General features: G+C 63.0%; 9 protein-coding genes across 18 annotated transcripts in view; 1 reads left to right on the top strand and 8 right to left on the bottom strand.

Annotated features, from left to right (window-relative positions):
- The window catches only part of SPEN (spen family transcriptional repressor), a 49,591-nt gene extending 4,550 nt beyond the window's left edge, over nt 1-45,041 (bottom strand). The window contains exons 1-11 of one of the 2 annotated variants that reach the window (XM_053281424.1): nt 44,306-45,041; nt 31,889-32,209; nt 28,263-28,742; nt 13,679-13,839; nt 12,884-13,084; nt 12,103-12,254; nt 10,934-11,059; nt 10,447-10,560; nt 9,317-9,430; nt 7,815-7,915; nt 1-5,785 (exon numbers count right to left, since the gene is read on the bottom strand). The exon at nt 1-5,785 is cut by the window's left edge and continues 2,034 nt beyond it. In XM_053281424.1, the coding sequence (XP_053137399.1) occupies nt 1-5,785; nt 7,815-7,915; nt 9,317-9,430; nt 10,447-10,560; nt 10,934-11,059; nt 12,103-12,254; nt 12,884-13,084; nt 13,679-13,839; nt 28,263-28,742; nt 31,889-32,209; nt 44,306-44,388 (7,638 nt within the window). In that variant the 5' untranslated portion in view covers nt 44,389-45,041. Of the gene's footprint in view, nt 5,786-7,814; nt 7,916-9,316; nt 9,431-10,446; nt 10,561-10,933; nt 11,060-12,102; nt 12,255-12,883; nt 13,085-13,678; nt 13,840-28,262; nt 28,743-30,624; nt 30,914-31,888; nt 32,210-44,305 lie in introns of those variants that run through there. The other variant, XM_053281425.1, reaches the window with a different exon arrangement.
- An 11,187-nt stretch (nt 45,042-56,228) lies between these two features.
- Nucleotides 56,229-65,876, bottom strand: FBLIM1 (filamin binding LIM protein 1). Of its 3 annotated transcripts, none has more exons than XM_053281446.1 (9): nt 65,487-65,876; nt 62,700-62,946; nt 62,095-62,213; nt 61,166-61,280; nt 60,837-61,006; nt 60,378-60,556; nt 59,688-59,805; nt 58,729-58,892; nt 56,229-58,171 (listed from the first exon to the last, which is right to left on the bottom strand). In XM_053281446.1, exons 2-9 carry the CDS (start codon nt 62,938-62,940, stop codon nt 57,781-57,783), a joined length of 1,497 nt encoding a protein of 498 aa, XP_053137421.1. In that variant the 5' UTR covers nt 62,941-62,946; nt 65,487-65,876; the 3' UTR covers nt 56,229-57,780. The 3 variants fall into 3 exon arrangements, with proteins under 3 accessions (XP_053137421.1, XP_053137420.1, XP_053137422.1); XM_053281445.1 differs by lacking the exon at nt 65,487-65,876 and adding an exon at nt 65,015-65,395; XM_053281447.1 differs by lacking the exons at nt 58,729-58,892; nt 65,487-65,876 and adding an exon at nt 65,015-65,387 and having other exon boundaries at nt 57,927-58,171.
- Nucleotides 65,877-67,955: 2,079 nt separating this feature from the next.
- Nucleotides 67,956-72,549, bottom strand: TMEM82 (transmembrane protein 82). Its single transcript, XM_053281448.1, has 6 exons — nt 72,095-72,549; nt 71,938-72,010; nt 71,274-71,448; nt 70,236-70,644; nt 69,315-69,502; nt 67,956-68,897 (listed from the first exon to the last, which is right to left on the bottom strand). The coding sequence occupies exons 1-6, from the start codon at nt 72,186-72,188 to the stop codon at nt 68,742-68,744; spliced, it is 1,095 nt and encodes a 364-aa protein (XP_053137423.1). The 5' UTR covers nt 72,189-72,549; the 3' UTR covers nt 67,956-68,741.
- Nucleotides 72,550-74,920: 2,371 nt separating this feature from the next.
- SLC25A34 (solute carrier family 25 member 34) lies at nt 74,921-80,900 on the bottom strand. The gene is made up of 5 exons (XM_053281449.1): nt 80,176-80,900; nt 78,382-78,447; nt 77,562-77,714; nt 76,858-76,992; nt 74,921-76,081 (listed from the first exon to the last, which is right to left on the bottom strand). The coding sequence occupies exons 1-5, from the start codon at nt 80,584-80,586 to the stop codon at nt 75,902-75,904; spliced, it is 945 nt and encodes a 314-aa protein (XP_053137424.1). The 5' UTR covers nt 80,587-80,900; the 3' UTR covers nt 74,921-75,901.
- Nucleotides 80,901-82,648: 1,748 nt separating this feature from the next.
- PLEKHM2 (pleckstrin homology and RUN domain containing M2) lies at nt 82,649-97,024 on the bottom strand. Of its 2 annotated transcripts, XM_053281426.1 has the most exons (20): nt 96,765-97,024; nt 92,538-92,644; nt 92,120-92,229; nt 91,593-91,692; nt 91,362-91,449; nt 90,376-90,562; nt 89,041-89,100; nt 88,017-88,266; nt 86,667-87,407; nt 86,078-86,147; nt 85,734-85,824; nt 85,355-85,419; nt 85,013-85,101; nt 84,636-84,768; nt 84,126-84,316; nt 83,899-83,964; nt 83,602-83,761; nt 83,236-83,415; nt 83,031-83,147; nt 82,649-82,933 (listed from the first exon to the last, which is right to left on the bottom strand). In XM_053281426.1, the coding sequence occupies exons 1-20, from the start codon at nt 96,825-96,827 to the stop codon at nt 82,793-82,795; spliced, it is 3,009 nt and encodes a 1,002-aa protein (XP_053137401.1). In that variant the 5' UTR covers nt 96,828-97,024; the 3' UTR covers nt 82,649-82,792. The 2 variants fall into 2 exon arrangements, with proteins under 2 accessions (XP_053137401.1, XP_053137402.1); XM_053281427.1 differs by lacking the exon at nt 89,041-89,100.
- Nucleotides 96,826-99,369, top strand: LOC128338653 (translation initiation factor IF-2-like). Its single transcript, XM_053281377.1, has 3 exons — nt 96,826-96,905; nt 97,001-97,563; nt 99,039-99,369. The coding sequence occupies exons 1-3, from the start codon at nt 96,826-96,828 to the stop codon at nt 99,224-99,226; spliced, it is 831 nt and encodes a 276-aa protein (XP_053137352.1). The 3' UTR covers nt 99,227-99,369.
- A 3,530-nt stretch (nt 99,370-102,899) lies between these two features.
- On the bottom strand, nt 102,900-117,404 carry LOC128338680 (protein DDI1 homolog 2). Of its 3 annotated transcripts, XM_053281430.1 has the most exons (10): nt 117,079-117,402; nt 112,164-112,293; nt 111,485-111,751; nt 111,116-111,242; nt 110,462-110,589; nt 109,881-110,009; nt 109,679-109,782; nt 108,595-108,784; nt 106,267-106,328; nt 104,702-104,842 (listed from the first exon to the last, which is right to left on the bottom strand). In XM_053281430.1, the coding sequence occupies exons 1-9, from the start codon at nt 117,214-117,216 to the stop codon at nt 106,312-106,314; spliced, it is 1,230 nt and encodes a 409-aa protein (XP_053137405.1). In that variant the 5' UTR covers nt 117,217-117,402; the 3' UTR covers nt 104,702-104,842; nt 106,267-106,311. The 3 variants fall into 3 exon arrangements, with proteins under 3 accessions (XP_053137403.1, XP_053137405.1, XP_053137404.1); XM_053281428.1 differs by lacking the exon at nt 106,267-106,328 and having other exon boundaries at nt 102,900-104,842; nt 117,079-117,397; XM_053281429.1 differs by lacking the exons at nt 104,702-104,842; nt 106,267-106,328 and adding an exon at nt 107,506-107,711 and having other exon boundaries at nt 117,079-117,404.
- A 721-nt stretch (nt 117,405-118,125) lies between these two features.
- On the bottom strand, nt 118,126-123,769 carry DDOST (dolichyl-diphosphooligosaccharide--protein glycosyltransferase non-catalytic subunit). Its single transcript, XM_053281571.1, has 11 exons — nt 123,522-123,769; nt 122,686-122,792; nt 122,142-122,228; nt 121,610-121,713; nt 121,130-121,224; nt 120,789-120,882; nt 120,382-120,530; nt 119,708-119,855; nt 119,499-119,619; nt 118,747-118,853; nt 118,126-118,596 (listed from the first exon to the last, which is right to left on the bottom strand). Exons 1-11 carry the CDS (start codon nt 123,752-123,754, stop codon nt 118,447-118,449), a joined length of 1,395 nt encoding a protein of 464 aa, XP_053137546.1. The 5' UTR covers nt 123,755-123,769; the 3' UTR covers nt 118,126-118,446.
- A 414-nt stretch (nt 123,770-124,183) lies between these two features.
- Nucleotides 124,184-131,258, bottom strand: SH2D5 (SH2 domain containing 5). 4 transcript variants are annotated; one of them, XR_008312650.1, is made up of 11 exons: nt 130,507-131,243; nt 129,744-129,874; nt 129,016-129,096; nt 128,579-128,653; nt 128,232-128,378; nt 127,712-127,960; nt 126,881-127,055; nt 126,058-126,163; nt 125,469-125,628; nt 124,588-125,177; nt 124,288-124,425 (listed from the first exon to the last, which is right to left on the bottom strand). XR_008312650.1 is itself a non-coding variant. In XM_053281178.1 (10 exons), the coding sequence occupies exons 2-10, from the start codon at nt 129,831-129,833 to the stop codon at nt 124,282-124,284; spliced, it is 1,227 nt and encodes a 408-aa protein (XP_053137153.1). In that variant the 5' UTR covers nt 129,834-129,874; nt 130,507-131,258; the 3' UTR covers nt 124,184-124,281. The 4 variants fall into 4 exon arrangements, 3 of the variants coding, with proteins under 3 accessions (XP_053137153.1, XP_053137154.1, XP_053137152.1); XM_053281178.1 differs by lacking the exon at nt 124,588-125,177 and having other exon boundaries at nt 124,184-124,425; nt 130,507-131,258; XM_053281179.1 differs by having other exon boundaries at nt 124,184-124,866; nt 130,507-131,250.
- Between the last annotated feature and the right edge of the window lie 663 nt (nt 131,259-131,921).

Below are 131,921 nucleotides of genomic sequence, written 5' to 3'. Positions count from 1 at the left end.
CTTGGGCTCCATCAGTATCTTCCGCAAAGTGCTGGAGCTGATGTCCACATCGGATGCTTTCGTGTCCGGGGGCAGAGCCGGAGGCGGGGTGGAGCGGGCCCGGGCCTCCTCGTGCTTCACCATCCACTCGGTCACCTTGGCTGCGCTGGAGTGGAGAGGCACGAGGCCGGCAGCGACGGGCACGGGCAGCTGGGCTGCAGGAGCCGGCGGAGTGGCCGGCGCGTTGTCGCTTGAGGGCCGCCGCTTGCAGCCGGCTTGGCTCACCTCGTCGACAGGAACCAAGGGAGACGGCAGGTCCCGGGGGCCAAGAGCTTTGGGCAGGGGGCTGCTCTCTGCAACAGGCTCATGGGAGGTGGCCTCCAGGGCTGGAGTCCGGCTTGTGTCAGCAGCTCCCGGCTGGGCAGAGGCTGGGGGCGAGTCCTTGCCCAGGCTGCTGGCGTCGCTGGTGGCTTCCCCGGGCTTCCCTTTCACTTCGCTGGCACCGGGAGCCTTGCTCGGGACTCTTTCGGGCTCAACGGCGTCCCCCTTCTTGCTCGTGCTGCGCTTCCGCCTCGGCCGTGCCGTCTTCTGGCGGCCTCGCTCCTTCCGAGACGCGTCTGCTTCCTGCGGGGTTTCTGCTTCCTGTGCCGAGTTGGAGGACTCGCTCAAGCTCACTTCGGCCTCCTTGCCCTCTGCAGACCCGGGAACTGGCGGCACGGGTGCCTCGGCAGCAGCCGATTCCGATTCCAGGATATTGCTGACCGCCTGGTCTGTTTCGGGTTCCATCTCCTCCCGCACAGGTGGGGGCGGCGGGGGCGGTGGGGCCAGCGGTTCTGTGGGCATTTCGGACTCCGAATCCGCCGGGTATGTCGGGGCAGCGGGAAAGCTTTCTGCCTCTCCAGAAATATCGTTCATGATGGATCCAATGGCTGCGGCCAGCTCCGTTTCATTGGCCTGATGGGCAGGCTTGTCCCCCTCTTCCTCCGGGCGAACCTCTGCCACGTCTGCCGCTTGCTCCTTGTAGGCCGCAATGGTTGGGCTCTCCGTGAGCTTGGCGATGTTCTCCACAGCCTGCTCCAGTTCAATCTGCTTGGCCAACTGATCCGCTCCCGGAGACTGCGTTGCCTCGGCCTTCTCCGCTTCCTGAAAGGGGTCTCCTGCCTCTTGCTTTGCAAAATGGGGTGACACCTGGTCTTCCTTCTGGGGGCTCTTGTTTTTGGGAGGCGAGGCTGGCAGGGGCTCCATGTCCTCTTCACTAGGCCGGAGAGCACCTTTGACTTCATCCACATTGAGCCGGATCTCAACGTTTTTCAGGCTCTTGATCAAGGAGACCTTATCCACAGCCTTGATACTTCTGGATCTTCCCCTTTTGGACTTGGTAACTTTCTCCAGGACCGGCTTCCTTTCCGCCGTCTCAACCGGGCAGGCTTCAGGTGCATTCCGGTCCACGTCGGACTCTTTCTGATCTCGTTTCTGTTCGCTCCCGAGGGTTTCCTTGTCTGCCTTTGGCTTGTTTTCGAGGGCGTTTGGTCCTCGGCCAGGCAGGTCGGGGGGCTCTTCCGTTTCTGCCGAGCTCTCGGCCTTGGGCTCGTTCTTCCCTTTCTTGCTCTGGGGAGCACTAGCAGCTGGAGAATGGCTGTGTGAGAGCTTCTGGGATCGGGGCGACCGCCACCCCTCCACAGGTTTAGGGGTTTCCACCGTTTCCTTGGCTTCTGCTTCTTCTGCCTCCTGTAGCATGGGTTCTGTCTTGGTAGGAGAGATTTCCTCCTCAGGCTTGCGGCGTGATTTTGGAGGCCTGCCCCTTCTGGGAGGCGTGGGAGCAGTGGGGGGAGCGTCTGATGGCTCCCTTTCGGCTCTCTTCCGCGTGGCCCTGGTGACCTCTACGGAATCTTTAACAGGAGAGGGCCCTTCGTGGTCTCCAGTGGTCGCATAAACGGAGCGCACGTTTCTGCGCCTCGTTCGGCCTACGGGCAAGCTCGGCTCTGGAATTTCAGGCTCTGCTGCAGCACTGGGAGACTTGGCGGCATTTCTCGAAACTTTCTCCGCCTCCACTTTCAATTCCAGAAGCTTCAGCACCTCCCCGCGGGGAGAGCCTGACCTCTTCAGTTTTTCACGATCAATCCTTTCGCTCTTCCTCGTGACAGGCTTCTCAGCCACACTGGCCACAGCAGGCTGGACAGGGGCTGGTTTGGCCCGTTTGCTCTTGTATGACTTTTTGTCTTTGATTACCACGGGGGGCTCGGCTTCCATCTCCGTATCAGAAACTAGAGGCAGAGCTTCGGCGGCAGCTTCCGCTTTCTGACTTGCCGCGGGTTCTGGGCCAGTGGCCGGTGGCACACTCTCTTCTTGGGGCTCAGGCATTTCCTCGGACTTGGCTGCCAGTTTGAGAGGAGGCGAGGCTACTTCAGGTTCCGGATCTGTGCCAATATCTGCCTGGGAAAAAGAAGAGCCAGGGGTGGGTGGCTTGGTGTCCAGGTATGAAGGGTGCTCCCCAGGCACAGTGTCCTCCGCGGGAGTTGCAGTGGGAAGAGCACCGTCTTTGTTCCCTTCCGTCACTGGTGGTGCTTCAGGATGCTCTGGTGGCTCCGTTTTAACCAGAGCAAGCTCTGGAAGCGGCTTCGGCTCTTCAGCTCCATGGCCAGGTTCCGGCAGCTTCTCTTCTCTCCCAGTGGGCATCTCGGCTGGCAACTTCTCATCGGCCACTTTCTCCGGCGTGGCAAGCACTGGCTCTTGTGCTGCGGGACCAACTGATGGCAAAGGTTTCTGCTCCAGCTCTCTGTTCTCGGGGGCCGTTTCTGGCGTCTTGGGCCGACTGGCCTTGTCCTCCTGGGGCTTTTCTGCCTCTTTGGGTTTCTGGTCTTTCTCCTTCTCCTTCTGCTGCATTCGCGTGAGCTCAACGAACCGGCTATGGAAGAGCACCACCGGCTCGGGCAGGAAGTCAGGCAGGCTGCTGGCGCCTTCCAGAGAGGCCTGCCGCCCATACAGCCTGCCAGGGAGGAAGTCGAGGTCCTCGTCTCTCCTTTCTAAATGCTGCAGGCGCTTCGAGTCTTGTTCGAAGATGGAGCTGTGCAAGAAGCGGGAGGCGAAGAGCTCCTGCCTCTCCTGCTCCTCCTCTTTGTGGTCTTCCTTCTTATCATCCAGCTTCCCCTCGGAGTCCGTCCGGATCTTCTTCTTCTTCATGTACCAGGAGGGGATGGGCCTTGGCGCAGAGTCCACTTTCTCTTTGTCCTTGTTGTTCCTGAAACTCGCAAACCTGGAGTCCCAGTCGAGGAAAGACCAGTTCTCCTCTCTGGACGATGAGAGCGACTTGGCTCTTTCAAGCAGGGCTTTGGTGTCGGGCGTGATGGTCTTGTCCAGCGCAAAGGAGTAGAACTTGTTCCTTTCCAAGGAGCTCGGCAGCCTCTCCTCCCGCTCCCGGAGCTTCTCCTCCCTGTCTCTTAATAAAAAAGACAGCCTCGAGCTCTCCAGCAAGGAGGCGGCTTTAGGAGAGTGGGGCTTATGGTCGCCATCGTCGTCTGAGTCGGAAGGCACCTCTCCTGGTTCCAGGTCCCGGGTCGACCGCTTCCGTAAACTATCTCTCTTGACGATGCTGCTGGGGAAGCTGATCTCCACTCGGCCCGGCTCTGCCTTCACTTGCGAGTCCCACCGGCTCGACTCCTCCTCGGCACTCAGTGAGGACAGTTTCATTTTGGCCATTTCTGCCATCTGCTCTCTTCGGCTGGAATCGTAGGGATTGAACTTCAGAGAATCCTCCCTTATGGCGGCCATGTTCGAATAGGCAGGCCCCTTGTCCTCTGTTTGAGGCGATTCTTTGGCTTCTTTCAAAGGCATCAGCCTTGGGGACTCCAGCAGTTCTTCCTCCTCATGGAACGGGAAGGGTCTGAGGCTGGGGGAGCTGACGGTTCGCTCAGAATCTTCACTCACCTGGCGAGAGCTTCTGTAGTTTCTCTCCCGCTTGGTGCTAATCTCAAAATCAAAAGTGTCGGACTTCTTCCGTTTACTTGGAGGAGAGTCATCTGTCACGTCTTGTGGGGGCTTCCCGACTTCGTGCACAAGGCTGCGCCTTTCGTACTCGTCCAGGTCTTTCTTTGGACTGCCAAACTTCTCCGACTTGGCGATTTCCATCTCCATTTGCTGCTGCTTTAGCCGGCGGCTTTGCTCCATTTGTTTCCGGTAACTCTGCGTGTGATCGATGTCAATGGGAATTTTCTCCTCCATATCCGATGACTGGGACTTCTCTTGCCCGGGCTTGTGGTCCGGCATCTCTTCAGGAAGACTGCTATAGTTCTTGCGTGGGTCCTCTCTCTCTGCACTGTGATCATCTAGCGGCTGTGTGTGTTTGTGTTGCAGTTTTAAGCTGACCTTCCTCGAGGGGATCTCGGGGGTTTCACCCCCTGGCTCATCAGCTGGCTCCCCCAGCCGCGCCTGCAGCTCCAAACTGGGCCGTAAGACTAGCCCCCCAGACACACTGGCAGGCTCCTGAGCATCTTTGGGACTTGTAACAGTAGGAAATCTTTCTGGCTTGATTTTCTTGGATTCCCTTTTAAGCATCTCCTTTCTCATAGGCTTCCTTTCAGGTTCGGCTGTCCCATCAAGCTGCTTTTTCAAGACGACCCGTGAGTCTTCATCCTCCTGGCTACTCCTTTTGGTGTCCATTTTCTGCTTGTCAGGCTTCAGGTTGGCATCGGCAAAGCGCCTCTTGCGAGCCTCCAGCTTTTCGAGATCGACTGGGTTCGCCACTTCACTGGACGGGTCCACCTTCAGGTGTTTCTTGGGCTTCAGCTTCCCCTCTTTATCGACCACTTCCACGTGGCTGGCGAGGACCTTCTCCTTGGGCACCTTCGTCCGGACAGGCTCCAGTTTCAAGGGTTCCAACTTGGCTTGCTCCACCTGGGACACCTGGATCTTCTGCTCCAGCAAGGGAGACTTGATGGCCTCGTTCTCCTGTTTCAGCCGCAGCTTCTCCAGAACAGGCTGCTCGATCACTTTCCCTTCCTTCTCCTTCACCCGCGTCAACACCACACAGGGCATCAGGTCGAGGCGGTTCTTAGCAGTCCCTTCTTTGTCGGCTCTCTCCCGGCTGGGCTTGCTGCCGCTGCCGCCTTTCAGCTTCTCTGGACTGGGCTCCCTCTCGTTCTCTTGATCCGTCTCAGAAGACTGTGAGCTGGGGGAGTGGATCTTTGCTTTCCGTTTTTGCTTCTCCATTTTATCTTTCTCAAGTTTGTCTGATTTCTCTTTCCTCACCAGGCGCTTGTCTTTGTCAAGTCTCTCTTGCTCGAAAGCACGCTCTTTTTCTGGTTTGTCGTTTTTCGTGTAGCGTTCCAGGCGGGCTTTGTCCAGCTTATCGTAGCGTGGTGGAGAAAGTGAACTGCAGCTCCCACTTCGCTCGGACGACCGACTGTAGATCCTCCTCTCGGAGTCGCTCTGCAGCCGCTCTGACTGTGATGGAGACACTCCCGGGCTCTGTGGTCGCCGAGAATGAGTGGGGCTTTGGCTCCGTTCAATGGGCCTCCTTTCGTGGTCGCGGTCACGATCCGACTCAAAGCGCTCCCGCTCCCGCTGTCTGTAGCTATACTCCCTTATGTCTTGCTCATAAGGGTCTCCTCGGTAGTCTCTGTATTCCCGTGGGTCGTCATAGTATCGTGGGTCATAATAGTCTCCTTGATAAGGGTCCCAGTCTGCATAAAACTCCCTGCCACGGGCTGGATATTCTCTTCGAGGGTCTTCAGGATACGTCCCGGGTGTTCTGACAGCTTCATAGTAAGTCCGGTCAGCAGCGTAGTCATAAGAGCCTCTTCTTTCATCTCTGCCAAAGCCAAGGACATCAAAAAGGTCAGTTTCTCCCCAGTTCAAGGGCAGCTTTCCAGAGAGAGAACCATTGGGGATGCAGCCCCAGGGTCCCCCTTTGGCCCTCTTAGGGCCCCACGCCTCCACTCACCACCCTTGCCACGGGGAGGGTTCCTCCGGCAACGGGCCGAGCTCCAGCCTCAGCCTCCCACGTGGAGCCGAGGAGGGGGCAGAGTGTGCCCCCGCCACTGGGCTGAGCTCGGAGGAGCACCATGCAAGGAGAGGGCAGATCTCCGCACCCCTCGCCAGCTCCAAGCATCGACGGGCCTTTTCCAGGAACAAGAGTGCAGCCAGCCAGAGGCCACTGCCCTGGGGCCGCCGTCCTTGTTACACCCTTCACAGCTCTAGGCAAATACAGAGCAAGGGGCAACGCGATCTGAAGCCCTCCCCCCACCACTTCAGGGTTCTGGGTGGTGGTTTGGGGTTTTTGGTGGGGGGTTTTGGTTGTTGATTCAGTTTCAGCTGAAACTGTCCCTGCCTGCCAAAATCCAATTCCTGGCAATGGAGGAGCATTATGCAAATGCCTACTTTAAAAAATGATAAACAAATTGGCAACAACAGAGTCACAATCTATTTCCATCCGGAAATAAGTTGAGGAGAAATGAGTGGTTCCTCAAGGCAAAAGTCCAAACTGGCACCTTTCACTGGCAACTCCAGTTCCAAACACTCACATTCGACTTGAATGTAAACATTTAAGCTGCCTAGGGAAGGGAGCGAGGCTTAATATAGCCTCTGATTTTCCTTACGCAGGTTTTGAAAAACCAAGTTTATGGAAGTTATTGGAAATTCAATTAGCTGCCAGTGTCAGCTGCCCAACAGGAACCCGCCTGAAGTAGGACCCCATCCGGAGAGTGCGGTGTGGCCGGAGGCTCCCTCTCAGCCCCTGCTGGATCAGGCCCAAGAGGGCCCATCGAGTCCAGCAGCCTGGTTCCCGCAGTGGCCCGCCAGAGGCCTTGGGCAGTCCACAATGCTAGCAGGAGATCTTCCCCGGCCCCCCTACAAATGGGATGTGGGGCATCCTGCCCCCAGACAGGGAGACAGCCCATAGTCATCAGGACTAGGAACATGGGACGCTGCCATAGACGGAGTCAGACCCTTGGTCCATCTAGCACAGGATTGTCTACCCAGACTGGCAGCGGCTTCTCCCAGGTTGCAGGCAGGAGTCTCTCTCAGCCCTATCTGGAGATGCTGCCGCCAGGGAGGGAACTGGGGACCTCAGATGCTCTCCCCAGAGTGGCTCCATCATCCCCTGAAGGGAGTGTCTGACAGTGCTGCTCCCACTTCCAGTCTCCCCTTCATCTGCAGCCAGGGTGGACCCTGCTGAGCTAAGGGGACCAGTCATGCCTGCTGCCACCAGACCCGCTCCCCCGCCATAGTGACTAGCAGCCACTACTAGACTGATTCCCCACGAGTCTGTCTGAAGCCCACACACTCCGCTTACGAGAAGCGCCCCTGGCCATCAGACCACCGCCTGCCACAAGAGGACCCAGGCCAGTCTGAAAGCTCCCTGCAAGCCCCGATCCAGCCGCAGCACTTTGCACTCCTGGCCTGAAGGGGGTGCTCAAGCCACAGCTCCCAGTTCCGACCTCCCAGCCAAGGCAGCCAGATGGGGCGGGACGCAGCTCCTTCCCCATCTCACGGGCCAGGGCTGCTGGGTGGGGAACCTGGCGCCCAACCTGGGACATGCACTCAGCCCCCGTCCAGGCCCTGCAGGGCTGGCGGGGAGAGACAGGACAGGGGCGAGCATTCCCTGCCGGCATTCAGAGTGCTCCCTATTCCGTTGCATTGCCTCCTTCAAAGGGCAACCCCAGGGCTCTAGGCAAGGTGCCTCAAGAAGAGCCTTGCACCCTCATTCAGAGGGAGCCCTGCCCCCAAGAGCCGAGAAGCGGGCGAGCAGAGGCGCCCTCCTGGAACAAGGACTCTGGGCCTGTCTGGATGCTGCCGCCGCCGCCGCCGCCTCCCCCAATCCTGCCCCTGGAGTGACTTGCCTCCTCTCAGCAAGCATCTCATAGAAGTCTCGGATATCCTGGCCAGTCTTCTCCATGGAATGATAGAACGCCAGCTGGCTCTCACGGTTTGCAAAATCCACCTGGAACAGAAGGAGGGAGCCCCATCACTCCCAGGCGCGAGGCCGAGCCAGTTTTCCTCCCGGCATTCAAACCGGGAGGGCACAAGGGATGCTTCCCTCACCCAGCCAGGGCACGGTTCTCTGGTGGGGGGCTCACTGGGACAGGCCAGGCCTGAGAAACCCAGAAAGACCCCCCCCCACTCACTTGCCTCCCCCTTTTAAATACAAGGGGCTGGGGGCAGTGGCCATCGAGCCCAGGATTTCTGGACCCACAGCCCCAGCCAGCGCATGAAGGCCGACGACTTCTGAACACGAAGGCTCCCTGGAGGCACCCTGGCCCGGAGACACGGATAACCACTGGACTCCTGAAGTGACAGGGGCCTGATGCCGAGCCAACACGTTTTTAGACCATCCGCTTCTTCCTCCAGGACCCTTTCCAGAGAACGTGGTGACCCCCCCCCCCGCCCAGACACCCAGGATGCCCAACCCATTCCGCAGGACAGGGGCCACTTGCTTTTCCAAACGCCTGCTGTGGTGCGTGAATTCAGGGCCAAGAAGGAAAGGGCTGAAGAGCAATGCCCCAGAAGCCAAAGCTCGGATCCTCCCACAGCTCTGTGAGCATCAACTCTGTTTCCAGATTCAGCACACAAGGAAGCCAGGATGACCGCCGCGGTGGGGCGAGAGGCTTCAGAGCGGAGATGGGCCTCCAAGGAGGGGAGGGGGCAGTCGGGGGCCTCGGTGCTCAGGAGCGGCTGCCGCGGAAGGAGCCCCCCCATGAGGAGGGCATTGCCAGGCTGGGGGAGGCCTGGAGAGCACCCAGCACCGACGCGGCCCCAGAAGCACCGGGGGAGAGGCCAGCAGGCGCGCGGCCTGCCCAGGGAGCCCAGGCAAGGGGTGGCCTGCCTGCAAAGCAGCCCCTTGGCGGCTGTACCGCGCCAGCGATGTCAGCAGCAGCACAGAAGGCCAGAAAGCAGAGAACTTGGAAAGGAAGGGCAGTGCCAAGCCAGTGGCAGAGAGCAAGGAGGAGCCGGCAAGCAAGAGAGGAAGAGGCCCCCTCCTCCTCCTCCTCCTCCTCCTCCGGGTCACCCCTCCACAGCAAGGGCCAGCCACATCCAGGCCACCAGAGGCCAGTTGCTGGAGGGACCCAGCTGGGCCTCTGTTGGGGGACCCACAAGCAGCTGCCAGCCAAAAGAGGCCGCAGGAACTCCCCGCCCAGAGGCCTGGCTGCCAGCTGCTGGGGGACACCACGGCGGGAAAGAGGCTGCTTGCTGCCTCCCGCAGCCCTCGGGCCTGATCCAGCCACCCTCTCCTGCTGGGTCACTTGGAAGGGTGGGACAGGACACACCAAGCACTGGCTCGGGGCGGGGGGGGCTATTCCTCCCTCTATGGTTGTCCTTTGAGGAGGAGGTTCCTTTTGCAGACCTTAATCTTATTCCCACCGATTTTCCTCCCCTTGGTCTCTTTTACAGCTGCTTGCGCATATTCAATCTCATTGTAGAGAAGGAGGGCCATGCCTTTTAAGCGGTCAAACACCACCTGCAAACACACAAAAACACAACACACAAAACCCACATCAGAGAGAGCCTCGTTCACAGGACGGCAACTTCAGCAGTGCCAACCACCAAGTGATGGGGGGAGAACTCCTCCCTGTGGTTTCCCGTAAGGGGGCAAATCGCCTTCACATTTTCAGCCAATCACAACGGAGGACAAAAGGAGGACCATAAAAAGGGGGCTGCTCTCAGGGGCTTCCAGCCCGGGCTCCTCGAGGAGCTCCACGGTGCTGGCCAGGGGAGACCCTCGTGCCCCTCCCTCAGCAGCCCGGCTGCAGGGCGCAGAAGGCGGCCTTCTCTGCCGTGGCCTCCTCCAGGCCGCCCTCTTCCACCAGGCCTGAGGCACTGGCTGCCCCTGCCTCTCCTGGGCTTCGCTTCGCTGCCACTGAACTAGCCGCCACCGCCTCCCTTCGGACTGGTGTTCCCACTGCTTCATGTTGTGGCTCTCTGCCAGGGCTGCGTGTGCCTGCTAGGAGCAAACCCTTCTGACGAGAAGGAGCAGCAGGGCTTGGGCCTCAGGATCCGCTCCCTCAGAGGTGACGGGGGAGCCTGCGCTTCCAAACATGCGCGTGGAGAAGCAGCTTGGGGAGGGGAAAGGAGCTGGGGAAAGAGCCGGCCAAGGTGTGGGGCCCTCCGCTTGGCATCGATACGGAGAGTCGGCCTCGTGCCTCTCCTAGCGGAAGGGAGGTGACTGCACAGAACCCGCCACTGGAGCAGGCGCTCTTCCTACCAGTTCAGTGAGGGATTTCCGAACTGGTGGGGGATGCCAGAGGGGGCCGGGGGAGGCCATCTGTTCCACCAACGCGGCTGGGCTCATTTGGGGCATTCATTTCCCAAACTGAAAAGGTGGCAGAAGAGGCGTCAAAGCTCCCCAAAGGACAGATTCAACAGGGAGAGGGAGAGCGAGAGAGAGGCAGGCAGGCAGGCAGGCAGGCAGGCAGGCAGGCAGCAGTGTGTTTTCGCCACTGAGCTTGAGTCGGGGAGAGCACGTGGCCCACCTACCTTCACCACGGGCCCATAGCGGCAGAAATGTCGCGTCAGATACTGGTCAGTGACATTGGTGGAGAGGCCGTCCAGCCACACGCAGTTGGTCGGCATGCTCTTCCCAAAGCCCAGCTGGACACAAGGAGGCAAGACGGCCCGTCAGCCACAGACCCGGCCCTTCCGCCCCGAGGTGCTGGGCAGGGGAGACCCACCCTGCAAGCTTCAGTGGACCCACGTGCCCCATCCCCGCTGTGGGGCGAGGGTGCGCGGCATGGGCAGGAAGCGGCTTCTGCCACTTGGCCAATCAGTGCTGTCGGGAGGGAGGGGGAGCAGACAGGGACCATCTAGCTGGAGCCGTCAGTCCACAGAGAGAACTGGAGGGGGAGCCCGAGTCTCTATCCACGCTCCCACAGTCCAAACTGGGGGGGGGGGACAATTTGGCCCCCTCGGGAGCAGAAACGAACCACCAGAGGGTCAGAGCCGCTCTTGGGGAGCGCAGGCTTACCTTGAGCCGGTTGTTCCCGAGATATTCCCCGTCCATCTTCTTGATTGCTTTACACACACTGGCAATATCACAGTACTGGAGGAAGGCATACTGGGGGACCCCGTTCACTTTCTTGATGTCAATGTCCTGCCGAGGAAGAAAAGCAGCCCCCGGTGAGCGCCCCGACACGCGGCAGAGGCGGTTGGGCCACGGCCCGTCTCCACCGGCCAGCAGAGGCTCGCCCGAGCAGGGGAACTGGCCCAGAGAGAGGGAGGCCCCAGGAGCCACGGCCCGTCCCAGCAGAAGGCAGCTCCCCACACACAACCTCCAGAGGGCCTTTGCTCTGGTGCCCAGTGCCGACAGCAGAGAGCCAGCCCTGCTGCCGCTGCCGGACGCCCCGCCTCTCTCTCCGGGGTTTGGGGTGCGGAAGCAGAACCCTAACCGCGCAGACAAGCCGGGGCGCTGGGAAGGCGTCCTCCCCCCACCCCCCCGCCATCGTGCTGCACGGCCTGGGCATGAAAGCCGTGTTCCCTCCAACGGGAATTCCCAGACACTGACTAAAACTCCCAGAATCCCCAGCCAAAGGCCAGGGCAGTCAAGGATGCTGGGAGCTGTAGTCAACACCTTCATCTGGGAAGGGGCCTGACTGAGCACACGTGGACATGAGCAAGGCACACATCCCCCAGCGCCATGACCTCCTTCTGTCTAGGGCATGCCTTCTGTGGGAGGCGAGGAGGCCAGGCAGTTCTTATTTGTCTATGGAAACTGCTTTGGACACTGCTGTTGATAAGTGGCATGTCAGTATTTGTTGTTGGGGGGGGGGGGGCTGCCCCAACCTGATTCCTCCTGGCAGCATGGCGGAGGGGCAGGTTGGCCAGCCCGCCTTCCCCGCCACACACGCTTCCCTGAGGAGGCCGCTCTGCCCTTGCGGAAAGGCCTTCACCATCCTAGCGGGTGATCTGCAGCAGCAGGAGCAGCGGGCGATGCCCCGCCACCCAGGGGCACCCACACGGCCTCCTCGCCTCTGGGATGCAGCCTTTCCATTTCCAGGACCAAAGAGATCAGGTGTGGGCTGCGGTCGCGTAAGCAGCCACGGGGCACTCTGCCCCAACAAGCTGGACCCGGCTGCCGTGCCAAGAGGCAGCTTCGGACGAGATCACAAACGCATCTCTCTCTCTCTCTGCACGTACCACGATCCCTCCAAAGCGCTGGAAAATGTTGCGAAGGTCATGATACGTGGTGGTTTTCTCCAGATTGCCAATGAAGAGAGTCCTGGTGGCTTTGGGGTGGAATTCATCTATCCGCTCGTCCAAAGGGCGGAACTCATTCTCGCTCTCCGTTTCTGGAAGCAGAAGAGAACCGGAGCTCCAACAGGCTGCCGCCTCTCGCTCCCCTAGGAGGGGGCCCTCCCCCCGCCCCATCTGGCTCGGCAGCGAAAGGTGAAGACGGCTGACTACAGTGCAGTGAGCGAGGCCCCAAACCCAGAGAAAGTCCTGGAGGGATTCTCCTGGTGCCACGGATGACACTCCAACAGTGCAAAGCGAGCATCTATGCTAGACGGAGCAGATGTGGGGCACACTGTGTGAGCTAAACCAAGAATGGGAGTCGAGGAGGAGGGTGCTCCCACGGGCTTGTGCACACACAGCTCCTGATGGGCAGCCACTACGGATCCAGGGCTAGACAGGAGAAGTGCTCTTGTGGGAGCGAGCAGGAGTTGCCCCCCTTGCTGGGCAGGGCGGTTTGCATCGGGACGGGCCGTCACTCCGCGGCAGAGCCTCTGCTTGCACGCAGAAGGTGCCCGGTCCCATCCCTGGCGGGGGGTCTGGCTCAGCCAGAGGCAGCATCCTGAGCTCCTGGAGGAGGAGGCCCCCCGAGCGCCTTCCCCCCGGCCGAGTCAGCTGCTTGCGGCTGGGGTTTCTGGCCGGGCTCCCGGAGGCGCCCACTGGGCCCCCGAGGCCTCCCTGGGCTCACCTGGCCCGATCCAAGCGGTCACTTCGATCTGCATGCCAAAGAAGAGCTTCCCTTTGGAGGCGTTCAGGGCCTTCTCCTGATCCTCCTGCTGCCGGAAGAAGACCAGCCCATAGCGCTCTTCCGAGGCCCCGTGGATCTGCACCGACGTCACCTTCCCGTACTTCTTGAACTCGTGGAACAAGCCGTCCTTCAGGCTGGTGTCTGCCAGGAGCAAGCCAAGGCAGGCACGGTTACAGGAGGCGGCGCCAGCTGAAGAGGGACCCCCCCTCCCCGTGCTGCTTCCGCCGGGCATGGCAGACGGGCCCGTAAGGCCGTCTGCTGGCTCGGCGGCAGGACAAGCAGCCCTCCCCTGCCCAAACCCACCCCGCCCCCAGCCGCCTCTGGCCACAGCACGGAGGGCCGCTCGGAAAGCATGCCGGCGAGGGCCGAGAGGCCTCCCAAGCCAGGAGGGAGGAGCAGGGGCAGGAGCAGCCCCGTCCCCACCCAGCACCTGCAGCAGGGGCTGGGCCTCTGCTGGCGGGGAGGGCCCTGGAAGCAGCCCCAGGGTGCTCCCTGGCCCTTCCTCGGCAGCCCAGGCCGCCTTGCTTGGGCTTGGTGCAAGACCTCTTCCAAGCCCACCCCACGAGGAGGGAAGCCTGCGCCGGGAGGCCCACGGGCCAGAGACCTCCCTCTCGGAGGACTCGGGACTCCCGCCTGCCACGTGGCCGCCGCCACGGCCGCTCGTCCAACAGAGTGGGGACTCCCCTTCCCCAGGAGACTGGGGGGCGCGGGGGGCTTCCTCCCAGGCCGGATTACCTGTGGAGCGCACTGGAAGATTCTGGACCTTGATGCCAAAGCTTTTGCGGGGCTCCTCTTTCTCGAGAGATGGAAGCAGCTGAGAAGTGGGCGCTGGGACCGCCGTGGACTGAACCGAGCGGGCTGGGGACTCGTCACTGGAACTGCTGCTGGAGTCGCTGCTGGAGTGGGAGCAGAAGGGAGACCGTTGCCCGGGCAGCGGCCTCCTGCACCCCATCACTGGGCCCGACTCCCCCCAGCCCACCCACAGCGAGAGGGAAAGGCTCCACGAGGCAACACGGAGGCGGTGTGCCGCTTGCAAAGGCGCTTCGGCAAGGCTTGCTGCTGGGAGAGCCCCCCTGGGCTGGGGGAAGCCCCAGGCGCCTGCTCACCAGGACACCAGGAAGGACGGTGTGCCAAAGCGACGTCGGAGGAGACAGAGCCACCAGCGCCCTCCTCCTCTCCGGGCCTCCACACACACGTCCAAGCCCGGCACGGAATCCACAAGCACCTTCTGAGGCGATGCCGCGATGCCCCAAGGCCAAAGGCTCCAGCAAGTGGGGCGCAGAGTGCCAGCCGCTCAGCAGCCAGGCAGGGAGGCCCAGAGGACACGGGCAGGTGGGCAGCTCCTCTCTGTGCCTTGCTGCCCCGCCAAGCGCCCCAGAAGCCAAGTGCATCTGCAACAGGCCGCACTCCCGCCTGAGCCCAGGGACGCCACCGATTGAGAGCACCGCCCCCCTGCTCCTGCCCCAGGTTGGGAACTGGGGACAGCAGGTTGCCACGGATGCGAGTGCGAGGCCCTGAGAAAGCTCTGGCTCACGTCAGCCCTGGACGAGTCGGGGGCACGACAAATGGGGTTGGCCAGGCTGGGAAGGGCCCTCTCGATCGTCCCGCTGAGCTCAGCCTTCGTCCAGGACGGTCCGGGCTCAGAATGTGTCTCCCGGGTTTGGGGCGCAAGAGGAGTGGCAGCCTTTGTGTGTGGTGTGCCCAAGGTTTGTGTTCTTGCACTCAGAGGAGAGAGGCAGGGAAGCCAGTCTAGCTTTTCAAGGCATTTCCCCACCGCTGCCCAGAGGGCACGAGGAGCCGGCGTCCTCCCGGAGAAGGCGGAGGTACTTTCTGCCAACCCACTGAGAACGAAAGCCAGGGACCCGACTCGCCAGCCACCGCCACACCCAGGGAGGGGGCGCCAGACACCCCCGCCCAAGAAGACCCCTCGGAGGCCCTGCTCCCCCCAGGCGTGCACACGCTCACACACCGCGGGACGCCTGCTCAGGTCAGGTCAGGTCAGGTCAGGCCCCCCTCTGCATGCTCCCGGGGGGCGCACACTGCCTCGATCCTGCCGCCCAGAACAAAACTCATTCCGCACACAGACGGGAGGAAAATGAGGAGGCCCTCCAAGCCCTGCCCTGGGGCTGGAACGGCAGCATCGGGGCGGCCGGCCACTCTCAGGAGCCAGCAAGACACAACCGGCACCCGCAAAGTAGCTTCCACACGGTACCGTCCCGGGCAGGCATCCGGCTCCTCGGCCAGCCTTTAGCACAAGGACGCTGCTGCTCCCCTGCCCATGCGGGGAAACGGGGCCCTCGGCAAGAGGAGTGTCTGGCGCACCCCTCGCCCCCGGCAAGCTCCTCTGGTGGGGCGCCTTCTCGGACCTCACCTCCCCCCAGCACTCGGCTGCCCACGGCAGTCCGGCTGCTCTGCCCCTTCCATCCCAAGCTCCACCTCCGGGGCCTCAAGGGGCTCCTGCTCTCGGGGCCTTCCCACCCGGGCTGCCCCTTCGGCCCAGAACCCCTCGGCAGCAGCGCCCACCTTTCCCCAGGTAACTCTGAAGCTGCCCGAAGCTCGCCCGGAACCGCGCTCCCCTCCACCCAAGCCTAGGAACACGGAGACGGAGGGGGGAAGGCGGCCGCTGGGCAGCGGAGCAGAAGGGCCCAGGCAGGGCTGGGAAAGGAGAGCGGCTGCCGGTCAGAGCAGCCCATTACCCGAGCTAGGCGGAGCAAGGCTCTGGCTTGGCAGTGCGCTAGAAGGCAGCTTCCTACAGGCTGCTCTAGACAGGAGTGGAGAGACCGCCACCAGCCCTCACCAATACGGGTCCGTCTAAAGGCCAAACGGGGAAACGGGGGCGGGGGCGCCCAGGGGCGGCCCATCCCTCAGCCAAACAAAGCAGTCCAGACCCCCGGCACAGGAGTGAGCCCACCACTCGTTAAGCCTCCTGCCCTGGAACTGGCTCCTTAGGGCTTCGGGAGAGTCCTGGCCGGGGGGGGGGGGGGGTCACCACCACCAACTTGAAGCTAGGCTGGGAAGAGGCCTGCTGGCCGCGGGGGGGGCACAGCACTGGGGGAGCTGCTCCAGCATCCAACCCTCACCCTTCCCAAAGGGCAGCCTGAGCCAGCCGTGACACGGCCACTCTCCAGGGCAGGCCTGGGCTCCCCACTCCCGACCATGAGGAGGGGCCACGCCTCGTGCCCTTTCAGGGCCATGCTGGGACTGAGCCCCCCCCCGGGCCCCCACTGCTGCCGGGCCCAGCTGGCGAGGCTCCCTTGCGGCCCACGGCCTGGGCTCGGCTTCTCCAGCACTCCGGGTTCTCCACAGAGCCCTCCAGAGGCACAAGGAGCCCAGCCGGGCACCATCCTGGCCACAACTGTGACCAAGCACCAGGCTCTCTGGCAGGCTCCTCTCCAACAGCGGGCAAGTTCTCACATCTTCATTTCCCTAAATATTTCACAGAGCATCTTGTCTAGCAGCAAATGCGCCACCTGCACTTGGATCTGTCCAAGGGAAGCCAAGGATGTGCACCAGCTCCCTCCTCCTGCCCCATAGCAAGGCAGGGGGAGAGGGCAGGAGATCCCCACCAGCTGGCTCCCAGAGGCTGCTCACTGGCCTCTGGCCACCTCCACGCCAGCCAGCCCTCCTGTCTCCAAAAGGACCTGGAGCCTGCTCCGCAGAGCCAGAAGCGAGAAGGCAGCAGTACCACTGGGAACAAGAGGCGAGCTGGTCTGGTGGTAGCAGGCACGACTGGTCCCCAAGCTAAGCAGGGTCCACCCGGGTTGCATATGGATGGGAAACTTTATGTGTGAGCACGGTAAGATATTCCCCTTAAGGGATGGAGCCGCTCTGGGGAGAGCATCTACAGGTCCCAAGTTCCCTCCCTGGCAGCAGCGTCTCCAAGACAGGGCTGAGAGAGACTCCTTCTGCCTGCAGCCTTGGAGAAGCCGCTGCCCGTCTGTGAAGACAATACTGAGCTAGATGGACCTATGGTCGGACTCAGTATATGGCAGCTTCCGATGTTCCTATGAGGCTTGAGGGCATCCCAGCCAGAGCCAGGAGGAGGAGGCACCTTTCCCACTGACACACACCAGGAAACTAGTTAAGCATTTTACATGCAGTTGAATTTCTTTGTTAAGTGGGGAAGTTCCTGCTTGGCTTGCAGATCTCTGGAATACAGCACAGAAGGGTGATCCAAGGCTGAGGACTCTGCCTAGACCAACTCTAGATGCCCCACAGAGGGGTATACATATATAAAGGTAAAGTGTGCCCAGAGAGCCCTGTGGTTGGCTTGGGTAGAATCCAGGAGGGGTTGACCATGGCCATCTCCCGCGCAGTCTGAGATGATGCCTTTCAACACCTTCCTATACCCCATAGTCTGGGAAACACACCAGCAGGAGTTCCAACCGGCAACCTCTGGCTTGCTAGTCCAGTCATTTCCCTGCTGCACCATCATATATATATATATATAGAGAGAGAGAGAGAGAGAGAGAGAGAGAGAGAGAGAGAGAGAGAGAGAGAGAGAGAGAGAGAGAGAGAGAGCTGCTTGGGCCTCACTGACACGGAACTCCCAGATGACACCACCAAAGGGCAGAAGCATGCTGTCTGGCAGGCGGGTTCCAGATCCTGCCCCCACCACCAGAAAGGTGTGGTGGTGTTTTTAAAATACCCTCCAAAAAAGCATGGGAAATTATGCTTCCTGACCTACTTTGCGAGTTTTTTCAGGGACTTTTACAGACAGAAAGTCCAGACTTCCACAGAGTGATGAAGAAACCAGCAGGCTACATTATTTCAGTTCGCTGGATTTCCATGAAACCCGCTTAAGAAAGCTTTTGCACAAGACGCTGCCTTTGTCCACCTGTCTCATCCAGTCTCCCGGAATGGGCCATTTCAAGGGTTCTGGGCAGCCACACTGCTACCTGTTCAAGAGGAGGCAGCTCTTCTGGCCATCAAGACGCTTGTGGTGAAGGAGGCAGGCTTGCCAAAGGCAAGCCTGCGTGTGTGCGCGCACAGAGCGATGAGGGCCCAAGACCATCTTTTCTTTTTCTGGAGAAGGGAGGCCAAGGGGAGGCCGAGCACACCACAAGGATGGGGTCCATGCCCGGTGAGCTCCATGGCCACAGCTCAGGGGCGAAGCCTCTGCGTGGCTTGAAGAAGGTCCCAGGTTCTCTCCCTGGCGGCGGCAGCAGCATCTCCAGCGATGGGCCTCTGGAACCTTGGAAAGCTACTACCAGTCCAGGGAGACCAGGGATGCACAGCTTTGGCCCTCTTGCAGGTGCCTGACTACAACTCCCATCATCCCAGGCTACTGGCCACTGTGGCTGGGGATGGCGGGAGCTGTAGTCCAAAATCAGCTGGGGCAGGCAATGCCGCGCTAGATGGTCCAAGGGTCTGGCTCCGCAGGAGGCTGCTTCCTATGGCCCCAAGATAGTGGGGGACTGGCCGAGACGGTATTAGGGCATTTGCGTCCCGGTCAGTTGTGTCCCTGGACGTTTGTGTCCCGGACAATTGCGTCCCTAACCCAAGTGTTATTAATTTAAAAAGATATTGTTGATTAAAAATTAATTTTTAGCCCTTCTTAAGAAACTTATTTTGTAACATGCAAACAGGGAAGAGAGCTGGTCTTGTGGTAGCAAGCATGACTTGTCCCCTTAAGCTAAGCAGGATCCACCCTGGTTACATACGAAAGGGAGACTAGAAGCGTGAGCACTGCAAGATATTCCCCTCAGGGGATGGAGCTGCTCTGGGAAGAGCATCTAGGCGCCAAGTTCCTTCCCCGGCATCTCCAAAATAAGGCTCAGAGAGATTCCCGCCTGCAACTTTGGAGAAGCCGCTGCCAGTCTGTGTAGTCAATACTGAGCGAGATGGACCTATGGTCTGACTCAGTATATGGCAGCTTCCGATGTTCCTATGAACCCCGTAGTCAATAAGTCCTTTAAAAGTATGCATGTTGTGGGCAACCCTTTGTAAGAAACTTTTGTCCTCAGGATTGTAACATGCAAGTAGTGACTGAAGGCGCTTATTGATATTCTTACATCTTGGTTGGACAATAATCACTCTTTGGTAGTCAATTTTCTTCTTTGTGGCCATAGCTTCCTCTTTCTTCAACGCATCAATTAATTTCCAAACAGAGGGGTGTTGACAAGTAATTGAATTTTGGATTATGCCACCCCTCTAAACTATTGTTAGATCTAGGTAAGTCGTTCACTGTTCAATCATCAACATTCCAAGATTCAATGGAAAAGGTCACTGCAATCCTGCGCCCACATCTACCTCTGGCTTGGCCAATGTCTGTAACTTCAAAGTATGTGATGAATTTGGGAGGTAAGTCGTGCTCCTCACTCAGATCCAAAAAGCCTGCTACCACATCATTTACCGGAAGGAAAGCTAACGCAGAGAAACGTCTAAGTTTCATATTGAATTCTTGATCTTTGTTATACCGCCGCCTTAAACCGAGGTCGCATATTTTCTTAAAGATGGATTTTGACAAAGGGAAAATACACAAGCTTATTGTTGCATTAGGAAAAGTTTCTGCAATACTCTTTCTTGCTCCTAGCTCCAAGTCCGTCAGCACGGATTTGGGATTCAGTTGTTGGCAAGACTGCAACAAAAGAGTGAATAGGCGGTCATATGTTTCCTTAGTCTTATTGGGGAGAGGCACAAATACACGGGGCATACTGAATGCACCATCTTGGACGTGGATGCAATACAGTTGAGAAGAGATATGTGGGCAAATTTTGAAAGTGCCATCTGCTGCCCAGTTTTGAAATCGTGACAAGTCATCCAAACCCTCTTTGGAAGCAAAGATGGGCTTTCTATTTTCATCATTCATGCCAGTAGCAATTGCAAGAAACCTTTGCCCATTTGGGAGAACACAAAATCCTTCAGGTATTTTGTAATTACATCTTTGGTTTGGTATAGGCGGAGCATTTGGTCTTTTCTGTCTCCAACGACAAACATTTCTCCCCATTGCTGAGACAGAGGGCATTTCTGCCATTGAAAATTCATCATTTTTTGACAAAGTTAGGGTTAGGGTGAGACAATGAGATGTCTGGTTGGTTCTTGTGAGGACATCGCAGTTTCTTTCAACTCTGCAATCGATTCTTTTGCTCAAATTGTAGCAGCAGAAGAACCGTGGTGATGCTCATTAATTCGTTTTGTTACTTCATCGCTCTCGGCATGAACTCTTGCTTTGCAGGATCGCACCACACCTCTCCAGGAAGTTTTCGTGCCCACAGCATTTTTCTTATGATAGTGAAAGCTATAATTTCTGTCATCAACAAGCATGTTTCCCCCTATGCTTGATTTCAAGAGCTGCGACATAGCCTAGTTTCTTTTTAAAAGTGATACAATAGGGAATATTCAACATATATAAATCTTGACCAATCAGTAAGGTGCCGGACTCACAAGGAGAACGAAGTTGGTCGAATTAACACATGTGGCAAATTATTTAGAAGTAGCTCAGTCACAAAGGAGGGGCCCCTCATGCGCTAATTGATCAATTATGCTAATTAGCCCCTGTGGGGCGGCTGCCTCTAGGCGATGGGGACCAGCTCCTGGGCGACTCTGCAGTTCCTCGGCTCAGCGGCTCAGCTTTGGGCTTGATAGGAACGCTGCCTAGAAGCCGAGGAGAGGGAGAGTCCATCCACTTCCCAGCCAGCGCCAGCTCTCTCTCAAGCCACGGAGAGAGGCAGGCAGCCTTGCAGAGCCCACTTCTGGCCATTTCCCAGGGGACACTGGCGGCCCAGCCCCAGAGAGAGGGCGTGTGATGGCACGTCCTTGCCGAGAGAGCCAGCCTCCGCCGCCATATCTACGCCAACCCTTCGGGCACACTGACCGCCAGGACAAGAGCGGGGGGGGGGAGGAAACCCCCAGCAATATCCAGCCTTGAGCAATGGCAGACAAGGGCACCTTGCTTAGCGGTGGGCCCCCTTGTTTTGCTTGGACATTTCTAGCCCGCTCCTCCTCCTCCTCCTCCTCGGAGCCCGGAGTGGGGCGCATGGTGACAGGTTAGGCTGAGAGAGAGAGAAGGGACTGGCCCCGAGTCCCGCCGTCATGGGGGTTTGAGCGCCGGTCTCGCCGCTCGTAGCTGGCTCTTGGGGGGGGGGGGCGCGTGGGCTTCTCTCCAGACCCTCTGCCAGTCACGGCCTTGGAGCCGGGACCGGGCTGCCTGGGACCAGCGGCCCCATCTCTGGGCGGGATGAGTTTGGTTCGTTCTGGGCGGCAGCATCCAGGCCCTGTGCGTGCACACCATGTGCATCCAGAGGGGGGGATCCACAATGAAGGGACGCGCGCGCACGCCTGAGAGGGAACAGTGCCTGGGAGAAGCCCAGAAGGGGTGCAGCCCCACCTGGGAATCTCCCGGTCCGGGCGCCACAGTTGCATTTCTAGGTGCCACCTGGGTGCCTGGCGCCCAGGATTCGTGCCGCTCCCCGAGGAGCGACTGGCCGCAGGTGGCCAGACAAGAGGCCGGTTCCAAGCCCGGGGTCAGGTGTCCCAGCGGCTGCTCGAGAGAGGGAAGGGGTGGCCACATCGCCCCTTGGCGGCGGCGGCGGTGGCAGCACTCCCCTGGCCTGCATGGGGCCCGTTGCCATCCCCCCCCAGTCAGCAGGGTGTCCTTCCCCCCCCGCCCGCGGCACAAGTGGTCTCTTCCAAGCACAGCCCGTAGGCAGCCTTGCCCCCACCAGCCGTTCTCGGGACAGACTTCCCCACCACTCTCTTGTTCTCTCTGTGCAGGCGGCACGGCCCCTTTGGCCACGGAGTTGTCCTTGGACAAGGTGCGGCTGCCCCCTCAGGGCAGGCAGAGTCACGTCCCGCGCAACCCCGCTCCTGGGACCCGGGTCCGGCTTGGTTGCTTGCCCAGAACCCCGGGGGGGGGGAGCGCAGTCCACGCCAGCTGCCACGAGCCAGCCTGCCTGTTTGACGAAGCAGCTCCCTGCAGGCCAGGAGCCACGGCTTGCTCGCTGCCCCCCACAGTGCCAACGGTGTGCTGCGCCCTGGACAGACCACCACACTGCCCGATACCAAGGCAGACCATCGGTCCTTCGAGACCAGTCTGGCAGCGGCTCTCCACGGCTTCAGCAGGCCGGGGCCTCAACCACGCCAGCACTCACGTGTGGCCACCCAGCCAAATGCAAAGCAAGGCAGGCCCTGCTTAGCAAAGGGGCCCGGCCCTGCTTGCTGCTACCACCACAAGACCAGCTCTCCTTCCTGAAGACCCCAAGGACCTCGGACTGCACCAGTGGCTTTGCTGGGCACAGTGAGCTGGCCACATACCTGGCGATGTTCCCCCTAAAACGGTTAGTGAACTGAAATGAAGAAACGGAGGCGGGGAGAAAGAGAATCCGAACTGCCCATGCTGCTCCCCTCTCAAAGTGACTAATCCTCCACTCACGGAGGAGGGACTGTGTTACTAATCAGGTTTTGTTGGGGGGGGGGGGTTAATGCCTTGGCTTGTGGCCAGCACAAAAGATTAGTAACTAAAATAAGAATTTAATTGGGACCAGGTGTCTCTATCCACTCTGCCCACTGGGCGACAGAGAAGAGTTTCCACACAGGCCCCGCTCTGGGTAACTTCCTCGAGTGCAGCTGGCCATTTCCACCCGGCGCCGTTCTGAGACGCATCCTGGATTCTGAGCAGGAGCCGAGCGGCACGGCGGAGGAAGCGCATCTCTTCTCTGAGCTGGAAGCAGACGGGGTAGGGCGTTGTTCTTCGCCAGGGACACCGGCAGCCTTGTGCCGCCCCCCCCCCCCCGGGAGAACTTCTCTCCTTCCTGCGCTACTCACCCGGGACATCTCCCTCGGCCAGACATGCCAAGCAGGCCGGGCCAGCCAGCCAGCCTTCCTCAGAGCCCCAGGGCACCATGGAGGGTCCTCTTGGGCAAGGAGACCACAGCAGCAGCAGCCGCTGCCTCCTGGCCCGACAGGGGACCTCCTAAGGAAGCGCTGCCTCCGCCCGCCTCTACGGGCTGACTGAATTTCATGCCTTTCGACAGAAGCGAGATGAGTCATCGTGCACAGAAGAGACGCATGCAAGAGGCAAGGGATCAAGCCCGCACCTGACTTTCCAGCCATTCTAGTCCAAGACCTCCAAGCCCGGCCGAGCTGGCCTAAGGGACGTGGTCCGTCAGGGTGTCCGGGCTTATTCACGGCCCAAAGAGCTCCTGGCTCATCCAGGTGGGGCTCCGCCCGGGCATGCAGGAGCCTCCATTTTGAATTTCCACTCCCAAGATCTCAAGGAGTGGCCCAAAGGAGAGCAGGTCACCCTGCAAACAGAGGAAGCGGCCACAACGGCATCCCTGCCTCCCAATCCGGGGTGCCTCCCAGGGCCTCCCACCAGCTCTGCTCCCCCCCCACGCCTGCAGCCCAAGCCCCACAGCCACCATGTTCTCGCATGTCTTCAGTGTCAAGACATGGTTTAATAATCATGACGATGACTTGGTAATTGTTGCATACCACTTTGCAACAAGAAAGAGAACTGATGCACCCAGCACTGTACAAACAACAACGGTGAGAACTTCTGGGGCAGTTTTCAGTTCCTTGTTTGAAATCTGGGTGGATCCCTGCCTCGTCTCCCTTGGAAGATTGCCTTCCCAGGAGAAAAACATACCCAGTTTTCTCCCCGCTCCAACTGGATTTGGATTTTGTCCTTTTTTGGAGAGTGCACTAAATGAAGTAGTTACATTTCCCCCAGAACTTATTCTCCGGTGATGTGAGACACAGCAGAAGTCTGAACAAACCACACTGCATATTTGAAAGTTTGTCTATAGGAGGGGTCTCCCCCCCCCGCCCCCGGCTAGCCTCGGGCCTTGTGGCTGCTTGTGCTGCCTCCCGGCTCAGGGACCAAGGGGCCACAGGCTGCCCTGCCCTCGTTCTCGGTCAGAAGCAACAACCGGAGCTCAGGCCTATTGGATGGAACTGAACTTGCAGGCGCAAGGTAGCATCCTGACTACATGTGTGAGCACTGGAGAGGAGAGCTGGTCTGGTGGAAGCAGGCACGACTGGTCCCCTTAGCTAAGCAGGGTCCGCCCTGGTTGCATATGAAGGGGAGCCTCCATGCGTGAGCACTTCCCCTCAGCAGGGGATGGAATCGCTCTGGCAAGAGCAGAAGGTCTCAAGTTCCCTCCCTGGCGGCATCTCCAAGGTAGAACTGAGAGAGACTCCTGCCTGCAACCTTGGAGAAGCTGCTGCCAGTCTGGGTAGACAATACTGAGCTAGAAGGACCAAGGGTCTGACTCGGTAGAAGGCAGCAGCTTCCTAGCGGAAGCTGGGCATGAATTAGAATACCATCTCGGGCACTTCTGGATCCTCACGGCCAGAGTCAGCAACAGCAGCCAGACTGGAGAAGCCATGAGACAGCTCCACCAAGATGGGCCTGGAAGGGCAGCCCACCTCCCCACGCCAACGGCCCAGGAGGCCCTTCTGCATGTCCCACCCCTCTGGGGGCACCCAGGAGGAGGCTGCCTGTGGAGGCACCTAGAGGAGCGGGACCCAGCTGGCTCCTGGCTGGAGGCCACCCTGCGCCAGGGTCCTTCCTGGACGGTTTCCTTTCGCTCCCGCCACCAGCGCCGCTCCTCCAAGGAAGCAAGCCTGCCTCCACCTGCCTCCCCCCCCCCCGGCCCTCTGAGCCTCGGCCCCTCCAGGCAGTCTGCCTGAGCCCTCACTTTATTTTACCCAACTCCCTGGAGGTTGAGAGAGACGGTCTCCGCCTGCTGCTCCTGTTCGGGCTCTTCGGCCGATTCCCTTGCAAAATGCTGCCATCAGCTGCCTGCCTGCCTGCCTGCCTCCTCCGGGAACAGGAAGGCCGACCCACAAGCCAGCCCCAGGAGAGCCCAAGGAGGCGGGAAGCCAGGCTGCCTGCGCCTGGGGGCCAGACCCACCACCCCACCCTTGGTCACCTGCCCCAGGCAGCCAGGCGCGGGAGCTTCGCCCGGCCTCCCCTTCCCAGTCCGCGCCCCTCATTCCCATTTCCAGCCTGAGCGTGAAGGGCAGGATGAGGCTCTCGGAGGCGCTTCGGCCTGCACAGGAGACCGGCTTTCCTCCTAATGCGCTGCTACCGCCACCAGCAGCACCAACAGCGTCACTAGAGAAGGGATGTGCTCGGAGGAGGAGGAGGAGCAACACACACACACACACACACACACACAGGCCTCGTGCAGACAATGGCCGGGCTTGGCTGCAACACAGAGCCAGGGCGTAGCAAGCAGAGAGCAAGTGTGTCTCTCCATCCCAGCGCAGGGCCTTTTCCCAGGGCGGCTGCTGGCGCTGTGCGTGTGGCTGCAGTGTTCCCTCCAAGGCGTGTGCATGTATGCACGCACGCATGCGCACACACACACACGGAGAGAGAGGTATGTTTTTATATGGCCGCTCCGTTCACTGTAGATCCCACTCAGGTTGACTCAGGAAGTCACACACTGCCTTGATGCTGCCGCCCAGAACAAAACTCAGTCTGCGCACAGAGGAAAACGAGTGGGGACGCTTTATAGCGGTTTGGGTTTTCAAAAGAGGGTGAGCCCTTTGGGGGCAGGGAACTGCTTCCTCAAACCTTTGCTACGTCAACAACGTTGAGCACGTCTTGCTGCATTTAACAACATGTATATGTCTAACAACAAATACAAATATCCTAAATAAATAAGCAAGTCCTAAAGCAAGCTGTCCCCAGATAGGCTGCTGAGGCACATGTGCGCCCCCAGGACCCTCAAGGGGTCTCAAGGAGCCGCCACCCCAACTTCAGGGAGGATCCGGGGGGGTCAACCCCCGAACCTCCGCTGCAGGGACATCAACGGGGCGAGTCGTGGGTGGATCAATGCCCGGACCCAGGAGGAGAGAGCGGGAGCCCAGAGGCGCTTTGCCCTTAGGGCGAGGAGGGGACGCAGAGGCCCACACGCCTTCCGCCAGCAGGGCTGCCCAGGGCCCGGAGGCCGGCTGCTCCTCTCAGCCCCCCATCGCCCACGGCCGCAGCCTTCCTCCTCCTCCGGCTTTGTGAAAAGCAAGGGGGCGGGGAGGACACAGAGATCCCACACAGCGCCTCCTCTGGGGAGGTGGCAGGCGGCCAAGCCAGGCTGGATGATTCCAGTTCAGGCTGGTTCTGGAGACACAAACAAGCAGCTCCTTGCCTGGCCGGCAGCAGCTCCCATCGAAGGCTCCACTGCCTGGCTTAGCTGATCGGCGGCAGCGCGGAAAAAGCTGCTCCTGCGTCCCCTCCACGGCCGCCGCTGCCGGAGCAAAGAAGCCCCACCTTGCACCCACAGCCCTGGTTAGCACCAAATCCAGAAGGGGGGGGAGTGGCCAAGCACGTCCCCCCCACCCCGCGGCAGCAGGCCAGGCATCCCAGAGAGCCCCCATCTCCAAACCACACACCGTTCCACCACGCGAGGCAGCTGAGGGCAGAGGGCAGAGGGCAGAGAGGGCTGGCCAGCCAAGGTGGCCCCCTGCGCCAGGGCCAGCCATTCCACCCCCGCCCCGGACTGCTCTCCGCGCCTCTCTCCTGCAGGGAACTGAAGGACTGAGCCCTCCTCTTGAAGGGCGGCCGGCCAGGGGAGCAAAAATAATCAGTGGGCACTTGAGAGAGTAACTGGACACCCTCTGGGGGACACACGGAAGGGGATGCACATCCGTACGTGTGGCGGCGCCTGCACCATGGGACACCGGGGTGGCGCTGGACAAGGGAGGCCCATCCCGCCATGCCTGGGCAGCGCCTGCCTCACCCAGGGCACTCTTGCTTGACCTGGAGAGGCGGCCTCAGCAGCCCTCCCCTCTCCCCCAGCTGCAGCCACCGCTCCTGCAGGGGGGCCACGCCGCCACGCCACCTCTGCTGCAGCCTGCTGCTCCATCGGCCTCTCCCAGAGCTAGCAGCCTCCCCCCCAGCTCTGTGGCGGCTTCCCAGTGGTGCCCCCCCCCGGCCAGGAAGCCCCCTCGCACTCTGCTCACAACCACCTGAAAAGAAGCCCCGCGAGCTGGGAAATGCTTCCGCAGGAGGAGAGGGAGAGGCCAGCCTGCAGTCAGGCAGCCCAGTCCACCCATATCCGCTTGCGCTCTGGGAGAGAGGGAGGAGCCACGGCCCAAGCCCTGCCCCTCCACGCCAAGTGCCAGGAGGCCGGGGGGCCGAGTCCCCCCCCCCCCAGCAGCCTCGGCCAGGTCCCTCCTCCTCCCCTCGTGCGGCTTGAGGCACACACAGAAGGGTTTCCCCATCTCCAAGAGATGTTCTCCGGCCCCTTTTCTGTGCTCAGTTCCCTCCCACTCAACTTCAGGGCCACAATCTACTCAGCACAGCTACGGCAGGTTTCTCATTTCAGCCGGACTTGCCGGACTGACTTCCCCAAGTTCTCGGAACACAGCTCCACATCTGCACTTTTCAGGAGGCCTGCCGTGGCTCCGAAAGCTGCACGCAGTGTTCCCAGGACCAGGCGCTGCTGACGACCACTGCCCGCATCCTCGGCCTAATTAGGCCCACTGCAGCAAGGGGTTCCGGGCACTGCCGCCATCGGGGGTTCCCGCTTCCAAGCCCCCTCTGGCTCTGGAGGCGCCCCAGGGCACACATCCTGCTCCGGGCCGGGGCGGAAGGCAGCCTGCTCTGCCAGGCCCCAATCCCCACTTCTGCTCCGCCTGCCAGAGCCACGCCTGCTTCCCACACACAGCTTGCTCTAATGGCGCCAGCCCAGCCCAGCCGGAGGCCAGAGCCGCTTCCCGGCCAGCTTCCACCTTCAAGGCCCAGGAGACGCAAGGGTGCCTTGCAGGGGGTGGGCTCTGGGGGCAGCGAGGCGGCCCTGCTCCCCGCCCAGCCTCTCCCCTTCCCCTGCAGGGCCCGCGCAGGTCGAGCCCCAAGCCCACGACTGAAGAACGCCACCGGCCGGCGGGGAAGTGCGGCCACAGAGGCCCAACACACCACACAGCCAACATCATCAACGTCCTGGCAAGCCGGAGCCCCAGCAAGCCCCAGAAAGCCGCCGCCGCCTCTGGCATTTCATGGGAGGCTTGGGAGGCGGAGACTGCTCATCCAGACACTCTCTGGCCACGCCCCTTCTTCCTCAGGTCTCCTCCTGACTGCCACCCCTCGAGAGGGGGAGGCTCTGCCTTAAGCAACCCAACCGGTGGCAATGACACCCAACGCAAGGCAATCACGTGGGAGGCCAGAGGAGAGCACCCGGCCCCTGGAGCCGGGTTGGGAAATGCCAAGCGGGGCCGGTCGGGCCAGGCTTGCCCCACGGAGGCCCCGCTCAGGCCTCCCCATCCCCAAAGGCCAGGCGGAAGGGGCCTGGTTTCCTTCCTGCTGGGGCCATCCCAGCTGGGCGGGCGGCAGGCTCTCCTGCGCCGGAGGACCCCGCCTGGGGCCACCACATACCTGTCGCTGCTGGTGCTGGTGCTGCTGCTGATGGAGTCACTGCTGGACGAGCGGCTCCGTGACCCGCTGCCGCTCGGGGACCGGGTGGGCCTGGAGGCCTGGCTGGCCAGCCGCTGGGGCGACTGGGTCCGCGACTGGGACGAGTGGGGGGAGCGGCTCCTGCTGTGCTGGTAGCTCCGCTCTGGCCGCCGGCCGCGGACCTCCCGCGTGAGCTCGTCCCTGTAGAGGTCCCGATGGACCACGCTGGGCAGCGTAAAGGGCTCCCGGGCCCGGGCTTCGTAGCGGGGGTCGTGGGCGTCAAAGCGGCTCGGGCTGCGGCTCCGGGAGCTGTAATAGAGGCCGTGCTGCAAAGTCCGCTCCCGGGCCTCTCGATAGTAATCCTGATCGTAATGCCTCGTCCGCTCAAAGCCGCCCGTCCCCCGTTCATGGTGTCCATAGGCACTATGCTCATAAGTCCGCTCCCTGTTGGTGTCGGAAGCCCTGCAGGGAGGAGGGGAAAGAGAGGGCTGTCAGTCAGAGGGCGGGGGGAGAAGGCGGCCCCACCCACCCCCCACCCACCCCCCAGTTTGGTACTGGCTAGCTTGGCAAACAGTCAACCCCTAGAATGGCGGCAACAGTCTAAGAAGCAAAACGAACATGCTCCCCCCCCCCGCCACTTCTCGGCTGCATCTAGACACAACCCACCCAGGAGTTATGCCATTCCCCCCATTCAAGGCCGGGCTTTCATGATCTGCACCACAGAACAAACCAATTGTCTTGTCGGAGTTCTAGAAAGAAGCTTCTTAAAAGGAATTTAAGATCTAAAATGTCATGTTTTAGGGCACAACGAAGCCAGGCCACAGGATTCTAGAGCTAGTCACGGTGCTCATTGTATGAGAGGCCGAACAGTCCGCCACTAAGTGTTTGCATCAGTCATGGAAGCCCTCTGAGAAGCACAACTCGGCAGCAAAAGAAAACCATCAGCCCTGGACAAGAGGGCCACCTCCTCCTTCCTCACAGAAGCCCCGAGGAGACTTTTTTGGAAAGGCGTTTCCCCACTTGCTGCCATGCATGTTTGCTGAAGAGTCCTAAGAGACCGTATCGGAGCACCTCGATTCCTGCACAGAGGGACCCTCCTAACTGCCAGTATCAAGATATAGGCAACTGCTGAGCGCCACCGATAGCGAGGAGACAGAGACAGGCCCCCAAAGGGAGAGAAGCACCCAAAGCCAGACAGAGGACTCAATCTGGGTCGATTTACTGCCGGAATAGGGAGGTTTTCATCAGCCACTTGAAATCAAACTGAAGGGGGGTGGGGGGTGTATAGTTCAAGAACAAGGAAAAGGGCTGCCCACACTCCAAGGGGCCTGACACCTCCTCACCAACCCGCCACTGTGGCTCTGACTAAGACCTGCCATGTGAGAACCCCATTCAAGTGGCAAAGGCAACTCTAGGGCTCCAGGATGGGGGGGGGGGCGCTGAAGGTCTCTCCTCATTTAATAAGGAGAACGGTGTGCCCAATCCTCAGCCGCACCAAAGAGATGCTTGCAGATTTAGTATCAGGCAGGGCCTGTGTTAGTTACTAGAGCGCCACACTCCATTTTAGGAGAGAAGGACTCTGAGCCCTTCTCCTCTGACCCTCAAGGGTCTTCCCTGAAAACAGACATTCCAGCACTCGGCACCCAGGGGGCACAGGCAAGTGCACCCCCCCGCCCCCCCAGTTTCTCCTCTTCTGCCGGGTGTCAGGACACATCTCCTCTCCAGCTGCAGAGATCTGCTTGCTTGGTTGGTTGTTCTTTTCAGTCTGGGGGCGAGTTCAAATGTTCCTCAACTATGATACGCCTCTCAGACCCAGGGCCAGTGAGCGCTGAGCTGGAGAGAGCGGGCACATCCTGAAAGGTGTCTCTCTGCAGGGAACCTCTGCACCCACCCGCTCAAGCCCAGCTGCCTCACCCCAGTGTCAACATTTCAGCTCCGGCATCTAGAATGCAGCACACAAGTCTCCAATTGCTTGCAGCAACATGCCAGATGGCAGAGCTGTTTCAGGGTGTCGAAAGCATTCCAAGAGCTCTTCCTCCCCTTGCTGAAAAGACAACATTCACAGGCACTCTGCATCCTCTCCAAGGTTAAAGTCAGTGAGAGTCAGACAAGGACCGAAGCAGCCAGACTTCTAGGAGGTTACTGCTCTAGAAACAGAACTTCTTATCCGTTAGGAGGACACAGGAGACAGAGACAAAAGAACTAGCAGAGCTGGAAAACCTAATGGCTACAGCAGCCCTTATGTGGATTATCTATTAGTACTAATCACTACTGGAGTTAGTGGAAAGAGGGGTCGACTTGGGTTAGGAGAGGGGCTAAGAGACACAGGGCAGGACATACCAACCTTTTCCAAGTGTGGAAACACGACCTATATTCCCCATTAAATCTAGGGAGAGAACTGTGAACATAACTTCCCCCATTTGGGCCCCTCTTATAGGGGTAATCCACCTTCTCAATGGGCAAGGGTGTCAAGTGATATTTTAGATGAGCAAGCAAGAAAAATATTCTTAGTGGCAAGAGGAAAAAAAAATCCGCTGAAGCCAGTTGTCCCAGACGGACATGAGGCAGGACTCTGGAACCCCAGCCGTGGTTCTTCAGACCGCAGGTGCTCCTAAGTACATCCCAGGCAAGAGTGCGCCTCCAGCCCTAAGTCTGGAAAAGGTGCCCAACGGATGTCTGAAAGTCTCACTGCTGGCCCGCAGGCCGCCTCCACTGCCCAGCTCTGCCACCATCCAGCCAAGTCCACATCCTCTGCCGTATCCACCAGCTGATGCTCAGCACCACGTCCTCAAAGCTAAAGGGCCAAGGCGTCCTTAAGAAGACTAGGTAGTAATCCACTCCCCTGGGTCACTGGGATCTTGGCTGTGCACCATCCCACCAATCCGAGGTAGTAGCCATTACTGCAGCCCCTTAACAGATGGCCTGTAAATCCCCACGACTCAGCCGTGTCCGTCTCCTTCACCAATGCCATGAGGAACAGTAATCCCAAGAGACACGGAAGCGATGTAGATCCAAAGCGGGGAAGCATCAAGAGCTGCCTTCTACCCTCTTCACCATACCACATGTACTTCCACGGCTAAAGGTTGTAGAATCCAAGATGACGCATCCCTTTAAACACTCTACTAGCACAATTTGGTAACAATCCAATTTCATACATAAGCTAGAGACCAACAAAGCCCTGAAAAACTAGGCCAAGGATCTGTAGGTCCTGCATTCTGGAGATACTCCATCCTGGGTCTGGAGACTCGTGGTAACAAAATAGCTCCATCTGCTCCTAGGGATACATCCGAGGAAGTTATCCAAGAAACGGGACCCTTCCGCTCTGGAAGAACAGCAGCTCCACGGTCCTGGCTGGCCACAGGAAGTCTTCCATCTCAGGACCAGCGTGCCTGGAGAGCAGGTATCCACCCAGCTGCCGGAAACATCCTCTATGGCTCCACAAGAGACCAGCCACTGGGACGGGAATCACGTCCGTTTCCAACCCAAGAGAGGAAACGCAGACAATTCCCCAAAATTTTAAATCCATCTGGGGGCCCTACACAGGAGGAGTTTGTGTTTCTCACCACATCAAATACAAAATACCTGCCTAGTGAAACCTTGGCACTTACCCATCAAGTCTCCGCTCATAGCGTCCTTCCCGTGCATGAAGTGATGGGGGTGGGCCATACGTGGGCCCACCCCCACCTCCTCTGAACCCAGAAACCTCTCTACTACGAGATGCTATGGAAACTGTATCATCCAATCCCCGAGCGGCAGTAGGGATGGTTCCCGGTTCATTATAATCCGTCCGGAGGTCTCTATCTCCCATTTTGTTGACAGAGTTGTGTGCCTTCTGGGCACTTTTGATGTCCACAAAATCCACAAAGGCTGCCACGCCACCTTCCGACCCCCGCTTGGGGAGAATTTTGACACTTTCCACACGTCCATATCTAGGAGAGAGAAAGAGAGAAAGTCATATATAACAACAAAGCTACACATTAGTGAGCTAAAATGCTCAGCGCTACTTCCTAAGGCTTCTGCCCCTCTCCATCACCCCTGGTATTTATTTATAATCCTAATTTAAACCAAAAAACAGAACTGGGTTGCTTTCCTGCAGCTCTTCAGGTTTCAAAAACTCCTCGATACCAACAATTTGTGCAAGGACACGTCAGTTAGAGAAAGTAAAATAGTGAAAGCAAAGCCCCATCTTGACAGAGGCCTTGCATTGCTCCAACAGACTTTAATCCACCCAGTGCTAAAACAAAGAGACCAGGGATTCACCTAACTCTTAGTAACAGCCATCTCGGCACACGCCTTTCTTTCCAAGAGGCCTCCAGTCGCACTGCACAAAATGACCAGCTGGGCCCCCACGGTCCGGGCCGCTGGCAGCCGAGTGGCACCTCCCTCCGCTGCACACTGGCACGAAGGCCACGCGCCACAAGCAGCTGGGCTTCTTAGGTGCCTAAGAGGAAACCAGGATCCATGCCGTGCAGAACGCAGACCAACCCGCCCTCCCTGCCCAGTCTGGTAGGACCCGCTTCTCGGCAGCTGTTTTCCACGGAGTGGACTCATCTAGTTCAGGATTGCCTGCACTGACTGGCAGCGGCACTATTGCAAAGAGGGGTCTCTCCCAGCTCTGCCAGGAGTGGATCTGGGACCTTCGGCATACCAAGCAGGCGCCCTCCTACTGGGCTAGAGCCCCCCCCCCCAACACCGACAGGCAAACCAGCAAGCGCCTGCGATTTCCCGGGCAGGGCCAATGATCAGCATGCAGCCAATACCGCCCTCTGATTCCGTGACAGACCTTGACATGTTTTGCACAGGACAAGACTGGCCAACAGGAAATTCCGAACCCCTGCGTGGAGAAGCACTTCCAAACATCTCCCTCGCTCCCTCCCTCCCTCCCTCACACACACACACACACACACACCTGACAAGCTCCTCTTTAGGTGAGCTCTCAACTCACGGGATCAAAACTGGCTTTCTATCCAAGAGAAATGTTCATGTTTCTAAACAGCAACCACAACAACCCGGCATGACGTTATCCAGCAACCTGGAGAAAAACACGACCAAGAGTTTGTTCTTGCCGGAGAAAGCGCCGCTGTCCCCAAGTCTCCATGGGGCAACCTTGGTCAGCCCGCAGACCTCTGCTGGGCCTGGAGACCCTCTCCCACTCCAGCCCCAGCAGGACGCCCAGGCACAAACTGGGGGCAGCCCAGCCACAGCGGCCGCTTGGCAGCTGGCCGGCCCCCTTGAGCCAGCCCCCCCCCCCGCAGGCTGTTCTCCAAGCAGGAGGGGGGCTGCCCCGCTCGGGGCTCCCTGGCCTGGGAGGGGAGGAGCGGCCCTGCAACGCTGCATCGGCTACTGCAGCAGAACAAGGCCTGGCCTGGCGGGGGCGGGCGAGGACGTGCCACCACGGGAAACGCGCCACTGCGGCGTTGGGGAGCACCGCAGAGTAGACGTTGCCCAGAGCACCGGCAGAGCCAGGAGACTTCCGGGCTGCACCCTTTGGCGGCCGGCTGAGGACAGCAGCAGCAGCAGCAGCAGCCAGGGTGAGCGTCGCCCTCTCTGGGCTGGCATCAGCCCCTCCCATCAAGGCTACCATTTCCCAAGCGCCAGGAGGCCGGGAGTGGGGCTGGGGTGGCAGGCGGCACTTTCCAGCACAACCACCGCCCCATGGACATACGTGGCCAGCAGTGGCAGGAGCTCCTCCCGCCACTCTGCCTGGCCCTCCTGGGAGCTGCCCCTTGGCACGGCAGTGGAGCCCTCTCCCGAGCTGCCTGGGAGGGCCGCGGCCAGCTGGGGGCCCATGGCCGGACTCCCCCTGGGAGGGGGGATGGCTCCACCGGGGACCAGGAAGCGGCCGGCCGCCCGCCCTCTGTGGAGGTGAGCCAGGAGCCTGGGGCAGGCGGTCTTCTCCAGGCTCCATTCAGCCTCAGGCAACCAGGTCACCAGCGGAGCGGCCACCAGGCTCCATAACAAGCCCAGCTAACTCCAGGCAGACCAAGCATTGCGGTGTGCTTAATTATCAACGAAGCTGTGATGGAGGAGCGCGGAGACACCCAGGGAGGCCACCAGGGAAGAGGCCCGGTGCGACCACGAGACAGAGCGAGCTGGCTCAGCCGGCTGGCAGGCAGTTCCCAAGGCCAGCTCCGCCAAGCCCTCTCCATCCACTGGCTGGAAGCCTTCGGCCAGCCCACCTCCAGGCCTCGGGTGATTTCAAAACACAGCCATGCCTGAGCCAGTCCTCTGCAGAGCGTGGCCAGAAAGGCAGGCCAGCCTGCCTGCCTGCCCCTCTCTGGGAAGCAGCCTTGAACTGCTGGCAGCAGACTCCCAGGGCCCCCGGCAGCTGAAAGTGGCTTAATTAACAGTGCTGATTAGGAGAACCAGCAGCAGCAGCGGCAGCAGCGGACGCTCCTCCAGGAAGTCACGGGGGCGGGGGGGGCACAAAAGAGGCAGGCAGGGTTTGACGGGTCAGACCGACGACTCTTCCCGAGACAAACAGGACCTTTGAGCAGAGGAGCCGTGCACAGCCACATGCGCGCACACAGTGACCCATGGCCAGCAGGCCCAGATCTGCTGGGAAATCTCTGGGTGATTTGCAAGAGATAAACAAGTGCCACCGACTTCCAGAGTTTCACAGCAAGGGAAGCCCTAAATCAGGCCGCTGGAAGGAAGACAACTCGGCCTGTCTGTCCGTGCACGCACGTGCAGGCAGTCCCAGTCCTGCAAACCAGGTCCCTGGGCCGAGCAGGTGCTCCGAGGCAGCAGCTGCCTCCGTTCCTGGGCCACCACCGGGCATCTGGCTCCGGCGGGCAGACCCTGGGGTTCCTGCAGCCCAGGGTCTGCCCTAGGCGTCTGCCAGCCCTAGAGGGGACCTGCACGCTCAGGCAAACCGGGCCCGGAGGAGCCCCAGGGGAAGGCGTGCTCATGGTCACCAGAGGGCACTGCCGAGGGTGCGCCTGCAGTCCATCTGCTTCCTGGCGTGGCGCTCCTGCCCCCTCCCAAAGGCCTGGGCAGGAACCCACACACAAATCTGGAGAGGCGCAATGTTTGTGCCCCAAGACGGCAAATGCCGGAAGAGTGGGGCATGCTGCTGGCTCCTCAAGCACAACAGGACTTGCTTCGCGGGAAGCCCCGTCATCAAAGCACTCCAGCCTTGCTTCAGGTTACCGTTGCTAAGCGGCAGCCGCCGGCACAGGCTCCTCCTCGGCACACACGGAGCAGGAAGGGGCAGGCCTCCCGTCTGCACCACACAGCGGCAAAGGCCAACAACACGCAAACAAAGGCAGCGTCCAGCTCCTCGCCCAAGGACAGCCGAGGCAACGCTCCCCCAGACAGTTTCCCACATCTGGCTGACCATTCTGCCTTCAAGAGCAATGGGCGAGGGAGCCCTCCACAGCCAGCTCTTAGTCTGCCCATCCCATGGGCAAAGCAAGGGGGCACCCCATGGGGGCTTTCTCCCTCCAGCACTACTAACCCCACACGCTCTTTTTCCAGAGCCAAAGGACGATGCTGGATAGCTGCTGGTGGCAGGCCTGGCAGGCCGCCTGGCAGCAACCTCCCCCCCCCCCCGGAACGAGCTTCCACCCCCAGCATGCAGGGGCAGAGCCCCACCCTAATCGGCACTCATGCAGCATCGCAAGTGTGGGCAGGGCTCAGCTTGGAACCGGCTGTGTCACGCCAGGCGGCTGATCCTCTCCACGAGGAAGGGAAGCAGATGCAAGTCGCTCCAACTGCATCCACCCACCCACCCGGAGGATTGAGTGCTTTGCTTGAGAGTCCTGTTTGTACACAAAGAAAGCCCCACCCACCACCCAGCAGCAGCAAGGGCCAAGGCTCTTCTTCCGCCCTCCCCTCCCTGGAGAGGAGCCCCACCCGAGATGCCCACGGCTCTTTGCCCCACCCACATTCCGGGACCTGCCAGTCACTTGCCCGCTCAGCGACACAGAGACCCCAGCTGCAGCAGCACATGCCCCATGCGCCCCCCCCCCCGAAATGCACCAAGCAGCAGGAGGCCCCTAGGAGGAGGCGGGGCCTCTGCAGCCCCCACCCCCACCGGGGGGGGGGATGCACACACGCACCCCCCCGTTGACACTCGGCTGCGTCAGGCCAGCGAACGAGGATCGGCCTGGCATTTCCACTGGCCGGCAGCGACTGACAGGCCACCTGGCAAGCCTCCCGTTCAGGGCAGGGCAGAGCACTGGCATGGCGGCCAGCTCCTGGCCTGGTGGTGCAAGAGCCACCCCTGGGAGCGCGTGGAAAGGCAGCCCACAGAGAAGAGCCCCCGCCAGGGCAGGGGGAGAGAGTCTTTTCCAAGGCGACTGGCAAGGCCAAGGGGGGCACCGGAGTGGGCAGAGCGCTCCTGCAGGCCTCCAGCGAGTCCGAAGCCGGAAGGGGCCTCTGTGAATGGCTGGACCCCCACCCCAACACACCCCCATCTTGCAAGGAGGGCCAGAAGGGCCAGGGGACCAGAAGGGAGCTTGTCCAGACCAAGGAAGGCTTTCCAAAGACGGAGCCGTCTCCTCCTCAAGATGGTCTCGGCAGATGGGTGCCTGCCACATGTCTGAGAAGCACCCCTCCTCACCGTCACGACGGGGATCTGGCTCAGGCTCTGAAGGGCCACCAGGGCCCCAGTCCTGCTGCCCAGGCTGAAGAACACGCCCCACGAGTGGAAGGCCTCCGGCTCTGCTGGGTGAATGGGGCAGCCGGAGCCTCTTCTGATGGCGAAACCCACGCCAGTTGCTCAGCTCCCCAGGTGGCTTGTGCAAGGCTGCCCTCCACAGAGCACGAGGCAGCTGACGCCGCACGCTCCGAGGAGAAGGGACCCGGAAAGAGCCGGGCCTGTCTGCGCCCTTCTCGCCGCTGCAATCACTTCCCAGCCCCCCAAGCCAAGGAATGGGTCTGCGCAGTTTCACTCCCCAGAGAGGCCTCTTCTAAAGCGGGGGGGGGGCGCGTTTGCCCTTGAATGGCGGGGCTAGAGGCGATCCTGCACTTTTTCTCCCCCCCCATCCCCCAAGGGCTCCAGGGGCACATTGTGATTTCTAGAGCCACCAGCCCTCCTCCTCCTCCTACTCCTCCTGCCAAGGAAGGCGAGAGGCAGCACCAGACCCCCCCACACATCAGGAGCCCCACCCAGGAAAGCGCGCCCTCAGCCTTTCACATACTGCTGTGGGGTTTCGTTTTCTAAGCCCAAACCCTGCTGGTCCCCCCAAAGGGCCACGTGCAGAGGGGGAGAGGCAGGGAGCTTGCTCCCCACACTGATGCTCTCCGGCAGGCAGGCAGGCAGGGCCGTCTGCTCAAAGCACGCACTGCCCAGGCCCTAGAGGAGAGCCCCGTTTCGAGGGACCGGGGGCAGCAAGGCCCGCCTGGCAGAGGCACAGGAGTCAGCCACTGCAGGCCCGGCCCTTCTTATTCCGCTGCAAGCCTGAAGAGCACCCAGGACTGACCCGCCTAGGAAGCGGCTGCCACACCCGCAGCCCACCGGGCCCAGTCTGACTCTCACGCGTGCTGGGAAGAGCCCTCCCTCCAGGACCACGTCAACCTTGGGGAAGCGGCCATTCTCTTTCCTGAGTGGGGGAGAGCAAGCGGCCCTCTCCGTCCCCAGGACAGCATCCCTCCAGGGGCTGTGGCTGGGGTCTGCCTTCGGTTTCTTCTGAGATTGAGTCTCTGTGCAAACCACCTTGGGACCTTTGGTTGAAAAGCGGCCTATAACGAACGCTGTTGCTGTCGACGCCTTGCGCTCAGCAGGGCCGGATCCTGCAGCGCCATGTTTGGGACCCATCGGCAAGCTTTTCCTGGCGAAGGGCCTGTGCTCCAGCCCCTTGCCAAACAGGCCCCATGGCGGAATGATTGCCCTGGGCTCACCCGATGGCCTCAAGACGGGCTGGAGAGAGAGGCCAGGACTGCCCCGGCGGCCATTCGGAAGCAGGCTCGGGACAGAAACCCATGTTGGGCCCCCCACCAAGCCCCAGCTGCGTGTGAGGATTACGGGAAATACCTCCAAGGAGTCGCTTTGAACACTGCCTAGAGAGATCTAGGGGAGGCAGTCGAGAACGAGGATAAATACGTTTCGCCGGTTGAGAGAAACCTTCTGGAGGCTTGGCTGGTTTGTGGCTTTGGTTTTCTCTGGAGGGTTATTTATAGAAGTCTGCCAGAGCACAGAGAGCGACATGTGGTGCCCCCGGCCCCTCCCCGCAGGCAAGGCAAGACGCAGGTCAACCCTGCCGCCACTTTCCAGGGCTGCATCCTAGGACTAGATGCCAAAACACCCTGGACGCCCCCCACCCGGCTCCAATGGAGAGCAAGGAAGCCGCCGGGGAGATCGAGGAATCCTCTACCCAGCAAAGTAGCGGGGGGGTGGCGGCGGTGATAGCGGAAACGCAGAGTGCCTGGGACCGGTCACTGCAGAGCCAAGAGAGCCAGAAGGGCCCAGAGCCTGGCTCTGGAGAAGGCAGTCCCGGCCCCCCGCCCCACCCCAAGGGATGAAGTGTCATTCCGGGGGGGGGGGGGACGGGGACTGCAGTCCAGCAGCAACCCAAGCACAGCTCTTTCCTCTCCTGGGGGATCTCTGCGCTGCCTCCTCCTCGCAGGCTCAGGACTTGCTCTGCTGTGCTACGTAGTCCTCCTCCTCCTCCTCCTCCTCCCTCTCTGCACCACCAAAGCCTCCCGGCTCCCTTGCAAAACAACAGCTCTTGCGCAACTCTTAAACCGCTGCCAGAACGCGCTCCTGGCAGCTCTGGAAGTGTGGCTGGGCTTCCACTAACCGAGCAAAGGCCGTGCAGTCCTCAGAGAGAAAATGCACGTGCACGCACACACATGCACTCTGCTGCGAGGGGTGCAAAACATGCCCCAAAGTGCACCGCCCCACCGTGCTCATCCATTGGCAGGTGGAGGAAGGCTCCAACAGGAGCAGAAAGCTGCCAGCAAGAAGATGCAGAATCTGCAGGAAGGCCCCCATCTTGAGGCCAAACAGGCACTGGAAGCTGCCAGTCGGGCCAGGGCTGGTGCGTTGCTTGCTTGAGATGCCCACGGGCCCCAAACAAGGACAGGCTGCCGCTGTCAAAGGCAAGGCGCCCGCTCCCCCCCCCCCGCCAATATCCTTTGGATCCAAAATGGCCTTTGAGGAAGAGCAGACATACGTAAGAGACGGAAAACTAACATTCGCCTTTATCATGAAAACAGGAGTCGCTGAGGGCTCTTGTTTTTCTCCCCTTCCGTTCATCCAAGGGAAATGCGGACATTTTGCATTTGTGCAGAGGACACGTTGCTATATTTAGCCTCCTTGCCTTCCAGGCTGTGCGGCGCATCTATTTCTATAGTGGGAAATGACTTCAGAATTTCCAGTGACAATAATTTCGGGACAATTCTTAATGGCGCAGCATCTTCAGTCACCACAGGTCAGCTCCTCCAATTCCGAGGCGAAACCATCAAGGGGAGCAGACTCCAGGGCGTCAGAGCAGGAGAGGGGCTTTGAAGGCCTAGGCCCGACAGGCTAGAAGACTCCCACCCACCCCCTACATACTGGAGTGGGGCTAGGGACTGGGGGAAACCCCTCCTTAAGAGGCTGGCCCCACGGCCCGCCTGCAGGACCTGGGAGGGGGGGGTGCAGCCAAGCCCAGGGCATGCAGGCCTGAAGATTTCTGCTCACCCCCCACCCGGCCCCCTTCTCGCCCCCAAGTCACACCGGCAGCATGGCCCTCGCCGTGCCCTCCCTTCGGAAACGCTGCGCAGTGCCACGCGCCACACAGGCAGAACTCAAGGCCGGGGGCCCACGCGGGGCCAGTCACCCTCTCGCTGCCTAGCCCACCTCACAGGGCCACGTGTAGAGGCAGGCAGAGGGGGCGCCCTGAGCTCCCTGGAGGGAGAGCAGCACAGAGGGTGCTTCTGGACACTAAGTCGCCCTTCTCGCCAGAAACTGACCTGGGGGCCTGGAGACCAGGGCCCACCCCACTCTTCTCCAAGGACACCCCTAACCCACGGCCCAACCCAGCCGGAGAGGGCCAACCACCACAGCGCTGCCTGTCTCCCTATGCCCTCCCCCCCCGACAAAAAAGGGAGTGCCCCCCCAGCCCCAAATGGCTTCTCCTATCCTGAGAGTCCAGGCACTGACGGGGGTGGGGGTGGGATGATCAAAACCAGGAGAAGCATGCCAAAGACGCAGGAGCTGGTTCTGGCCATCCCGCAACCGGGCGGGGGGGGGGGGGGCTTGGCCTCTGTAGCAATTCCTGCTTGCTCAGCCGCTCGCCCCATTCTTTGTTCTCTCCTCAGGCTGGGGGAGGGGTGGGAACCTTGTGCAGAGAGCCCAGCTACCTCCCCAAAGGACCCCCCCCCGCCTTCCCGCTGAAGCAGAGCGGGGTCTCTTCCACCCGTGAGGCCTCAGGAAAGGGCCTTCCAAGCCCCAGGAGGAGAGCCAGCCCGCTCTGGGGAAACGCCTCCCCGCCCCCACCCCCAGGCATACAAAGGAAGCCTTGCTCTCACAATGAATGGGCTCCCACCAACCGAGGAAACTCCAGCTCGCTCTCCATTCGGCCGTCCACGGGGCTCAAGCCCAGGGAAAACACAGTTGTGTATTTTGCCAGAGCAGCGGCTCCGGAAGAGGCAGCCGAATATTTAGGTCATCCCCATAGGAGAGTCAAAGAGCTCCGTCCATCTCCAAATGCACCCCCCCCCGCAAGACCAATTTCAAGGCCTATATCCAAACTGATGGCACATTCAGATATATATTTATATATACATATATATTTTTTTAAAGAGGCAATTAATTCAGATCCTTCCGTTTTTCTGAACCATCCCTAAGCAACAGCACCATGGCAACTTTTCCCAGTATTGAAAATGCTCTGAGAGAACACGTAGAGGAGGAAACATGCTGGGAAGAGAGATCTCATTCTCCCTTGAGGACTCCTTCAGAGACCTTGGCACATAAGCCCATCAGACACCACAGCAGCAAGAACCCCCAAACCCATTACGGTATTCCCCTGTCACCCCGGGACCAGAATTACTGGAATGCCGCCACCGTCTCTTTGGCTGTACGTGTCTTTTGAAGAGCCGAGCAGTATTTTTAGCACCAGGCAAGAGACAATTCCTCCAGGCAGAACAAGGCAACTCCTTCAGGTTTTATGTAACAGCGATCGAGATCTGCATCGCTGCATATCCCCCTGTTTGGGGCAAGTATGCCTTCCTTTCTTGCAACTGGATCTCAACCTCTTCAGATTAATTTTGCCAAGTCTCTGCTCGCCACTCGGCTTTTGGCATCATCAGCTGCACATGACGGCGACATCCCCAGAGCGAAGGAGGCAGGGGCCGCAGTTCAGCCTCCGCAAAACCTGAAGGGACGCCCCCCCCCCCCCCCGCAGCCACTGCTCTTTTCCAAGCAACCGCTTCCCCTCTGCATGTTTGGGAGGAGGCTCTGCAGCGGCAACAAGCAGGGAGCTGGGAGAAGCTCTCCCTCGCCCTGCCCCTGTGCAGCCAGCTCCTCCACCTCTCCCTGCCCGCAGCCTCCGACTCGATCGGCTCGTTCAAACTGGGTCCTGGCCGCCATTTTAAGAAGTCATTCCGGCAAGCCAGACCACTGCACTACACAGCACTCGGAGAGGAGTCCCTTCCCGGCCTCCCTCCCTCCCAGCCCAAAGGGGCAGCAGGAAAACGCCTGTGGCCACAGGCAGGGCTGGCCAAGGGACACGGGGGTGGGGGGGGGAGGAGCGCAGCCTCTCTGGGCTGCCTGCTGTGGATCCCAGCCCATGCGGCAGAGCCCTGCAGCTCACGGGCTGGTGCGCCTTCTCACGCAGCAACCAAGCACTGGAACAGACAGGGCAGGGGAGGGAAACCACAGGGGGGGAGGAAGGAACCTTTGCTCCCAGTGCACAGGCAGACCTGCCATGGGCCTTTTCTCCTCCCCTTGCCAATGAACAAGGACTGAACCAGGAACGGCCACCAGTGGCCTGACATAACACTTCCTGCTGTGGATCAGGTCCCTTGCTTTCCCTCACCATCAAATCCAAACTACTGCGGGGGGGGGGGGGCGTAGAGGGAGGCATCCTGACACAAAATATACAGCCCTCTGCACTCCACCATATGGCCCAACTCTAAATCCATACTGAGGGTCAACCAACAAGTCACCAGACAGCCTCCCTTTAATGGGGCTGGGCCATTTCACTGCCCTTCCTCCCTGGCTTCACCAGCCAAGCTTGTTCCCCATGAAGTAGCAACCAAGGCTATTTTTCCCATGGTGACTCATTAAGGAGGCTCCATAATTTTCTTACTCTAAACAGCAGCAAGAAAATTACAAGGAAAAAAGTTACAAGCCTTCTTGGGGTCTCAAAGTGGAAACCATTTCAGCAGACCAAAACCCTCTTCCAGAAATGGACAGCCGAGTTCTCTTCCACCATGCCGTAACAGGCTCCGGTTATGGGAGCAGAAAATTCCATTATCTGGTGTTCATCCCTACAGCCAGTCACCCAGACTTGATCCACCACCACACACCCACAGCCACACCCCAACACTTGCATATCATCAAGGCAATCACAACTAAGTCAAAGAGAAAAATGCAACCGTCCGGATTCCTTTCTAAATGAAAAAATGACAAGCACACACAATTTCTGCTGCACCGAGGCTAATGCAATGAAAAAAGCTATGTAAATCCAACAGACTTCAGTCCATATCAATCCAGACTTCAGAGGTAGCAATTCCTTCCATAACAGAGGAATGCAACGCGAGTTGATTTCAAGGAGAATTCCAGTTTTTAGTCACCAGAAGTGGCTCTTGAATTTCCAAGGTCTCCATTTATTGGTTCATAAATCCCCTGATTGGTTTTAAAGAAGAGCCAAGCAACTTTAAAAAACAATTTTTTTAAAAAAAAGATGTACGCAATGGTCACCTGTTCACGCCTGAAAATATCATAATTCCACGCATGTTGTGGTTACAAAATACCTTTACAAGCCCAAATCCTCTGTTTCAGCAGGAAGTACTGGTAGAAAAATGGAAATAAGTTCAGATGCCTTTGGATAAAAGCGGTGCCCATTCCAGAACGCCCTTTGAAAAATCCAGTCCATACCGCTGAGGTCCTCTGCGGTGGCTTTGGTCTTCATCTGATGCTCCCATCCTGGAATGATCTTTAGCTTGCAGCTTCTTCCCTGAAGATCCTTCCATATCTTTGGAACTCCAAGTGTGGAATGGCATCCATATGCACAATACTCCTTTTCCAAGAGCAGCACCCCTGAACTAGCTTCCGCCTTGGGTCCAAGGTATTTACGGTTCCACAAGGTCCACAGGGCGAGTATCAGCAGCAGTTGTCATCATATTCAGAGACGGGTTTTCCATCCCAGGTTGTAACTCCAAGGCAGGAAGCCACACAAGGAACACCACATTGCCTTCCTTTAGCCAGGATCGCTGCATGCCCTCTTCTGCTCCACGTCCAGTCTGAGGCTCCCCCTTTTCACACACCCCTAGCCCAGAATTCTGTATCCCGCTTTTCATTTGGGCTAACCACCTTCCTAGCTGTGTACACACACACACACACACACACAAACACACACAGGTGTCCCATCTCCAACCTTCCTTTCTACTTTCACACAATCCATGCAAGAGAAAGAGACTCTCACACCCACACACTCTTTTTGGAAGTGGCCTCTCAGAGGTGGGGCTCCCCTCCCTGCACCCTGGAGATGGCAGGCGCTGGGAAGGGACCCTTGGCTCCTCCAGAGCCCCTCTGACAACTCCCACCCAAGCCCGCCCTCTGTGCTCTAGGGGGTCCACAGCACCCTGATCCCTCCCAACACCTGCCCCCTCCCCCGCTTTCTCAGCCGGGGATTCCCTTCTACCTCCCACCCCATCCACCCCCCAAGTGCTCATCTCGGGGGGGGGGAGGTGGCTCTCTTTTGCAGCTGGCCTCCTCGGCCTGGAGAGGCATGAACCTCCCCCCCCCGCCAAGACTCGGTTCTGGCGGGAGGACCACTCTCCCTCCCCCCTCCCTCCTCCCTCCCTCCCCCCAGCCCCCTCCGGAGGAAGATCGGCGCCCCCCTCGCCCCTCCCCCCACAGCCGGACTCACCGCTTGAAGTGCTCGATGATCTTCTCCTCGCGGACGTTCTCCGGCAAGTTGCCCACCCAGAGGTGCCTGGTCTCCCGGACCATGCTGAGGCCGAGGCCGAGGCCGCTGATGGGCGCTCCGCCGCCGCCGCCGCCGCCCCGGCTCTGGGCCCGCCTCAGCTCAGCGCCGCCGCCGCCGCCGCCAGCGGGGGGAGGAGGAGCAGCAGCAGCCCCCGCCGCCTCCACCGGCCGCCGCCGCCGCTTCCTGCTCCTGGTGGCGGGCGCCGCAGATGGGGGGGAGGCGGAGGGGGGGGAGGAGGGGGGAGAGGGTGATGATGATGATGGTGGTGGTGGTGGTGATGAAGAAGAAGAGGAGGAGGAGGGCCCTCCCGGCTGCTGCTGCTGCTGCTGCTGCTGCCGCCGCCTCCCTCCGCGGTGCTGGGGCCGGCGGGGGCCACCATCCCACCGGGGCCCCCTCGCCTGCCTCGTCGTCGTCCTCCTCCCCCTCCTGCTGCTGCTGCTGCTGAGGCGAGCGCGGGCTGCTGCTGCGGCTGCTCTTCTTCCCCCCTCCTCCTCCTCCTCCTCTCCTGTTCTTCCTCCTCCTCCTCTTCCTCCGCTGCTGTTGCTTCTTCAGCTGCTGCTGCTGCTGCTGCTTCTTCTTCCTTCTCCTCAGTGCTCCTTCCCGATCTCCCCTCGGCGGCGGCGCATGCGCACTAGGCGGCGAAAGGCGGGCCGTCCTCACCGGCAATCTCGTTCTGGAGGCTTCAGGGCTCGCCGCTCATTGGATGGCCGGGCGCGCGGAGAAGACCGAGCAAGGAGGGGGAGACCGCGCACGCGCGTTCTGAAGTCATGGGGGAATCGGCGCACGCGCACTCGCGAGTCAAGGGCAGGCTGGTTTAAGAACGGTCAATGTTTCTCAACATTGTTTCGCTAATAAAAATGGTTCATTAAAAGGGGGGAATAGGCGCATGCGCACCTGGGAGCGAGGGAGTGCGCGCGCACTGGAAAAAAGACCAAAAACGTATTTTACTAAACCTCTAATAAAATTGCTAAAAAAAAAAAAAAAAATTAAGAGGAAGGAGACAAAAACGAGCGCATGCGCGGTGCTAAGTAAAGGTGTGAGGCAGGGAGGGTGAGCATGCGCATTTATTTTTACGCTATTCAAACGTAAAACCTGCAATCTCTGTCTGAAAATTGTAAGTTAGGAATAGTTTATTTAAACCACAGACGAAATTGTTAATGGGGGGGAAGGGAGAGCAGTTTATTATTACTAATTAATAATAACAAAGGCAAGCGCATGCGTGTTCGAGAGTAAACGGGAGAGGGAGGGGTGGGAATGCACATGCGCACGGAACACTAAGGGAGGGGGGAGGGTAGGCACATGCGCGGTCGTCCCACGGGGCGGGGGCGGCAGCGCGAGCTGCGGAGGCGGGTGTGGGGGAGGGGTGAGAGAATCCCGCTGTCCCCAGTACGCCTCGCCGCGCAGGCGCAGAACGCTGGCCTGCCGCTGCCGCCTCCCTGACTCGCTCCTTTGCGCGTGCGTGCTTCTTCTGCGCAGGCGCCCCACGCCTGAGGCCGCCGCGAGCCTTTCTTCTCCTCTTAGCGCTGCTGCAGCAGTTTGTGGGAAATTGCCAAGTGGGGGGGGGGGAGGGGGAGAAGCTCCTCCCTCCCTCCCTCCCCCCCCCCGCGAGCGGGCGCGTGGGAGTCGTCAGCCCGCATTTGTGAATGCGAATGCGTGTCTGTCTCTCCTGGTTTTCACCTCTTCGTGCCTTTTAGATGCTCGCTGTGGCAGCCCCCCCCCCCCTCTTCCTCCTCCTCCCCCCCCAGAGAGGCTCCGAGGCTGGGCGCCCCATGCAAACCGGTCTCTACACACTCTGCCCCCGCGGCCGCCCCCCACGCGCATCTCTGGGCGGGTTGCAAGCAGCCACCTACCCGCCCGCCCGCCCGGCCCAGAGACTCGAGGCGGAGTCTTGTCAAGCCTGGTCTCTTTTCCGGACATGGGAGGGGACCCTTGGCCCGGCCTGGGCGGGGGGGGAGGCGCGCTCTGCACGACGCCCGTCCTCGGGATGAAGAAGCCGCCGCCGCCTCCCCCCTCTCCCTCTCTGCATCGCCCCCCACCCCCTCCCACCCCGGCCTCGGCCTCAGGGGGGTCCGTCCGTAGGGCCCTCCCGGCAGGAGGATCCCTCCCATGCTGGGGGTCCTAATCAAGAGAGGCTGGGGGGGCGGGGGGAGTCTGCTTGCTTACAGACAAGGCCTCCCTTGTGAATGGCAGCCCCAGCCGCAGCTGCCAAAGTGGGGCCTCCCTTACACGGGAGATGTCTGGAGAAGGACGTGGAGCGGCTGGGGCCCTTCCTGGGAGGAGCTCTTCGAGGAAGCTGCCGCCGCCGCCACCCACCACGAAGCAGGGCACCTGCCGGGGTTAGGCACCACATTCATTCGATCCCAAAGTAGGTTTTGAGGAGGACCGGCTGGCCGCCTCCTCAAACAGGTGAGGCCACATCAAGGTCCTGCTCTCGGAGTGACTAGCTGGGAAGTGGCCACTCTGGCTTGGAACCAGGCCCTCCTTGGCTGGACACCTTTGGTCTCCCAGAGCTGCAGGGAGGCTCCTGTGGCATTTGGAAAACGGGCCAGTTCATTGTAGCCTCGGCTTTCAGGCCAGGGGGACATCTTCCTTCCCACAAGAAGAGTGATCCTGCCCTCACATTTTAACACAGGTTTCGGTCCAGCAGGGAAATGTTTTGACTAACAGGCAGAAGGTTGCCAGTTCAAATCCCTGCTGGTATGTTTCCCGGACTATGGGAAACACCTATATCAGGCAGCAGCGAGATAGGAAGATGCTGAAAGGCATCATCTCATACTGCGTGGGAGATGGCCGTGGCCAGCCCCTCCTGCATTCTACCAAAGTCAAAACTCAGGGCTAGTCTGTGGGCACCAGGAGTCAAAATCAACTCGAGGGCACCCTTTGCCTTTACCTTCTGCCCCTTGCGTCTCTTCTCAGGCACCATGGCTTCCTCTCCCCTCAGAGGTTTTTCACACAGATTGAAAAGGCCATCTGTACCGCCAGCAGGGGGGCCACAGAGGGAGCCCATCTGAGGTGTTCATTTCCAGTTTCCAGAGAGTTGGGAGTAGCAATACCTTGAGAATTCAGCTGGATGTCCCTTGCAACTTGACTACTGTAATTCGATGATACTTCAAGGCTTTGTGTTATGATCATTATTTCTTTAAAGCGAAGGTTCAGTATGCTTATGCCACTGGGGTATGAATTCCTTCTCGGGGGCATTCCCTCACGAAGACAATTACACACCACTCACACACCACTGCAGGTGCCTCCACAGACCACTCAAAACATTGGGGAGGGAGGGGGGGTTAATGAGAGGAAAATTAACACTTGCTTACAGAGCTTGAAAGCGCACATCCATCCTAAGTTACTCAGTGGTACTACTCAGGAGTTACGTAAAAGGACTACTACATTTCACTGGACTTCCTCTAGTCAATTTAGTCAGCATGTCGTCCACTACTTACAATGCCGCTTGATGAGATGAACAGCTGCAGAGTCCATTGCCTTGTTTTAACAATGCCACCAACAATCATATTCTGCCTCTGAACAATTGCAAAGAAGATTTCCCTTACTGCTGAGCAACCACAGGGAGATCTCACACCCTGGGGCTTAGGGTCACAGACTTCTGGGTCAAAGGAGTGGCTTTTTAGCCAATGCAAGCTCCAGCACTTCTTCCTCTAGAAATTAAGCACCGGCAGCTACTTAACGTATAACAGGATTCAAAGCTTGCCACAAAAATGTCCTCCGCAAGGACACAGAGAGAAAGCGTTCCCAGCCTCCTCCTGCCCCGCTCTGGGGTGCCATTCGCAGGCACACCCGAGGTGGCAAGAGGGACGCCCCACTGCCTTGCCAGAGACCTGCTCCACTGCAGTGTGATGGCTGCCAGCAAGCAAAGGGGCAGATTGTGAAGCCTGAACAGCACTGAAACATAGGCCTGCCAAGCCTCTCCAAGCAGCCCTGCCAGCCTCTGCCTCCCCTTCGCCATTGCATAGCCTCTTCTCAGAGGCTCTCACTAGAGTCCCAGACACCTTGTTGTTCCCTCTCACTACAGAGCCCTTCCCCTGGATTCAGGGTAGCAGGTCAGAAGTGGGTCAGCTCCAACCACGGAATGCGGCAGAAAAAAACTCCTCCTGCTGCTGCTGCTGCTTCCAGGCCAAGGGCGGCAAAGTGACAGCAAGGCTCTCATTCCCAAACTGCTGCAAACCGGGAGAGAGAGCGGCTAGTGAGCTGCTTGTGCAAGTCCCAAATATCCGCCCACGGAAGAGCCTGGCTGCTGCATCACTGCAGAATTCATGCTCCTTTCAATCAGTCTATGCCGTGTGTGAGTAGTTCTGCAGTTTAGAAGACGAAAACACACCAGGATCCGGAATAGACCTCGACGGTCCTGCTGCACTCAAAGAAAGCTCTGTTGCTGTGTAGAATGTGCCCAGGTGGCTTGGGCTACAAGAGGAGCAAATGCATTCGAGGTGCTGGCAACTGTGAAGAGACTTCAACGGACACAACTGGGCGTGTGGAATGAGTGACCCATTCTAGATTGTCCCACAAGGCATTCAGTTTGTTGCAAGGAACGGCAGACTGGAGGGAACCACCTAGAATCCACTCCATACCCTGTGCTTGATGTGATACAAACTATACTTACGATCTGAGGAAGCAGATAATTTGTACCCTTCTGATAATTTAACTGAAAACCACCCACCACCTCCAAGTATGAGCAGGGTGTGAAGACAGCACCTAAGCCTGCACTACGAAGAGCAACAGGGAGGACCACTGATTCTGAAAAGCAGGGTCCATGTGGACCCACCCACATCCGACAGAGAGGGAGCTGGAGGAGGCCTTTCCTAGAACAGAAGATACCTTGTCAAGCAGTGGACTGAAACTGTGTCTCAGTTGTACTACTGAACATAAAGGAAACTGAGATCCATGAGCAGGTTAGCCATGGCTAGACTGATGTGTACTGCTATTATTCATACATTTATACCATTTTTCCACAAAGAACGTTTTTTCCAAAGCAGTTTATAAGGTAAGGATGATGATTTAAAAAATGATCCCGTGTCCCAAAGGATCTCACCCTCTTGAAAAGGCACGTGGGATGGATTCCCCAAGAGTAGGAAAGCTGAACTGGAGCCCTGCACTGATCTTGTGTGCTGTGTATATGGCCGGTTCTGCCTTCAGACACTCAGCGTATTGCTCTGTCTGAGAATCCCAGAGGATTCCCTCTTTTCCTCCTCCGAAAGAACACTGCCTTAGAAAGCAGATACTACCCAAGAGACTAGCCAAATGTTGTGGCATGGACTTTTGGAAGAAATGGCCAGAATGAGGGAAGCATTCTGAAAAATTGGTCCTCAATTTCCCACTGCTCAGGAAAAACAAGGACTGACCCCACAGCCCCCCAACAAAAGCAAACCAGCCACACCAGCTTTACATTAGCCAGACCCCTTCGTTTCCTGCCCCACTCTCAAAAATACAATCTATTTGAGGAATTTTCACTGACATGTTTCCAAAGGGAATACTGCACTGAATACGAACTTTGTAACATTAATTACAAAGTAATAAGGTCGAACAGCCTAAAATTAGGTTTTGTTCTCTTTTAATTAGGCAAAAGAAAAGGGGCAATGTTAATTTTAAATTCATACCAATTAAAAATATTATAGCAATATCCCATGCAACTATATACACACAATACAATTTATGTATGTTTGTGTGTATGTGTTACGCACACACATACACACAGTAAGATACAAAACAAACATCACGTACATGCTTTGAGTCACAGGAAGCAGCAGTCTACAAGTTTTAAACCCACAAAAGAGAACAGACGGTCGGTAAAACCACCCAGCTCATCGCTTGGGGGCCTCCTCTGGGCGCTTGGAGCTTTGCAGGGGCACCGAAATGCCCATTACGGCCAAGCCTCGGCGGTCTAACGCCTCTTCTCCTTGAGGGGCCAGAAATGGGCACCAAAGTCTCCTCTTCCATCCCCCAGAAGAAGTGGGGACTGGGGAGACATCAGCGAGGTTTGGCTGGGGGGTACTTTGTAATAGTGAAGGGATTTCAGGGGGCTCAGAGAAGGGTGCCGCACTGTGGTGGTGGTGGTGGTGGTGACCACCGTTGTGCACTTATGGCTGCACCCCAACTCAGAGTTGCCGACTGACTGGGGGAAAGCATCCTCCTCCTGCTCTGTCCTTCTGCCTTGAATAGCAAGGTGAGGTGGGGGGGCAGGCTACGAGTGGGTGACTGGCCCACGGCCACCCAGCGGCTGGCTTCCCCACAGGCCTGCCACTCTCTCAGCATCACCCCGCTCCCTCTCGTGTATGCCAGCGTGCTGAACCGCCCTCAAAGCCATCGCTGCAGGAGCCAGTCAAAAAAGCGGCCCCGCTGGCCCCAACAGGCATTCAAGCTGCGCCAGGCCTCAGTGGGAGCTGCACACAGCACGCTCTCATCTGCTTGCCCCCCCCGACATCCCCAAAGCGTGCGGACCCCGTCCATTCCACCCGCCATCCCTGCCCAGCGTTGGCATGTGCCAAGATGGAGCCTGCCCCCCGTGAAGCCTGGCCAAACAAATGAGAGCTTCCGCCACCAGCTCTCTGTCCTCATAAGAAGGCATCTCGTGCTGCACAGCCTGGAAAGGCACCAACACCCTGTATGCGCCTTCAGAGAGTCTGCGGAGGAATGGGAAGGCTTGGCCAGCCCAGCTTGCAACATGGGTGGGCTGGAGAAAACAACAGGGGTGGGGGGGGGAATACAGCCCCCCCCGCCACCATTCTTCTGCCTCCTCCCTCTTGGGCTGAGTGGCAGGCTGGCTGGTGTGCCTCTGGGCATGCTCAGAACACAAAGGCCCCCCTTGTGTGCTCTGATTTCCCTCCCTCCCTCCCTCCCTGCACCGCAGCCAACCCCACCTGCTGCACAATGCGGCAAAAGGGCCTCTGCTGCAGTGGAACAGCCTCCTCCCTTCCCTTCCCGTCTCCTCCTCCCCCAGGCAGGCCAGAAAGGGCCCGGCAGAGACCTGCGAGAGGGAAATGGGAAAGGCGGGGGGGGGGGAGGAGGAGGAGGCGGCAAGCAGCCACCGGCAGCCTCCTCGCTGGTGCAGGACTTTCGAAACTTCTGGAAGGAGGCAGCCAATCTGGGGAGAGGGAAGGAGGCAAAAACAACAACAGCCGCCTTGTGTGCGCTCAGAGGAGGAGGAGGAGGAGAGAGCACAGAGCGCACGCCAGGAGCATTTTCTCTCTCTGGGCTGAGCAGCTTCCACCCCGCCAGGCCGGCTGCCGCACTGCCTCCTTCACATGCCCTTACATAAGCAAAATGCAAAACAAAGCCCCAGCCAAGCAGACGTGGGGAGGTCTGGAGCAAGAGCCTGGCGGAACTAAGCAGGATCCTCTTGGACCGGACGGGGGGAGTGGGGGGCTGCCGCACACCATTCACTCTGCGCTGCACACTGAATTCTTTGCCTGGCACAGACCATCTTGTTGCTTCTGCAACGCCAGGGTGGTGCGACTCTCTGTTTTTCTTTTTGCTTTCCAGAAAAGCACAGTCTCTTTCCCAATTATCTCCATGGGAGGGGGGAATCTGCACCACAGTGGACTAAATCGGAAAAACCGTTAAAGACCGAATCATGCCTGGATGTCTTTTTTCCTGTTGCTTTTTTAACGAAGGGCTTGCAGTGGTCTTTTTGACTCTGTCTCTTTCTTTTGTGGTGGTGTTTTCCTTCGGCGTTTAGGATGTATTACTGTTAAATGCCAAATGGAGCATTGCAAAGGTAACCTAACAGCAAGGAAGCATCTGTGTGCAAGGGAAAGACCTGCCTTTTGGGAAGAGTAAGAGGGTGTGTGTGTGTGTGTGTGTGTCTCTATTTAACAGTTTGGTTTCAGGGGCACTAGAGAGGGGTTGGCGGGGAAGATCCGTAAAGCACTGAATGGGCCTACAGAGAGGGCAGCTGCAGGCAGGATGGCGCTGGTTGATCTCTTGGCAGCAGCAGCAGCTTGTTCTGTGGTGGTTTCTAGCCAGAGAGTGTCAGAAGGAAAGGGAAAGGCATGGGGTGCTGTTTGAGGAGGGGGCGCATCCTTTCTTGGGGGGGGGGTGCACAAAAATGCTACATTGCAAACCACGACCACGCTGGTGCAAAAACAAACCCAGTCGGGATGCTGCTGAAGGGACCCCCAAGGTGATGGAGGGCGGCTGCAGGTGGCCGAGGGGGCAGCATCCGAGCAGCGGCCGTGTTGCCAAAACAGAGCCCAGGCCGCCCTGATCTCCAGCACTCCCGGGCAGAAAGACGGGCTCTGTGTGTCTGTGGGGGGGGGGCACCTGCAAAGCGGGGGGTGGGCAAGGATGTGGGAGAAACAAGTCTTGCTGGAAAGGCCGCCTGGGAAGGGGGATCATCATCATATCCTGCCCCCCCCCCGCCTTCTGTTGGCTGGTTGGAATAAAGGCACTTGCTGCTGCTGCTGCTGCTTTTTGTTTGGGGAGGAGAATCGATGGATGCCTTTGCAGAATGTGGCCCAAGACAGGAGTCTATGCGGGGGGGGGGCAATGATGCAGTGAACAAAGCGACCCCCCATGATTTGGAGGGAGGAGGGAGGCAAGAGCTGCCCCCCACCGCCGCCATGGTGGGAGATTCAGAAAGAAAACAGGAGGCGGCGGCGGCGCTGGAGGAGAAGCGGGGGGGGGGGGTAGAAGAGCGAGCAGGGAGGAGGCGCCACCACGGAAGGGCTGCGGGGGGGGGATGCGGCCATGGCCAGGCCCACGGAAGGAGCCCCCCCATCATCATCATCATGGCTCGCATTGCAAGCTCGGGGAGGCACATTTGAGCCCCCCCCCTTTTAGAAGGGGAGTTCGGGAAGCTGCCCTGCTGCTGCTGCTGCTGCTGCTGCTGCACATTCTGTCCCTTAACCCAAAACAACAACAACAACAACAAGAGGCCGACTGCAGAGCAGGCGGGTGTCCCTGGCGCTGCTGCTGCTGCTGCTGCTCCCCGCGGGCGCCATTTTGTCGCCTTCCTGGTCGGGCTGGGCCGCCATTTTGTGGCGCGAGGATTGGGGAAGCCCGGCCAGGCGGGCTCGGCGTAGCTGCAGTACCCGGGGCGGCCGCTGAGCGGGAAGCGGGGGCGCTGCTGCGCTTGCTCTCCGCTCGCGCGTGCGCACACGCACACTCACGAGCACCCCCGTTGGACCCCGAGGCGCCGCCGCCGCCGCCGCCCTGCCTCTGGCCCGTCCCCGGTTTCTCTCGCTCACACGTGGCGGTGCTTCTTCGCGTGTGTGGGGTGCAAACGCACCACACTGGCGGGGCAGCTGCTGCTGCTGCTGCAGCCTGAGTCTGTTGTTGGAGGAGACACCCCTGCCCGCCCGCCCGCCCCCGGTTTCCTTCCAAGATGTGGTGCAAGATCCAGGGGGCATGGAAACCTCCCCCGGGGCGAGGAGGAGGCTGCTGCTGCTGCTGGTCCCTCCCTGGCTGGAGAGCGGCCAGGCCTGGAGCGAGGAGGGGCAGCCCCAGCAGGCAGCAGCAACCCTCCCACCCCCGCCCCCCTCCCGCCTGGGACTGGAGAGTGGCCCACCTGGTGGTGCCAGCTTCTGCCTCTGCTGCAGGAGTGGGCTCTGCAGGCAGCAGCAGCAGCAGCAGCGACCCCCCCCCCTTGCTGAGAGGGGGGCCAGAGGCTACTTACTGCCCGTGGAGGCCCGGCTGTATTGGCCAGATGGCCTTCCGAAGCCACATGGCGGCCCAGGAGCCCCTTTCCGCAGCCTTGGGAGTAGGAGCAGCACCGCCCCCCCCCCGACTGCAGCCGAGGTCCTGGGATCCGAGCTGGCGCCCAACCTCCCCAACTCCCCCACACTGCCCAGGAAGCCCCATCCGGCCTGGGCGGCGGCTGCCCCTTGGGGCGAGGACGACTCGGGGAGTTCCCCAGCCTGCTACGGTCTCTGTGGCACTGATTAATGTAACCACCACCACACATATTTATGTACCGCTTTCCAACCAGAAAGTTCCCAAAGCGGCTTACACATAGAGAAAGAATAAAATAAACACATAAAGATGGATCCCTGTCCCCCAAAGGGCTCACGAGCTAAAAAGGAACGCAAGGCAGACCCCAGCAACAGTCCCCGGAGGGATGCTGTGCTGGGGGTGGAGAGGGCCAGCTGCTCTCCCCCTGCTCAATACAAGGGAATCGCCACATTGAAAAGGTGCCCCTTTGCCCAGTGAGCGGGCGTTCGAAAACTTCGGCCACACATATTTTTGCCAGGCGTGTCATAGAAGATGAAAGGCCGTTTGCTGAAACCCCAAGCAGATTCAGGGAGTAATATCACTCCGGAGATACTAGATAGGGGGGGAGTCATATCTACGGAACAAAGCAGGGCTTATTTCTGAACCAATGCGCACTGCTGAAGACACAAATCATGTGGTGCTCTGCAACTTGGAGTATGCGCTCCCAGAAACGGCGAACATTCGAGAATGCACCGTTGCACCTCATCACCTTCGCAAACAGACCATGCTTTCGGCAAGTATAGCAGCATTCCTGGTTGCTGCTGGAAATACAGCTTTGCCTAGTCCAGGGACTGTTAAATCATGTTAAAAAGCAGCGGGGGGGGGGGGGGGTCCGTAGTCCTGTTCCTGGTGGCTACTGCCAGCCCTCGCTCTAGGGGCTTCTGCTATGGAAAGTGACTCTCCGAGCCCAGCGTTGCCTTCTCTGTCTGGCGGTACGGCCACTGCAGAGGCAGATTTCAGATTTCAGCGGCTGTGTTTTGAGGGAGAGACGCAAACACACCCCAGGCTTTAGACAGTCCTAATCATCACCCGGGCGCCTTGCAGACAGAGGCAGACATGGCATTTTATGCCCGAGGGCATCCGACGGCACTCGCCTTCTCTCCAGCGAAATGCCTCCGAGGGCAGAGCAAGCGTGCCCCATATCACCCCCTCCAGCATGCCCGCCTTCCCACTGAAAGAACCCGCTGCATCCCGTTCCACAGTGCGCATGCGCTCAGACGGAATCAATGGGTGTCCCACCTTCACAACTGCCCCTGCTTTAGCCAGAGGAAATGGAGGGAGACGAGGACCGCTAGCCAGCGAGGCTGTGGCACAAGCATAGGATGGCGGGCCGAGGCCTCTCCCAAGCCCAGCGCCACGCAGAGGCAGCGAGCGGCCCTGTTGACTGGCGCGTCTGCCCCATTCGCGAAGAAAGCCAAGCAGAGGGGGGGGCCATTTCACACAGAAAGCGGCACACAGGCGAGAGGGGCAGGAGGCTCACTCCTTCCTGGCTGATCCCAGCGTGCCAGTGGGAGAAGGACCCCGACAACGGCCCTGCCGTCACCACCTTGCTCCCAGGGCCCGCAATATCCCCAGCAGGGGCCCCAGTGGCAGGGGGGTTCAGCACCTAAGGCTTCTGCTTGCGCCCTCATCCAGCCCTAGAGCAAATGGCACCCCACTGCAAGAACCATCTTTGCCATTCCCTCTCGCTGATTCAGCTTGAGAGTCCCTTCGTTTGCCTTTGCTGTATTGTGATTTTTGAAGTATGATCAATCAATATTGACTGAAAACCTTGTTTTGCCTTTGCAGCCCCTTTAACCACTTTGATGCACAATCCGCATGCTCAGTTTCTCTCTGTTCCATAATGCCATAAGCTTGGAATGAAGAAATAAGATTTACAGAGCCCTGCACACATACACACACACACCCCAGCCCAAGCAAATAAAAACAAACTCATTTCCTCTCATCTGGAAGCAGCTTTCAAAGTCTGAAAATAACCAAAATGCCCAGGACCCAGCGGGCCACCTGCCCCCAATCCGGGCCCTTTAAACTCTGACCCCCACAACATTCCAGACTTTTGGACTCTTGCGACTGATTTAACCAGCTAATAACACCTTATCAATTATATTATCCGTATTGCCCAGACCAAACACAAAGATGCCCATACATTTCAAGTCAGATTTTAATCAAGTGTACTTTAAAAGGATTTTCAGACAGTACAGTACAATAGTCACTCTGAGATGTTTTGGTGGGCATAAAGGAATATATCCAACAGCTTTCTCTACATTTTATTGTTTCATAAGGGTACAAATACCCAAGCAAATATAAAAATAAGAGAAAGGAAGCTATTGAAATAGCAAAGAATTAAGTTGAATGTGCAGAGACATCCCAACCCAAACAATTCTGGGAAAGATCCAAATTAACCCACTTCATATTTGTTTTTTATAGATGCAATAATAGATTAAAAAAAAAAAAAGATTGAGATGCCATAATAGATATATGATAGAAAGCAGCTTCATACAAAGAAGGACCCACATGCTTTGAAAACAAAGGAGCAAGGAGGCTACCCAGAAGAATAAATCCCTTGACTGAGACCCTTTGCTAGGTTAATTCAGCGAAAGGAACATGGCCTTGGGGTGCCCCCTCGTGGACAGGACATCCATTAATGGAAGATGGCAGCTCCGCCAGTGGGGAGGGACCACAGATTTTTAAGAGCTATCCTGGCTCAACAAGCATAGACTGGTACAAGCTTTTACGTTAGCTCTTCTCCAGGGCTAGATGCTCTAAACCAAAATAAGAACAGGCATGTGCATGGTGCATAGTTTCAAAAGTTAAAAAAATAAAATCCCAGTAATGGTAGATGCCAGGGCTCACTTGTGCACGTCCCCAAAGCCCTGACTCTGGATGCATAGGGCTGGCTGAGGTCGCTCCTTGGAGGCATTCTTCTTCTCCACATGCTCAAAAAACCAACATATTCTTAATGACCCACCCCACAAGTTCCAGGATTAAGCCACTGAGAGCAGGTTCTGGAGACCGACACAGACTGAGCCTATTTGTGAGCACAAATCCCAGCCGATTTCCTCCTCCCCCCAATCTCCTTCCTATATTCCCTCAATCTCCTGCACTGGACTTGGAGAGGATGAGGACAACAACAGGAATGCAGAATGAGACTATAAAAGGCAGGGCTGACCTTCTTTTCAGAGGTTTGCTGCTCTTTCCCCTCCAGAGATCCTCTCTGTTCTTCTCTCTCTGAGCCAGGGTGTGTTGCCCTAGGCTAAAATCCCAGCATGGGGAACCAGGTGAGGCTTAGAACTTCTAGAAAAAACAGCAACAGGTCTGCAGGACTCTGCTGCCTTCTCTATGCTCTAGAAAACCGGGGTTCCGAGCAAGGAAGGGGCTCCTCGCTCTTGACAGTCCCCTCCGTACTTCCGGGCTGCGCCCACTAGAATTCATTCATGCAGCTATAAGGTGACCAAGCAATGAGGAATAAACCCAACCCCAGGAGAGATGGGGGCATCAGCCTCTGTGCAGCTGGAGGTCTCCAGACTGAGATTCCACACATCCTCTCTCTTCCTTCAGCCCTGTTTGGAAAGATGTCCACATTGGACGGCTGTGTTGGCCAACCACGCCAGTGTGCTGCTCTCTAGTGGTTCCAGAGGGCCTTTCTCTCCTCCAGCCCAGTCCAGGCAGTGCATCCCCCCCCAGGGGGGCATTTCCTAGGGGCTGCTAGGTTTCCTGGCAGCAGTGAGTGAGCAGCGAGGCAGGGGGGAATTCCTTGAGCTCGGCCCTAGATTGACCCGGAGGCATTTGGCCTCCAACCACTGCATTGTGCTCAATTCCAGGCTTAAAACCCCAAAGAGAAAGGCGTCAAGACACTCAGATGGGAGGAAACAGGACAGAGGCAAGGCAGAACGCCAGAGGAAGAGACACCCGCGATCCTGGCTCCTTGGGTCCGTGCTGCAGCCTCCGGAAAGATGCCTGCACCTTGTTCCCTCGGCAGGAAAATCATTCTCTCTGTCGGATGTTGCAGGATTTGCAGAGGAGGCGGCTGCCCAGAGGGTAGCAGCCATCCTCGGTGGGTTCTGGGGATAAGAGGACCCGACAGTTCTGCAGTGCCAAAGAAACCAAGAGTTCATCAGTGGCGGTTCGAGGAAGGGCACGGATGCTTCTGCTCTTAGACCGGGATCCTTGCACCTCTTAGGAGCCGGCAGTGCGGTCAGATCATTTGCAGGAGGCACCACTAAAGACCTTGCAGTGGGACTTCCATTCCCCCCCCCCACCCGCACACTTAAAGAGGTTCATGCTAGTCCTTACAACCAGGAATCACGTTTCTAACACAGACTAAAGAGATCTATATCCAAAAGTAGACGGCCAAACAGAGAAACACACCAGAGAATGTAGAAGGTGAATGCAGCGTGCAGAAGGGAAAGACAGAAGGAAAACTTGTACAATTGCACCACAAAAACAATGTCTTTGTAACCAAAACGGGGGGGGGACAACGACGGCAGCGATGAGGAAAACGAGTGTATGAAAGTTAAGACACGGGGATAGTCCAGAAGGCAAATGCCATAAAGCTGGGTGTGTGTGTGGGGGGGGAATAAAACTGAGGGGCGCGGCGGAAGCAAAATTGCCCTCATACAGGCAGTAAAGGGAGATCACCATACCGGAACTTTGCACCGCAGCCCGAGGGAGCGACACAGTGGCTTATATATCCAGACAGCTGTGCAGAAAGACCAGGAAAAAGCCAGATTGCAGGGCGGAGGGGAGGAGGAGACTCAAGGCATGCCCACCAGAAGTGTATAACCGGCAAAGGTGAAAAATCAGGTTCCTTATGGAAAAGATCACAGGGCAGAGCAGAAAGCTAGCAGCGAGGTGTGTCCCTCGAGCAGAAGCACCAACATGGAGGGGACCCGCAGCGTGGCAGGAGCGACGCGGCTGAAGCCCCCGGGATGACTTTCCACGTGAAGCGAGTCCTTCAGGGGGCCAGAGACACCACTCACTCTGACACGGACTGCTGGATCTGTACGTGGCCCAGCCAAACCCGTGAGCGGTGAGAACGGGGCCAGCACAGAACTGTCGCCCCCACCACGACCCCCTTCGCCCAGAGCGCCCAGAGCCATCTCTTTCGTGGCATTCGCCAGATCGTGTCTCCCAGGACAGCTGCACTCTCTTGTCCACCCGGGCCATTTACATTTGGGGTTTCAGATTGGATCTGGTTTTTAACTAGTTTCAAAATGAGTTTTTAAGTGGCTTTGTATTGCATTGTGTATTTTCTGCTCACCTAATCACCCCCCGTTATGATTCAGTGTTACATGTTTTCACGGTATGTTTTAATCTTCTGCTGTGAACCGCCCAGAGAACACTTTGTTATGGGGCGGCTAACAAATCAAGTTGTATATGAAGATGAGGATGTGTCTGTGGCAGCGCTCGGGGAAACTCCAGCCGGACACACCAAGGTTTTGCTTTCAGAACCGCATCCCAAACCTTCAGCTCAGATGACGACACCAAGCAGTGTTAATCCGGCATCTCTTATGATGCTTTCTGAAGAACCCTCCAGGTGCGTCCTGAGGGACGGCCAGCCCCCCCCAGCAGCAGGGCCACGCCAAGCCCCAGCCACACTCACCTCGCAGCGGTAGCAGTCCTCGTGGAAGTCCCGTCCCAGGCACTCGATCTTGTAAGCGTCTCTCCCTTCGCTGGGGATGATGGGCTTCTCACACGCCCCACACACCGAGGCGTACTTCCTGCAGAGCGGGCGGGCAGACGGAGAGCGGGTGGGTCAGTGGCCTGCGCCCCTTTCCAAGAGGGGTCTCCCTTAAAGAAGCCCCCGCCCCCCACATGGGGCCAGGGGGCTGTGCAGAGGATCCTGCTCCAGCCCAAGCTTCATGCAGGCCCCCAACAAACCGTTAGTCGGAGGCCCCACGGCACGGAGGGTGGAGGGGGCTGACACTGCCCACCCCCACCCCCCGCCGGCCTTACAATGGCGGCCACTGACTGAGGTTGCAACGACGACTCTTCCCAAACTGGTCCATGAGGCAACTCCTCCTCCTCCTCCCCAAAGACCTTTCAACTCTCCAAGTGCTGGTTATTTTTTTGGGGGGGGGTGTTTCCAAACAGTTTATCCCGCCCCCCTTCAGCCATTCCGCTTTGAAGTCCAGGGTTTCAAACTATTTGTCATGCTCCAGGCAGGTGTCCTGGGCTCTGCTGTGGCTACTGGTCTGTCAGCCCCCCCCCCCCCCGCCCGTGCCAGCTCGCTGGTGCTGGGAGGAGGCGGAGGCAGGGAGACCCCCAGGAGCTGCTCCCCCCACCGCCCTACCTGTAGAAGTCGCGGAGGCAATGCACCTCCTCCTCCTCGTCCACGGCAAACGTCTCGTCCCCAATGGCCCGGCCGCACGCCACGCAGGTGAAGCACTCTGGGTGGTACCCGTGGCCCATGGCCCGCACGATCTGGCTCAGGATCAAGGTCTGACACCGGGCACATTTCTCCAGGGTGTTCTTCGGGGGGGGGGGTCAAGAGGCAGGAGAAAGAGAGGGGGCTTAAGCTTTATGCTCAGGGCTCATCTGCAGTGCTGTGGCTTGAGGGACTCACCGCTCAGTGGCGGGACGCCTGCCTTGCCTGCAGAAAGCCACAGGTTCAGTCCTGGGCAGCATCTCCGAGGAGACCCGTGTCTGAAGCCGCAGAGAGCCGCTGCCAGCCAGTGTAGGCAATAGGAAGCAGCCCCTCAGCCACGGACGGGGGTGGGGGGGTGGAGACTGCAGAGACGAGGGAAGCTACCTTGAAACAGGCAACGCACAGCGGCCGCCCCTCTTTCTGGTAGTAGTGCTGCCCCACCAGAGCACCGCTGCATGTCCGGCAGGTGAAGCAGTCAGCGTGGTACTGCTTGTTCATGGCTTCCACGGCAGGGCCCCGCGGGCAGAGGCCTTTGTGGCAGAAGGCACAGATGTCTGCAAGGAGGAGTTGCCATTTGTCGGAGCCGGCGCTTCTCTGTCCCTGGCTCAGTCCAGGGGTCCCCCGAAGGAGGCTTGGGAACTGGGTCCTGGGGAAGCCCTGGGTGCCCACTCCTGCCCTCCCCTGCTCCGCCGTGGCGGGCAGCTGGGCCTCACCTGTGGAAACGGCGTGCGCCACCTTCCTGCCCGGCGGCGGCGGCTGCTCTCCAGCCTGCTGAGTCAAGGGCAGGGCGTTCGGTTCCCTCCGTCCGGCTGGAGAAGTGGAAGACGTCTGGGAAGCAGGAGGAAAAGAAGAGCAAGGCGGCAGAGCTCAGTGGCGCAGCCTCTCCTTGGCAGGCAGAGGGTCCCCCGTTCCCTCCCTGGCAGGGCTGGGACGGAGACTCCTGCCTGCAGCCTTGGAGAAGCTGCTGCCAGTCCGTGTAGACAATGCTGAGCGAGACGGACCGAGGGTCTGACTCGGTACAGTAGAAGGCAGCCTCCTATGTTCCCGAGGCAGGTTACGTGCCGAAGGAAGGAGGCTTGCCAAAGGAAAAAGGAAAACCCCATTTCTGGGTGGACAAACGGAAGTGAGGCTCTGCTTTGAAGAAAAAACGTTCCAGGCTTGGGGGGACAGACAGTGTAGCAGGACCCAGACACGTCAGGCAGAAAGACCCCTTTGCGCCAGCTGCCTCCCTCCCTGCGAGGCTGGCTTGTGCCACCCTTGGGCTGAGCCTCTGAAGAAACAGCCGCAAGCCGGAGCCCGGAGGAGGAGGCAGCAGCAGCATCTGGCCGCCGCGCCGGCATCGGGATTCTCCCTAGCGAGGCAGTCTAGCCCTTCCTCTGCCTCGGAATGGGCAGCGGGGAAGCAGCCCGAGCAGGGGCATAGCTGGGGGGGGGGGCGGTGTTCATCCCTCTCTCGGGCGGCCCCCCAGAATGCAAGAGATAATGAAGAAAATAGGGAGGGATGGAGCTGGAGGGCCCTCAGGAGCTGGCGGCCCGTGTTCTTTGAACCCTTTCGCTCAATTATAGCTACGCCCCTGAACCCGAGCAGCAATTGTGCTACGAAGGCGCCCTCTGGAGAGGCCCTTTGCAAAACGGACCGTTACCTGCAGGGATGCTCGCTTCTCAAGGTCAGGCCCCAGGGTCTCTACGGAGAAGGAAGTGGGGTACGGTGGAGGAGCAGGACTGTTGCTCTGGACGGGACGGGGCTGCAAGGCCAAGTAACCTGCAACAGACAAGGAACAGCAGCACCTGCCATGAGGGCTAGAAACGTGGTTCTTGAAAGAGGGGGGGACTTCACAAGCAAGTGCAGGGGCTCAGGACTGCCTGGCATAAATGCCCTTTGCTCCGAGAGCACCGTCCCCAGCCACCAAATCCCAGAGTAGGAGGCTAACAGAAATGCACTCTGCATGAGCTCAGAAGGCGCTCTGTTCCTTATTCCGGTGTCCCTGGGGTTGAAGACACGCTCTGGGCCAAGTTAAAGGCCTGCTAGCAAGGCAGAAACCCTCTGCTGGGGGGGGGGGTTACGGCTTGGAACTAGAGGCCCTCTTGCCCTGAGCATGGCTTCATGTGCCTGACTGGGGAGAAGGGCCAAGGTTATGGGGCACAGCCCCACTGGCTGCAACACACACACACCCCCGCAGCTGTCCTCCCTCTGCTCCTCAGGGGCCACAGGAAGGAGCTGCTCCCTCAGGGCCTCTGCCCGGCTCACCTCCGTGGGGCGCGCCAGCTGCTCGTGGGGCGTGCCCCCTGCTCCCCTTGGCGGCATCTGCCGATGTCTGGGGCGGGGTGGGCCCAGAGGGCTCCAGGGCTTCCTGCGGAAGGCCGTTGCAGGGGAGGCGCGGAGGCTTCGGCGGCCCCATTTCGCCCTTGGCCACGTGGTCCCTCCTGGGCGGCGCGAGGCGGATGAAGAGGGACGAAGCGATCCGTGTCTCCACCTGGCCCGACAGCATCGTCCCCTGCAGCAGGGAGAGGAGACGGGAGGACGCGAGGGAGCTCAGAGCCGCCGGTCCCTCGGTGGCCGCCCCGGGAGAGGCCCTCGGCCAAGGGGCCAGGCCAGCCTCCCTCCCCACAAGCTCCCACTGCCACGGACGGACGGACGGACGGACGGAGGAGAGACCCCCACCCGCGCCACGCCCCCCTCCACCCACTCTGGGAGGCACGCTCTGGCCCCCCTCCCTTTCCCCAGCGATGCCAGAATCCCGGCGGCAGCAAGTAGACTCTCTTCATTGTGGAAGGAAGGAAGGAAGGAAGGAAGGAAGGAGGCCCAGAGCCAACGAAAAGGAGGCCCGGAGGGAGGCTGGGTCCTCTGGCCGGAGCCGGTCTGCACCCGGGGGGTGGCTCAAAGGACCCCGGCCCCACCTCCCCCTATTTGCTCCATTCGCTCCCTCACTCCCAGGGGCCACCAGGGAGGGGGGCGAACCTGGGCCCCCTCTCCCCTAGCTACGCCCTTACCTGCACCCTTCTAGTCTGCATTTGAAAAATTATTATTATTATTATTTTGCATTTTACACCCCGCTCTCCCTCCAAGGAGCCCAGAGCGGTGGACGACATACTTGGGTTTCTCCTCACAACAACCCTGTGAAGTAGGCTAGGCTGAGAGAGAAGGGACCGGCCCAGAGTCACCCAGCAAGTCTCCTGGCTGAATGGGGATTGGAACCCGGGCCTTGCCGGTCCTAGCCCAGCACTCTAGCCACTGCCCCACGCTGGCTCAGCAACGGGTCACGTTCCGCGCCAAGATCTTCACCCTCCACCCACGGACCCAGCTTCTGGCACTGCACCCATGGAACGTGGGAGGGGTGGGCGGCCAGACGAGGGTCCTCCTGCTTTTGAAGAGGGAAGCTGAGCATCCCCACCCGCGCAGCCCCTCACACCCTGCCTCCAAGCTCCCGATGGCCCTGGGCGCTGGGCAGGAGTGAGCCACGCCAAGGCTGGGAAGCACTTTGCCCAAGAGGGGGGTTCTAAGAGCCACCGCCAGGCTGTGGGCGGCGAGAGGGCGGAGCCTCCCTCCTGTGGGGCTGGAAAGGGGCCCTTCCCCAGAGCGGGCTCAGGCGGGGGGGGAGGGAGGGAGGGAGCCGCCTTTCCGCCCCTGCACACACCCTGATCTTTATTCCGGGCACTTTTGTCCCTGGAGAAAAAGGAGGGAGGGAGGGAGGGAGACCTGCCTCTCCCCAGAACAAGAACCAACAGACCTGGGAGGGTGCCACAGCCCCACATCGCCAGAAGCGGCCTTCACAGCCCCACATCGCTGCCCTGAGCTGCCACAACGTGGCCACACAAGGAAGGGAGGGAGGGAGGGAGGAGGCGGAAGCGAGGAGGAAGCGGCCTTCCTGCCTTCCTCGGGAGGTGGCCAGGCCGTGCCCTGCGGGGGTCGTCCAGTGGTACTAGTGGCACTGCCGTTAGGTGCCCGAAGGAGCCCTCCGCTCCTGACCCCCCCCGTGGGGGGGCAGTCAGTGCTAGCACCTGGCGCCTCTGCTGGGGAGGGCGCATGCCTAATTCAGCCGGCCAAGGAGGTCGCCTCAGGAGCTGCCACGGGGGCCCAGGCCACGGCCACACCTCGGGGCCACCGCGGAGGCTGCAGGGCTCGGGCTTCTGGCTTCGAAGCAGAGCGGGAGCCCGGCGGGCCGCCCTGGGCTGAGGCCGAGAGCAACAAGGCCCAGAGGAGGGCCCAGCGGCCCCCAGGAAAGGCAGCCCAGCCGGCAGCAGCCGAGCACGGCCCACACGGGGCCCATCCCCTCGCCAGTCAGCCCTGCCGGCCAGGCCAGAGGTCCTCCTTCGGGAGCCAGCCGCTGCCTGCCCAGTCCGAGGGCCAGTCCTGCAACCAAAATGCCCCACAGACAGTCTGCAATCAGCGTCCTGGAGAAGGCGAGGAGCTGGGGGGGGCCGCTCTGGGGCCAGCTGCCTCTCTCCCCTGCCCCCGCCACAGCCCCCCAGACTCGCTCCGGTGGCAAGAGGAGGCGGCAGCAAGGCCAGCCCAGCCAAATGGAAGCGGGGGGGGGGAGGGAGGGAGGGAGGGGTGGCACACACTGGGGGTCCTCCTGGCAGGCAGGCCTGGTGGTGATGGGCAGGAGGGCAGGGCGAGTCCGATGCCCCACAGCAGCAGCAGCAGCAGCAGGCCATGCAGGAGACCCCCACCCACCGCCCTCCGCCTGGAGCACCCGGGCAGCGGCTGCTGGGGCGGCGTTTGCTCCGCTTTCCCCATGTGGGGCCACACGAGGCGGGAGAGCAGAGGCGGCGCCTCGGGAGGGTGTGTGTGTGGGGGGGGGACAGCAGTGCCCCCCGCCCCGCCCGGCGGGACGACCCCCGTGCCCTCCCCTCTCTTCGCCTCCCGCAGGGGGCACGGCTGGAGCAGAGCCCGGGGGGGGCAGCAAGGAGGGACGCCGCCGCCGCCTCCCCTTCCTAACCGGAGAGGCCAGCCCTGGGACCGGGGCGCCCCCCCCCCCGCCGCCCCCCCCCCGCCTGCCCTGCCCTGCCCGCCCAGGCGGCGCCCGCCACACACCTGGAGGAGCCGCCGAGCGCGACGACGGAGAAGACAAAAGGCCGCGGCGGAGGGAGGGAGGCTGGCTGGCTGGCTGAGCCTGGGCGCCGCTGCTGATGACCGACGGGCCGGCCGGCCGGCCGGGGGCCGCCACCGAGAGCCCCCCGGGGGTGCCGGCAGCCGGAGCTGGAGCTGGAGGTGGAGGTGCTGGCGGCGGCGGCGGCTTCTCACCTGCCCAGGGCGGGCGGGCGGGCGGGCGGGGGCGTGTGCCCGGCGCGTGTGCCAGGCGGGGAGGAGCCTCCTCCGTGCCGCCCGCGGCTGCTCCGGAGTCCGGGCTCCTCCGGCGGCGGCGGCTGGGCGGGGAGGGAGGCAGCGGCAGCAGCGCCAGCCCCGCTTGACATCACGCCCCCCCCCCCCCCGAGCCCCGAGCCCCGAGCCGGGCTCGCTCTTTTCTCCATAAAAGGTGAAGGGCGGCGGCGGCGGCGGCCTCGCGGGGGGGGGGAGGAGTGGGGCAGCCACGGGGGGGGGCCCTCACCTGCCCTGGCCCGGCCCGGCCGCCTCCCTCCCCCTCCCGCTGCTGCTGCTGCTGCTGAGTCGCGGCTGCGCCGGCTTCTGGCCCGGGCGGCGGAGGGCGCTGCTCCCTCCGGGGCTTTGAACTTCCCGCCGCGTTCACACAACCCGTGTCCAGCCAGAGGCCGCCACGGAGGAGCCGCCGCTCCGGGAGGGGCCGCCATGGGCACTGCCGGCAGCGGGGAGACGGGCTGCCCGCTTGGGCCCCCAGCCAGCCTCCCCCCACCTCTGGCTGCCTTGGTGGGCGACAAGACCTGGCGGGGCCCTTTTAGGTTAGGACAAAGACAGCGGTGAGGAGACATGAGGGAGATCCATCACGTCCTGCATGGAGTGGAATTCTTCTCCCTCTCCCATCACACCAGAGCCAGGAGGGGTCACCCCATGGAATGGACTGACAGGAAATCTAGGGCCAGCAAAGGGAAGGACTTTTTCACACAACTTGCACAATCCACTTGTGGAATTCTCTGCCACAAGATGTGGTGACAGGCAACCACCTGGATGGCTTTAAGGAGGGTTTGGCTCACTTCATGGAGGAGAGGTCTCTCAGGGGCTACTAGTCGGAGGGCTACAGGCCACCTCCAGCCTCCGAGGCAGGAGGCCTCTGAGTCCCAGTCACAGCAGCAGGAGGGAGGGCCGGCCCCCTTCAGCTCCTGCCTGTGGCGTCCAGCGGCATCTGGTGGGCCACGGTGGGAAACAGGAGGCTGGCCGAGAGGGGCTTCCTTGGGCCTGACCCAGCAGGGCTGTCCCCATGTTCGGGGCCCAGTGGCCCAGCCAGACCCCCCCCTCCCCGCAGCCAGAGATCCAGGCACGCTCCCCCCCCCCCGGACTCAGGGGCCAACCTTGCAAGTGCGGCTGGAGAATCTCTGCCAGATTCCGGCTCCAGCTCAAGGGCCTCTGCCTGGCGGCCTCCCCACTCCGGGCTACTGCTGAGGAGGAGGAGGAGGAGGGATCCTTCCTTCGGGAGCCCCCCTGAACGAGTTGGGGGGCGCTGCTCCTGCTGGCCCCCACAGGTCCACCTCCTCCCACCACAGGGCAGGGGGTCCTTTGGGGTCAGGCCAGGGCTTGTTCTGCCGGTCAGGCAGCAGCGGCCAAGCGGCTGGCTAGGCAGAAGTCCCACCAGGCTGGCTATCACCTCAGGCGTGGGGGGGGGGAGGAAGGCGAGGGGGGAGGAGAGCGGGACAAAGGTTAGGGGAGGGCAGAAGAGCGGACTCCTCCTCCTCTTGGCGGGGGGGGAGCAGCTGTCATTGAGCAGCTGGGTGGGTTCAAAGGCCCCCCCCCCCGCTCCACCCTTCCTGGGGAGACACCCCAGCCCCCTGGGCCCAGGGAAGCATCCTCCAAGGCCTGTTTGGGGAGCTCCTCCTGGGCAGGCTGGTGGGGGGGGGTCTCCACCCCCCAGAAGGACTCGCCTGGCTTGTGCTTCAGTCCATCCATCCCACAAGCCTGCCCTGCCCAGAGCAGCTTGTGGGGGGGGGGCGGAAGAGAGAGACTTGGGTCCTGGGTGCTCTTGGGGGGCCAGACGGGCCCCCGCCTTGGGGCTCGGAGACAGTCCTGGCTGGTAGCCCAGTTGGTCAGGGCCCCGCCGGGGGGGGGGCTGTGGTGTCTGGACCAAGGGGGCACCTCTGCCTCCAACCCCCCCGCCCCCCTCCATGGCTCTCTGCTGTGGCACCAGCTGCTCTCTCAGGAACATCCTCCTCCTCCTCCTCCACAGCCTCCCTCTCCCCCCCGCCCCCCCCCAGCGACCCCTTGGGGTCAGGCCTCAGGCCAGTTGCCCCGCTGTGCCCACCCCCACCCCCAGCAGGGTCACCTGTCCGGGCTGCCTGGAGGGAGGCAGGATCCCCTGCAGACGGACCGGCAAGGCCCAAGAGAGGCCCCCCCTTCCCCCCCCTTGAATTTCCCAGTGAATTTCCAGACCCAGCCCAGTGAATTTCCCCTCAGCTTTATTGGTTCCCAGAGTCGTTCCCAAGAGCAGGAGGAGGGTGGCCGGCCGGCAGGGAGCCCTCCAGGGCCGTGGGGTGAGGAGGCCGCCAAGGCCGAAGCCGAAGCCGAAGGGCAGACCCAGAAGCCGCCTCACCGAGCGAGCGAGCGGCCCCCATGGACCCCTCTCCGCGCGCCAGGCGGCTGGGCCTGGCCGGGCCCCTCCAGCCAGGGGGAAGAGGGCAGTTGCCCTCGGCCAGAGCTGCGGATGCAGCCGGAAGTCCACCCGGCCCTCCTGGCTCCCCCAACGCCAGGTCTAGGGCTGCCCTCCCAGCCGCCCTGCCTGGGAGCAGTGGGGCAGCTCCTTCCACTCCCAGGACGCCTTGGCTTGAGGGCCCCCCCCCCTCCGTGCTTCCGCCTTTGCCTGCAGGCCGGGGAGCGCCAGCGTCCAGCAGAGATGCAGGGCCAAGGGGCTGCCCCCTCCCGCCACCCCAGGAGAGCGCGATTCACGGCGGGAGAGACACCCCCCAACTCTGTGGGGGGCCAGAGACAGGAGTGCCCCCCAGAGCAGCCCCTTCTGCGCTCCTCGTGAATCCCTCCCCACCAAGTGGCGGCTGCTGCTGCTGCCATGGCCGGGGGGGGGGCGGCCGGAAGGGCCCCTCCTCCCTCTTGGCAGCCTCTCTCTGGGTCAGACCCAGAGGCCGTGGGGCCCACTGCTGCTCCCAGGACAGAGTCTGGGGCTCAAGGCAGAGCGACCGAGGCCTGGACCCATCCGAGCAGCCCCTGCTGCCCTCACGGACAGTCTCTGGAGGAAACCGGCGCCTTCCACGGCTCCTCTCCGCCGCTTCCGGATGCTGCTGTCGGCTGGGATTTGGAGGGACGATCTTCACGCGGACTTGGGTGTTGCCGGGGGACAGAAGCCGGGTCAGGTGATCTTGGGGAGTAATCCTAAAGTGCCCCCCAGAACCCCAGAAATATGGCCATTAGGTGAATGAAGTCCATCCCATTCAATGGCACTCGAGTCACAATCTTCGTGCAATGGCCACCTCAGACATCTGGAACTCACTGCCACATGACTTTGCAATGGCCAGTAGTGCATCGATGACCTTTAGAAAGGGGGAGCCAAATTCACCGAGAAGAGGCCTATCGGGGCTATAAAGCCAGGAGTGGGGCCTCCAAGCCCACTGAAGGCAACGCCAGACCCACAGTCAAAGGCGTTGGCCACCACCGGCCACTGCCCTCCGCTTGTGGGCCTCCCATGGGCATCTGGCGGAGGAGATGGAGGCAGAGCGGAGGCCTTCGGGGCCCTCCTTCCCCAGAAGTCCTCCATGGCCACCCCTCCCTCGCCCGCCCCCTGCTGCTTACCTGCTTCCTGCAGATCTCCAGCATGACTCGCACCCGCGCCAGGCACCAGACCTCCCCCACCAGCGAGACGAAGACGTTCACGATGTCCACCCAGCGCCCCACGGTCATCAGCAGGATCAGGAGCCCCCCCATCCTCACGAAGACCGTCTGGTAAGCCATCTGCTGCGTGGGGTTCTGCCGCTGCTCTTCTGCTGCCCCCAAGCAGCAGGGAAAAGGCAGAGGAGTTGGAAGAGGAGAGATTCCCATTGGCTCATGACGGAGCAATGCAGCGGGGGGGGGTCAGCGGGGGGGGGCCATTAGCAGCCAGGCAGAGCTGCCAGTATCCAGCCCCCCCCACTTCCTTTTGACAAGCAGCCCCACGAGCAAAGCCTCCCGCGGCCTGCAGGGAACCGGAGGCGGCTAATTCAGGGGCAGCTGGGAATCCGCCTTGTCGTGAATGCGGCCGAGGACCTTTGCTGAATACGGCCGGGGGGTGGGGTGGGGGGGCCACGGGGCACGCTGCAGCTCAGCAGCACCCAAGCCACCACATCCCTGCCCCCTCCCAATCCGTGTCGACCGGCGGTTGGTCCCTCCGAGGAAGCGGCCTCCACAGAGTCAGACCCCGGGTCCCCCCCCCCCGCCTCAGTCTTGTCTGCACTGACCGGCAGCAGCTTCTCCAGGGTCTCGGACCCGCCTGGAGATGCCGCTGCCGGCGCCACCAGGGACGGGACCTGGGACCACCTTCGGCCTGCCACGCAGGGGCTCTGCCAGCCCTGGGCCCAGCCCCAGCCCTCCGTGCAGCCCCCCTTGCCCGCCTGCCTGCCCACTGCTGCTGCCAGAGTGAGGCCACGGAGTGCCCAGCAACCCCCCCGCTGCTCAGGGAGGGGGCGGGGCCAGGACAGGAGCCGTGCCGCTGTGGGGAGTCCCCCGGGGCGGCCTCACCCTGCATGTAGATGACCAGGAGGGTGTAGCAGATGGTCAGCGGGGTCCAGAAGCGGACGGCCTCCGAGGTGGTGAGGAAGTCCTGGTTGATGAGAGCCACGGCGGCCAGGTCGGCCACCAGGAAGGCGGCCTTGAGGGCGTTGCTGAGCAGGCGGGGGATGCCGTGCCAGGCGGTCAGCAGGGAGAGGCAGACCCCGCAGTAGCGCTCCCGGGAGTGCAGCTCGTACATGGCGAAGAGGTGGCTGGCCAGGCGCTGGGCGCAGCGGGCCAGGAGGGCGGCCAGCCCCACGCTGAGCAGCAGGTTGCAGGTCCGGTGGGGGGCCCCCTCCTGCAGGAAGCTGAGGCTGCAGGACACGCCGCACCCCAGGGAGAACTGGCAGAGCAGGTAGAGCTGGCTGCTGCGGGCCCCCTGGAAAAGGAGCAGAGGGGGGGGCTGCTGGGGGTCCCCTGGAAGAGGAGCAGAGGAGGGGGCTGCTGTGGGCCCCCTGGAAGAGGAGCAGAGGGGGGGGCTGCTGCGGGCACCTGGCCCCTCGGAGGCTCACGGGGGGCGGGGGGGGCTAGCCAGGGAAGGAGCCCCAGGGCTCCGCTTTCTGGGCAGCAGACGGTGTGGTGGGAGGGGCAGCCCCGGGAAAGGCCCCGCTCTGGTCACACACCCCTCTCGAAGGGGTGCCCACCACCCGGACCCTCCCTGGGGGGCTGAAACTCCCCCGGCAAGGCGAGAACAGGCATTCAGAGCACACTATGCAACAGAAGCCCTGTTTGGAAACGAGCCCAGCCCAGCAAGGCCGAGTCACAGCCACGGGTTCCCCGCGTATGCGTGTAACACCAGCACCGCTTCCCATGGCTGGGGCAGGGTGGGGTGGGGCCCCCAGGCACTTCCATGGAGAAGGCGCAAGGCCCCCCCCCCGCAGCCTGGGCACCTGGAACAGTTGCTGCTGCTCTTCCCCTCTGGTTCCCTCCTCCGTCATCCCCCCTTTGCTGAGTGGTCGATTGGAAGCCCCTCCGGGCAGGGACCTGCGGCCCTGAAAGCACCGGTACCTTGTTGAGGGAGAGGAGTGTGGAGACGGCCCGGAGGGTGAACTCCAGCACCACCAGGGCGGCCACGCGGTGCCCCACCACCGTGAAGACCCCGGTCAGCACCCAGAGATGCAGCTGGTCGAGGAGCGGCCGCTGGGTGCGGATGGCCTCCTTCTGCTCCTGCTGGTCGGGGTCACTGCGGAGAGCGGGAAGGGGGTCCCGGGGGGGTGGGGGGGAGGGATCAGGGCCCAGCAGGGACAGCGCCTGGCCTTGCAAGAGGAGGAGGAGACCCCCGGCCCCCTTCCCTCGGAGGAGGAGACCCGCCTGGCCCTTCCCTTCCGGCCCCCTGCAGACCTTCCCGGGATCCGGGTAAGAGACTGAAGAGGGGGGCAGGCCATCAGTGCCAGCAGCAGGGCAGAGGAAGCCCCGGCAAGGAGGCCTCTTCCTGCCAAGCGCCCACGCCCAGCTCGCAAAAAGGGGGTGGCAGCAGCCGCAGCAGCAGCAACTGTAGCCCCCCACCCCGAGACTCCAGCTCCGCCTCCTCCTCCTTCGCAGCAGCCCCTCCTCGCACTCAGGGCTGGCCGCTGGAGAAAGCAAACAGAGAGCCTGGCAGGGGCTTCTCTGGAGGGGGGGGCCGCCCTGCTCCCCCCAGCCCCCTGGCTCCCCCTCCCCACCAGACACTCACTTCAGGCACTGGATGTACAGGTAGATCTTCACCAGGCTGCACAGCACCGAGACGGCGCAAGCCCCCACCAGCCCTGCGAGGGAGGGAGCAGAGATCAGGACGGAGGCGGCTGGGCTGTGGGGGGGGCCGGGGAGGGGGAGGGGGGCAGGCTGCTTACCCTGCAAGAGGGAGTCCAGCAGGCCGGAGCCCCAGGCCAGGCTGGGGGAGCCGGGGAGCCAGGAGCCCAGGTAGGAGAAGAAGCCCCAGAGCATGGTGGGGGGGGCAGGTGTGGCCAGTGCAGCAGCCACCCGCCGGGCTTCTGCTTCCTCCCTCTTCCTTTGAGCTATGGGGAGGGGGGGTTCAAAGGTCCACCGGGGGGGGGGCAGGGCAGCTGTGCCGAGGTCTGCCAGCAGCAGCAGCAGCAGCAGGAGGAGACCTTTGTCCCGCCACCCCCCCCGCCTGCTGCTCTCCGGGCTCCGGGTCAGAGGAGGCGGCCTGCGCAAGGCCCCCTGGGCTGGGGGGGGGGAGGGAGCCGCCTTGGCCAAGCAGAGCAGCCGCCCTCCAGAGCCCTCCAGAGGTGGGAGCTGAGCAGGCGCCTGGGCTGTGGGCGGGCGGCCCTCTCTCCGGCTGCGGCTGCTGCTGGATGGCGGCTCCAGGTGGGTGCCGGCACCGTGAGCTGCCACAGCTGGGCTGCTTCTCCCCATTGAGGAGGGTAGTCCTCAAAGAGACAGCCCCCTGGGCCTGGATTGGGAAGGGAGACTCAGGCTGGGGAGGCAGGGTGGAGCCCACACCCAGCCCAGCCTTAACGTCACCAACTGGACTTTCTCCTAGAAGTATTTAATGTGCAGCCAGCAAGTCTCCTGGCTGAAGGGGGATTTGAACTCGGGTCTCCCCGGTCCTAGTCCAGCACCCGAACCGCTACGCCAGGCTGACCTTTGAATGGGAGACCCCATGTGTGAGCAGCCCTGGAAGAGATTCCCCTTAGCAGGGGATGGAGCCTCTCTGGGAAGAGCATCTAGGAGGTCCCAAGTTCCCTCCCTGGCAGCAGCATCTCCAAGAGAGGGCCGAGAGGGATTCCTACCTTGGAGAAGCCGCTGCCAGTCTGTGCAGGCAATACCCAGCTGGATGGACCAAGGGCCTGACTCAGCCGAGGGCCGCTTGCTCTGCCCCCTTTGCTCCCCCTGCTGGCCGCAAGGTGTTCCGGGCAGCCCACAGGAGGAGACCGGCCCAAGCCCTAAAGAAGAAGGGAGAAGCCCTCGCTGCTGCTGCCGCTGCTGCTGCCGCTGGGGCCGGCGGCTCCCACTCTGGCTGGCCCTCCGGCTGCTGCCCAGCGCCTGGGACTGAGAGGCCGGCAGGGAGGCCCTTGGCGCCAGGGTCCTTCTTCTGCCGCTCTTGTTTGGTCTGGCCACTAGGTGGCAGCAGCAGCGCCCAGAGGCGTTTGTTCCTGGACAGCCCCACACACTGCCCCAAAGAACCCCGAGCAGAAGCCCCTTTGCTGGAGTCAGCGGAGGAGCCCTGCGGAGGAGGCCAGCTGCAGGCCGCCGGAGCTCATCAAGCTATGCCGAAGCGTCCTGTCACACTCAAAAGCTTGCTGGCCTCTTTGCAGCCAGCTCCGGAGGGATGCCCTCTTCCATGCCCGCCCTCCTTTGCTGCGACTGTGCCCACGGAGGAGGAGGGTGCCACTTTGTGCCACGGATGCAGGCAGCTCCGCTCCAGCAAGTGCTCTGTGGGGTGTGTTGCCTGAGAAGGAAGCTGGTCCCGAGAACGCGGGCGCACAGGTGGCGTCTTCAGCGTGTCAGGACACCTGCACGGGAGGCCAGGAAGGGGGTCGGGGCCAGTAGAAGCGGCGCTCCACTGCTTCTGAACATGGAGGCTCCATTCCTCCCCCCACTCCCTTCCCCTCCTTCCAGTATCAGGATCCCCAGCTTTGGGTGGATTGCCGCTCCGATCACCCCCAGCCGCCGTGGCCTCCGAGAGCTGCCGCCCAACACCGTAGGGGTGGACCAGCAACAGCCACTGGAGGGATGCTGTGCTGGGGATGGAGAGGGCCAGTTGCTCTCCCCGCAGGCTCTAGGCAGTGTGGGGCTTCGAGCGTGCTGGGGAACCGGAGGCCCTGCTCGGGAACACAAGGCCAGGCCTGCTCCGGGTCCAGCCCACGGCTCACCTGGCCGGCTCTCTTTCTTCCCACAGGTGTGCCTCAGGCTCTTCTCCCCCTAACTGGCCGTGTGTGGATTTGACCAGCAGGACCTTGGACTGGACGAGCCCAGCAGCAGGACTTGGGTAAGACCTCGGCCCTGACACGGGCTGCTGGAGCCCACGAGCCCACCGGCCAGGCTGAGGGCAGGGTCTAGGCTGGGGTGGGTGTCCAGAGCGCTCTGGGGCGCGAGGGTCCTGCCCACCGTGGCCCACCTCGCCTGCCATCCTGCTCCCCCCCCCACCAATGCGCCAGGCTCTTCTCTGGGGAGTTGGATCACTAGGACCTTGGCAAGCCCAACGGCAGACCTGAAATCAGGAGGAACTGGGCCTGGGCCGGGCCGGGCCGCCACACCGCCCCCCCCCGGCCATGTGCAACGTGGCTCGCTGGCTTGAGACCCCGACAGCAGCTTTAAGATGCCCCCACAACCACCACTGTAGCCCCCCCTCTACTAGCCGCTTATCCTTCGGAAGAGTATTTGGGGCCTCTGTCCATTTAGCCTGCCGACCGGCCACTGTCCCGATGGTCAGCATGGTGGCAACCAGGGCATGTGCCGAGTCCCCTGGCCCGGAGTGCTCACACGCCTGACTTCGCTGAGCAACGCCATCCTTACGACGCCCCTGTAAGGCAGACCAGTGCTAAGCTCCCCGCAAGGGGGTGGGCTGGGGCTCCGGCACTTGCTCAGGGCCACCCGCGAATGCCAGCCGGCCAACACCCCCCCAGCTTAGCTTAGGCGTCCAGTGCCCAGAGCCAACCTCCCTCACCCCCCACTTTGCCCCAGATAACAGAAGGGGGCCCATAATACAACAATGTAGAAAACATCTTTATTTGGCAACAAGGAGCAGCAGCACCGGGCCGGGCTCCGGTGACAGCAGCAGCAGCAGCAGCAGCTGCTGGAGGGAGGCTCTCTGTGCAGGGTCGGTGGCGGGTGGCCGGGGGGGGGGGGCCCTGATGGACTTGGGCCTGTCTGGCCCGGAAAAAGCCGCCCCTGTTGAACTGGGGCCCAGCCCGGCCGGCCAAGCCCCCCAAGAGCAACTGGACCGCCTCAGACCAAAGGTGCTGGGTGAGGGTGAGGGTCCCCCCCCCGTTGGAGATGCCGATGCCTCCGGGAAGGGCGGTCTGAGGCTCCCCCCGCCAGCCGGCCCCTGGGATGGAGCGTGGCCTGCCTCTGAGCCGTGGGCAGCCACCGTGGCCTCCCCTCCTTCCGGGGACGGACTAACCGGCTTCTGGAGCCAGCTCTCTGGAAGGGCCACAAGGACAGCCTGGCCTGAGGCACTCCTGGAGTGGGGCCCCCCTTCTGGACTCTGACCCACGGCTCCACCCACCCACCCCCAGAGCAGAGGGGCTCCCAGCGGTCCCCCTCGCAGGTCTGGGCTGCTCTGCCTCCAGCCTCGGGGGCCCGGGAGCCAGTGTGGGTCTGTCTCAGGACCCAAAGCTCAGGACCCACCAGGAAGCAGTCCGAGAGGCCGGGGAGCCCCCCCATGGCAGCCCCCCCCCGCGACCCTTCACCATCCAGCGGTTGGTTCCCCTGCTCAGCATCCCGCCTGCAAGAAGTCCAGCAAAGCCGCAGGGAGGGGCGGCCTCCACGGGACCCCAGCCTGGCTTTCGAGGCGGGGGTGTTGGGGGTCGGCCATCTGCCCTCGTGGGGTCCCAGCGAGGAGGCAGCGGCCCCCTCCCCGGAGACCTGGCCCAAGGCCGCCGCGGGGGCTCGGCCCCAGTCCAGAGGAGCAGCGGAGGCGCCTGTCTGGTCCCATCAGGGGGGCGGGGGGCGCAGGGCGAGGGACGGGGGGCTCAGGTGCCCTGCTGCAGCTGCCAGGTGAGCTTCCGCAGCTCGTCCCAGAAGAGGAGGCTGAGGATGGTGTGGGGCCCCAAGCGCAGGTAGGCCGGGCCCAGCCCCTTGTAGAGGGCCAGCGGCCCCTCCCTGCCGGAGATCTGCACGAAGCAGTCCAGGAAGCCCCGGTAGTGCTGGCCCTGTGTGGGGAGAGGAGAGGGGGCTAGCGAGGGGGGCCGGGGCGGGGGGGCAGGTGGCCTCTAGGCAGAGAGGGAGCGGCCACATCCTGAGTCAGGCCACTGGTCCCTCTCGCTCAGGACGGCCTACCCAGACTGGCAGCAGCTTCTGCAGGGTGGCAGGCGGCCGGAGTCTCTCTCTCAGCCCCCTACCTTGGAGAGGCTGCTGCTGCCAGGGAGGAGGGGGCTTGGGACCCTCTTCTGCCCTTCCCAGAGTGGCGGCTCCATCATCCCCTCCCGAGGGGGAAGATCTTCTTCCAGTCTCCCTCCCGTCTGCAACCAGGGCGGACCCTGCTTAGCTTAAGGGGACCAGGCATGCTGGCGACCCCCAGGGCAGCTCTCCTCTCCTCCGGTTTGCCCCACTGCTCGCCCTGCCCACTTGTGGGGGGGGAGACGGGGCTGGAGCCTCCTCGGCTGGACCCCTCGTGGCCTGACCCAGCCAGCAGGTCCTTCTTTGGGGCTCAGCACAGGCTTGCCAGGTCCCGAGAAGTATCCCGCCCCCCCCCAGTTGCTGGGTCCCCTCAAGAAGCCCATGTAGGGGGCAGGAAGGCACAGCCCTCCCTGCTGCAGTCTGTCCCCCAGCAGCATCTGGCAACCAGAGGCCGGCTGCTTCGGAACATGGAGGCTCCATTCACAGCTACCGTGCGGAGTAGGCACTGGCAGGCGCTGGGGGGAGGCATGCCTGGGAGCGCCCACAGCGAGGGGGGGGGAGGAGGAGGAGGAGGAGGAGAGCCCCTTACCGCGCCCATCTCATTCACAGGCTGGTTGTAGAGCCGGGTGCTGACCACGTCGAAGGGCGTCATGGCCACGGCCACGGCCACGCTGCTGATCATCCCGCTGGTGAGGGCCACCAACCAGCTGCCTTCCTTGAACCACTGCGGGGGGGGGGGAGGGAGGGGGAGAGCCCCGTCAGTGTTGGCTTGGAGGGCCCCCCCCCACCCTGCTGCCCTAGACAGTGGCTGGATCCTGGGGTGGGGTGGGGTGGGGGGCTCAGCTCCAGCAAGGGGGCTTCCGAAGAGCCACGGAGGCAGCGGGCAGAGAACCCAGCCGGCAAGCGTGACGCTGGGGTGGAGACTGGAAGGACACCCCCCCCCCCGGCCGAAGCCCAACCTCTGCACCGGCGGCCACTCCAGGGCTTTCCAGAGCGGTCTATGTGGGCTAGGCGGCTTCCACAGGTGTGGCTTCCGGGCTCAGGCAGTTGGGGGGCCCAGAGATCAAAGCAGCAGCAGCAGCAGCAGCAGCAGCAATCAGCCGAGTGTGCAGGTGAGGAGGCGTTTCCTCTTCAGGGCTCTGTGCTCAGTGGGGCTGAGGGAGGGCTCTGCGCCGTGTGCGTGTGCGTGAAAAGTGGGGAAGCCAACGGGGCCCCCAGAGGGGCGGCCACCTCTCCGGGGGTCCCTGCGGCCCCGTGTCCTTCCGGCGGGGGGGGGGGGCCGAGCCGGCTCACCTTGTGCTTCTGGACCCACTCCTTGGCCGAGGCGAAGGTGGCCAGCTGCGCGGCCGAGCCCACCATGACGCGGGCCACGGCGCCGTTCACTCCCCGCCACAGGCCCAGCAGCCCTTGCGCCTTGTAGATGCTCTCGAAGGCGCCGGAGACGCTCTGGAGGGGAAGCGGAGCGGAGCGGAGCGGAGGGGGGGGGTCACTTTCTGGCGCAGGGGAGGCGATCCTGCAGGCCTGGGCAGGAGCTCCTTCCTCCCCCCTCTCTTGCTGGGGGGCTCCAGCCCAAACTGGGGGGCTCCAGCCCTCTGGTGCTGCAGAGCAAGGAGGGCCCTGCCCCGGGGACAGACAAAGGCCGCCTCTCTCTGGGGGGCCGGGGCACGCCCCCCCCCGCTGCAGAGGGCAGGAACTGGCCCCGCCTCAGGGCCAGCAGCACCCCCAGGCTGGAGCAGGGGCAGGCGGGCCGTGGGGGGCGAGGGGGGGGAGCCGAGCAGCTGGGCCTGTGTGTGTTTTGCCGGCCCAACTTGCTGAGGTGGCTGGAAACGCCGCTCCTGCGAGCCAAGCAAGCAGGGCGGCACAAACAGCCGCGCCGCCCACGGCCCTCCTCCCCAGAAGGCAGAGGCGGGCCAGACCCACACTCACACTCACTCACACACACTCACGCTCTGGCCGGGCTCCTTCCCAGCCCCCCCCCCCGGGGATTGGGCCCAGGGCCTGCCGCCCGCCAAGGGGCCCGTGCTCTCCCCCCAGGCAGACGCTCCCAGCGCTTCGGGAGGCACACAAGCCCTCTCCCCAAAGCACGCCTCCCCCCCCCAGACATGACCCCCACCTGGTGGTTGTGCTGGTGCCCCACGGCAATGGCGGCCACCGTCTGGGCTTGGAGGTGGGTCTTGACCTGCAACAAGGGAGGGAGCAGAAGCAGAGCCTTCACTGGGGGGGGGCGAGGAGGAGGAGGGGGGGCTGAGAGGTCGCCTACTGGACCCCCCCCGGAAGAAGAGGAGCTGCCCTTCGGCTGGGGCACACTTCTGCCCCCCCCACCCCCCCCCCCCCGGGACTCCTGGCCAGACTTTGAGCTGGGAGTGGGCAGCTTCTTGCCCTTGCCCGGCCCTTGGCCTTCCTCCTCCTCCTCCTCCTCCTCCTGGGGTCCAGAGAGCCCCACCCACAGACAGGGGCCAGGAGTCCTCCCTGCTCAGCCTCTGGGGGGGGCATGGCGGGGGGGGGGGGCACAAGGGAAACACAGGCTTGGACCCTGGAGGAGACGCTGCCGCCGAGAGCGCGAGATGGGCACAGAGGGCGGCCAGAGCTCAGCCCCAGCGCCTGCCTGCCTGCCTGCCAGGAGGCTCACTGCACTCCCGGCCCAGAAGTGCCACGCTCCGTGGCCGCTGGGGGCACAGGGCTCAGGTGCCCAGAGGGCCCCCCCCCGGCAAGAGCCCCGGGGCGCGAGTGTGGCCTGGCATCCTCTGGGCAAGACCCAGGTCGGAGAACCCAGCGGCAGCCACAGCAGCGGAGGGCCTTCTCCAGGCCCAGCCAGGGGAGCCAGCGCAGGGAGCGGACCCCCAGCAGGGGGTGGGTCCCACTTCCGGGTGTGTGTGTGTGTGGGGGGGGCGCTCAGGGCCAGAGGCAGCTGCCACCTCCTGTGCCAGACCCGCCTCAGTCCATCTTGCTCAAGACTGCTGGCTCTGGCTGGCAGCAGCGGAGATGCTGCCGCTGGGGGGCGAGGCTGGGCCCTCCTGCAGGCCGAGCGGGGGCTCCGCCCCTGAGCTCCGCCCCCTCCCCCCCAGTCCAGCTGGGCCTCAGAGGGGCTGGCGCAAGAGGCGTGTGCTCGGGAAGGAAGCAAAACAGAAGCACGCCACGGAAAGCGGCACCCGCGGGCCCCAGGAGAGCCGGGCCTCCCCCGCCTCCCCCACTCCGGGCTTGTGGCTCTGGTTAGGGCTGCTTTCCGGCGCTCAGGAGCGTCTCGCGCTTGGCTTCTGCTTCTGCGTTCGCGAGGCGACTCCTTTCATGCGGCACAGAAACCGGGTGCCCACAAGCCAGCCAAGTGCCAGCCATTTCGTGGCCGAAGGGCTTGGAGGGCCGTCTCTGGACTGGCAGGAACTACACAGCCCTCCAAGCCCCCGAGGCGAGGCTGCTGGACCGGCTGCACCCCGGGAGGACTCCGGCCCACCTCTTGGACCCTGGAGGAGGCCTGGGCTGAATGCAGGAGTGGCCACCAAAGGGGTGTGTGGCTGTGGGCAAGCCATCCCTTTCCTGCCTCGGTTCCCCCCTCTGGGAAATGGTGACCCAGACGAAGGGGAGGGCTAGGACATAGCCCTGCTGGGTCAGGCCCCCCAAGGAGGCCCATCCCGTCCAGCCTCCTCTTTCCCACAGTGGTTCTGGGAGGCCTCTTGCCTCTGAGGCGGGAGGTGGCCTGTAGCTCTCTGACTAGTGGCCCTCGAGGGCCCTCTCCTCCTCCTCCTCCTCCTCCTCCCTGAAGTTCTCCAAGGGCTGACAGGTGGCCCGGCAGGGCAGAGACACGCCGCCCGGGCCTCCATCCAGGTCCGCTCCAAGGCCCCGTGGCGGCCCCCAGCTGGCACGGCCAAGCGGTCCCCTTGGCCAGGAGTGCTGGGCTGCCGGGGAGACTCACCAGGTAGGCCGGGCTCCCCACGAAGGCGCCCAGGGCCCCGGCGACGGCTCCGGCCACGATGGTCCCTCCGGGCTGCCGGGTCAAGCCGAGGTCCTCGGCGTGGGAGAAGGCGCAGAAGCGCACGCCGTTCATCAGCCCCTGGTAGAGCAGCCCGGCCGCCAGCCCCTTCTGCAGCCCCCGCAGCCCGTCGGCCCGGCTGACGGCCACCAGGGCCTGCAGCACCCCCCGGTAGTGGCGGGGATAGGTGCCCCGCGCCAGGAGCTCCCCTTGCAGCTGCAGCCGGGTCTTCACCACCTCCAGAGGGTTGGTGAACACGCAGGCCATGCAGCAGGCGGCCGCCCCCAAGACAAAGTCCACGGGCGGCGAGACAGAGATGGTGGCGGCTGTGGGGCCGGGGGGCGAGGGGGCCATGGCGAGGGCCAGCCGGGAGGCCGAGGGGGCTGGGAGAAAGACCTCCTCCTCCTCCTCCTCCTCCTCCAGGCGGAAGCCAGGTCAGCTGGCCAGCTGCCCCACGGCAAGGCCACGCGAACTCATGCCTGCCCCGGGCGGCTGCCCCCTCTGCCTCCGGGGCTCTGCGTTGCCAGCCTCGGCTCCCTCTCTGGAGCCCCTCCCAGCCTGGGCCGGCCTTTTATTGCCTGCAGTGCCAGCGAGCGAAGGGGCCGGGCCTGGGCGGGAACCCGGCTGGATGTAGGGGAAAGTTCACGGGGCTGGCAGGCTGGCAAGAGGGACACACACACCATCCGAGGGAGGGGAGGGCCGGCCCTCCCTGCTGCTGCTGCTGCTGTTTACTCGGGGATCGGCTTACTCTTGAACTCGCAGCCACCCACGACACAAAGTGCGGCCGGGGGGGGGGGAGGAGCCGCTCTTCTCTGGACCAGGCAAGGAGCTTTGGCTTGGCCTGGCTTGGCCGAGGGGGGCCCTGTGGCTGTCCCCCCCCCTCCAAAGCCGCCTCACCTGACGGCTTGCTTGCACCCTCCACACGTGGGGGAGACGGATGCCTGCCTGGCCCCACCCGATGGTGCCAAGGGTGTCGGGGCAGAGAGGCCGATGCTGGCAGCCCAGCTCTGGGGCATTCCTGGCCAAGGGTGCCCCCGAAGCCCGGCCTGGAGAGGCCAAGAGGCAGCCCTTCTGCCGCCAGGCCCGTGGGATCCTCCCAAGGAGGCAGCCCTGAGCCACGTCCCGGGCACGTGGCCACCCCCTGCCCCTTGGCGGGACGGCCGACCCCTGCGCTTAAAAAAGCAGCCTGCCTGGCTGAGAAATATGCCGCTCCATCCTGAAATAGCCCAGCTGAGTCAAGGGCTGGAGGGCAAGAGGCGGGCCGGCAAGGCCCGGAGGACGACAAGGAGGGACTCTGCTCTGCCCCACAGGCACGGGGAGCAGCCGCCCCCTGACCCACTTCCTGCACAGAGACCAAGCAGACTCCAGGCGCGCTGTGCAGCCTTCCTTTCTGCGGGGGGGGGGAGCCACGCTTCCCCAGCCACCCCACCGTCGTGCACCCCCCCTCTCCCCCACTGGGTGTGGGCCTTGCGGCCACGGCTGCCTCCCCCCTGCCCCCCCCCGGCTGCCACCAGACACGGAAGCCCAAATGACCAAGGAGCGTTTATTAGTGAGAGGCCGGGATGGAGAGGCAGCTCCAGGGACGCTCTGTGGCAGAGGCCGCCCCCCTGTGGACACGCAGAAGAATACACCGGCAAGGCGTGTGGAAAGACGGACCTTGGGAAGCACCAGGCCGCTAAAAAGGCCAACCGGCCAGCCGACCCCATCCAGGGTCTGAGGACTGCGGCCCCCGCCCCGTGGCTTGCTCCCCCCACACCCCCAGGAAGGCTTCGGGAGAGCCAGGCCGCTCCGCCTCCCTCCTGCCCGCCCTTCCAGCGCCCTTCCTCCTGCTGACAGATGCTGGCCCCACTGGGGCTGGCTGGCTGGGGGGCCCTCCTCTTTTCCCGATTCAGCCCAGTCCTGGGGCCGCTCAGCAACGAGCAAGGCCCTGCCTGCCCCCTGGGCCCAGCCCCTGCACACCCACCACAAGCCTGCCTGGACCCACCCCAGCTGCAGGGACCCTCCTCCTCCTCCTCCGCTGCCCTGCCTGGATTCAGGAGGGGGCTCTCCCTGCCGCCCCTCCTCGGCCTGGAGCTGCCCCCAGCCAGCCAGCCTTGCTCCCCGTCCCACGGCGACTGGGGCTGCCGTGCAGGGAGGGAGGGCTGAACCCCTGCCTCAAGGTGGGCGGAAGCGCTGCAAAGTGGGCCTCAGTTTTCATAACAACGTGGCGGCGGCGGCAGCAGCACATGCAAGGCCTGGCCACAGTCAGAAAAGGGGGCTGCTCCAGGCGCGGAGCGTGGCCCCGGCAGAGCCCCTGCTCCAGGCGAGACGAGCAGCAGGGCCCAGCCGCCTCCCGGGGAGCTGCTGCCGGGTGCTGAGAGAGCGCAGCACGCGAGTCCCGTCCACTGCGGAGGAGCCGCTCCCTGGGATCCTCCAGCCCCGCCTTCCTCCGCAGCCCTGCGCGGCGGCCCCCCGTCCAGAAGCGAAAGAGCCCCCCCCCCACTGCAAGCGGCCGCCTCTCTCGCTGGCAGGAGGACCGGGCCCCCCGCAGAACCGAGTTCCTCTCTGCCGGGCCGGCAGGCTAGCACCAGGGGTCCCGGGAGGCCCGGCCGCGGCAGAGGCTGTCGCTGCGCTGCCAGGCGCTGCGGATCAGGCTCAGGGCGTCCTCGCACTTCTTCCTGGCGGCACTCCCCTCCTCCACCGCCTTGCACGGAAGGTCGACCTGCAAAAGAGGGAGGCGGGGCGGTGGGGGGCCGGCGGGGAGGATGTGGCCACCCAGCAGGGCGGCGGCGGCGGCAGGGGGGGGCAGGCCCACTCACCTGGTACAAGCTCTTCCACACGGCGTCCAGGGCGGAAAGGAAGCGCCCCACCTCTGCCGGGCAGCTGAAGTAGAGGACCCAGGGGGGCAGGTATTGCTGGCGGTCCTTGGCAAACTCCTGGGGGGGGAGGGGGAGGAGGGGGGGCTGCAGTCACTCCCGGAGGGGCCCCCGCAGCTCCTGCCCGCCCACCTGCCCGGAGGCTCACCAGGATGCAATATTCTCGGCCCGCCTCCGTGGAGACGGCAGCCACGTCGGTCAGCTCGGCCGTGGCCAGGGAGCGGAAGAAGCTGGTCTGGCAGTCCTCGTGGCAGGTGAAGAGCTTCTGCTCCGTCACCACCAGGCAGCAGGGGACGCAGAGGGCCGGCACCACGCCCTGGGGGACCACCTGGGGGCAGGAAGGGGGTCAGGAGCCCGGGGGGCGGGGGTCAGGAGCCGAGGGTCCAGGGCTCCCTCCTCACGTGCAGGGCCACCTCGCCGTGCCCTTCCGCTGGTGGGTGCAGGACAGACCCCCCCGGCCCCCTCGGCTGAAGCAGCCCCCCTCAGGCCCCCCTGCCCCGCGCAGGCGGCTCACCCCTTTGGAGACGGCCTGGCACAGGTGCTGCATCCAGTCCGCCATCTCCTCCTCGTTCTCGGCACTCAGCTCCAGGGACGGGCGGTCGGTCAAGATCACCTGGAAGGAGTGGGGCCGGTCTGTCGTGTTCGCCCTCCGGCACCCGCCACACTGCTCCCCTCTGCAAGGATCCGGGGCCGGGGGGGGGGCGGAGAGAGAGAAGTGAGCGGCGGGCAGGCGAGGGGTCAAGGCTCCGAGGGGTCAAGGCTCCGAGGGGTCAAGGCTCAGAGGCCGGGGAACAGGCGGCCGCGCACTCACCCCATGTTGACGGAGAGCAGGGGGGTGGCGTCGGTCTGGTCCGGGTACTGGTACAAGATGCCGTGGCTGCAGAGGGAAGGAGGTCAGCACGGGGGGCGGGGGCTGTGGGGGGTCACACTCGGGCGGGGGCAGCTCCCTCCCCTGAGCCGGCCCCCAAGGGGAAGGCAGGGGGGCTCGGGGGGCAAGAGAGGGGGCCAGAGCCGTCCCAGCCCGCCCCCCGCCCTCACCTGAGCACCACAAAGCAGGGCTTCCAGTGCTCCTTGCCCAGGTAGTGGGTGCCGGCCTTGTAGGTCAGGGTGCCCTCCTTGGTGACGGCGTGATCGGCCGCCGTGTAGGGAGCAGGGCTGGGGCCCGGGGTCTCGTCCGCGGGGTCCTCCCAGTGAACAAGGCCGTAGAAGCGGACGGCCACCTCCGAGATCTGCAAGACAGCCCCCCCCCAGCGGCAGTGTTCAACGCCCAGCGCTCTGGAGACAGGCTGCTCAGGCCCGGGAGGGGAGGGCTGGCGGGGGGCATCCCGGGGGGGGGGGGGGTCTGGGCCACACCTGCCAGGCCACAAGCCACAGGGCAACGGCCCGGCTGCCCCTGGAGGTCAAGCAGCCATCAGACGCTCACCAGGTTCCCAAGAAGGGCTCCCCATCGGAGGCCCATCAGGCTGCTGGTTCAACAGGCGGCGCGTTGAAGACCGGGCACTGCACTCCGCCCACCGGCTGACGGGCTACCCCCAATGCCCCTCTCACCTCCCGCTTGGACTCCTGGGCTACAAATTTGGCCAGCGCCAGCTTCTCCATCGTGGCATCCGTCAGGATACTGGGGTAGGGGGGCTCGCGGCAGCCTTTGATCATCGCTGACCTCAGACAGGCTAGGAAAAACCTGGGGGTGGCCGGGAGAGAGAGGAGCTGGTCAGCAACGGGGGCGGGGCGGGGCGGGGGGGGCAGCAGGAAAGGCCCCCCGGCCTGGATCCAGCCTGGCTGGCAAGAAAGCCCCAGGACCCGATCCTGAAGTCAAGAGCCCCTCGGAGGCCCTGCCCGGCCCGGCCCCCCCCCCCGGCCCCCGTGAGACCGGCTCCGAGGGGGCCAGGAAGGGAGACGGGCGGCCGGCCGGCCGGCTCACTCACTCGGTCAGGGTGGCATCGGCCGTGTCCAGAAGGAACTGCTTCCTGCGGTTGGTGCAGACCAGAGTCACGGTCTGCTGGTCCAGCCCTACCTGCAAAGGGGGGGGGGGAAGCAAAGACCCTCCAAGTGAGAGCCCACCCGCCTGGAGGAGGCCTGCCACGGTGCTTCCGAGGGGGGCCCTGGCAGCTGGCCCAAGCCCCCCCCCGGGACCAGACCCCCCACTGTGCCTGGCGGGAGGCCTGAGGGGGCATTCCGCCCCCCCCCGGCAATGGCAGCCCTGGATTCAGAGCCGCAGCGGCCAGCCTGTTCCGGCCCCAGAGCCCCCCCCCCGGCCCCCTACTCACAGAGATGTAGTCCAGCTCGTTGTAGGAAACCGCCTCTTCCACCAGGTACGGCTTCTCCGCGGCTCCTGGCAAGGGCGGGAGGGAAGGTGAGCCATGCAAGGGAGCCCCCCCCCCCCGCTGCCCCCCCCTGCACTGGCCCACCTGGCCCTCAACTTCAGCCACGGCATCCACAGCCGCCCTTCACAGAAGTCCCCTCCCTGCTGGAGTTCTGCCAGCCCCCCCCCCATGGCTACCACTGGAAGGGCTACAAAGGGCCTCCGCTGGCCAGTTCCGCTCGAGGGCGGAGCCCGAATCCTCCTGGAGCAGCAGCAGCAGCAGCGGAGGGGGAGCGACCCACACCACCCCCCCCCACGCACGGCCTGCCCCCAAAGCCAGATACCTTTGCGGATGAGGTAGATGTAGCAGTCAGTCAGCAGCACGTAGACCAGCTGGAGGGTCCCCTCCATGTGCCCAGTGCTCATGCGGATCATCTGCCAAGACCATGGCGGGGGGGGGGGGAGAAAGAGCCTCGTTCAGGCCGGCCACCGCAAGGGCCCCAGGGGCCCTTCTGCCAGGACAGGGGCCCCCCACCCCACCCCACCTCCTGGGCGACGGTGGCCTGCTCTGTGGAGGGGAGCGCTCGGCATCACCCTGCTCTGCTTTGGGGGTGGGTGGGGGGGTGGCGTTCTCAAGGCCAGAGCCCCCCCAGGGGTCGGCCACATCTCCTGGGCTCCTCAGGCATACCCGGAAAAGCTGCTCTTCGTTCTCCCGGAAGACGTGGATCATCAGAAGCAGCAAGTGGTTGTTGTCGACCCTGGAAGGGGAGGAAGGGGAGGAAGAGGGACCCCCTGAATCCCCCGGGAGGGAGGGAGGGAGGGGAGATCCCCCCCCCAATACCCAAGCAGGAGATGCAGGCCTCCCCAAGTGGCGCCCACACCGGGGGCCCCCGCCAGCCTTGCCAGCCCCCGGCCCCTAGGAGGGGAGGAGACCCTTCCCTAAGGCGACCCAGACCCCATCATTCCGTGGGGGGAGCCCCCCTGCAGCTGGCTTGGGAAACGGCCTCTCTGGGTCTCCGGCTTAGCTGGTCGGAGCAGCACCACGGAACGGCCCCGGCTGCCCCAGTCCCGGCTGGCAGGGGGGCCGGGCAGGGGGTGGGGGCCCCCGTAACCGCAGGTCTCCTTCCTGCGCTGGACCGGGGCCCTGTGCTTCCGACTGGCGCTGCGCAGGGAGGGGGTCCACGCCCCCTGCCCCCTCCCGCCGCCTCTGGGCCCTTCTCTGCCTCCCTGGGCTGGGGGGCTGGGCTTCAGCATGCAGAGCCCCCCCGGCCCCTTACCGGAACTCGGAGGGGTGGGCTGCCTCCGAGGGGCTGCCCTGCCCCTCCTCCACCCCAGAGTCCTCCTCGGCGCTGCTGAGGGAGGGGCTGCCCTGGCCCCGCTTGCAGCCGCGGAGGGCCGCGCTGCTGCTGCTGGCCTGCTCTGGCGGGGGCTGCGGGCGGTCCGTTAGGGGCCCAGCCGCCGGGCCCTCCTCTCCTCCTCCTCCTCCTCTTCCTCCCGCTGCCGCCTCCTCCTCCTCCTCCTCCTCGGGTCCAGCACCTTCAGGGCCACCAGGAACATGTGGCGGTTGGCCATCCCCTGCAGGGTCATGGTGGCCACCACCTGGCGCAGGAGTGCTTGGACTCTCGAGGGTAAAGCGGTAGAAGTCCATGGGGGCCGCCAGCCCGGCCCCCTCCTCGCCAGAGGCTGGGCGCTCCCCGCAGGCTGGGCCCCCCTCTGGCGTGCCCGTCCGAAAGGGCTGCGGGGGCAGCTGCTCCGGGGCCCCGCCGGCCGCCTCCCGCTCTCCGTCCAGCAGGCTGCTGACCCCCTGGCTCCGGGCGGGCCCCAGAGGCTCCGGGGAGGGGGAGGGGGAGGCCTCCTCCAGGGCGGGGAGCTGCAGCGGCTGGGCCCGCGGGGGGGGCCCCTCCCGGGCGGATTCCGGCCGCTCGGCCCCGTCGCCCTCGCGGGTCCCCGTCCCGGCCGGCGCCGCTTCCTCCGCCTTGGCCTTCTTCTTCTTGCCGGTCTTCTTCCTTTTGGCCAACCTGCAGAGAGGCAAGGAGAGGGAGGGAGCTCGGGCACCCTGGCGAACACGGCCACTCCCGCCGCGGCCAGAGGGCGCGTCCCCCTCCCTGGGCTTCGGGATCGAGGGCAGAACGGCCTCTGATCCCTCCACCCCCTGGCGGGGGCTGCACTGGGAGAAGGAGCCCCCCTCCGCAGAGAAACAGAACGGGCCCCCGCCTGTCCAAAGGATTCGAGGGCAGTGGGGTCTCGAAGGCATCAGTTCAGGCCAGAGCCCGGAGGAAGCGGTCACGTTTTGCCTGCAGAAGGCCCCAGACAGAGTCCCCACAGGCCCTCCCGTGGGGCAAGGAAGTCCGCGGATGGGGGAGGCCCACGGTCTGCCCGGGACCCGGGAGAGCTGCTGCCAGTCAGAGCGGAAAGCGCACAGGCCGCTGGTCCTCCACGTGCACAGACTGGCAGTGGCGCTGCAGGTTGCAGGCAGGAGCCTCTCCCAGCCCTACCCGCCAGGGACGGCGCCTGGGACTGCCGCTTCTGCAGGCCAAGGAGGGGCTCTCCCCGCTGCCCTCCCCCCACGCCAAGCCGCTTTGTGTGGCCCCCGACTGGCAGCGGCACCGGCAGCCCCACACACTGACCTGATGACCTCCAGCTCCGGGCAGCTCTCCGACTGGTCCGTGCCCTCCGCGGTGCCCTCCGCCTTCTCCTGGGAGGCCGAGTGGACCGGGGTGGTCTCGGCGGAGGAGGAGGAGAAAGGGGGCAGCGGCAGCCCCGCCTTCCCGTCGAAAGGGTTGTGGCGCAGCGGGGGGCTCTTGGCCAGGGCCCGGGTGCCGCTCAGCTCGGAGGCCACGGAGCGGGGGCAGCTGAGGGTGTCCGTGAGGTCTCCCTCTGGGGAAGGAAGGAAGGAAGGAGGGCAGGGAGAGTTGGAGCAGGGGCCCCGCTGGGCCCCAGGGCGGCCCCTGCAGCCGGCAGCACAAGAGGGACCGCCTCCAGCCGGCCGGGCCGGGCCACCACTCCGGCGCTCCTTTCCTGCCCCCTGGGGGCCCAGAGGCCTGTTTCCACGAGCGAAGGGAAGGGGCCGTGGGGCGCGCCTGGGGCAGAGGCCACGCCGAGGGGCAGAAAGAGAGAAGGCGCAGAGAAGCTGGCGGGGGGGCGGGTGACCCCCGCCAAGGCCAGGCCTTCCGTCTCTCCCCTGCACTGTCGGAACAGAGAAGGTGCTTGTTAGTCGCCGGGGGGCCCTGGCTGGCGCCCCACACCAGGCGGCCGGGAGGGGCTGGTTAGCTGGAGAACCGGCCGACGAGCGTCTCAGGTGGAGGGAGGCAGAGTCGCCGAGGGAGGGGCGCGCCGGAGACCCCGAGGGATCCCGGAAGAGCCAGGGAGGCCGCCGGAGGGCTCGGGCCCCGGAGAGGGGCACGGAGGGTGCCCACTCCCCGGCCGGACCCTGGCGAAGCCTGCGGGGAGCCCCCAGAGGGCGGGAGGGAGGGAGGGAGGGAGGAGGAGGGGCCTCCTCAGCCCCCTCCCGGCCGCTCGTCCCCCCCAGGAGTGCCAAGTGGGGGGGGGGGGTGAGGGGCCAGCCCCAGCGCATGCAGCAAGCTCCGGTGCGGAAACCAAAAAAGCAGCCCGGAGAGCGAGACCACAGAGAAATGGGTGAGCTCGTCCCACCTTCCCAGGCTGCGGTTGGCACGGATGGCGCTGCAGGAAAGACATCTCCAAAATCATAATCTACAAAACGAGGGATAAAACCGGAGGTTAGCGAGGCAGGCTGCGACCCGGCGGGTGGGAAGCCAGGGCAGGACTGTACCGCTTCAGGGGGCGGGCGGGCGAAGCCACTTCCGGATGCTCACCCCCAGACAAGGCCCTCCACTACAAGCAGGAAAGCGGGCCTTTTCTGGCTGCCGCCCGTCCCACCGGCCGTGGTCCTTACATGGAGTGGGGCATTCAAAGGCGTGACCCCCCCGGACCACCCCCAAAGCGGCACAGCCCCTTCCAGCCCCTTCTCCAGTGTGCCGCCGAGGGAGACGAGGAGGAGCACAGGAGCTCTTCCCGCGCCTCCCCACCCTGAGCCTCACAGACACGGCCACGGGGTGGGTGGGGGGCGTACACCACTTCTGCCTTGGGGGGCCTGTGAGCGCAGGTAGCCCCAGCAAAGGAAGGCTCCCCCGCCCACCACACCCCCTTTAATTCAGCCTCCCTCCCCTTCCGCTGTGGGCCCCTCGGGGTCTGGCAGACGCCCTCTCCCTCTCTGCAGAGCCCCCCGCCTGCCCCCCCCGCTGCTCACAGTGACCACAAGCAAGCGTGTGTGTGTGTGTGTGTGTGTGTGTGTGTCTCCATCGGGCCACGGCAGGCGTGGCTGCAGGAGGGCCTTGAGCCCAGCCCGTGAGGCCCTGGGGAAGCCGCCATCGGCCACGCCGGGCCCGCCGAGGTCCTCCTGGCTCTGTCCACGCTGACCGGCCACGGCTGCCCAGGCCTGCCTGGAGAGACGCTGCCTGCCAGGGAGTGAACCTGGGCCCTCCTGCGGGCCGAGCAGGGGGAGCTCGGAGAGGCGGAGGAGGAGGAGGAGGAGGAGAGCTGGGCTTGTGGTGGCAAGCAGGACCTGTGCCCAGGGCTGCCCAGGGCCGGCCTCGGCTTGCGCTTCTTCGGGGTGGAGGAGGGCGGACGCTCTGCCCTGCAGGCAGAAGGCGGCGGCGGCGGCGGCATCTCCAAGCCGTGCTGTGACGCACTCCGGCCTGCCTCCTTGCAGAGCAGCTGCCACCGTCTGCACCGACCCCCCTGAGCGCGAGGGGCTGACTCGGGAGGAGGAGGCGGCAGCTCCCGACGGCCCTGCGGAGCAGACCTCCCGCCCAGGCCCGGCAGGCGGCCGGGGCCCTGTCTGTGGGCTGCGGGACAACCGAGCCGGGGACAGAGGCGGCAACGTGCCGCTGGCCTCCCCCCACCCCCTTCCTCAGACGCAGCCCCCCTGCCCACTGGCGCCCCACAGCGGCCCCCCACCCCGCTCACCCTCGCTGGAGGGGGCGATGGCGCTGTCGTCCCATTCCAGGTTGGTGGAGGTGACGGAGTTGAAGGAGTTGAGCGAGAGGCTGTCGGAGCCGTGGGCCGAGCTGGGCAGGCGCTCCTCGAAGTCCAGCAGGTACTGGGGCTTGTAGTAGTCCGGCATGTAGGGGGCCAGGTCCAGGTAAGGGGCGTCCTGGGCGGGGCGGGCAGGAAGAGGGAGGGTCGCAGGGCGTCGGCGGCGGTGCAGCAAGTGGGCCGTCCCGTCCCGGGGGCCGCGGCTGAGGTGGGTCAGGCCGAGAGAGACGGGACTGGCCCAGAGTCACCCAGCGACTTCCAGGGCTGCGTGGGGACTCGAACTCGGGTCTCCCCGGCCCGAGTCCAGCACTCTGACCCCTACGCCATGCTGCCTCTCCTCCCCTGCATCAGTCCAGCGCCCAGATTTGGCAGGCGGTCCACGTTCACAGCCCTCCCTGTGCTGCCCCCCCCCGCCTTTCTGCTGCCTGGAGGAGGCCTTCTTGGCCCATCCATCCCGCCGGGCAGCTCGGAGCTCGTCTCGGGCCGCCTCAGGCCCGCTTGGCCCCAGGTGGCCGCCCCCCCCCCCCCGCGGGCTCCAAGGCAGAGCCTCTCCTAGCCAAGGGGGCCGGCTGGGCTCCTGGGACCTGCCCTCGGGCTTTCTTCGGGATGGGCCCGCCAGCAGCCCCTGGGGTGCCGCCTCCTCACCCACCGGGGTCCAGCCCTGCCCGCCCAGGCACGTGTGGGGTGAGGGGTCACCCCGCCTGGCCTTCCCCACCGGACGGAGAGACGCCAGCCTGACTGGCTGCTTCTAACGCCTCAAGCTTCTCCAGCCCAGAGCTCTGCGGGACCCGGGCGGGCAGCAGCGCCTGCACCCGCGAAAGGCTTCTGGCTCCCCCGGGGCTGGGGCTGGGGGGGGGGCACGCGGGGCGGGGGGGGGGCTTCGTCTGCCCCGGCCCCGGACGGGAGGAGCTGCTCACCAGGTCCAGGTCGAAGCGGATGAACTCCAGGCCGGAGACCAGCGTGAGGAAGAGCGTCAGGTGGTCGTGGCTGCAGACCAGGGCCTTCCTGCGGGGAGGACGGGCGGAGGAGAAGCCCCCAGCTCAGGCCCAGAGCCGCAGCCGCCTCGTGGGGCCCTCCCGGCCCAGGGGCCCCTTCCTGGTGGGTCAGCCGGGAGGCCCCCCGCTCCCCCGCCCCCCCGCCCGACTCACTTGACGTAATACTTGTGCAGCAGAGCCCGGTTCTCCTGGAAGAGGCGCAGGTAGCTCTCCAGGGAGTTCTCGTTGAGGGCCAGGTACAGCCACGCTCGGCCTGCGGGGGGGGGCCGGGGGGGGCGGAGAAGAGACTCTGCAGGCCCTGCTTGCCAGGACGGCCCAGAGCGGGCCCACCGGCCGGCTCGCCAGAGGGCTGCGGCCCGCCCCACCCACCCAGGGCAAGAGGCCGGCCGGCGGGAGGAAGACCCACTTGCCCGTTTCAGGGTCAGCACAGGGGGCTGGAGGGGGGGCCGGGGAGTGCCGAGGGGCCTCCTGCTGCAGCCCCCCAGTGCTCAGTGCAGGGGGGGGGCTCCTCCGGCACCCCGGCCACGACAGGGTCACCGGCCACTGCAAGCCCCAGGAAAGAGCAGGCCGGGCATAAGCCGAGGGCTCCTCACGCCTGGCCCCAGACCCCCCCACCCCCCCGGCTTCTCAGCTGCCGCCCCGGAAGCCCCCCCGCCCCCCCCCGCCCCACTCAGACTTACTGCGCCCCAGGTTGGTGGCCACGTGCTCCAAGACCTCTATCTGCTCGATGGCTTCTCTGCGGGTGAAGTGGACCACCAGGACCCAGTAGCCGGAAGGCAGATCTTGGAGCCTGCGGGGAAGGAGCCCCGGTGAGGTCAGGGGAGAGCAGCCTCAAGCCCGCTGCAGAGGGGAGAGTGCTGGGGCACTGGGAACACCGCGAGCGGCCGGCTACTGAGTCAGACCCTCCGTCCACCTATCTCAAGATTGTCTACCCAGGCTGGCAGCGGCTTCTCCAAGGCTGCAGGGCAGGAGTCTCTCTGCCAGCCCTCTCTTGGAGATGCTGCCGCCGGGGAGGGGACTGGGACCCTTCTGCCCTTCCCACAGCGGCTCCGTCATCCCCTGCGGAGGGGAATATTTTGTTTATATTCCACCCCTTACCCGTAGAGCAGCGCGTGGTCGAGGTGCTCACAGAGCCGCTGCAGGACTTTGTCGTGGTTCCGGATGGCCGGCGTCTCGTCTTCGCAGGCGGCAAAGTAGCTCTGCAGCTGAAAAGGAGAGCGGGGCGAAGAGGGCCGTGAGACAGTGGGAGGGGAGCTGGGCTGCGGGGGGCAGGCAGGACCGGGCCCCTTCAGCTAAGCAGGGTCTGCCCCGGCTGCATGTGGATGGGAGGCTAGAAGGGTGGGCAGCACTGGAAGAGATTCCCCCCCCGGGGGGAGGGATGGAGCCGCTCTGGGAAGAAAGCGCCCCTGCCCGCTTGCCTGCAGAAGGTTCCACGTTCCCTCCCTGGCAGCGGCATCTCCAAGACGGGGCTGGGAGAGATTCCTGCCTGCAGCCTGGGAGAAGCCGCTGCCAGCCTGTGCAGACAATCCTGAGCGAGAGGGACCCAGGGTCTGACTCAGCAAATGGCAGCTTCCTCGGTTCCCATGTTTCAGCTTGCGGGGTTTTTTTGGAGGAAGAAGATGAAATGGAAGAGTCATGTGGCAGGACTTCCTCAACTCCGCCTCCGAGTGCTTTTGGTTTTACACAAAGGAGGGAGGAATTCCTTGGGAGGAATCCGGCCCCAGCAGCTGCCTCTGGTGCAACTGCCCTGCCAGCACCCGCCAAGGCCTGCCCCAAAGCGCAGCACCCCCCTCCCCCAGGAGGCTCAGCGTGCTGCGGGATTGCTGGGGGGGTGGGGGGGAGCAAGCCCTTGGGGCCCCTGGCAGGGGAGGCTGGCTCAGTGCGTGTTGTGGGGCCACGCGGGAGGGCGTGGGCGATGCCTCCGAGGGCCGCAGGGCCAGCCCCCAGAGCCAACAGGCACCCCGACTGCAATGCCTTCTGGGTGGCTCCTTCCCCCGCCTGCGGCAACCCTCCTGCAGAGCGGCCCTCCTGGCCGAGGGAGCGGGCTAGCCCAGAACGGGGAGGACGCAGCCCAGCCCAGGAACCGAGGGAGCGGCCACATACTGAGTCAGACCCTCCGTCCACCTAGCGCAGGACTGTCTTCCCAGACTGGCAGCGGCTGCTCCCAGCTTGCAGGCAGGAGTCTCTCTCTCAGCCCCCCTACTTTGGAGAGGCTGCTGCTGCCGCCAGGGAGGGGACTCGGGCCCCCCTTCTGCTCTTCCCAGAGCGGCGGCTCCACCATCCCCTCAAGGGAAGAGCTGCTCACACATCCAGTCTCCCACTCGTTTGCAACCAGGGCAGACCCTGCTTAGCTCAGGGGCCAGGCACGCCGGCTACCACCAGGTCAGCCCCCTCCATGGGGCGCTCCGGGTGCAGCACAGGCCCAGGGCTGAAGGGGGCGGGGCGGGGGGGGCCTTCACCACGGAGGGAGGAAGCCGCTTGCAAAGGGGGAGGCCCAGCCAGAGGCGGGCTGACCTCTGCCGCCAAGGCCCCGATCCCCCCAGAGGAAGCACGCTCTCCCTGCGGGCAGGGAATGTCTCTGTTTCACGAGGAGGGAGAGGAAACGCCGAGGCTGCTCCCCCCAGCAGGCTGGCTCCCCCCGCCTCCTTTGGTGAGCCAGAGGCTACCGTTCCTGGCACTGGGCCGGCTGCCGGCGGCACGAGACCGGCGAGGAATGACCACCACTCGGCTCTCCGGCCTCCCACCCGCCGAAGCCCTCGGAGCCGACAGCTGCTCTGCCCTTGTGACTTGCCCGCCCAAGGCCTTCCGGAGAGGCCCCTCTGTCCTGCGGCCCGGCCACGCGCCTCTTGGCTACCACCCAGGCGCTGCCCCCCCCCCCGGCCGGCCCTGCAATTGGGCAGCTGCAGGAAGCCGGCTTCAAAAGGGCTCCCAGCCCTCCAGGGGTGCCAGCCAGACCCGGATCAATGGGGAAGTCCGAGAACCCACAGGGGTGGGGTGGGGGGTGGGTGGGGCCAGGGCCCGGGAGACCAGGACCCCCCACGCCAACCTGGCCACAGGCCCCAAGCCTGCTTCACTGGCCCCCTTTGCTGCCATGCGCCCCCCACTTGTGCCCCCCCCACCCCACCCCACAGAAGGTGGTTGTTTGGGTAGAAGCCCAGCGCAGGGAACTGAACCCGCAGCGGCCCCGTCACCACCACGTGAGCGACTCTTCAACAACCTCTTCTCCGGCGTAACTCAGGCCTGCTCCACTTAGCCCCACCCCACCCCCAGCTATTCCTGGACCACAACTCCCATCGCCCCCAGCCACAGCGGCCCGTCGCCAGGGATTATGGGGATTGTAGGCCAACGTCTGCCAGAAGGCCGAAGTGGGGCCGCTCCGGCGCGACTCCTTCTGAGCAGAGCAGACGGGTTTCTGCGGAGTCAGACTTTTGCTCCGTCGGCGTCAGAAACGCCTTCCCTGACTGGCAGCAGCACTCCAGGGTCTGGGGCCGAGAAGGGTCTTCTCTCAGCTCCGTCTGGAGAGGCTGCCGGGAACTGAACCCAGGACCCTCTGCCTGCCAAGAGGGGACTCTGCGGCCACTGAGGGATGCCCCCCTCCCCCCCGCGCATCCTTTGAACAGTCGCCCCACTTGGCGCTTCTGGGGCCCCAGAAAGTGGCCCTCAACCGCCCCCAGGCCTAGCCAGGCACTGCTTCCAAGCTGCATTCCTGGGGAAGCCCAGCTTAAGTGCCACCCCGCTCAGAGGGGCCGGCTTGCAAGGAAGTGTGCGCCGGATCGGAGCCTGAAACGAGCCTCAGGCCCACTTCAGCGGCAGGCGCTCAGGGTCAACTCTCCCTCCAGGGGGGACACGGAGAACTCTCCCTCCAGCCGGTCCTGCAGGTCAGTTTCCGGTCCTGCAGGTCAGTTTCCGTTCGGGCCCCTCCACAGGGCAACCCACTTTCCCTCGTGGCCGGCCAGGGTCTTGGGGAGGAGGGGCAGGCGGCCAGCTGTTCTCCAGTGCATGCACAGAGCTGCACAAGGCTCCAGAAGCCAGGCCCCTGCCCAGAGGGGCTTACAATCGATCCACAGACCCGGGGAGTCCAAGAGGCAAAGGCTCCTTATGCTCTGCCTGAAATACCCCCCCCCCGAGGGTCACGCCAAGCTGGGGGGGGAGTACTGGGGGTGGTGGGGTCGTGCCAGGGGGGGCCCTCCAAAGGTTTATCTTGGGGAGGGGGGAGGCACTTTCCCTATTCGTCTTTGTATTCATAGGGATACTGACAAGACTATAAGCCAGCCCTTCAGTTCTCACCCCCAACTGCAGTGGCCATAAGGGCCCATTTGGCCTCGCTGCCTCCCCCCTCCCCATGGCAATGTCTGCACTGTATGCTCCTTGCAGCAGGGACCTGACCTCTTGGCCTGAAATGTGCCTGCACTCCCCCCCCCCCGCAGGTCTGTTCCTATCTCCATCATTCTCCTCCGGATCCCCCCAACCCACCCCAACCCACCCCCCGCCACCGGATCCAAGCCTTTTCCTATGGGGAGGGAGGGGCTCGCTGGGGATGGGGCCTGGGTCCCCTGTGTTGAGCACGCCCCCCCCCAAGCCCCACAGGGCAGAGGGGCCGGTGCTTGCTTCCTATTAGCAACCTTCTTAGCATCCTCTCTGGGAGGAGGAGAGTGAAGGGAGATGGGGGGGGCTCCTGTGTGCACGGCCCTTGACTCCCCAGTCCTTTTGGGGGTGAGAAGGCCCCCCCCGGTCTCCCCCTGGGAAGCAGCCCTACCTGCCCCCTTCCCCTCCATGGTCAGACCCCCTGTCTTCTTGTGGGGAAGGGGACAAGGCACCTACCTCTCCCTCACAAACCCCACTTTGGCTTTTGGGGTGGGGTGGGGGGTGCTGCTGCTCTTCCCCCCCACTCCCCCACCCCCACAGGCAGGCAACCACATGGGATCCCCCCCCCGCTGTCAAATCTCCCATTTACTCTTGAGAACGTCTCCCTCTCCCCACAATATCATCATGCTTGGGGGGGGGGTAATTTCCCTCTATACCCACATCAGCCCCCCATTTATCTTTGGGGTCCTCCCCCCCAAGAGGCACATTAACAGACAACACCATGCCCCCCCCCGGTGCTGCCAACAGAGACAGACACAGCACCCCACCACCACCCCCATTGCACAGGGGTGTGTGGGGTGTGGACCCCCCCGGCACTGCCACGCTCTTGAGAGGTGGGGGCACCCCCTACACCCACAGACGTGCTCCCCACACGAAGGCACAGAATCCGGGGGGGGCCCCGGGGGGCTGACCTTCGTGGCTTGGGGGGTCCCCTCCCCCCCCCAGCCGAGGGGGACTGACCTTCTTGACGGAGAGCGAGAGGTTCTCCAGGATGCGGTCCTTGACCTGCCCGGGGGGCTCCATGGCGGGCGGGGGGGGGGCCCCGCCGGGGGGCGGCGGCGGGAGGAGGGGGGCGGCCCCGATCCGTCCTGGCGGGGGCAGGCAGAGTAGAGGGAGGGCAAGAGAGGGGCCGCCGCCGCCTCCTGCTGCTGCTGGGGGGGGCTCCCTTCCTCCTCGTGACGGCGGGCGGCGCCCAGGAAGGGGCGGGCGGGGGGGGGGCGGGCTGCAGCCTCTCCCCCTGGCCTCGGGCCTGCAGCTGCCGCAGCGGGGCGGGGCGGGGGGCGAGGAGGGGCGGCAGCAGCCCCTGCGGAGCGAGAGCAGCAGCGAGAGCAGCAGCAGCAGCAGCAGCCCCTTCGCCTCCGCCTCCGCCGCCTCCTGCTGCTGCTGCTGCCCGCCCCGACAGAGGCAGGAGGAGGGGCGGCGGCGGCGCCTCCTCCTGCCCACCGGCTTCCCTCCGCCAGTCCTCCCAGCGCCGCTCGCGCAAAGGGCGCCGGGAGTTGTAGTCCGCGCTCCTCCCTCCCCGGGCGCGAGAGGGGGCTGGCCCCGAGTCCCCCCGCAAGGATCGCCAGGTCTCCCGGCTCCGGGTCCCGCACTCTCACCGCTGCGCCAGGCGGGCCGGGAGGGATTTGTGGGGCGCGAACTGCAGTGGGGGGGGAAGCTGCCATAGGCGGAGTCGGGCTCGCTCAGGAATGTCTACCCAGGCTGGCAGCGGCTTCTCCCAGGTGGCAGGCAGGAGGCTCTTTCTCAGCCCGCCCTGCAGGTGCTGCCGCCAGGGAGGGAACCGGGGACCTTCTGCAGGCAGGGGGGGGGGCTCTCCCACTGAGCAAGCCCCCCCCCACGGGGACACCTCGCAGGGCTCGCATGCTCAAGCCTCCCATGCACAGGCCAACCACAAGCCCAGACAGGCCCGCGTGGAGGGGAGGGGTCGCCCTGGGGGGAAGGAGGCACCTGCGCGGCGGCAGCGTCGCTCCCAGGGATGCCAATGACTAAGGAAACCCGTCTGGCCACTTCGCAGGCGCACAGCAGCCGGGGAAGCCACTCAGACGCCCTGGGGGGGGGGGGGCGGGGGGGGAGAGCTGGCCTTGCCGTCGCCGGCGTGCATTGGCCCCCTTCCTAAGCAGGGCCTGCCCTGGCTTGCATTTGGATGGGCGAGGCGTGTGAGCACCACCCGCCCACCTGCCTGCCTGCCGTGAGGGGGGGCCGCTCACTGGCAGAGCCTCCGCTTTGCAGGCAGGAGGTCGCAGCTCCACTCCTTGGCAGCATCTCCTCCAAGCAGGGCTGGGAGCGGCTGCCAGTCCGTGAGGACAACACTGAGCTCGGTGGACCAAGGCTCTGGCTTTCCTGTCCCAGAAATGCTCCGCCTGCTTTCGGATTTAGCTGAGCAGGGACAAGTATCTCCCTCCTCCTGCTCCTCCTCCGAGGGCCACAGCGGTGGGCTACTTGCTTCGCAGGCGATGTGGCCGGTGGGCCTTTGCAGACACGGCTTTGGCCACTGTGGCAGCCCTTGGCTGTGAGGGGCAGCCTCACGGCCCATACGCTAGAAATACAGCTAGATCGGGGCCTTCTCCCCGGGAGGAGACAACTGCCCCTCTTGCTCTGATGCCAGCGTTCCCAAGGCGGTCTAGAAAGGAAGGAGAACCGCCTCCCGTGGCCTGCCCTTGGGCCGGGGGCTTCCTTCTCCCACCGGCACACGAGCAAAGTGACAGAAGGCGGGGGGGGCGGGGGGGAGAGTGCCACCCCTTGAACCCCACAGCTGGCACGGCCCCCTTGCAAGCGGCACAGGCTCATTCCAGGCAGCCACGGAGTCCCTGCAGCCAGGCCCCACCCAGCAGGGTGCAGCCGGGGCAGGGCGAGCAACCAGCTCATCTTCTCGAATGAAGGCGGGCAGCACGGGTGGCATTTTAACTACTACCCGGGAAGCTAATCCTAGCCCAGTATTGCCGATGGAGGAGGATCGAGGCCCCAAGCAAGGCCTGCCCCCCCCCCCGCCCCCCGGATGTGCCAAGGTTCCAGCCTGGAGCTCCGGAGCCTGGAGTGTGTCAGGCTTTGCAGCCGGGCCGGGCCACTTCCTTGCTCTCCGTCCGTGGACTTCCGGCCTCCAGGTGGCCCAGGGTGGGTCTCTGCAAGGCTCGACCAGGGAGCATTCAAGAAAATCTACCAGACGACGACTATGATAAAGCTTGTTTTATTTTAATTTTTAATTTTTTCCTCCTTACACATTTTTCCTCTATTCAGAAACAATCCCCAGATATTTTAAAAAAGGAAGGAAATGTGGAGCGCAACGAGCAGGAATGAGAACCCATCACCTGATCAGAAAAGCCCCCAAACGCCAAAGCGAACAGCAGCCGGGGAGCCCGGCCGGGGATGTCCCCAGGAAGAGAGGAGGAAGGGCAGCCAAGCACAACCAGCCCGAGGATTCCTGAGAGGCCAGAACGGTTTAAGTGATTCTGCTGCAAACAACGCTCAGCTCGAAAGAGCAGCAGTCGAAAACGGACGCAAGGAGAAGGTTTTGGCCACAACAGAGGGAGGGAGATGATTTCTAAAAATAAAGGTTTTCTACCTTGTTGCCTGGCCCAAAGGCGTTCCCCCCCCTTTTTGCCACAAAATCCCCGTGCTGGGTTCAAGCACACCACCCAGCCCCAACGTGGCTTGGCTTTCTCCCCCAGGGACACGTCTGAAATGGCACACGCATCACCCAGGGCAGCCCTTTCCCCCACCCGGGTCCTCTCCCCCAAGCTACAGCGTGCATGTTGCAAGCAAAGAGACACCATTCCAGCAAAATGTGTGGGGCAGCCCCCTTTGCTAGAGGGCAAGCCAAGCACCCAAGGCTCTCTAGATCTCTGGCGCTTAGCCCTGAGTTTAGCCCTTCACGCTTCCTTTCTGTACCAATAGTGACCCAGGGAGTAGGAAGTAGCTTAAAAAGTAAAAGTGAAAGTGTGCCGTCAAGTCGGTGAAGCCGCTTAGATGACGATCAAGTATCTCTGAACCTCTGCCAACTCCGCCCCCCCCCCCAAAACCCCCTGACCCTAGCAAAGGGATCGCCACCGCTGCTCGTCCGAAGTCTCTTCTTGGGTTGTCTCTCAGAGAGCTCCCCACTGGTTAGCAGGGACACCTTTTCCCTAAAGAGCAGCGCATCGTCTAAGCACTCCAGCCGAGCTCTTAAGAGGCATTGGGTGGTGGCCTGCCAAGGCCTCTAAAAACAGCAGGCGCCTTGGTCTGGGGGGCTGAAGGGGCCCCCTTGCTTCCTTGCCCTCCCATTCCAAAGCTGAGGGCGACAAATCCCCCTTCCCAGCAGATAAAGGCATTTCAGCAAAAATGCAAAACGGAGCCGGCTTCAGACTCTCCCCAGCTTTGCCCTGGCCTGCAAATACATGACGGCCCACAGGATTTCTGGGAGATGTGAGGCCGTCTCCCTCTAGGGGTGGAGAGTGCTTGGTAGCCGGGGACGAGCCTGCCACCCTGTGCGCGCTCTTGGGAGCCGGCATGCAGACGCCAACACAGCTCTCTCTGCCAAGAGAGCCGGGCAGTTCAGAGGCCGGGCGCTCACCTGGAGACGGGGGCAGAGTCAGAAAGCCGCGCCCAGCTCCCTGGCCTCCGGTATGGACGACAGCCTTCCTTTCCAGTCACGTTTGCCTGTACCCTGAACGCCCCTGTCGGCAGCAGCCCTGCTGGTTCAGCCCAGAGAGGCAGCAGAAGCGGCTTCTCCGCTTGCTCAGCTGGGCCAGGCACCCACGAGAGCAGCTAGTCTGCACCCACCGCAAGTTTTCAGAAGAGCGGAAGCGAGCAAGAGCTCCTGGCGCCAACTCACAAAGACAAAGGGAGACCTTTGCGAGGGGCCGGCCCTCCTCAGCACTGCTCCCTCTGACAACGGTCGACCGGCGGCAGGGTGCCAAAGCCCACAGGCCAGGGAGACGGCCCCGGACGCTGCAGGCTGACACAGGATACGGCCCCTGCCAGAGCTGCACGCAAGGGACCCCAGGCCAGTGCTCAACAGCGTCAGGGATGTGTGAAGTGGCTCCAGATCCACCACGGGGTTCCTTACGCCGCCAGCACACAACTCCCACAAGGGGCTGTGCTTGGCTGGGAGAGAGCCAGGGAGCCCCTCTGCTCAGAACCCCCAAACACGACCCGCTTGGGGCAAGATCCCCCTCCAGCAAATATTCAAACCGACAGAGGGCGGCTGTTTCCGCAAGTGGGAGAGGCACGCTGGATGACCTTCTGTGCCTGGAATACAAACGCGTCGGTGGGGAAGGTTTCCGCACACCTTGGCGTCCATCGCCTTTGGCGCAGGAAATGCTCCCCACCTTCAGCAAAAACACACACACACATGCAAAGAGCCAGCCACTCTCGCCCACTGCCCTGCCTGGTTTCAAGGCTAAGCACCTTGGGAAGGAGCCCCTCTTGGTTAGAAGCGGCAGGGAGCAGCGCAGGGCAACACCTGTATGTAGGGCCAACAAGGCTATCAACGCCGCAAGCCAGCTTCCGAGCGCCACAGAACGCTCCTGCAAGCCAGATGTTAGGAAAAGGCCAGAGAGAGGCCTGGACGTGGCAGGAAGAAAAGCCCCGGACCCCCCCTCCGCCAGAGGGGAAAGGCATTGCCCGGGAGGGACCACGCGGGCGCAGGAGAGATGCAGGGGGCACCCCCAGGCTTCTGCTCTCTCTCTCCCCGAAACCGGAAAGGCCAGCAGTGACTGAGATCTGCCTCCAGCGCTGCTCGGGCCACCCTAGTCCCTTGCGGGGGTTCCCACGGAGGCAAGTCGTGGCTGTCCTGGGATTCTAGGTGGCGCAGGACGCCCCTCACCTCTGCTCTCTGCCTGAAGGCAGATGGGGAGGACTGCCAGCCTGGGCACGGTCTGCGGGGCTGGGCCTTCTCTTCTCTCCCCCTCCTCCTCTGCGCAGCTCAGCTCTTCTGCACGGGCTGAACCACACCGTCCCCAGGAGAGGCATCCTGGAGCTGCCGGTGCGCTGCCCTTTCCCAACTGTGAGCAGAGAGCAAGGCAGGAGGAGGGGAGGGAGCGTCTGTCCAGCAGCCACAGGAGCCACAAGCGCGCCCCTGCACAGCTCCGGTGAGAAGAGCCGGCCCCGTCTCCCAGCCTAGGCGGGGGCTCTTCTCCCAGGCCCAGCCCCAGCCCCCTGGTTCTGCTTCACACCCTCCTGTAGTGCCCCCACGAGGGAGGGAGGGAGGGAGGGAGGGGGCCTGGGTCCCACAGACAATCCCAGCCCGGCCGTCCCCCACTCTGCCCAGCCCTGGCTCAGCTCCACTGCCGCCCCCCCAAGCCTCACACAAGGACAACTGGGATGGGCCGGGCACAGGCGCGTTTGGGCAGCTTTGCTCTTTGTATGCCGCCAACAAAGGGGGCCCGGCTCGGCCCTGGGGGCCCGGTTCAGCCCCCCCCCCGGGCGCTCAGAGGGCCTCCCTACACCTCCAAGTCCCTTGTCTGGCTGCTCATCAGTAAGACGGATCAATTCCCCGGCCACAACAGCTCCAGGAACCCAGCAGCCCAAACCCCTTCCAAGCTGCAAGCCAGCAGGAGACGGGCGTCCTTGAGCAGAGGGTCCTTGGAGGCCCAGGCCAGGCGAGGAAGCCCGAGCATCCGCGGCAGAGCTTGGGGGGGGGGCGGGGCGGGGGGAGCTCTGGCGGCCGGGCTGAGCCCCTCAGCAGAAGCACAGCCACCTCCTGGGCTTTGCCCTCCCCGGCGGCTCTTGCACCGGCCTGCCAGCTTCCCTGCTCCACTCCTGGCTGAGCAGGGCGCCGGTTCAGGCCACGGCCACACGAGAAGCTTCCCACTAGAAGCAGCAGCAGCGGCTGCTGCACCGCCTCGGCTGAAGCCCACGTGAGAGCTGGGCGCCCACACACCCCATTCCTGCTCGCGCCAGGTCCCAGGAGGACTGGGGCCCACCACAGCGCCGGCTTCTCCCACCCCCAGCCCTCCTCCTCCCCCTCTGCCCTAAAACCAGATGATTAAACAGACTCTCTTTATTCCGTGATCATCACCATAATTAAAAGCGATTGCGTTAAGACATTACCCGAGTTGGTTTTTCACGCCCCCCCCCCCAAAAGGCCTCAATTCAACAAGGGAGACAGACAGAAGATACTTTGGCTGAATAGAAAGGATTTTACTTTTCTCCTTTGAGAGTCTGGCCAAATAACCGAAGCAAGGCGCTCTGTGCTGCGGAGAGAGACTCCGCTGGAAGGAAATACAGACCAGCGGTCCTGCCATCTACCGTCCGGCTCTTCTCTCGGGGTTACGTAGGAACGACAATGTTCTTGGCAAGCAGGAGGAGGAGCGCCAGGTCGACGTTGCCCCCGGCATGCTCCAGGGCCTCTCCGGCTTCCTGGGCCGTGAAGCCGGCCCCCACAATCCTAGCGATGTCCACAGCGGGGGAGACTGCAGGGCCAGCACCGGGAGAGCGGCCAGGCGGGGGCGGCCTCTGGACATCCGTGCCGGCGGAGGCGGGCATTCCCGGGTCTCGGGGGAAGGAGCTCCAAGACGCCTCGTCGCGCGGTGCGAGGTCAGGGGAGAGCGACGGGACCTGCCCAGGCGTGGTGCAGCCTGCCGCCCGGCCAGAGGAGAGACGGGGAGGCAAAGTTCCAGAGTCTTCACCGCACCGCCGCTGGCTGGAGGCTGCCGAAGGGCCCGGCCAGTCAGAGCGGCCCAAGTCTGAAGGCTCCTGGATGACCAAGGCTCCCTGTGCAGAGGTCAGCTGGCGCATCTCTTGCATGTCAAAGCTCCCCAGTGGAGCCTCAGCCGCCCGCCCGCCCACGGCGGCCTCGAGACCCACAGATTCCGGGAAGAGCAGTTCCACCTCCCGGCTGTCCAGCTCTGGCCCTTCCCGGGCCTTGTTTGTGGCGTGCGGGTCAGGAGCGGCCACCAGCGGAGCGCCGTCTTCCTCCCGAGAAGCGTGGTAGTCCCCTTTGCAGTTCTCCACCAGAAGCTGGTGAAGCTCCTTCAAGGCGGAGGTGAGGGACAGGCAGGGCTCTTCCGCGGGGCTGCTCAGCTGGCCTTCCGAAGATGAGGCGGAAAGGCTGGCCGCGGCCGACACATCCATCGGCCCAAACGCGAGGCTCCCGGGAGGCATCAGGCCGCTGGGGGGAAGAGGGCCAGCCGACCACGAGGCTTCGTGCCTGGACAGCTCCACCTCCATCCCGGAGCAGTCCGAGGAGTTCACCCCGGACAGCCGGACGACCCGCTTCTCCGATCGGCTGCTGGCGGCCACAAGCGCCTTCTCGGGGTCCCCTGCTTCAGCAGAGGTTTCACCCCCAGCCTGTCTGCCCAGGACGGATCCTGGCCTCCCCCCCCCTGAAGACGGCAACCCCGCTGCCCCCTCCTCAGCTTGTTCTTCCTCAGAAGAGGGGTCAGAGGCTGGCCCTTGCCGAGCGGGCAATGGAGAAATACTCCCTGTGCGCAGAGGTCCCTCTTCCCCCGGAGGGCGGTCATTTCCAGACTCCGTGTGGGGCTGGGGACCCAAGTGAAGCTGGCTTGGTTGGCTCCCTCCCAGAGGCTCTGAAGGCAGGGTTGCCTCCAGACCTCCCGTCTGTTTGGGGGCGCTGAAAGAGCGATTCCCCACTGCCTCTTCAGCAGGAGGCTCCAGGCCACGCCTAGCCTCTTCAGCACTCGAGGCCGGTAGGGCGTCCCGAGGGGCTGGCGCGGCCTCAAGGGCGTCCTGTGCAGGGAGAGACGGACGGCGGCAGGATCCGGGCCCTGCTTTCTCAGCGGGAGGAGCGTCAATGTGGGCAGAAGCAGCGTGACCAGAGCGGCTCGGCGGCAACCCAGGCAGCCCTGCCCTTTCCGGAGTGGCCGGGCCTTCCAGGAGGGAGTCCACAGACCTGACGGCTCGAGGGTGAGCAGTGGCAGCCGGAGCGCCCCCCTTGCAAGGATGGCCAACAGAAGGAGCGGAGGACGAGCGATCGAGGAGGAGCCGGCTTGCAGGGCGACTGGTCTTGGGACTGGCTTCTGGGAAACGGACGGGATGCTGAACCCCCCCAGAAGCTGGCAGCGATGGCATTCCTAGTGAGGTAGTTGCTTTGTCACTATCATCTAGATGGGGAAAGGGGGGAGAGAGAGAGAGAGAGAGAGAGGTGGCGTGAGGGCCCGAGGGGGTGCGCGGAGCACAGGCCTCTTGCGCCAGAGACACGGGCGGGGCCCGATTGCCGGAGTGGCACCAGGACCTGTGCCGCTTGGAACGGGGAGCCCCGTGGGCGTGGCGGCTGGTCCCACCAGCACCCCAAACCTGGCAGTGAAGTGCTCCTTCCACACAGCGCCTGACTGATCCGTGGCACTCTCTGCCACGGGATGTGGCGAGGGCCACCAGCTCGGTTGGCTTTCAGTGGGGCTTAGGCCAAGTCATGGAGGACAGGACTATCAGTGGCTACGGGAACGGTGCTGCAGGCCACCTCTGGGCTCAGAGGGAGGGGGCCTCCAAATGCCAGTGGCAGGAGCGAGGGTGGGCCACGGGTGGGCCACTGGAGGCTGGGCCAGGGGGGTCTCCTTGGGGGGCCTGATCCAGCAGGGCTGTTCCTAAGAAGAGTATCCTCCATGGCCCGGGGGGGTGTGTGACACATACCTGTCCTTGGGTGCCCCCCCCCAACCCATATAATGCCCAGGCCACCTGCTCATTCCATGACAAGGGGGGCGGCGGGTTTGGTACCTGCTCCTGCGTATTTCTCCCTCCCCTCCCCGTCCCTTTTGCATGGGGCCTCTTAGAAGGTGGCTCATTAGAAAAACTGCCAGCCGCCTGGGGTGACGTTTTCCAAAGGTGGTCTGTAGAGAAAGAGCCAGCGCTGAGGAGCCGCAGCCAAAAAGACAGCGGGAAGTCCAAAAACCGCAGCGAGCCAAAAATACGGGGCAAAGGACGGACGTCTTTTTAAAGAAGGGCCCAGACTGCTGCGCCATCTTCCGCTCCCCGGCCTTTCCGAGAGGGAAGAGGAGAGGGAAGGACCTTCGGAAGAGGCCCTCTTGCCAGCACGGGACCTTGGAGGCTCCACGTCCCTTGGGGCTGGGCCGGGCTGGGCTGGGGGCTCCCGACCCACAAGTGCCGGCGTGCTTTTTGCACGGTTGCCTGCAGGTCCACTCCAGGGAGCAGCGCACAGGGCTGATGAGCGGGCCTTGCCCCCACCCGCTGCCGCCGTGCTCTGGGTTGCCAGCGAGGCTCAAGGTGCCCACACAGGCTGGGCTGGGGGCGCCAGGAGGAGGCCGCCGTCCAGACCGGGGCAAGCGGCTGTCTGCTCATGGGAGCGTGCCCAGGCGGAGGGGGCGCCCCGCCCTCCCGCCAACCCTCCGGCCGCCCCGCAAGGCAGGCCAGGGCAGGCAGGCTCCGGGCCGCTTCTCCAGGGCCAGCCGGGAGCACCTGCAGCCGCCCACTCTGCGCCCCCCCTCCCCGGGCCCGCTGCTCTTCGGAGGTGGCCAGCAGGTGGGGAAGGCACTCCCGGGAGACCCCCTCGCAGAGCAAGCGCCCCAAATACCTGGTCTGTGGCCCACTCCAGCGGCAGCAAACCCACACACATGCATCAAGGCTTCTGGCGCTCTGTTTGGATTAGGAGACAAACACACCAAACGCGGGTTAGCGGGCGGCGGCACACGCACAGCCTCCTGCCGACGCCGGGGCGGCCCCCCCGCCCCCATGCTGCTGCTGCTGCTCCTCCGGGGCCGGCTTCCTCCCGAGGCGGCTGGGCTCTCTGGCTCTCTCTCAGCTATCCTGATCTCAAGGCCTCCAGCCGCCTGGCCAGAAGCGGCTTGCTCTCCGGGCAAGGGCTGGCCCGCGCCACTGCCCGACGGGGCCGGAGCTGCTCAGAAGCAGACAGGCCCGGGCGGGGCGCCTCCAGGCTAGGCGGGCTGGCTCTGCGCGCGGCCTTCCTTGCCACTCGGGCTCGCCTTCTCTCTTCCTTCCTTCCTTCCTGCTCTGTTCTTCCAGCAAGGCCAGCCGCGGTGGGGGAACCAGAAGCTTCCTGGGAGGAGGAGGAGGAGTCCCCGTGTTCAGCACTGCCTCTGGGCGACGGAGGGAATCGGGGACTCGGGGGGTGGGGTGGGGTGGGGGCTCCCTGGGCTGCACGGCTGCTCTTGTCTTTGTCTGCCGGGTTCCACGCAGGAGGCCACTTCGCACTCACTGCCTTAGCCCTAACCACGAGCCATGGCTGGCTGGCTGGCTGGCTGCCTCCTCCGCGCGACTCTCCTGCTCCTGGCTCAGCTTGCCTCTCTGCCTGCTCTTCCGGCTAGGTCCTTCCACCAGTCTTCGCTCTCCAAAGGCAAGGCTGCCGGGCTCTCCCTGACGCCTTTCGGCCTGCAAGTCTGGCATCGGCCGCTGCCGGCCCCTAGAGCTCTGCGTCTCTGTCAACCTGGGCCAAGCGTCACAGTCAGGAGGGAAGTCTGCCTGGGGGTCGCAGTGAGCATGGAACGGTGCCCTTGGCTCAGCAGGGTCCATCCTGGTTTGCCTTTGGATGGGGAAGGGGCTGCAGCCCGGGAGCCCCAGGCGGCAGCAGCAGCGGCATCTCCAGGCCGGGCTGGGGAAGACCCCTGCCTGGAACCGGGGAGGGCTGCTGCCAGCCAGGGCAGGCGCAGGCTGCAGGCCCCACCTGCGCACCTCTTGCTGGGAGGGGGCTGAGGGAGGAGAGGACTGCTGCCCCTCCAGCTGGAAACCTCTCCAAGGGCCCCCCAGGCGAGAGAGAGGCCAGGAAGGTCTCAAGAAAGCTCAGGACTGAGCCGGCTCTGGTCATCCAAGAGGCACTTTAATGGCAGAAGAGAACACACAGGCGGCCACCGCCTTGCTGCTGCTGGGGCCACGTGGCTGGAGGCTACAGGAGGACGCAGAGGGCCCTGCGGACCGAGTCCTGGGAAGTCCGGCGACACCTCCGAAGGCTCCGGCCTGCCTCCCGCCCTCTGGCGTGGCGCTCTTCAAAGACTCCCGCGGCAGCTAGCGTTGTTCCCGGAGGAAGGAGGATGGCAAGAGAGCTTCAGTCGGGATGGGCGGCAGGGGTGGCCGTGTGCAGATGGCACGCCAGCTGGCCCGAGACCCCGCGCATCTCACGCGGACGCTGCCACGCACCCTAGCCTGCTTGGCGAGGGGGTCAAGGCGCCTGATTTGGGCCCAGGAGGGAGCCCAGCTGGGGCCTTCCGGCTCCAAGTGCGAGAGCCAGCACTCCACCGCAGGCTGGGCATGGCCGGGCAAGAGCCGAGTTCAAATCTGTTGGGCAGCCCGGGGAAAGCCGCCCACCGCCCAGGGTTCTTGCCAGGGGACGCACCCGACTGAGCGGCTGGGCGAGGGGGATGCAAACAGAACAAGCAGCGACCCTGGCAAGGAGGGCCAGGCCTGGGCTCGGGGCTTTGGCCATCCAGTCGGGACTGAAAGGAGGCTGTCACCCCAGGCGTGTGCTTTTAAGTGCACAGGCATGAGGGCAGCAGGGGGACTGGCAGGTGAGGCGGAGCCCAGGAAGGAGCCCTCCGTCCACGCCTGCTCTCCTTCCTCGGCCACGTTTCTACGCCCCGCTCCCACAGACTCGAGGAGATTCCTCGCCCAGGCCCACCTTCCCAGGCAGGACAGGACTGGGTGCCCGCCCCGCCCCCCCTAATCTCAGCAGATCCACAAATACCCCCCGCAGGAAACCGCAGCACGGAGCCAATGTGAGGAGATGTGAGAAGGGAGTCCGCGCTCGTGAGCATGCAGTGAAGCTGCCGCGAGAAGCAACAGCCTCCCCAAGAAGACGACAAAGACGAAGACGAAGAGTCACGGCCCACATGCACGCACGCACATGCGCATGCCCCCCCCCCCCGGCGCCTGCCCAGGCCCCTCGCGGTACCTGCTTCCTCGGCGGACTTCTGCAGGGCTTCGGCCAGCTCTTGGTCTGCAATCTCCTCGGGCCGCACGTCCTCCCGCCCGGGCCCGTACGCCAGCCGCGCGCACTCCGGGAGCTCCCCCTCGGGCAGGAAGGTCGTCTGAGAGCCGGTGGTGCCGATCACCAGGACGTTCTTCTTGAGGTCTATGGAGCACTGGGGGGGGCAGGGAGCCGTTACCGGGGGGGGGGGGCAAGGGGCGATGCTGCTGCGCCAGGCCCTCGTCAGCGGAGGCCCCGCCACAGGGCGCAACGCCGGCTCCTTGAGTCGCTCTTGGCCGCTCCGGGCACAAACAGCCAGGAGGAGGAAATTGACGCCTGGAGGAGCGCAGGGCCAAGCCTCCCCCGTCGCTGGCCAGTGCGAAGGGCCTCGGCACGGTGGCCCTGGGGTGAGCCGGCGGGCTGGGCAGACCGAGGCCCCAGCCCAGGAGGGACTCTGCCCTCGCCTGGAGGGCGCAGAACCAAGCGGCTTCCTCTGAAGGGAGGGAGGGGCCGAGTCCTCTCTGGAAGACCCCGGGCTGGGGGTCTACTCATGCTTCAAGCAGCTCCCGGGTCTCCCGCAGGCAGGAGGGGCAACGGCTTCTGTTCCTGCACTATGAGCACGTCTGCTCCACCCAGGCCCCCAGAATGCGAGTCGTGCAAGAGCAGGGTTGAGGGAGGGAAGCGGCAGCCCCGATGCCAACGCTTTAGCCCCGCGGAGCCGGTTTTCCTCCCCCTTGCCTAGGAGGGGAGGGAGAGGCTGGGAAGGAGCCTATATTCCGGCGGGCAGCGCCTTTCGGAGGCCCGGGAGAAGATGGGGCTCCCCTAGCCTTGCTGGGCAAAGCCCGACTCTTCTGCCTGCCCGCCCGATCTCCTCCTCCTCCTCCTCCTCCGGCTTGCCTGCCTGCCCCCGAGGCCGACTGCCCGGGCCCCCTAGCCTGGTGCTGCCCAGCAAGGCCTCCAGGGCCTCGGGCACGGCCTCAAATCCCGACGCCTGGGGCGGGAGCGGAGGTCTCGCTCGGCTGGCAGCCCCGGCCAAGACGCCCCCCCCCGCCTGGCGCGCCCGGCTCACCTGGTGCCTCTTGAGCATGTCCAGCCCCAGCAGCATGTCCATGGGCTGCTCCTCCAGGATGGAGAACGAGCAGGGCAGGAAGTCCCCTTCGATCTGGACCTGAGCTGGAGCAAGAGCAGCCGGGCCCGCGTCAGCCACAAGGACCTCCCCCGGCAGCTCGGGGGGAGGAGGGAGACCCGCCCTGCCCCACCGGGGCACCTACCCAAGTGCACGCGGCCGATGATCTTCTGGGTGCCCACGCCTTTCGCGATGCCCGCCCAGCGCCGGTCCACCAGCCGCATGATGTTGCACCGCTCGGCGCACGCCTGGCTCATGATGGTCATCTGGGCTCCTGCAGAGAGAGAGCAGCCCGCTAAGAGGCACCCCAGCCCAGCCCAGCCCAGCCCAGCCCAGCCCTTCTCCCCCCCACCACCACAGCGGGGACTCCCAGAAGAACCCCTGGAATCAGAGCGCTGGGCCACTCCACCCCGGCAGCTGCCTACTCGGGCTGGGAGCGGCTCTGGGAAATGCTGCCTCCTGGGCTCTGGCCTCTCCTCTCCATGCTGCCCACAGAGGGGCAGCTCAGGGAGGGCCTGTGATGGGCTCCCCCACATCTTGCCCTGGGGGGTCTCTTCTCCTTTCTTTCCAACGGGAGGGGCTCCTGTAGCCGGCAAGCGGAAGGGCGGAACTGCGGCGGGCCCCTCTCAGCTGGTCCGCTCTGCGGGTCTCCCTCCCCTCCCAGCTCCCGTGGCCCTTCCCACGGGAGACACACACAGCAGCCCAGGCCGGGGGGGGGACCCGCACCTGAGTCCACGAAGGCCTTCACGGGGTGCCCGTTGACCTTGCAGTTGATGTACAGCATCACCACCTGGCCAAAGCTCTCCGGGGCCTCCTCCATGGCGATTGTCATGTTCTCCTCGATGTTCTGCTGCCTGCAGCCAACAGCAGCCCCACACCGTCACCCCCCCAGTGTAGACATGCCGCCTGCCTCGCCAGCTCCAGGCCCAGACAGCTGGCGGCCCCCCTCTGGCTTGGGGCAGGAGGAGGCAGACTGCGAAGGACCCCGCTGGGTGTGAACGGACCCAGGCGGGGCGGAAGTCAATCCGGATTAACCCAGAGCCACAGGGGGACGCCCTCAACGGCACGGAAGTAAGGGGGCGGGGATGGGGGGGGGGCTGTGGCGCTTGCCAAGACACAGATGTGGGGAGTCCACCCCCCTCCCCTGTGGCTGCAGACCCTGCATGGCTCAGGTGGCAGGACTTGCCCTCATGGGGGGACCCTTTCCCACGGCTCTTTCCACACACACACCCCTGCATTGAGGGAGAGGCCTCCAAAAGGGCAACTGCCCCCACCCCACTTCCAGGCAGACCTGGAGCTGCAAAGAGGACACCCCGCCAAGGAGGGCAGGCCAACCAGGGGGGCAGGACTGCCCACCCCCCCCTCCCGGGCCTGCTCTACCTGATGTCCTCTTCGATCTTGGCCTGGGCCTCGAGGTCAAAGGGGTCCGCAGAGAAGAGGCGGATCCTCTCTTGCTCCCGGCGGGCCCGATCCTGCTGCTGCTCCACCAGCACCCGGGTGAATTTCTCTAAAGGAGCAAGAGGCACCCACCGGCGGTTTGGGTCAGGGTGGAGGAGGAGGCGGCTGCCTCCGGCGGACTTCTTCCGACTCTCCCCCTCCCCAGCCACGAAGGCCCCAGGACCCTTCCCCAGAACGAGAACCCCTCCCCCCAGGCGAGCCAGGATCAGCCCCACATGGGCAGAGGCCAAGCCGGACATCCCCCCGCCCCCCCCCCGCCCCCCGCAGAGCCAGCCAGAGGGACTCACTCACCCAGGTCTCCGCTGAGCAGGGCCTCCGCCAGGGGGGGGTTGCGCTCCTTCAGCAGGGAGAGCTCGTGGGGGTTGCCCAGCAGCATCTCCCGCAGGAGGGCCGGGTTGTCCAAGCCCTGCGGGGAAGAGGGGAGGTCGGGAGGGGACGGGTGGGGGCGGGGGGGCGGCTGCTGCTGCTGCTGTTGTGGCGGTGGCGGCAGCGGCGGCTGAGACAGCTGGCCCGACGTCCCGGGCACCGTGATGCTGCTGAAGTCTATCCTGGGCAAGCCTGCCGGGGGGGTGGGACGGGGCGGGCAGGGCATAGAAAGAGAGAGCGCTTAACAGGGAGGCACACACACACACACACACGCCCCTACCCTCTGGGCCTCCCCACCCCCCCCACCCCCGCTGCTGCTCTTCGCCCGGACTTGGCCCACAGGACAGAGGACCGGGGGGGGGGGGGGGGCGGGATGCCTGGTCCCACCCCTCCATTCAGCAACAGCGGCCTGGAATGACCTCTGAGCGCTCGCAAAGTGCCTCTCCCTGGAAAAGGGCAAATGTTCAAGGCCCAGAGACGGGAGGGAGGGCAGCCCCCTTCCCCGCCCAGAAGCCCCAAGCACCAGCCACGGCAGCTGGGGATTCTGGGAGTTGTAGTCCACACCCCCTGGGGAGCCCGCGGGGCCAGGCAGACCGTCTCTCACCGGGAAACTGGGAGGCAGGCTGCAATTCTGCGCTCTCCACCTGCTGCAGAACCACCACGTCGCCATCTTTCAAGCCATAGGAAGCCAGCGAGCGGTGGTTGTCCGTGAGAGGCCGCTCTGCGTAAATGATCTGGAAGAGAAGCGCGGGGGGGGGGGGCGATGGATGGCCGTCACGGTCCACTCCCAGGACACGTGTCCGCCCAGACCCCTGGGCTGCTGAGACAGCGGGGGCCTCCGTCGGCCAAAGAGCGGGGGGGGGGGCCCCGCACGAAAGCAGGAGGAGGACTAGAGGGGCCCCCTTCATGGGCGGCGAAGATCAGCACAGCCCGAGCCCAACTTCTACCCCCAGCCATCCCCGGCAGTACTCGGGAGCAGCTGCGTGTGCTTCACGAAGGCTGGGGGAGGCGCCCGCAGGGCGAGGGTCAGCGGAAGCGGCTGGGGCCGGACCAGTGCCCGCCCGGCGGCCAGGCCCCCAACCCATGCCCGAGTGCCAGGGGGCTGTTTGCCAGCAACCCCTTCGTACAACCGAGCGGATCGGGCCAAAGCTCCAGTGACGACCGCAGTCAGAAGACGCCTCGCAGGCTCCGGGACGGCCCACAGGCACCACCGGCCGAGGATCCACGGGAATGCAGCGCGGAGTGGGATGGACAGAGAAGGGAGGGTGGGCGGGTGCCATCTCAGGAGCCCAAACTGAACAAGGCCAGCCGGCCCTTGCTGCAAAGGGTCAGGCTGCAGGCCCCGCATCTATCGCTCGCAGAGCACCCGCTCTCTGCCTCCTCCTCCGAAGGGATCTGGGATCTCTCCCTCTCTTCCACTCACACACTCTGCAAGCCACGAGCTCCTCCGCTTTCTGGAGACGCTTCCCCTCCCAGCCTGCGGACACCGTCAATGATGTCTTGGCAGAGAGAGAGAGAGAGAGTCAGCCGGCAGCAGCCACCTTCCCCAGCTCCGCCCTCGGATCAGGATGGAGCAGAAACGCAGCAGCTCCTCCAGAAACCGCCCCCGCCCCGCACTTCTGAGCAATCGGGTCTGACGGGCACCGCGGATTGCAGGCAAGCCAGTTCCATCCCAAGAGAGACTCCGCCACCGCAGAGGGAAGGGCGAGGGCCACCCAGCCCAGCCTGCCAGGAGCCAGGATTCTCCCAGCGGGCGATTCTGAGATCTTGCCGAGTCCTCCGGACCCACAACTCCCTGCAGCCTTCTCTGCCTGAAGGGGGCAGGCGCACAGGCCTTCCCGCCTGGCACGGTCGGCCACCCCAGAGAGAGAGAGAGAAATGGGGGGGGGGAGCAGCAGCAGGAAGAAAGAAGACGAGACCAGAAGCAGGGGAGGGAGGAAGGGAGGGTGCAGGGGGGCCCTCCAGCTGGCTGCCCCCGGGCCCTGCGGAATCAGCAGCTCCTCCTGCACCCATCCCAGTCACCAGGTCCTCACGGCAGCCAGGATCGGGGCCGAGCAGCCGCCGCCACTCCAGAGCAGAGGGCAGTAAATGGGGGAGCAACGCGAGAGAAGCAGGGACCCAGGGCAGACCTTCGCCCAACGGCCTCTCCGCCCAGGAAGGAAGGAAGCAGCCCAGCCATGGAGACCAGGCAGAGAACCCACAACTGCCCCCCATCTCAAAAGCGACTGTCGTGACATACTCTGGGGCAAGAGACGGGAAGGGACAGGACAGGCGCCAAGGCCCGCTCCTTGCACCCAGGGAGGGCTCCCCTATTTCAGGCCTGGCACACCCCCCCAGAGGCAGAAAGGGGGCCTGCTGCTGCTGCTGCCACTCCGGGACTCCCGCCCGCCACAGGCGCCACCAGAACACCTTCCTCTCTGCAGCTGGGGGGGCTGCACATTTGTCCGGCTGCTCCCCCACCTCCGGGGCGGGGGGATTAATTCTCCCCGGGGGGAGCAACACGGACCACTGCTCCAAAAGCAGTTCACACTCCAGAGGGGAGTAAAGAGCAAGCGGCCCCGTCCAAAACAAGGCAGCTCTTCGGCCACAGGAACAGCACAGTCCCAGGCCCACAAACACAACACATTTTGCTGAACAGGCCAGAATTGTCACGGCAAGACGGAAACGCAGGAACAGAAGCAGCTGCCATATCCTGAGTCAGGCCACTGGTCCCTCTTGCTCAGGATGGTCTACCCAGACTGGCAGCAGCTTCTCCAGGGTTGCAGGCAGGAGTCTCTCTCTCAGCCCCCGCTTGGAGATGCTGCTGCTGCCAGGGAGGAGGGGACTTGGGACCCTCTTCTGCTCTTCCCAGAGTGGCGGCTCCATCATCCCCTCCTGAGGGGGAAGATCTTCTTCCAGTGCTCACACTTCTAGTCTCCCTTTCGTATGCAACCAGGGCGGACCCTGCTTAGCAAAGGGGGGGAATTCATGCTTGCTACCCCAAGACCAGCTCTCTTAGTTCATGCACTCCTGGGAGGGGAGCGGTTTCCTTTAATGGGCAGGGAGGGTGCCCTTTCCTGCCCTGCCGGCACTCTCCCCAAAACTGCTGGTGTGGGGCTGCAGTGTACCTCCTTGCAGCCCCGGTCAGCATCGTACCGGAAGTGGCCGGCATGCACGCAGGGGGAAAGTGGTGGGGCAGGTCAGGGCGCCCTCCCTGCCCCTGAAAGGAACATGCCCGCCCCCCCCCCGCTTCCAAACGGGTTCGGCGCTCCACAAAAGGAGCCCCGAACGGGTTCGTGCAGATCCCTACGCCAAGGGGGCCTATCTTGGGGCAGAGGCACAGCAGATGTTCTGCAGGGAGGGCCCAGCTGTTTCCACTTATCAGAAGCCAACAGCAAAGTGAGACAAGGCTCCGGGCACAGCAGCTGATCGAGCCGTTCCAGGAAAGACTGGCTGGTTCGCAGCCTGGAGCTTAGAAGAAGAAACAACTCCAGGGGTCAGTGGCTGAAAGAACAGCCGCCTCCCGGCCAGGAGAATGGGGCGAATGGAAGGCGTGAGGGCGGAAACAGGAAGAGGGCGCCAGGAGGGAGGCCCAACGGAGAGGGTGTGGATGGGGACCCAGGAATCCTGGGCTCAGGACACACAGGGCCGTAAGCTGCCTCGGTTTCCCTGCTTGCAGCCGGGCACGTGAATGGGTGCCCCTTCTGGGAGAGAGAAAGGCCGAGAGCCGCACACGTGCCCGAGAGCGCCAGGCTTCACAGACAGCCCTTGCCCGTTCCCAAGATGGCGGCAACTGGCAGAGCCCCTGGAGAACGGCAGCGCTCCAGCCGCCCTCGGAACATCTGACGCCTCCGAGCTCCAGAGGGAGGGAGGGAGAAAGGGAGGGAGGGAGCCCCCGCAGAAGCTCGTTCTCGCCTTGGACGACCACCACCGTGGGGCCAGGCAGCCCGGCAGGGCTTAGCCAACTCAGCCCAGCGGAAGCCGACATCTGAAGAAGAAGCAGAAGCAGAAGAAGGGCGACAACAAAGAGCTGGGAAAGCTCAGGCGCGTCCCTGAGAATTCGAGTTCTCCACCTTCTGAGATAAGATCATGCTCCTCGCTCACTCACCTCCCAACAGTCCCCTCCTCCCTCTCCTCCTCCTCCTCTTTCCCCCACAGTGGCACATTATAAGCCATGAGCAGGAGGCCCCCCCCCTCCCCACCACCCTAACCCCCAGCCTCCCACTCACAGGAGCCACTCCTCCCTCTCTCCCCCTCTCCTCAGGGGGCTCTTCACGGTCTTGGGCCTCCCCCCATCCCCCCCCTTGCCTTTCTAGGGCCCTTTTTGGGGAATAAGTGCTTGGCAGCTCCCTTCGGAGGACCGGGGGGGGGGGGGCCAGCACGGCCGCGGCCCCTCCGGGCTCCTGTCCAGCACCTCTCTCACTCAAACGGGCTCATGCTCAGGAGCTGCATCGCCCCAACGGCCGCAAGGATCGCTCTCTCTCTCAGGCCCCCCCACAAAAGTTCTCAAGGCACTTTGCAAAGAGCAACAGATAAAGGGCGGCCGACAGCCCCAGGCCATGGAGGGCGGCTGCTGCGCAGGGCCAGTCCCCCCCCCCCGCTGAACGCAAGAGAAGCAGCACCGCTCTGCCAGGTCTCCCTTGGCCCAGCGTGCGGGGGGGCCTCCTGGACCCCGAGTTCCAGGCCCAGGGGTCTCTCCTGGAGCACCAGCCTGGGAGGATTCCCAGACACTGATGACTACAACTCCCAGCATCCTCCCCAGCTGCAACAGCCTTTGCGTGAGGATGCTGGGAGCTGTGGCCGGCAACCTCTGGGAATCCCGCTTAGAGGGAATCCCACTGCTGGAGACAGAGGCTGCCAGGAGTGGGCCGCCGGGGAGGGCCTCCTGCAGGCCAAGCAAAGGCTCTGCTGCAGCCCCAAGGAGACCCATCTAGTCCAGCCTCCCGGGCCCCACCACCGTGGCCCCCCAGATGCCTCTGGGAAGCCCACAGGCCAGAGCTGAGAGGGGCAGGCCCCCTCTCTTCCTGCTGCTGCTGCTGGATGCCAGTGGCAGGGGGTGCCACAGGCATCCAGAGGCCAGAAGGCCCTCTCTTTTGCGGTTGCCTCTTGCCTGCTTCGGAAGCTGGCGATGGCCTAGAACATCCTGGAACATCCTGCTGGGTCCCTCTAGCTCAGGACTGCCTCCGGCACAGGCTGGCAGCAGCGGCTCTCCAGCTCCCCGTTTCAGGCTCTGGGGTCTCTCCAATCCTGCCTGGAGAGGCGGCTGCTGCTGCTGCTGCTGCCGCGGGGTGGGGTGGGGTGGGGTGGGGTCTAGGCTCTTCGGCGTGCAAGCCCAGAGGCAGAGCGGGCGCTGCCGCCGCCCCCAGAGCCCCTCTAGCGCAGGACTGCCGGCACTGACTGGCAGCAGCAGCGGCGGCGGCGGCGGGTCTCCGCGAGCTCCAAGGGGGTCCCCCCCCCAGTCCTCCCTGCAGGCAGCGGCCAGCCCAGCCCGCCCTTCTCCCCCCCCGCCCGCGCGCCCTCCCTCCCGCCCCGGTCCTCACCCGGCTCTCGGCGGCGGGGATGCCGGACTCGAGCTCGCAGAGGGCGCGGAAGTTCTGGAGCTCGAAGTCGGCGTCGACCTGCAGCGAGAAGGTGAGCTCGGAGCGGTCCCGCCGCAGGCAGAAGACCGTCAGCAGCATCGCGGAGGCAGCGCGGGGCCGGCGGGCGGGCAGAAACGGCGGCGGCGGCTGCTCGGCGGCCTGTCGCAAAACTGACGCGCAGCACGCACGCCGCCCGCGCTCCCCACCACGCACGCCGAGCCACGCCCCCTCCCTAGGGGACCAGGCAGGCAGGCCGCGCCCCGGCACCTCCGGCTTCCATGCGAAAGGTCCCCCCACCCGAGTCTCCTCCTGCCCTCCCTCAGCACTTGCACCGCCTGGGTTGCTGAGTGGCCTGGAGATGGGCCGGGCCAGCCTCGCCCCCCGCCCCTTTCTAGGCGCCAGCCAGCCCTCCCAGGGGCCCTGGGCTGTGGGGACAGGAGAAATTGCCCCCCTCTCAGGCATCTTGTGCCAGTCCATGGGGCAGGGGTGTGTGTGTGTGTATGGTGGGGGGGACACCTTGGTAGGCCAACTGGCCCCTTTCTTGGTTTGGAAACTGCTCACACTCTCCCCCCCTTACTTCCTCAGGCCTGGCCCCTCCTGCCCTCCCCACACACCCCCAGTCATGGATGCTTCTTGTCCACTGCTTTTAAATTCCCAATGATGTTTCACCAAAAGAGATTCAGAACCCAAAAGGAGAAAATGCCAGCATGAAACAAGCTTCAGGACTGGATATTCTCTTCCTCCTCAAACACAAAGCAGGAGTCTGACCTGCCCTGGAAGCCTTTCCAGAAGACGGCCCCTTGGCTCTCCCCTTGCTGGCCTTTTAGAGGACTCACCCCATACGTAAGAGCCAGAGGAGAGTCATCACTTTATCTTAGTCAAGGGCCGCTCCTGCTTCAGCTTTGGGATTTTCCCTAATGGGGCAGCAGAGCCACACAGGATTGCTGCAAGTCCTCAAAGTGCCTCTTCCACACGGCCACACAGAATCAAGAGCAAAGGTACACGGGATGAAGATGGGGGGAACTGCCTCTTTATTTGGAAAAACCAAAAACCAGTGATCCTGGGTCAGGAGACCAGAAACAGGACAGTGGCAGCAGGAACAATGGGCAAAATGTTGACAGACACCAGCAATTGGTCAGGTCCACGCAGAGGCCCTTCTTGGCTGCTTCCACCCTCCCGCTCCTCCTCCTCGTCCTCGGCCTGAGGGCCAGCCGGTTGCAATCAGTGACTGGGTGGATGCTGGGACCCCAGCGCCGGCACCAGAGTGTCCACACGGCGTGGAAGGGTGGCTCCCCCCTCCCTCCCTCCCTCCGGCGGGGAGATGCTCGATCAATCCAACTTCTCCTTCTCTTTCATGTGCAGGAACACGATGCTGAAGAGGAAGAGGCCCATCATCATGGAGAAGGCGCTGGCGTAGTACGGGTATGCCGAGGGGATGAAGCGCTCGTACTGGGTGTGCTGGAGCGGACGCACGGACACCTGGGGGAGGCGGGACACAAGGGGGGGCCATCAGAGAAGACAGGCAGGCTACACAGACCTCTAGAGCACATTCGGCTTAGCCCTTCCCAGAGACTGAGCAGTGCCTCCTCTTCTCTGCAGAGCAACACGGGCCAAATGGCTGCTGCTTACCTGTGTCGAGGAGTACAGGTGGGTGTAGCCCAGCCGGTTGTAATCCACTTTGAACTGGAAGACTCCGTAGACATCGGGAAGCTTGAACTGGACACTGTACTTGCCTCCTAGAAGCCAAAGAGGTTTGGGGCCTTTAGTGGGCCAGAGGAGGGGGGCTGCGTGTGGCGCTCCCCCCCATGTGCTTCTTTCTGCAGAACTTGCCCCAAGCCATCCTGACGGGGGCACAAGAGATGGCCCCCTGCGCGCATCACCAGCCAGCCCACTTTTCTTAGGGTTAGGGGGTCAGTCAGCTGCGCGCCCTTCAGGAGGGGGTTCTGGGCTGGCTGGCCTCTTTCTCAGCATCTCAGCAGCAGCAGCGAGACAGGACTCACAAGACACCAGTGGATGCTGTTTCAGGCAGCTCTTTCATACCACCCAACTTCATCTCAGGACCGTGGTGGTATCCCAGTTGGTGCCTGAGTGAGCCTGTATTGCAGGGTTGGTGGCAACTAGCCACTCGCTCGCCGGAGGGCAGGAAGCATCACCTTAGCACCGGAAGCTGCTTTCTACCGAGATCCTGCTTAGCAAAGGGGACAATTCATGCCCGCCCTGCTCCCCATAGATGGCCATGACCAGGCAGAACCTTTCGCATGTTGGCAGAAAGAGAGACGACTGCTTTCCCTGCCAGCCCTGGCTACCCCACAGACGAACCTAGGCAGAGGGGGGCTCCTGACGCTTTGGGATTTATGTGCATGGCTGACCGAACAGCTCACCGTTCCTCTTGAGGAACGTCCTCACAAAGGGGTCGATGCGGACAAACTCCAGCTGGATGTCGTCCCCGTCAAAGGGGACCCACTTGCCGTCCGACAGCTTTTCAATGACGATGCTGTACTCCTGCAGGACAGAGACCCGTTAGCTGGGGGCAGAGCAGCAGCTGCGGAGGCCAAGGAAGACGCAGCTGCGCTCAGGCACGGCATCTCACCACGAGGTCCGTGACGGTGTAGGCACTAGGGGGTGCCGTCTCCCTGACGCGGTGGTGCGAGACCTCTCCCACGCGCAGGACTCCCTCCTCCTTGAACACCCAGCGGGAGAGGGCGATGGCCAGCTCGTAGTTCCCCGTCTGGGAATACCTGAGTCGCACAAGGGGGAGAAGGGAGGCTCGTTCACTTCCAAGACCGATCACCCTGTGTCGCACCGCTCTGTAAGTGGCAGGGCCCCAATGGACAGCTGGGCAGCCAACCCTGCCCAAAGCACTCTGGGAGATCCCCTCCCCTCCCTGCACAGAAGCTGCAGCCTGCCTGAAGGAAGCCAGCTGTGTGGCCACGTGCGAATCACTCTCTCCTTTCCTCAGCAGGGTTTGCCGTGGTAAGCATTGGGATGGGAAACTACACGTGAGCATGGTCTGCTGTAAGAGATTCCCCTTAGGGGGCGGAGCTGTAGCTTGGGGGTAGAACATCCACTCTGCAGGCGGAAGGTCCCAGCTTCAATCCCTGGCAGCCTCTCCACGATAGGGTTGAGGGAGATGCCTGGCTGAAACCCTGGAGAAGCTGTTGCCCGTCAGAGCAGGCAATACTGAGCTAGATGGACCAAGGGTCTGACTCAATAGAAAGCAGCTTCCTCTGTTCTCAGGAGACTCGAGTCCAGAAAGTCACATACCTCTGAGAGCCGGGCGTAGCTTTCTGCACAGCAGAGTTGAAGAAGGCGTCACTGAAGAAGTCAAGGGAACCGCTGAAGACCACACGGGCATTATTCCGGGCCTGAAGCCCAGCAATCAGGAGGGTGTTCTTTCCAACAGCATGAGGGTACTAGAGAGATAGAACTACTGGTGAACTGTGGAGGGGCTAGAACTCCGATGTGGGGCCCCTGCACTGAATGCCCCAGGCTCATATACCCCAGACTGGGCTATGGGAGGGGAATGACCTGGCGTTGAGCCACCCTGTATGGGCCCAATGGAGCCCTTCCAGCCAAGCAGATGCGGTCTGAATTGTAATGAAGTCAGGGGAGAGAGAGTCTAGCACTGAGGTCTCTCTGCAACAGAAGGAGAAGCAAAACACTGCATGTACCTGCGTGATGGGCTTGTCCGGAAAGAAGGAGTAAGAAGTAGAAGAGCCAGTGAGAATATCCAGCACCAGAGGGTTGTCAGGATCAGCCACCATCCTACGGAGAAAGTTGATCAGGAATGAAAGTGCGGTAAGCATGTGGCAGTTTGGCCAAGAGGGCCGACATCAGCCCTGCTTCCTTCTACAGTTAGGAGGAGGACTGTGCACAGAAAAAACTAAAACGGAGCAGGCTTGGTTCCCAAGCCAAGAAAAGATGAGAGGAATTCACCAGTTGGGAGTGCAAGAAGAGAGCCGGCGCGAGCAAAATCCTCCCCATTCCTGGGCCTGGTTTGCAGGAGACTTACCCGACCCCCCGGAAGAGAATGGGGTTCAGTGGCCTCTTGCCCACAATAGTCGGAGCCTTCAGGAGGTTCTCGGAATCAGCAACGATGAGGGTGTGCTGCAGAGAGAGGTAAAGAGACTAGCCTTCCGTGGGCTGCAAACTCTTTTGACTAGCACTCTGCCTTCAGAAGCTGAAGCAATCAGGAATCCCCGGCCGCCAGCCATGTCTCTGCAGGTTGCTACTCAAAGCTACTGCCATCCTACCCTTCAGCCAAGGAGTTCAGGGCAGTGCACCATTATAGCCCCCCTCGCTTGCTGTACTTACAACAACCCTGCAAGGTTGGTTTGGCTGAGAGAGGCTGGCTGGCCCAAGCTCACCCCCTCAGAGGGACCTGCGCTGGGCGTCCACTCTTATGCCACACCTGGCGCACACAGAGGCAGTTTTGAGAGGATGGTGGCTGAATGATGCACCAGAGGCTGCAGGGGCACAGAAAGATGTTTACCTGGCCCAGGTCAGAGACATCATAGTTATGGTGGTCAATGACTGCGGTCTTCTCCTCATCAAACTCGATCCCACACTCACTTCCCAGCTCTCGAAGAGGGTCACCTATGAGGTGCAAGAGAGAGGTTTACCCTGCTACATGCACTCTACTCTTCAAGAAAAAAATGTATGCGTAACCAGGAATGCACATACGCACAGATTCTTGTTTCTGGTCTTTTCCCAGCTCACAGAGGGACTGGGAGTGAGCAAGCTGTCAGTTCCCCAGCTGAACTGATAGCTCCTGAAAGGCAGAACCTGCACTCTGCGCACACATTTGCAATGAACCTTCAAAGCACTGTGTCTTAATCTTGCATTTCCCATTTGACTACAAAGGCACCCAGAATTCCAGGCCAACAGCTGTGGCAGAAGACAACCTTGCCACACAAGACTTCCATTCAGCTACAAAGCAGAGCAGCTCCAAACACTGGGAGCAGGCCTAAGTCACTTTCCAAACCAAAAGCTCTCCATCTGCTTGATAAGCATATCACACTCACCAATATCAGAGCTGGCAGCCACGAGGACACTTCCACCTCCATCAATAAAAGCAGCAATGGTCTCCACGTTGATGTTTCCTCCAAAATCTACAATGAAGTATCAGGAGGCTTAAAACTGGCAAAGCAAAACTGTTTACAAGAATATTCTGCGGAAGCAGATCTGCATTATGCACAGAAGCAAGAGAAACACTTTGATCTCTGGCTATAAAACAACTCACACATTATTTCCAAAACAGAAATAGCTGCAAAGGAACTTTTATGCACACATCTTTAGCCCCAAGTAGTTTCTGGCAAAAAAGCAACATGAAACTGTATTTATGCAGTTAATTTTAATTCACATTCACCTGCCTACAAGACAGAAAATGTTCTGGGCCAATGCATAACACAAAAGCACCCCCCCTGCCCCCCACATCTCAATGTGCGAAACAGGAGTTGTAAAAGCTGAATTAAACTAAACTAAGCTCCTGTTACAATATGCATAATTAGCTTTCAGCAGTCCTCATTTTTAAAAGAAAATCTATTTATGCTGATCATCATGTTTTACCTTCTACAGATGGAGAAAATATGATCAAGTTGTCATATAAGAACTCCCCATATTTAATGAGGGACAAGCCAGGGTCATCAGCAGTCCTGAATGTCAGATCAAAGCCCCTATCTAGAAACAGGCAGAAACACAGAAAGATTACTCATTTAACCACGTGGCAGCATTCTCCAAGATCACAGGGAGGGCGGGAGAGAGACATAGGGAGCTCCTTTATACTGAGTCCATCTAGCCCAGTGTGGTCAGGTCTACTCTGACTGGCAGCAGCTCTCCAAGGATTCAGACTCGGGGGTCTCTCCCAGCCCTCCCTGGAGATGCTTCTGCCAGGATTGAACTGGGGCCTTCTGCACGCCAAGCGGACGCTCTACCCCTGAGCTTCGGCCCCATCCTCCAAGGGGGATATTTTACGGCACTCACATGTAGCCTCCCACCCATCCCAGTGCAAACCAAGGCAGACCCTGCTTAACAAAGGGTCTGCTCAAGACCAGCCCTCTCTCCTCTGTGATCCTTTTAGCTAGAAATGCCTGCAGCTGAATCTGGGGTCTTCTGCACGCCAAGGTGGTGCCCCCCACCGCATCACCCACCGAGCTACAGCCTCTCCCTTTAGAAACTGCCGCCGTCCAGCCCACTCTGACCCACCCTGACTGGCAGCACCTTTCTGGGGTTCCAGGCGACGGAGGCCTTTCTTCCCAGCCCTCCCTAGAAGTGCTGCCAGGAAGCCAGCCTGAGCCCTTCTGCCCGCCAAGCTGCCCCCTGCTAAACGGGAAGCGGGCTGCTGCTGCTGCTCCCACCGAGCCCGCGCTGGACTCTGACTGGCGGCAGCGGCAAATCCCCGGCACCTGCCTGCCAGGCTGCGGAGGAAGAGCGAGTGCGTGTCCTTGAGGTTCATGTTCTCCAGCAGCACCAGAGTGCGGGATCCGCCGCCCCCGGCCGCCGCCGCCCCGGCCTGTCCGGGCAGGCCCAGCACCGCCGCCGCCAGCACCAGCCGCAGCATCTTCCCCGCCAGAGCGCTCGACCCCGACCGCGCCGCCATCTTCCCCGCCAGAATGACCCGGAAGTGTTCCCCCGCCATCGCGCTCTCCAATCCCCGAACGGCGTGCCCTTGCTTGTCCAATCAGAGGCCTTCATGCGTGCGGCTAAGGCCCGCCCCCCTTGGCCCGCTCAGCCACTCCGCCGCAGACAGCTCCGACCCAGCGAGCCGCTCTGGGCTCTCCCCACAGGCCGAGCGCATCTCCACCCCGCCCTCTCCAGACCCAAGCGGGCCAATCCGAACAGCGCTATTTTGCATAGCCGAGACGCGGCTAAGGGAAGCCGGAGCTGAGCGATGGTCTCTATGGTAACGGAGGACCGCGGCCCCCCGCCCCGAGGCTGCTTCCTAGGAATCCAAGCGGGGGCAGCAGCCTCGACATCTCTCGCTCTTCCCGCCCCCGCATGGACCCCGCCCCCGCTCCCCGCTGCAGTCCCCACCCCCTTCCCAACGAACCACACACTCTCCAAAGGCTGATTTCCAAGTACAAATATATTTGCAGGACATCTAAATATAAACATTTTTAAAATATAAATTATGTATTCTAAACATTTATACACGATATATGTATACTATGTATATGTTGATATATGCATGCTCACATACATATTACTTAGATTTCTCTCAATAAAGTTAGACTGCAGGCACTCATAAGGAAAAAAGGAAGACGGAGGCCACCAGCAGCAGCGAAGCAGGGACGGAGTCTGGTCCGCCGGCTGCAAAAGAGACACACGAATCTGCAGAGCGAGAGCGTTTGGGGCGGCAGCGGAGCACCGCCTGCGTGACGTGCAACCTCCCCTGCTGCCCTCGGATGTGAAAATCTAAAATGCTAGCCGTGAATCGGAGCAAGACTGCACGGAAGGCGGAGAGACACTTACCGAAGCCTGGCAATGCTCTTGGGAAATCATGTTCACCCGACAAGCCACCCTTTGCAGCCACAAATGGGGTTACAAAGAGACGGAGAAGCCGCGATGAGGTTAAACACGAAATATTTCCCTGCATTACGAGGACGATGGAGAAGGGCTGGCCAGTCCAGAGGTGCGGACACAATGGAAGCCTTTGGCTAGAAACACATTTGTGGATGTTTCTGTTTCGCCAAGGCGCTAGGGAAGTGGCCTGCACCCACGATCTTTACCACGCCAGAGCAACAAGGTTAGCTAAAGAGAGGAAACACAACGCATCTTTGCGGCACCAGGAAAGAGCTAGCACAATTAAGATGTGGGGGGCAGGAAAGTGACCTCGAGCATTAGCAAAGCTCTGGCTGGACTGCCAAGGATTTGCTGGCACCATACAGCCAGGAGGCCTGCCGGCGACTCCGCTCTTCTCTCCAGCCGTTCTCTGGCATGCCGTCCTGTTCCTCATAACAGTGGTTCACCCGGTCTGCAGCCAAGGAGCAAAAGAGGCCCCCTTGACTCCCGGAGTAATGATCCAACAGGGCTTCCATGCTGGGGAACTCTACATTCAAATGCTTTAAGCAGCGGGGAGAAAGGAAGGAAGGAAGGAAGGAAGGAAGAGAGGTGATAGAAAAGGTTGGAAAAGTGGTTCTTTTCTGCAAGCAAGCACTACCACTGGCTGAACTTCTGTGATGTCATGGAATGTTTGGGAGAACCTCCAGCCACTGAATGTTGGCAGGTGCTAAACGTTCAGAGGAAGATTTGTTTGGGACAACACATTTCAAGAAGACCCAGCAGCACACAGGAACAGCAGCAGAGAGCCTGCCTGGATGGACACGGGAGCTGCCCAACCACCCGCCTCTTACCTCCACAGAGAACTTCCCAAGCTGGCTCCTGTAGATCTGGTAAGGGATGACTCCGCAGCGCGTCCTCACGGTCAGACACCACTGGCTGGCGGCGCTTGGTTCTGCCCAGAGGAGGAAGGCGCCCAGGACATCCTTCCTGAGCAACCCCATCGCAGCATCCCTGGAAGCCAGCAGGGAGAAGGAGATGGGACCTGAGAGCAGGAAGGAGGCCTCCAGAGAAGACACCTCCCCTGCAGAACAAGGGGGGCCAGCTGGGAAACCCAGGCTGCCTCATGTCTGAAGCGTTCACTGGCATCGCTCTTTTAAAATGGCCACCACATAAGAACCTAAGAACCTCAGAACAGCCCTGCTGGGTCAGGCCCAAGGAGGCTCCTCTAGTCCAGCCTCCTGTTTCGCACAGTGGCCCACCAGATGCCGCTGGAAGCCACAGGCAGGAGTTGAAAGGGACAGACCCTCCCTCCTGCCGTGACTCCCCTGCAACTGGGACTCAGAGGCACCCTCCCCTTGAGGCTTCCACCTTCTTGTCATCGGCTGGTCAGCATCTCTGAGTTCCTCTGCCCTGGGAGCCCACCGCAGCTTGAGGCCTCACCTGTCGATGCCCGCAAAAGACCACACATTCTCCATCAGGCTGCCGTCGTTTTCCGACAGGTAGGCCAGGCTGCCTCTGCTCCCTTTGCTGTCGCAGCTGGTGTGAACTGCAGCCAAGGAGACACAGGGGAGTCACACACTGCTGCACAAAAGGGGTCGGTTATTGGGATGAAGACTCATAGGAACGTGGGAAGCTGCCATCTACTGAGTCAGAGCCTTGGTCCATCTCGCTCAGTATCGTCTTCACAGACTGGCAGCGGCTTCTCCCAGGTTGCAGGCAGGAATCTCTCGTTGGAGATGCTGCCAGGGAGGGGACTTGGAACCTCCTAGATGCTCTTCCCAGAGCGGCTCCATCTCTGAAGGGGAATCTCTTACAGTGTTTACGAAACATCAACAAGCCTCCCTTTCGTATGCAACCAGGGCGGACCCTGCTTGGCTTAAGGAGACAAGTCACGTTTGCGACCATAAGACCAGCTCTCTGACAAAAACAGTCCCATGGCAAGAAGCCTGCTTGCATTAGAAGTACCTTTAAATGAAGCTATGTTATGCACAACTGGGGAAATCCAGTCTCTCTCTCTCTCTCTCCCCTTTGGCATTTGGAGCCCCCTCGTAAGACGAGGCCCCGTGCTGTAGCTTGCATAGTGTGTGCCTCAATACGGCACGGGTCTCAGTCCCTGGCGGCAGCATCTCCAGGGAGGGCCGGGAAAGCCCTCTTCGCCGCCTGGAGCTCAGGAGAGCCCTGGACCTGCCCCAGCCACACTGACACCAGCCGCGCAGCCCTTTCCGCCCTCCCCCGCCACCTTCCCTCTCCCCCAAATACTGACACAGGTCCCGGGCCCCCTGCAGCAACTGTCCCTCGAAGGTGCAGCCCCGATAGGCCCCGGAGCGGAGGATCTTGCTGCGGATGGCTTTCTTGCGCACCAGAATCGGGGAGCAGTACGGATTGCCGGGACGCGGGTTGCTCAGACTGCTTCTCTCCTCCAGATCCAGCCTCTCTCTCTAGGGATGCAAGCCCGGAGAAGCAGACACTTGGCTGGAGAAGCAGAAATGGCCCCTCCTGGCGAGAAGCCAGACGCAGAAGCGCCAGTGCTGGATGTATCGCCTGAGGCAGCTTGGAAAAGGCAGGCGGAGGCTGTGCTTGCCCTCTGGCCTGGACCACCGGCCGCGTTTGGGGTCAGGGAAGGGCCTTCTGCCCTGCCAGTTGGGTAGCCCAAGGTATTAACTGAGCCAAGAGGCACCTTTTCAAAGTGGTGATTCTCTTATGTTTACCAGGGGAAGAGCAACTGGCCCTCTCCACCCCCAGCACAGCATCCCTCCAGTGGCTGTTGCTGGTCTCTCTCTTAGATTGTGAGTCTCCCGGGAGGGACTCCTGCCTGGAACCCTGGAGAGCCGCTGCCAGTCAGTGCAGACAACTTGAGCTAGAGGGACTAAGGGTCTGCCTTGGCGTGAGGCAGCTTCCTGACCTCTGGGCTGACCCCGACGATGCCCCCGAGGTCCTCCTGATCTGCCTAGATCGTGGCAGCAGGCCTGGCCACCGGGAGCAGACCCCTGCGGATGCCGAGCGGGCGAGACCTTCTCCTCCAACATGCAGCTTGGCTCCCTTGCGCGAGACACGCCAAGGACAACCCGGGTGGTGGGGAGAGAAACTTGCTCACCACGCTGAAGGAGGGACCGAAGTCCGCAGGGCACGGCAGCCTCCGGAAGGAGACCAGGGCGTTGACGTTCTGGGAAACCTCCTCCGGGCTGAGGGACTCCCAGACCAGCCGGCTCTCTGGGGAGGCTCCCGGCAGCCTCCCCGACTCCCGCTGGGCGGAGCCGCTCGGGGGCCAGTCCTGCTCCTCGGGGTGCATCAGGAGGTAACAGAGCTGGAAGGAGCGGCACAGCAGCAAGTGCAGCGCCTGGGCCTGGAAGGCGAGATGGGCAGGAGGTGCGTGAGGAGCAGCCGCCGGTGCGCCAGGCCGCCTGGGCCAGTCCGTCCTGCAGGCAACGGCCGGGATCCGCCTCCTCCCCGCGCCCCCAGGGCCCTGCCAGTCCTCCGCAGGGGACCGGCTTGGGAGGCCAGACCTCGGGTCGCGCTCGGCTGCAACGGCCTCCCTAGGATGCGGACTGAGAAGCGGGCCCAGGAGAGAGAGGAGCCGCCCTGCCTGCGAGGGAGGCCTCTACTGCCAGGCCTACCTCGCTGGGCTGGCTGCCCACGAACAAGTGGCAGAAGAGGCGACTCGGGGGGCTGCGGGGGTTGCGGGCCACGAAGGCGAACTGGCAGGCGGTGGGTCTCCAGGTGCTGAAGAGGATGCGCCGGAGGGCGTGAGCCATGAGCAGCGCCTGAGGTGGGAGAGAAGCCACGGGGGGGGGGGGGGCGGGTGCTGAGGACCGGCAGAGCCCAGCCTGGCCCCCCACCCAGCCCCACCCCCGGCTGGCGAAAGGAGCGTAGCGACAGCCCTGGAAGGCAGGCCGTGCCAAGGGCCAGGCAACCCCTGCTCCTCGCGCCCGCGTGCAGAGGGGCCGAGCAAAAGCCCACCTACCTCCCCCTCCACGCTGTACATCTTCAGGCCTTGCAGGCAGAACTTCAGGACGACGGGCCGCCGTCTGGGGCAGTCCTGCGTCCAGGGAGGAGAGAGGAGGAGAAGTAGCAGGGGGGCCGGGGGGGGGGGGTGGATGCCGACACAGCCAGGAGCAGCTCCACGGAGGTCACGCCTAGTGGCGGGGGCCATCTGAGAGGCACTGCCTCCCCCCGCGCTCCTCCTCTGCAGCCCCACCAAGAGTCAGAGCAGAAATCCCGCCTGGCCTGTCCTGGCGGCTTCCGGGAAGCACATCCCGGAGGTGCTGCACAAGGGCAGGGCTCAGCCCCGGAGCCTCTGAGGAAGGGCCCAGAGCGCTCACACAGGCCTTGCTACTTTCCCTGCCCAGTCAGAGAACACCCCGGCTGGCCGGCCAGCCACCGTTCGAGCCGCCTCCTCACCTTCAGGGCCTGAAGCTGCTCTTGGACCAGGTGGGCCTTTTGCTGGAGTTCTGTGCTCTCCACAGCGAAGGAGCCCACGTACTGCGCCGGAGGGAAAAAGGCACGACGTCAGAGCGCCCCCCCCCACCGTGGCAGCTGATCCGTGGCCCAGTACCTGCAACACGGGCACCTACGCGGTCATGTTGCCGCCACGGCTTAAACAGCGGAAGCCTCGTTCTGACCCCAGAAGCCAACGCCTGACCCCCTCTGCCCTCGGAGAATGGGGGTGGCGGGGGGGGGGGGGGAGAGCCGGTCCTGTGGTAGTGCACATGCATGGTCCTAAGCAGGGCTGGCCTTGGTCCACTGGGAGGGGTGCCTACGTCAGAGTGCTGCAAGACCCTCCCTCGGCAGGCAGGCCACCGCTCAGGAATCCTCCCAAAGGTCCCCAGAGGGGGAGTAGCGAGGGGAGAGGGGGCCGTGTGTGCCTCGGAGTGAGGGGGGCAATGGAGAAGATGGGGAGGGGTGCAGCTGGGGGGGGGGCAGGTTCTTTGAACAGTGACAGCTACACCCTGCCCTGGTCCCTGTTCATTCCCTGGCGGCAGCAGCATCCCCAGGCAGGGCTGGGAAGAATTCCTGCCTGAAAGCTGAGAGGAGCTGCTGCCAGTCAGTGCAGAGGTCAGGGGACTGGAGGGGACCCAGGGCCTGACTCCGTCCTCCCCCCCGCTGAGCCCCTCCCGCCTCAGACTCACCTCCGCCAGCTTGGCAATGACCCTGCCCCTCTGCTGGGGGGCTGCTGGCTCCGGAGCCCGGCTCCCGTTCCCGGAGGACTGCTTCTTCATGATGCCTGGAGCAGCCTCCTGGGCGTGGGCTGGGAGGACGCCTGGGGGGAGGACGCAAGCAAGAGGGACAGGCCACCTGCAGGCAGCGGGTGGCCTTTCTGCGCGGGGGGGGGGGGGTCCTGGGACCAGCGGGGGCCCCCGCCCTGCTCTGCTGCCTGCCTGCCAGGGAGGCCTCTACAGCTCCCCCAGGCCGGCAGCAGTTTCACCCGGCCAGCGGGCCAGGCTCCTGCGGCGGGGGATGGCGTCCGGGGCGGGGGGAGCCCCCCGAGCCTCCCCAGGCCAGGCACTCTCCCCGCCCGAGCCGGCGACCTTGGGCCAGGCTCCTGCCTGCTCCCTCCCACGGGGTGGGCAAGGTCGGGCGCGGGGGGGGCAGAGGCGCCTTCGCTGCCTGGGCATGAGGAGCGGGCAGGAGGGGCCCCCGCGCCAGCCCCGCTTCGTGCTCTGGGGGGCAGGCAGGGCGCGCGCGGCCTGCCTGAAGGGACGACTCGGCGCGCGCCTCCCCTTGCTCGGGAGCGAGGCTGGAGAAGAACCCGCTGTGCCCCCCCCCCCCGCCGCTCAGCCGGGCCCCCGGGCCGGGAGGCGCGCTCTCGGACCGCGCCACGTGCGCCCAGGAGGAGCTCCGGGCTGCGGCTTCCCAGCCATGCACGCGCGCAACCCGCCGAGCCTCCCTTACCTGGGCAGGCGCAGAGGCAGCGCGGCGCATCCTCTCAACAGCGCCCCTCGGCAAAGAAGACTCCCCAGCACCGGCTGGGACCCCCAGCCGCAGAGGCCCCAGGACCCCCCCCCCCGATTCCGCCCTCCCAGACGCGCCTAAAGCACCCGAGAGCGGATGCAGAAGCCTCGCCGACACCTGCAGGCCCCAAATCCCAGCCAGCCAATCGGCTGCCAGGGAAGCGAAGCCACACCCACAGGCTTGCGGGGGGTGGGTGGAGGCGAGAAGCTCCGCTCAGCCCCCGCGGCCTTGGGACCCGGAGCGCGCAGGCTCTGCCCCGCGGCCCTCCCAAAGCTCTGCGCGCGGCACCCCTTGCGATCCCCTCCCCGAGGAGGAGGCGGCGGCGGCGAAGAAGAAGGAGAAGCAGCGCACTGCGATGGCCAAGCCTCTCCAAGCGCCCCCCGCCGCCCACTGCAGAGCCTCAGGGGCCCTTCCCGTGCGAGGGTGGGTGATGGCGCCTGCTTGTGGGCTTCCCGTCCGCGGGGACAGGCGACTGGGCCAGAGGGACCGCGCCCCCCGCCCCCGCCCGGCCACTCAGTTCTTCTTCGCCCACCTCGAGGTCTGCCTACTAGCCCTCACAGAGAGAACCTCCATGGTCAGAGGCAGGCTAGCACTTCCCAGTTGCTGAGCAGCTCTGCTCGTGGGCTGCTGGGAAGCAGCCAGCAGGACTCTCCCCACTGTTGGAAGCCAGCCTGAGCTCGCCCCCCACCCCCGGTACCCAGACCCCAAAGGAGGGGGCCTGCCAAGCCCCAACAGAAGTGACTCCCTCTGCCCGAGGGAGGCCAGGCGCTGTAGCAGCCACAAGGCACGAGGGCTCCCCAGAGGGTGCCCATCTTGGCCCCCCCCTCACTTAGGAAAGAGGAGAGCACCAATTGCAGGCCGGCCCCCGTGTGCGCTTCTGCCTGCAGCCCCCCCCCCCCGGTGATTCAGACCCCACCAGCACCGGGTGCTTGTGCGCCTCCAGCAGCAGCCGCCCCCCAGAAGAGCCAGATCCAAGGAAGAGGGGCTGCTGGGAGAGGCAGGGGGACCAGCGTGGGGCAGCCCCTGTGGTGGGGAGGGGCGGAGTGGTGGTCCGCATGCTGCACAAGCAGGAGGGACGTGGGGGTCTGGCGGCAGGTGTGAGCACTGTGAGATCTTCCCCCTTCAGGGGATGGAGCTGCCCCTCTGGGAAGAGGAGCAGAAGGTCCCCCGGTCCCTGCCTGCCTGGCAGCATCTCCAAGAGGGGGCTGAGCGAGAGCCTCCTGCCTGCAACGTGGGAGAAGCCGCTGCCAGTCTGGGTAGACAATGCTGAGCGAGAGGGACCAAGGGTTGGACTCCGTCTGTGGCAGCTCCTTCGGCTCCTGCAACTCTGCCGGAGAAGAAGCTGCTGGCCCTGC

This window comes from Hemicordylus capensis, chromosome 16, assembly GCF_027244095.1.
Source record: "Hemicordylus capensis ecotype Gifberg chromosome 16, rHemCap1.1.pri, whole genome shotgun sequence".
NCBI classification, from domain to species: domain Eukaryota; kingdom Metazoa; phylum Chordata; class Lepidosauria; order Squamata; family Cordylidae; genus Hemicordylus; species Hemicordylus capensis.
The sequence above is the reverse complement of the archived record's forward strand: the minus strand, read 5'-3'. Positions and strand labels throughout refer to the sequence as shown.

Bases quoted from the DNA above. Each gene is read 5' to 3' on its own strand.
- FBLIM1 (XM_053281445.1), bottom strand. From the start codon at position 65,107: ATGGCCTGCTGCTGCTGCTGCTGCTGTGGGGCATCGGACTCGCCCTGC. The intron at 61,007-61,165 runs GTGAGGCCCAGC...TCCTCCTTGCAG, and splicing joins GGCGCACGCCGTTTCCACAG to ACATCTGTGCCTTCTGCCAC. The intron at 60,557-60,836 runs GTAGCTTCCCTC...CCCCCCCCGAAG, and splicing joins TGTGCGTTGCCTGTTTCAAG to AACACCCTGGAGAAATGTGC.
- TMEM82 (XM_053281448.1), bottom strand. From the start codon at position 72,188: ATGCTCTGGGGCTTCTTCTCCTACCTGGGCTCCTGGCTCCCCGGCTCC. The intron at 71,449-71,937 runs GTGAGTGTCTGG...CGCTCTCCGCAG, and splicing joins CTGTACATCCAGTGCCTGAA to TGACCCCGACCAGCAGGAGC. The intron at 70,645-71,273 runs GTACCGGTGCTT...CTCCTTTTCCAG, and splicing joins CACTCCTCTCCCTCAACAAG to GGGGCCCGCAGCAGCCAGCT.
- SLC25A34 (XM_053281449.1), bottom strand. From the start codon at position 80,586: ATGGCCCCCTCGCCCCCCGGCCCCACAGCCGCCACCATCTCTGTCTCG. The intron at 78,448-80,175 runs GTGAGTCTCCCC...CCCTTGTTGCAG, and splicing joins TGGGGAGCCCGGCCTACCTG to GTCAAGACCCACCTCCAAGC. The intron at 76,993-77,561 runs GTGAGCCGGCTC...CCCCCCCCGCAG, and splicing joins AGTGGGTCCAGAAGCACAAG to TGGTTCAAGGAAGGCAGCTG.
- LOC128338653 (XM_053281377.1), top strand. From the start codon at position 96,826: ATGGCGGGCGGGGGGGGGGCCCCGCCGGGGGGCGGCGGCGGGAGGAGG. The intron at 96,906-97,000 runs GCAGAGTAGAGG...GGCGGCGCCCAG, and splicing joins ATCCGTCCTGGCGGGGGCAG to GAAGGGGCGGGCGGGGGGGG. The intron at 97,564-99,038 runs GTGCTGCCGCCA...TCCTCTATTCAG, and splicing joins TTTCTCAGCCCGCCCTGCAG to AAACAATCCCCAGATATTTT.
- PLEKHM2 (XM_053281426.1), bottom strand. From the start codon at position 96,827: ATGGAGCCCCCCGGGCAGGTCAAGGACCGCATCCTGGAGAACCTCTCG. The intron at 91,693-92,119 runs GTAAGTCTGAGT...CCCCCCCCGCAG, and splicing joins GGCCACCAACCTGGGGCGCA to GCCGAGCGTGGCTGTACCTG. The intron at 83,148-83,235 runs GTGAGCCTCCGG...CTCCCCCCCCAG, and splicing joins GCCGAGAATATTGCATCCTG to GAGTTTGCCAAGGACCGCCA.
- LOC128338680 (XM_053281428.1), bottom strand. From the start codon at position 117,216: ATGCTGCTGACGGTCTTCTGCCTGCGGCGGGACCGCTCCGAGCTCACC. The intron at 112,294-117,078 runs GTGAGGACCGGG...CTTCTCTTCCAG, and splicing joins TCCCCGCCGCCGAGAGCCGG to ATCATTTACGCAGAGCGGCC. The intron at 108,785-109,678 runs GTGAGCCGGGCG...TGCCCCCCCCAG, and splicing joins ACATGCTCAAGAGGCACCAG to TGCTCCATAGACCTCAAGAA.
- DDOST (XM_053281571.1), bottom strand. From the start codon at position 123,754: ATGGCGGGGGAACACTTCCGGGTCATTCTGGCGGGGAAGATGGCGGCG. The intron at 122,793-123,521 runs GTGCCGGGGATT...GTTTCTAGATAG, and splicing joins CTCCGCAGCCTGGCAGGCAG to GGGCTTTGATCTGACATTCA. The intron at 119,620-119,707 runs GTGAGATGCCGT...TCTGTCCTGCAG, and splicing joins ACACCGTCACGGACCTCGTG to GAGTACAGCATCGTCATTGA.
- SH2D5 (XM_053281177.1), bottom strand. From the start codon at position 129,833: ATGAAGAAGCAGTCCTCCGGGAACGGGAGCCGGGCTCCGGAGCCAGCA. The intron at 128,379-128,578 runs GTAGGTGGGCTT...CTCCCACCTCAG, and splicing joins TGTACAGCGTGGAGGGGGAG to GCGCTGCTCATGGCTCACGC. The intron at 127,056-127,711 runs GTGAGCAAGTTT...TTGCATCCCTAG, and splicing joins TCGGTCCCTCCTTCAGCGTG to AGAGAGAGGCTGGATCTGGA.